Source organism: Chenopodium album, chromosome 10 (assembly GCF_948465745.1).
Source record: "Chenopodium album chromosome 10, dcCheAlbu1.1, whole genome shotgun sequence".
In the NCBI taxonomy this organism is placed as follows: Eukaryota; Viridiplantae; Streptophyta; class Magnoliopsida; order Caryophyllales; family Amaranthaceae; genus Chenopodium; species Chenopodium album.
In genome coordinates, this window is record NC_137843.1 from 45885084 (window position 1) to 46000917 (window position 115834).

At 34.8% G+C, this 115834-nt stretch overlaps 6 protein-coding genes across 7 annotated transcripts; 2 read left to right on the top strand and 4 right to left on the bottom strand.

Annotated features, from left to right (window-relative positions):
* The first annotated feature begins 38093 nt into the window (after nucleotides 1-38093).
* Nucleotides 38094-50889, top strand: LOC145563985 (beta-glucosidase 24-like). Its single transcript, XM_081624356.1, has 11 exons — nucleotides 38094-38402; nucleotides 39746-39850; nucleotides 45844-45919; nucleotides 46723-46803; nucleotides 46998-47085; nucleotides 47312-47528; nucleotides 47671-47786; nucleotides 49829-50040; nucleotides 50135-50272; nucleotides 50429-50573; nucleotides 50699-50889. The coding sequence occupies exons 1-11, from the start codon at nucleotides 38094-38096 to the stop codon at nucleotides 50886-50888; spliced, it is 1677 nt and encodes a 558-aa protein (XP_081480482.1). The 3' UTR covers nucleotide 50889.
* Nucleotides 50890-51934: 1045 nt separating this feature from the next.
* Nucleotides 51935-52492, bottom strand: LOC145565267 (uncharacterized). Its single transcript, XM_081625326.1, has one exon. It carries the CDS (start codon nucleotides 52490-52492, stop codon nucleotides 51935-51937), a length of 558 nt encoding a protein of 185 aa, XP_081481452.1.
* Nucleotides 52493-56754: 4262 nt separating this feature from the next.
* On the bottom strand, nucleotides 56755-59784 carry LOC145563986 (cation/H(+) antiporter 2-like). The gene is made up of 4 exons (XM_081624358.1): nucleotides 59632-59784; nucleotides 58268-59266; nucleotides 57185-58101; nucleotides 56755-57022 (listed from the first exon to the last, which is right to left on the bottom strand). Exons 1-4 carry the CDS (start codon nucleotides 59782-59784, stop codon nucleotides 56755-56757), a joined length of 2337 nt encoding a protein of 778 aa, XP_081480484.1.
* Nucleotides 59785-62304: 2520 nt separating this feature from the next.
* LOC145562477 (protein S-acyltransferase 10-like) lies at nucleotides 62305-85695 on the top strand. Of its 2 annotated transcripts, none has more exons than XM_081622773.1 (11): nucleotides 62305-62590; nucleotides 62674-62791; nucleotides 63626-63700; nucleotides 63789-63857; nucleotides 64094-64231; nucleotides 64663-64696; nucleotides 65349-65458; nucleotides 66755-66841; nucleotides 67146-67229; nucleotides 68161-68226; nucleotides 85589-85695. In XM_081622773.1, exons 1-11 carry the CDS (start codon nucleotides 62503-62505, stop codon nucleotides 85617-85619), a joined length of 900 nt encoding a protein of 299 aa, XP_081478899.1. In that variant the 5' UTR covers nucleotides 62305-62502; the 3' UTR covers nucleotides 85620-85695. The 2 variants fall into 2 exon arrangements, with proteins under 2 accessions (XP_081478899.1, XP_081478898.1); XM_081622772.1 differs by lacking the exon at nucleotides 85589-85695 and adding an exon at nucleotides 74401-74730 and having other exon boundaries at nucleotides 62306-62590.
* LOC145562476 (uncharacterized) lies at nucleotides 85405-93501 on the bottom strand. Its single transcript, XM_081622771.1, has 7 exons — nucleotides 93184-93501; nucleotides 92957-93089; nucleotides 88770-88873; nucleotides 88512-88683; nucleotides 88051-88191; nucleotides 86170-86261; nucleotides 85405-86072 (listed from the first exon to the last, which is right to left on the bottom strand). The coding sequence occupies exons 1-7, from the start codon at nucleotides 93270-93272 to the stop codon at nucleotides 85568-85570; spliced, it is 1236 nt and encodes a 411-aa protein (XP_081478897.1). The 5' UTR covers nucleotides 93273-93501; the 3' UTR covers nucleotides 85405-85567.
* A 16396-nt stretch (nucleotides 93502-109897) lies between these two features.
* On the bottom strand, nucleotides 109898-110443 carry LOC145565268 (uncharacterized). The gene has a single exon (XM_081625327.1). It carries the CDS (start codon nucleotides 110441-110443, stop codon nucleotides 109898-109900), a length of 546 nt encoding a protein of 181 aa, XP_081481453.1.
* Between the last annotated feature and the right edge of the window lie 5391 nt (nucleotides 110444-115834).

Below are 115834 nucleotides of genomic sequence, written 5' to 3' on the forward strand. Positions count from 1 at the left end.
TCAACAATTATCTTGTACTCTCGTGGTTAAGAATGTGAACCAATAATCCGACTTTATAGTTTATAGTGTACTGTTTTAGTTATGCGCATGCGAAATTACTTCTAAAACTATTTTATGTTTGTATAGTCAATATTATGTTATCAATAATATATATAATTATCATTCTCATTGCTTGAAAATTATGTATGTAGTCATTCCCGATTCGATTCTACCTCACACACCGATTCAAGGTAAAATCCCGATGCTGATAACCTTGCTCGCCACTATCAGAAGAAATCACTTAGCTCAAACTCTCCTACAAGTGTCAAGTTCTAAGCGTGTATGTATATATATATATATATATATATATATATATATATCCCAAACAATAAATAATACTTATAAACATTCCAAAATAATATAAAAATGAATTATAAATGCTCAATTTAACTCTGGGTAATCAATGTCCAACTCACTAATCCTTCAAAGTAGCAGCACTTAATAATTTTCAGCAATAATAACTACACTATAATTTGAAATTTAAGCATTTATACTCACCTTCATCATCCTTCAACCCATACATAATCAATTATACAAAACCCAGCAATTTAGAAAGTTAGGGTTTTCATTTGGGGCTTTAAAAATCAATTGAAAACCTGAAAATTAAACTCTTATGGTTTGTTTGGGTAATGTTAAGGGAAGGAAAAGAAAGGGAGGGAGGTCAAGGGGAGGGAAAGGAAAGGAAGGGGAAGAAAGAAGAATGAGTTTTCCTTCCAAATCTCTCTATAATTGGAGGCATCATTTTATTAGAATTTAATCCCTCCATTTCTCTCCCCTCTAATTCCCTTCATCTCTAGTTTTTTATCCAAATGTAAGAAACTCCCTCCCTCTATTTCCCTTCCATTCCTTTCCCTCAATTTCCTTCAATCCAAACATACTATTAATAAATTCTATTTCAAACACCAAATTATCATTATAAACACAATCTGTTTGGGTCCAATTTACTCTAATTGGACCGGTTCAAAATGATTTAATTATCAAGCCCAAGGTAAAGGTTCAACTCTCCCAAGTCATGCCAAGTAAGTCAAAGGCCCAGTCAACATGGTAAGCTCATTTGACCTCAAGGCCCATTTCTCCTATTTTTGCACAGTATAAAAGCCATCAATCCTCTCTCTTTACTAGCATGTACACAAAGCCTCAAGCAATTTATACTCTTGCATAGCTTTCTCTCTGTAAACATTGTACCGACTTCGGTGTCGGAGGGGCTTTCCTTAGCAACACCCCCAAGGTCAGTTTACGTGTGTTTGCTGTGTAGGAAATCCTTGGCCCAATCATCACTTGGACTGTGATTAGTCTTCAGCCCACAGTAAGTACCTCATTCGAAGGTCCCATTATTTTTACCCGAAACAATTTGGCGCCGTCTGTGGGGAAGACATTAAAAAACAAGCTAAAAATAACCAATCTTAGTGCCCTTAGCAACATGGCTAAAAATCGCAAGAATAGCAAAAGTGCCAAAAACGATGGTCCTTCCTCCTCAAGGAGGACCCCTATTTCGACCGGGGGGGGGGAATCCACTTTCTCCACCGTCACCACCTCCATCACCTTCTTCAGGTGCACCCTCCTCGGAGAGGGCTGCATCTGAGATGATTACACCAGAGAGATCACCATCTCCATCCAATCATTCTCGGCGGCCGACCAGCTCGTACCGCCCGAGTCAATCCAATGCTAAGAGTCCACCTCGAAGCCTCCATTCTCGTTCTCAGCCAAGGACGACTCCTCAAACGGGACCCTCTACGGAGGAAGTGGCGAGAGCCGTGGCAGTTTTAATGGACTTCATGAAGTCCCAAGCGGGCAACTTTCCACCACCCCGTGGTTATTCACCTATCCAGCCGAGAAACCTGAGAAGGAGGTCTGGCCAAGAGGTTGATGGACAAGCTCTGTCATTCAGGGAGCTACTAGACAAGTGGAAGGAAGACACTTGGAGAACTGAGTGGGAAAGGTAAAGAAACCCACAGTTCTTCGAGGAATCCAAACCCCACAACACCCGCAGCTACAAAAGCAGCAACTCCGCCTCTACGCGGCACGAGCCTGCTCGCCGAAATGTCGATGAACGTCTCGGCTCAAGGGAGATAAGCGTGCACAGCCGTCTCACCTATCTTGAGGGGACAACACCTTACCTCGAACCGTCCTAGCCGAGGATAAAAACCACTTTTACCTCTTAAGAGGGCAGAACGAGGTCCCACTAGCTAGGAACGAGGGGAAAGCTGTAATGTTCCCCACAAGCTCTCCCTTCCAAGAATGGATTTTGGAAGAGCATGTGCCGACGGTGAAAATCCCGGCACACATTACATATGACGGTACTTCGGATCCGAAGGATCACATTGCCTCTTATGAGGGGCACATGCATCTGAACCCTAGGTTCTAAGCGACCTGGTGTAAATAATTCCTGACTACTCTCAAAGGTGTTGCACAAGCGTGGATCACCAAGAGAGTAAAGGAGGGCTTGATTACCGGTTGGGACGACCTCTTTAACAAATTCAAAAGTAAGTTTTCTACGGCAAATCGTCGAGAGAAGACAACTGCAGAACTTATGTGTCTGCAGCAAGGGGGGACGAGAGCCTCTGAGACTATTCGACTTGCTTCAGCAACGAGCTGTCCAGAATCACAAGTCTGGACCAAGGGTTAGCCGTCTTTGCTTTGCAAAACAGGCTATAAGTTGGAAAGTTTCTTGACTTCATGGTCATGCATCCCCCGCGGACCTTGGAGGAAGCTTAGGACGCCTCGGATAAATACATCCGAGCCGAAGAATGGAACAAAACCAAAACCCATCCCCAATTTGGGGCTGGGAAGACGAAGCAACAACACTCCGAAGGCCAGAGCTAGAGGAAAGGGAAGGCGAAAGCCTTAGAACCATCCTCGGCAGCTGAGCCGAAGATAGAAAAGACTACTCCATTCGGGGGTAGATACGAATCATATACTCCTCTCTCCCTTATGCGTGCCAAAATCTACAGCATAACAAAGGACGAGTAAAAATATAAAAAGCCGAGGACACTCCCATCAGCAGAAAAACAAGGACCGATGGTGTGAGTTCTATGAATCACTTGGACATTACACTGAGGACTGTGTCTAGGTGAGGGATCAGATTGAGGATATGGTCCAAAAAGGTTACTTGAAAAAATATCTCGCAGAGCGCTGCGAAGAGAAAAAGACCAAGAAAGATTCTCGGCAAGAGCTGGACTTCCCCAAGAAGAACACCAAGGGTTAAGAAAAAGAGAACCCTGACATCCTTGCCATTTTTGGAGCAACGAATTCCCGGAGAGTGCGAAAACGCCACTTGAGGGCTAAGACCCATCAAGTGAACCATGCTGACATCCGAGAACCTCAGTCTTCGGTGCCAAACATTACGTTCACAGCCGAAGACTGACAGGGGATTTACATTCCCCCATGAGGATTTGCTGGTGATTATCACAACGGTAGCCAACCACAGCGTTTGGCGGACCCTCGTTGATGGTGGTAACGGTACGAACATTTTATTCCGCAAGGCCTACAACCATCTGAAGTTGAAGACCAAACATCTAACTTTAGTACCCTACCCAGTATCAGGATTCAACGGGTATATAACATATCCTGACAAGAAAATTACTCTTCCCGTCACCATTAGCCGCGACGAAGCAACCAAGAACGTCATGGCCGAATTTTGTGTCATGGACGCTCCATCTGTATATAACGTGATCATGGGGAGACCCATGATTCATGACATTCAAGGAGTAATCTCAACGTATCATGAGCTGATAATCTACGTCATGACATCTGGCCTGAGTAATAGCTACATTATTGTCACAATAGAGGCCTATTAGACCCTTGATGGAGGGTACAACATCAAGTTCACCAACGAACTTACGAATACAAACTGCCTCCTTAGCCGCTTCAGCAGCTGCCAAGTATTCGTCTTCAGTTGTAGAATCTGCAGTTGTGCTCTACTTGGCACTCTTCCAACTAAACGCTCCTCCATTTAGACAGAACACATATCCAGACTGTGATTTGAAATCGACTCTTTCTGTTTGGAAGCTTACATCGGTATAATATTCAACAACTAATTCATCTGAGGCACCATATACTAGGAATTTATCCTTGTTCCTTTTCAGGTACTTTAGGATATTCTTGGCTGCAGTCCAATGCGCCTCTCCTGGGTTTGATTGGTATCGGCTCGTAGCACTCAAGGCATACGATACATCCGACCTACTACATGTCATATCATACATGATCGATCCAATAAGCGAAGCATATGGAATCTGATTCATCATTTCCCGCTCATCAGGTGTCTTTGGACATTGCTTCTTGCTTAGGGTTATGCCATGTGACATGGGTAGGTGACCTCTCTTGGCCTCCTGCATGTTGAATCGTGCCACTACCTTATCAATGTAAGTACTTTGGCTCAATCCAATCATCCTTTTAGATATATCCCTATAGATCTTAATGCCCAATATGTACTAAGCCTCTCCCAAGTCTTTCATTGAAAAACTTTTTCCAAGCCAGACCTTTACAGACTCTAATATCGGAATACTGTTTCCAATGAGCAATATGTCATCGACATATAATACTAGGAAGGCAATGTCACTCCCACTGACCTTCTTGTAAACACAAGATTCATCTGAATTCTTGATAAAACCAAACTTACTAATGGCTTCATCGAATAGCAGATTCCAACTTCTGCTAGCTTGCTTTAGCCCATAAATGGACTTTTTTATGCTTGCACACTTTCCCAGCATTGTTTTAATTGACAAAACCTTCAGGCTGTGTCATATGCATAGTTTCTTCCAAAATTCCATCGAGGAAGGCGGTTTTGACGTCCATCTGCCATATTTCATAGTTGTAATATGCAGTAATCGCTAGGAAGATTCGAACAGATTTAAGCATTGCGACCGGAGAAAAGGTTTCATCATAATTAATACCATGAATTTGCCTGTAACCTTTTGCTACCAGTCTAGCTTTGTAAATGAATACATTTCCATCTTTGTCGATTTTCAATTTGAAAATCCACTTACATCCGATAGGTGTGTAACCTTTGGGTAAGTCAACCAAGTCCCATACTTGATTTTCAAACATGGAATCCATTTCAGATCTCATGGCCTCTTGCCATTTTGCAAAGTCGGTGTTTTCCGTCCCTTGCTTGTAGGTTGCTGGTTCGTCTCCATCCACTACCAGGATGTCCTGATTCTAGATTAATACGACACCAAGATACCTATTAGGTTGAGACCTTGGCCTCTGCGACCTACGTAGGGTACTGTACTGAGCATTTGCATTGTCGTTTTGACTTTGCACATTTTGACCAGCGTCAACGGATGCTGTTTGAGCACTTTGACTGTCAATTTTATTTTGTTGCTCGTCCTCTCGAACTTCATCGAGTTCGATTTTCCTCCCACTTGTCATTTTAGAAAGGTGTTCCTTCTCAGAAAAGACACCATCGCGAGTAACAAACACTTTGTTCTCGGATTTGTTGTAGAAGTAATACCCTTTGGTTTCTTTTGGGTAGCCCACAAAGAAAACCTTGTTAGATTTGGGGTGAAATTTGTCAGAAATTAATTTCTTGACATATGCTTCGCATCCTATATCTTGAGAAAAGACAACCTTTGAGGTTTCTTCGTCCATAGTTCGTATGGAGTCTTTTCCACAACTTTTGATGGAGCACGGTTCAGTGTTAGTGCCGCGGTTAGAAGTGCGTGTCCCTAGAAAGAGATAGGAAGATCACTAAGACCCGTTGTTGATCGTACCATGTCTAGCAAGGTTCGATTTCTCCTTTTGGATACTCCGTTCAATTGTGGAGTTCCTGGAGGTGTCAATTTTGAAAGTATACCCTTTTCTTTTAGATGGTCATCGAATTCTTGGCTCAAGTATTCACCACCTCGATCCGATCGAAGGGCTTTGGTTTTCTTGCCAAGCTGATTTTCAACTTCACTCTGAAATTCTTTGAACTTTTCAGATGATTTAGATTTGTGCGACATAAGGTAGACATATCCATATCTACTATAGTCGTCTATGAAGCTGATAAAATATCGATGGCCGTTCCTTGTGGTTATGCTCATTGGTCCACATACATCGGTACGTATTAGGCCTTACAAGTCACTTGCCCTTTCTCCCAACTTGGAGAATGGCTGCTTTATCATCTTGCCTAATAAATTCATTCACAATTTTCAAACGATTGTAAATCGAATGAGTCAAGAACACCTTCTTGTACAAGTTTCTTGATGCGTTTGATGTTAATGTGGCCAAGACGACAATGTCACAAGTACGTCTCCTTTGACTCAATGGTCTTAGCTTTCTTGGTGGTATTATTAACATCATAAACTTATTTGTCCAGCGAAAGCACACATTTTAGATAAACGTGTCATACCATAAACATATAAGCAAGACTTTTGAAACAATAGTCTTGTGATCAAAACAAAACGACGTCCAACGTCAGAAGATTAATGCATGGTTGATAATGAAACTTAAACAAGTTCTATGTCAAGACAAACTATGTTAACACAAGCCTTTCTGGAAAGATTGTCTTCTTCTTCCGCTTTTATATCCACATCCACTTGGTAAGCCCTTCTCACTTGGTTCCTGAAATAGGAGCATATAGTGAGTCATTAATGGTATCTAATACTTTATGAATTGCTTGTATTCAAGTGTAAGTTTATAAAGAAGATACCTGAGGTAGAGATTTCTCTTCGCTTTGCCTCATCTTCCAAGTACATGATGCATTCGCTCTTGTAGTGGCCCTGCCTACTACAGTAGAAGCATCGCATCTTTGCCTTGTTCTTGAACTCCTTCTTCTTTACCCTTAGAGAAAGCTTGAGCTTGGTACTTCCGCAAGAATCAGCCCTTTGAAACTCATGGACAACCTCCATCAAAGAGAGTTTGATCCGATTGGCAGTTAGCCGCATCTTCAATACGAAATAGCCCGAGTGGATAGAACATAATAGCATGTGAGCCGCTTGCTCATCCTCCACTGGCTTCCAATGAGCTCCAAGTGAGTGAATAGCCTTGTCATTTGGAGCACATGGGCTCGATGTGGCATTCCGAGTCTTAGTCTAGCATTCTAGACTTGTGCCTATACCTCTTGCCTCTCCTTGGCAAGGCACCCCTCTTGCGGTGGCTTGATCTTCATGTTAGAGAGTGACCTAGTCACCTCCTCCACGAGACCATCATAGTTGCCTTTGATGCTCTTGGTGACCCTCAAATTGACTATATCCTTTAGAGCTTTGAGGAGCATGTTAGGAAAATAGTTGGAGAACTTCCCCTTCTATTGTTTGGGGATGGAGTTTTCCATAAGTCGTGGGACTCTTTTGCAATCCCAACTCCATTCCTCATGAGCCTTATCGCTCATAACCCCTTTTGAGTAAAAACTCGAGATGGGTATGTCGAGAATGTGCTCTAAGTAGCAATTTCGGAGGGTCTTTCAGAGTTCTTTTTCCCACTCCTTAAAGTTCACCAAGTTCAAGGAAAATAGTAACTTTTTGGGAAGTTTCGGACGCATTAGGTTGTTGTCGTTGTTAGTTGAAAACATGATTCTACAATTGAAAGAATTTGAAATGAAAAACCATTCATAATACTTAAATAAGATTGAAAATATGCATATTTATCAAACTTATTTAAACATCCTATTCACACATTAAATTGGCCCCATTTGGTGAGAATAAGTCGATTCCAAGATCCAAAGAATCAATGAGTAGTTAAGCATGCTTTCGCTTGTCTTAACACTTAATATTCTAAGGTAAGCAACTCTTTTCTAATGGCTCCAAGCCACTCTTGGTTAGATAAATCGTTGCATCTAATGCTCTCTCAACAACTTATCCACTTTGCCACGACATGTTAGGACTCCATCACTCATATTGTTGAGTATAATCAAAACCAACATGCATACCCGGTATGCCTTACGTTTCCTAAGAGTAATAGTGATGCCTCGTTTTGGCGTAGCCCATCACTACTCTCAATAGGTCGGTAAGTGTTGTTTCGGAATGGCAAATTTTACACAATATTTTAGGGACCTAGGGTTTCTATGTTGGTTGATTTAAGTGAACTTAATTAATCATCACAACATTCGAAATCCTAAACATGCATCTAACATATCATTCATATATATAAGCATAGATATATATATCGAAAACATAAGTAAATGATGCATTTGGCAACTAGCATGACCCCTTGAGTCTTCAAGGATCTTCTCTTGCAATTTCATGGCTTCGTCTTCAAAGAACCTCCGTCTTCAAGACATAACCATAATAATGCAAATACTAGTATCTACGATTAGGACTAATCTAAATATTAAGGTACAAAAATACTCAACGGTTCACAGACCGTATTTAGATTTACAAAAATACATGACGAAACGCATTCCGTATTTTCTATCCTAATCGGGCCCTACTAATTGCCATTTAATAAAACCTGTAAGAGAATATACATTCCATTTATCCATTCACTATTTGTGAATGGCCCATGCATTTTACAACGATAAACAAGTAACAATGCACAAACACGCGTAAACTAGTAACTAATTTAGGTGGTTAATCCGATTAACACGCCTAATGAAAATTACTCAAAGTTGTTTAACCAATTATGTGATTAAGCGCAATTAAAATTGAAGCTCCCACTAAATTCCACATCCAACTTAATAAATCCAATTAATTAAGCCGGTAAACCCAAAATTTTACCAAAATAAAATTTTGCAAGTGCTGCTCAAAACCGAGGCCTAGCCTCTAAAATTTAATTAATATAATTAAAATTGGCAAAAACGCAAAATTAACATAGCCCTAACACCCCAAAGTGCCTAACATCGAGCCTTTCGGCTTGGTGTGCTAGGCACCGGGGCATGGGTGCCTGGGTCCCTAGTGATGGGTCGCGCACAAAGCCGTGGCCCGTGCCAAGCGTCACACCCATAACCTAAAGCATCGCATACGCGTTATCCTCCTTACGGGGCGTGCTTGCGACACGTGGCCACGAAGGCCACTCGAGCTTGCTGTTGTGCATGCACCATGCAGCAAGCCAGCAGCACACCCGCACACACACAACCACCCACCCACACCAAGCAGCGCACACACACGCACAGCCGCAGCAAGTAACGCATGCACACACGTACATCCACAACACTCATGGCGCGCACAGCCACGCATGTTGCTGCTGCCTTGCTGCGCCTGCGAGCATCAGCCACGCATTTGAGTGGCGCACGCACCAAGCATAGCCAGCCCTTGGCGGCCACATGCGGGCTGCTGTGCAGCCCGGCTGGCCAAGGGTGGTTTTGCCTTGGTTTGCGTGCTTGGTTCACATATATTTACAAAATAAGAATTTGAATTCCGCAAACAGAAAACTTAAACTAACTTACATAATTATTATAACTTAACCAGAAAACTTAATCATACATTCAAAACAGAAAACTTAAACTTAACCATACATTGAAAACATGCTACATAATTTTGATAAAATAATTAAATTCACATAATTATTATACAAATAAGATAAAAAAAAACAATTATATAAACAACCCCAATCAAAATTCTAAACAATCAGCCTAATAGATCCACTTTTGAAGTTAGCTTCTTAATAGATAAAAGCATAAACCATTGTGCCATGCTGATACACGAACTAAAAATCAGGAACATTACAGCAAAGCAGCAAACTCTAGCTTACTCAAAACACAAGGGAAGGTCCGCATGATAGAAAAAATCAGATAAAAAATCAAAATTCCCAACAAGTACTAGTAGATCGAAAATCTAACAAAAAATCAAAATTTCCAACAAATGGAACGAAATTCAGATAACAAAACAAAATTCACAACCAATTTTAAAATAAAAATGACAAGCAAACCACCAAAAACATCAAAACAATGAATTCGAAATACATACAGGAGATTTGCTGAGCAAATGCGAGTAGAAGGAGATCTGGGCGTAACTCTCGTGAAGAAGATCTAGGCGTAACGGTGGCCAGCGACTGGTGGCTATGAAAGATGGGTGGCGGCCTGAGCAAGTGAGTGTAGAGAGAGGGGGAAAAATTTAGGGTTTTACTTTTTAGTGACTAGTGAGAGATAGAGAAATTGAAAGTGATTAATAATTTGTTTTAGAAATATTCAATATTTTTTTAAAAAATATATCAAATTTCAGTACGTAACTACTTACTTACCCTTTAAATTATCGGATATCGGTTCTGATATCCGACACTTTTCGGATATCGGATATCCGAACATTTGAAAACCAATATCCGAATCCGTATCCGATATCCGATTTTTCGGATTGGATATTCGATCTGAAATGAAAACTCGGATCGGATATTTTAAAATTCGGATCAGTTACGGATCGGATTTTTGGATTCTCGGATAGTTTTGTACAAGCCTAACGTTGACCATGAACCGAGCTGGATGGACCCTATCCTAGCTTACAAACTTCAGGGAGAAATACCCAAAGATAGAATTCTTGCCTCCAAGCTGAAGCGAATCAGCTCAAGATTTATCGTCTTTAGAGGAGAGCTGTTGAAAAAATCCTTCTCAGCCTCACTTCTCAAATGCGTGGGACAAACAGATGTTAATTACATCCTTCTGGAGATTCACCTCGGCATCTGTGGAAACCACATCAGGGGGAGAACTTTAGCCCACAAAGCATTGAGGACAGGGTATTACTGGCCCACCATGATATCAAATGATAAGGAGCTGGTCAGAAAATGTGAGAAATGTCAAAAATTGCACCAGTCATCCATCAGCCAGCCCGAGATCTTCATCTGATCTTGAATCTGCTTCCATTTTCCCAATGGGGGATGGATATCTTGGGGCATTTTCCTAATGCTCCATACCAAAAAAGATGGCTAATAGTCGACATTGATTATTTCAGCAAATGGATCGAGGCCGAAGTAGCCTCGAACATCACAGAGCAAACTATCAGGAAATTCATCTTGCAGAATATCATCACTCGCTTCGAGATTCCAAGGTCTTTTTCTTTGATCATGGAAGGCAATTTGATAATTTTCCGCTAAGGCGGTACACAGACCCGTTCGGCATCAAATTGGCATACTTAGCAGTGTGTCATCCGCAAAGCAATGGTCAAGCCGAAGCTGCAAATAAGCAAATCCTCAATGCTCTCAAGAAAAGGGTTGAAGATCAAAAGTCCAAGTGGATAGAGGAACTCCCTAGAACCCTCTGGTCACCTTGGACAACTAAAAAAGAGGCTACGGGACATTCACTTTTTGAGATGGTGTATGGATCTGAAACCGTTCTTCTTGTATAAATAGGCTCGGAGAGCCTTCGTGTGAATCTGTTCTCGGCCGAGAACGAACAACTCATGAAAGAATCCCTCGATTTCTTAGACGAGGTCAGAGACTCAGCCCGAGACAGAATGGCCGCATACAAGCATAGAATCAGCAAGTTCTACAATCGAAGAGTCCATGCGAGACTGAAAGGAATGGTGTCCTTTGAACAAGTGTATTATTCCGATAGGGGGTTCGGAATTATTAAAAAGCTAATTTCCAGTGAGGTCAAGTGATCGGAATGCCTGGGTGGAGGCCGCTTCCGATCAGTAATATTAATGCATAATTAATATTGCAGCTTAATCTTGACTGAACCCTTCGGGTCACACCCAAGCAACTAACGAGCCGAAGCGACGAATTAATTAGGAATTGATTAATAAGTCAACCGAGTAATTAATATTTAGACGTCGGAAATTCGACCTTGGAGCGTCGAAACCGAGCGTCGGAAGTCGAGTCGAAAATAGTAAAAAGACGAGACGTGAAAATAATAATAAATCAACAATGACCAAAATACCCCTAGCATCGGAAAACTGAGTGCTAGCGGCGCAGAAAATGCTAGCAGCACGCACCAAGTGTGGGGCTAGGCTAGCATACCGCAGCTAGCAGCCAGCACTAGTGTGCGTGGCTGTGCTAGCATACGACGGCTAGCAGCCCGCACAATTGGTGCGTGGCTTATTAGGCCGTGGCAGCTAGTAGCCCGCACCAATGTGCGAGGCATGCTAGCAAGCCACAGCTAGTAGCCCGCACCAATGTGCGAGGCATGCTAGCAGGCAGCAGCTAGCAGCCCGCACATTGTGCGCGGCGTGCTGGCAGCTAGCCTCGGCCAAGCAACCCGCACTTGGTGCGTGGCCTGCTGGGCCGTAGCACATGGCAGCCCACCTTGGGTGCCTTGGTGCCCAAGTTTGGGTGCCACGTGGCGTAATTTAATTGGGGGCTATGGGGTTGAGGTGGTCAGTTATGGGAGTGAGAGTGGGGGGCAAGTTTGGTCCCCCCTTCCTCCAAATGGTCCTCACCTACTCCTCCTTGTGAGCTTGCCACTTGTTGATTTATTACTAGTTTGATTATTAATTTTATTTTAGCTTTAAAATAAAATGGGAAAATCAAATTCACCCACATTAATGGGAGAGTTTTTCATACTCTTGCATTTCCCTATAAATACCCAACTTATTGGGGTATTGGGAAAAGCACTTGAGTAAGAGTTGGAAAAGGCATTACTAGTAGTGAAAACCTTTGAACTCAAAAGTTGAAAAAGGTATCACCATTAAGAAAACCTTTGAACTCAATTACTCGGGTTTCGGTCGGGCCTTGCTAACTCCAAGGCATTGGACCTAGTCGGTGTTTGAGTTGTGGGTGGACTTCCATTGGAGGTCATCGTATTTTCGAGGCTAGCTTTCTAAGTAAGAGCCCCTCGAGGTCAGGCGAAGCACGCGTCAAAGGTATAATTATTATCTTAATCTTGTCATTAAGTTAATTATGTTTATGGTTTTATTTATTGCGAGTGCGGTCTTGGTTTTAGGTTTGTTTCCGCGGTGAGTCGGACTCACCAAACCCCAACAGAGACCTCTCAAAATTGGAGATCTCGTCCTTCAAAACGTTGCAGCTGTGTAAAAGAGTCGTATTCATGGGAAACTCTCAGCCACTTGGAGGAACCTTATGAAATTTATGATGAGCTTCAGCCTGGGACATACCGACTTCGGCAGTTGGGTGGAACTGAGCTGAAGAATCACTGGAATGCTGATATACTTAAGAAATATCATGTGTAACCCCTTCGGGGCAGAACAATCTATGTAAGTGCATCTTCAGAATTTATGAAAAGGCCTTTGAGCCACCATTTTTATCAAATTTTCGAGTTTCCATTTTCTGTCTTCTTTAAATTCCTCAAAGGTTATGTCTCGTCACTGTCCAAAGCATAGCCTAACAGTGGCATTGTGCTTCAGATTGCCTAGGAACCATCCTAAAAAGGGACAATGACTTCACCCCCGAAGTATAGCCAATCGCTGGCACTGTACTTCGGATGACTCAGTTCCTGGGGGAAAAGAGGTCGTGGACGAATCTGAAGTATAGCCTAAAAATTGGCATTGTACTTTAGATGAGTTATATCCGAAGCATTGCCAAAGTAAAGGTCTTGTGTTTCGGGTAGTCATTCACTCAGATTATTTTCAAGAATCAAGAGATACTGCTCTTGAAGTCAAAGACTTCTGAGCATCGAACTCATAGGTTCCTAAAATAAAAGAGTAGAAAAAAAAAGAGCTGAAACTCCTAAAACTTCATATAGACCTTGAATCTGGGCTAAGACGAACCTTCGTTTGTCAAAATAGTTCGACACCTTAGAAACCTAAAGTCCACAACTTTAGATTTCTAGGGGGGCAAGAGATACTTAGCTACGAGAAAAACTCCCAAACCGAGGCTTATACTTAGAAAAATTTTGCAAAAAATTTCGAAAATTAAAAAAAAAAGGCAAAAGTAAGAAAAAGCAAGGCAAGGAGGAAAGAAAGCAGTTCATTCATAAAAGGAAAAATATGCTCGGACACCAAGCTACATCAAGTTCAGAGTTTTCAAATCAAACACAAGGAAATACTGAATCGGGAGCCGCCCACAGGCTGAAAAACACAGTTGCCTAACTACGTACAACTACTCAAAGCAAAAATAAATTAGACTTTATACATCAAGGCAAGTTGAAGCAAACACAAGACAAAAACAGATGCGGTAAACATAACAAATTAAGCATAAGTTGATCCGCAAGATTCTAAAGACGACTGCCCGAGTTCTTATGCTTCAGCATTGGCAGGATTTGGCTGAGCAGCCGAGTTGGGACCCTTTAAAGTTTCAGCACCTGCTGAAGAAGAGGCAGGCTGTAATACCCCGTAATTTTGAGCTATGATTTTTCGCACACTTTTCACTAATACTTTGTTTTCTGTTTAAATTTTAAACTTCTAATTTCTTATTATTAATATTTTTATATTATTGTTAATAATATTCATGTTCATTATTAAATAGGTTATTTTTGTATATACATTATTAACTGGTTATTATCATTATTATTATAATTGTTTTTGTTATTGTTAATGATAATATCAATTATTATTATTAATAGTGTTATTATATGTGTATTTTATTTGCTTCTCATTTCAATTCTTCTCCTCAATTTTCGGGCCAATTAGGATTAGCTCGGAATAGAATTTGGACTAGTAATTAACCATCTAATTAGGCTCGTCTAACCTTGTTTATTTTCTCTCCTTAAGCCCATGATAGTTTTAGTTAATCCTCCCAAAACTAGTCCAATTAACATCCTTAATCTAGGGTTTTGCTTTGTAATCACATGTGTTGCTTGAGCCCATCTTCTCCTATTTCTCACGGGCTTGTTGATATTCAGTTTTCCACCCTAATAACCCCCCATTTACACCCACAATCAATCCCATTCAATCCCCAAATAAATGCTGTACAAAACCACTTGATATTCCCTACCATTCACATACAAAAACAACGCTTCTTGTGCATGAGTTTGCTGCACCATCACAACACTTTTCTCCTCTCAAATTCCCTCTAATTTTCTTGTAATGATCAAGGGATATTCGTGGGTCCTGGCTGCTGTATTTTACCCTTTTATTCAAGCACTTAAAAACCCTATAACATCATCAATCAAGGCTAGCAAGAGGCGTGACTTTGGAGCGGCTCGGGCGGATTCAAATTACGATCTTATCCTATCTTCTGATCTGATTTCCTTGATCTCCATTTAAGGTAACTAGCATTATTCCATTACTCTAGAAATCATGGTTGGGTTAAGACAAGGTTAGATGCGTCTAGGATTAGTTGTTTGAGTTTTCAGTTGCGGTTTTGAATAAACTTGTGCTCTGTTTTTATACTGTGATTTGCGTGAGATATAGCAATGTTAGATCATGTATTTCCTTCATTATCATGTCTATATATATATATTGTTGTTTTGATCCTGTTCATTTGCATAAGAAATTTGGTTGAAAGCATGTTTTGTTCCGGTTTACCTTCGGTTGAGCATGGATATTGTGTGATCTTTTGTGTGAATGCATGCTGCTCTCTCTCTCTGTTCATGCGTGAGTGCTAGACAATTGTTAAGAGTATTTTATGGCCTTGTTGACTTGATTAAATCCCCAAAAAAAACAAGTCTTGTATTAACCAAAAATAGTTGTTGTAGAGTTACTCTATTCGTCCAAGTCACATGTTTGATTTACTCTCAAGCCATAATATTATTGTTGCTGTAAGTTCATATAGTTTATCATGATCATGTGCCTAATTTTCATGTTTGGATTGACTTTTTAGCTAAAATAGTAAATGATTATGAGAAATTTTAATTGAGCAGAGATAATAATGGTTGAACATGTTTGGTGGTGAGCGAATGCTTGTGGTTCCGTATTAAGTTGTTTGAGGAAATTTTTCATGTTTAGTTAATTGATTAAAGTGTTAAAATTTTATTCTAAGTAATTTAATTTTATTATATTTATATATTATTCTATCTTTTATTTTGTGGTATAGAGTTGGGTAATTTACCATGTATTTAAATGAATTGGTATAATGATGGAAATTATAAACAAGGAGCAATGCTGATTTAAATTGTGAGTGTTAATGGAGTTTTAAAAATGTTTTTAAAGTGTCAAGTAAGTTGTCGACATTGTTGTGTTTTAAAGTAGAATAACACTGTTTTTAGCACCGCTTCGCCAAAGGGTTGTGTACGGAGTGTATTGTGATATTTTGTTATAATTAGCTTCGTATACAAATCCAGACAATAAGAGTGATACCTTGTTATGATATATAAGTTGTTTTGTATATTTTGAAGAATTTTGAAGTTAAAATCTTTTGAAGGATTACTGTTTTATATGATTCGTGAGTGTAAGACAACCATTAGGCTGCGAAATTCAATAGTTGGAACATGCCAACATCTTGGGCTGCGGAATTCGAGATGTAATTTCCTAGGTTAATTGTTATCGTTCGGAACTAATCGAGCTGTGGAATTCGAGTAGGAAAACTGGGAGTACGCCATTCTTATACGCAGACGGCTGCGGAATCGTTTGTAGGTTCGCCCTGACAAACCTTTGGTGGTGGGTTGCGGGATTCACTGGCGTTCATATTTTATATGCTTGCTTCAATATGGATCAGTTTTTGAAAGGTTAAAATTTCCTATTTTAAATTTTTTACTACTTTGAGAAGGTCTTCTTAAGTCAAGTTAAGAATTTTTCTTAATCTCTTTAAAGAATCTTTAAAGGTGTTAATTAAGTTTATAGCAGTTTATCGAGTCTATTTTGGGTGCTATTATTTTAATTCTATTTTCTTGTGGTAATATTTGTACATTGATCAATATACGTGTTTGTCTTGTATCATAGTCATGTTTCAATGTTTTATTTATACTTTAAGTACAATATTATTCTTGATTAAGTTAACGTTCCTTCTTGTTGTTATGTTTTATGCTTGTGTCTAAGCTTTTCTTTACTTAGCTTCAAGTACTGGGAGAACTGCTAGTTACTCCCCACTGATTGTGGAACCTAAATGTTTTTTGCAAATGGAGAGTAGTTCCTATTAAGTCGGGGCCGAGAGCAGAGTGTTAGTCTGTTCTTGGAAGTTTCATAGACTTTCTTTAGTTATCTTTTAAACTTCTTTTTTTGGGATAGTTGGTTTGAGGTTGTTTTGTCTCGTTTAAAGTTTCCTTTGATCAATTTATTATATTTATTTTTGTTATTTATTTATTCCCTTTAGTTTTTAGTAACCTTTAGAGTGTCATTTCCGTCTCGACGTTATTTCCGCTAACGTCTCGCCTTCTGTTTTAGACGAGGTGTTACACAGGCTGAGCAAGAGTCTTCTTAGACTCTCTCTTCTTGGATTCCTCTTTCTCCTTCTCTTCATCCTCTTCCCTCTCTCGAGCTTCTTTCTCGGCCTAGCGAGCCAGAAAGGTAGTTTTAGATGGATGAGCAGAATTTAGATGAGGATCATTCTCATCCATGGACCATTCTTCAGCTACGTCCCAATTAATGCGGGGATTGAGGTGGAAAGTGAGGTGCCGAGTGTAGACACCCAAATATGTCTCCCCAAAAACCAAACCCGGTGATGAATACCTTTCACGTCGAATCATAATCGAATGAAGTGAAAGTGTGGAAAGTTTAGTGTTGCGGTTAGTTTTTATTTATTTTCTCTCTTTGTTTTCGAAAACCCTTTTTTATGAAAATAGCCAATCCAGTTTAGTTTGGTCCATGGAAAGGGTCCGATAATAGTGTAGTTGGATTGGGCTCGAAGAGAGCTTTCCAACGACATATCAAAAGCCAAATTCCGATGAATAATGAGGAAGTTATGGCCAAAATACTAAACTGGGCCCGGTTTGGCTTTTATTATGCGGCCCAATGATCTAGAGGAGGGCCCATTATGATTTATGATTCCTAATGCAATTAGGATTGATTATAGTCTTCTAGAATTTCTAGAAGGTTCTTTTGAATCCTAATATGATTAGCATTGATAAATGAGTTTTATGAGTCTTATTTAGAATAAAAGAAGCGTTTCAAATAAAATTACAGTTTTACCCCTCGTACGCTAAATTTTATCAAAAATAGGAAAACGTGTGGAAAAATTGTCTGCAGCGCCGCACCACAGGCTGTCGCTCAGCGGCAGGCTCTGTCGCACGGCGAAGAGGCTATTGCGGCGACATCGCCGTGTTTTATTCCTTTTCGAACTCTAATTCTTTTTTATTATATCCGGGCTGATTTTCGTTATAAATAGGGTCCTTAAATTTCCGTTTTCGATCATCGGCAATCATAAATTCTCATCTACAATCTACAATCATCTCTCTCTCTCTCTCTAAACTTTTCACAAACAAAATTCCGCATTCACAAGATCTAGACACACCTAGCCAACTTCGAAGTTGCCTTCGCCCTAGACGTGAAAGGTTATAATTTCTGAGGGTTTGGTCCCTAATCTCTTTATTTCCATTATTTAATTTAATTGTTTGATTTTATACTTTTCCTTGAAGTTACTAACGCGTGTATTTTGTTATTAGAAAGAGGTACGAGGCATCCAAGTAAGTACTTTAATTGTTTAATTGATATTTTGATATAGAAATCATGCTTAGATTGTTTTGTTGGTTCCTAGTATCATGTTAGGATGCTTTCCTTAGTATGATATTTAGGGTGATTTGCTTATATCGATTATGATTTCTAGGATGCTTCCTATTTTCTTTCAATATCATGTTAGTATCATGTTAGACCTAAAGCTTTGATTTTTTTTGCTTAGTGACATGCTAGGATTTGTTATTAATCTTGTTAGTATCATGCCTAGGATCTTGCTGATATTATTATGCTTTGAGATTGAGAATATTATTATTATGATTATCGTTGTTATTATGTTGCTTGATATATTTTAATATTGTTATTGCTCGATCACGCCTTTTATGCATGTTTAAAGGGAATTTGTACTTGTAATCACGCTTAATTAGATAATTAATAATCTTGTTTAGGCTAATATGATTATAATTCAAGTGATCGCCAATGATAGAGTTATTTGTGCATTAATATTCAACCAACATAAATAAACAGGTTTAGGGTTAATCTATTGATTGCATGTTAGTCAGAAAGCGCACATGAATACGAGAAGAATAAAGTAGAGGCCTATTATTAGGGCAGGTTCAATCTCTTTTAGATTAGATTTATACCTTCATCCCCGAAGACCAGTCATGGTTCCAGACCTATTGGAGTTGACGATCTCCTGGATCGTTAAGGGGTGTAACCTTCACCCTGTGAACGGTTTACAAGTTCCTAAAACTTGTTGGCGACTCTTTTGCTCTAGCTTCCTTTCCTTTGGACGCCACCATGCTTAAGTGTATGATCACAGTGGGGTTCAAGTTTGGGGTAATGCTTGAAATATTCCCTACACCGAGAAACCTTGAAGCCGTTGTCAAAACCTTCATCATACTTATCTTGAGTATAAATCTTGACTTCCAACAGCTTCTGAGCATCCTCAAGTTCGGCCTGAGTCTTTGCAACAACTTCTCCTTGAGACTTCAGCTGGTCTCGAAGATCCTCAAGCTGATCCCGAGTCTAAATAAGCTCAATGTCCTGGGCCTCCAGTTCAGCATCTCTGGATTTCAATTCAACTTCAGCCTCGGCAAGCTCAACATCTTGGACTGCCAACTCTCTTTTTAGCCTTTCAACCTCGGCTTCAAGCTCGATCTGCCTCTGGTTAGCTGCAGCCTCATTCTGAGCAATTTTGGCGTTGAAGTCCTCATCCATCTGACGCTGAGCTTCAACCTCTCTCTAAAACCTCTACTCGAGGCAAGCCCTAAAGCGGGGGATGTCATGAGCCCCGAACTCTTGAATTAGAGCTTGACCTTGGTCAGTTACGGGAAAGACATCCCGCTCTATCTCCTAGCAGAAGGTTTTGAACTGGGATGCCGTTTTTTGACATTCTGCCTTGTGCTCAGCGGCATCCTTCTCAACCTCTAACTATTTTAGCTCGGCCTCTTTGGCTCTCAGCTCGTCATTCATTTCCACACCCAAGAAGTGGTTATGAACAACCTACGGAGTTAAGAAACAGCGATTAGCCGAAGTTCAAAACAAAAACAAAAACATTAAGTAAAAAAGCTTAAGTACAAGAAGATTTACCTACATCAGTAGCCTCTGGTTTTCGACAAAAGGGTCTAGCACCCTTGTCGAAGGCTTGGGCGCGCTAACAGCAGCACTAACGGTCCAATGCTTGGCCCTCTCCAACTCAGACATGTTAGAGAGATTGTCAAAGTACCTCATAGCTGAAGAATGCCACGATTCGAGCACGCTTCTAGTACGCTTGGGCGCTGGAACCAAGGGGGCAGAGCTAAACCCATCTCGGAAGACTGAAAAGTCTTGAAGGAGTCAGCAGCCAAATAAGAGGGCACATTGCTATTTGTTGGCTCTTCAGCTTTCTTCTCTTCCTTGGCTTCCTTCAGATCTTCCTCAGCAAAAATCTTGGGGATCTCATCCAGGATCTCTAAGTCATCATCACCCTCGGGCTAGATGATCAAATTATCAGCCTCTCGCTGAATTCCTTCAATAAAGGGCTCAACCCTATGCCGAGGAGATGAAGTGACTTTCTCGAAAGATTAACCCTCCTGAGTATCAGCCAACTTCTCAAGAGGGGGAGTTCTTTGCGTAACTTCCTCCTCCCCAAATTTTTCAGGGAGATAAGTCTTCATCAGCTCAACCCCTTCGACAGAAACCTCCGGGGGGGGGGGGGGAGGAGTTTTCTCTTTCCTTTCCTCGGGCTTGTCCTCCTCAAGCCGAGGTTTCTTGGTGGGAACAGGGGCATCTTGAAACTGTCCTGGTTTAATGACAGCTCTCCTTCTCTTCGGCCCGAACATCTCTTCGTCAGAAGATTCGTATGAAGATGAAGAGTCTTCTTCAACTGGCTCTCCTTTAATCCCTTCTTCTTCATCCTGCAGCAGAAGGAATAAGGGGGCAAGGAGCAGTATGAGTATCAAGTAGTAAAAAAAAAAAAAAAAAAAAAAAAAAAAAAAAAAAAAAGCTAAGGCAAACTTCAGAGGACTCACCAAAGTCTTCGACAAAAGCTCAGGTTTAGCAGCTCCGTCTTCAGCCTCTTCAACTTTCTTTTCTTCTGCCTTAGGTTCAGCAGCAAAAGCAGAAGGCTCGGCACGGCTAGGACGGGCCTCAGCAACTCTTGCTTCCCTTATAGCAGCAGCCTCGACAGTAGTGGAGGTCTAGGACAGCTCCTAGAAGCTTCAGCAGATGGCGGAAAACCAGCTCCAATGGCCGCTGAATCAGCAACAGCCTGCTCTAAAGGTCCCAAAAGGAGCAAGGGATCTCGTTTCCTCCACCAAGTCTTCTGCGCTGTATTTCGACAGCACTGACTGTTGCAAGCCTATTTCAGCACAAGGCAATTGGCCGCTCCGAAGATTCAAGGATCGTAGGAGCGTTATTGGTCACTTGCCTAGCAACGTTGATTCCGAGCTTGTTATAGTTTATCCTAGAATTTCCTTCGTGCAACATAGGAAAACCAAAGAACAAAGGTTTTTCAGCACGAAAAACAAAGCAAATAAAAGAAAGAAAAAAAGCAAAAGCCTTCGGCCCCAACTGAACCCCTTACTCCCTTGGTATTTTCGGTTGAGGCCGACGACAACAAGCATCTTCTCTTAAAAGCTGTAATAGTAGAAGGGCAGCCAAGTCGCAAGCACTTGAGCAATCTGGCCTATTCCCTGAGGATTTTCTTTCTTGCCGAACAAAGTCAATAATTCCTTCTCAATCTCGTTGAGTTCATCATCCCCTTCAAGCCCGATGATTGACATATCAGGGTCAGGTTCACTCAGATACCTCGGCGCACCGAAAAAGTTTGGATGGTCTTCATCATAAGGCGCACAACCCATATCCACTGGCCTCGCCATTCTTTGTCTGAGGTTTCATTCGGCCATGAGGTAAGGTGCCCTCGAATGGTCTCAATTCGCCACCAAACGGGTCCGTGCTCCGAATTAGATTGAATGCTCGGCATCAGTTTGTGGACCCTCCAAAAGACCCGAATGCTCGTCTCAAGATCATAGAAAAGGCAAGTCCAAAGATAGGTCATCATTCTTCGGATACTTCTAGGGATCAGCTAGCATAGAGAGATGTTGTATGGATTTAACACTTTAATGACAAAGGGGTGCGAAGGAAGCCGAAGTCCACCCTACAGCTGCCGAGTGTATACCTCGATATACCCAAAGGGAGGATGATGAATTCTTTCCGCGGTAGAAGGCATTCAGCACCAGTACCCATCTTCCTCCAGTATGCCGTAAAAAATCTCTATTTGTTCGGCAAAGCGGTAGGCGGGATCGTTCTCTATCCACCAACTGTAAGGGCGGGTGGTCATCAGCCCGTTGTTAGCATGGATATTCCCCCATTCCCTTCCTCCGGGAGGCAAGTCCCAAGGTCTGGGCGTCCAATTCGGCTCTCTCCAAAGTGCTGGTCTCTCCCGAACCTCGGGGTAGCGCCAAAGACAGAGGTACGGCCGGAATCGGCATCGGAACAGCCCTACTAGAGGAAGACTCACCCCTTTTCAAAGGGCGAGGGTTGTGGCCAGTCAACGGCGCCATCATCTCTAGCGGGCGATTACGCCGAAGAACTAATTGAGGAGTCTCTTCTTCTTCCTTAGGATCTATTGGCGCCTTTCCTTGATCTTGAGCCATTTTTATCACCGGAAGTTCGAGAAAATCTGGAAAAAGAGGGGAACTCTAAAAAAGAGGGATACTCTAGAAATCAAAGAAAACCGAAGAAATTTCGGAGAAAATTACCTTTATCAGAAGCGGAATTTTCCGATCTACAAGTTCTGAGCAACGAATTTTTGTTTCGGGGTCCAAATCTCAGAGAATGAGCGGAAATGGAAAGCGGGAATCGGTTTCACAGTTAAGTTTAGCGGAGAGTGAATTCGTGTTAGAAAGAAATGAGGAGAAAGAGTGGGATGAGTGGCTTAAGTCTTTCCAGAAATGGAATTCTGGGAGTTCACGCCACTAAAACCCCCACTAACTCCACTTTAATGCAACCGTTAAACACATTTCTCCAAATTAACTACCCACTAAATCTTCCAACTTCCCTAATTACTCTTTAAACAACCGTTATTATATTAATAACTGCCCAAATTTTAAAAATTAATTAAATCATTTACTTCCCTCCATTTTACAAGTTAAAACCCGACCTGTCATGCTTTCGAATCAGGTCTGGGAGGTAAGTTGTTTGGGTTCAATTTACTCCAATTGAGTCAGTCCAAAATGATTCAATTATCAAACCCAAGGAAAAGGTTTAACTCTCCCGAAAGTTCAGTTTTCGGTTTGGTTTTTTGCCCAAACCGAAACCGCACCACCATATTTCGGTTTCTTAATTTTGCAAACCACACCACACCACTTTAGCTTTGAAACCGAACCAAACAAAACCACCTAAATTTTGGTTTTCTTAAAAAAAACCAAACCGCACCGAATTTTCATATCATGCATCATAAACATCAAATTTTGCAAAAAAAACCAACCCAAACCACATCAATCAAAACCGAACCAAACAAAACCAAACCAAACATTTAGAAAGTGTTGAAACAAGAAATTGATAATGCTATAAGGAAATTGACCATGAAAAAGGGAAAAATGGGACATAAATTAGCAATTTAGCATAAATTAGTTGGAAAAAAAAACTCAAACCAAATTAAAAGAAAGATTAAGAGGACATACCTCACATTCCACCGAAAAAACGTCGAATTTGGGTTTTCATGATCTAGAGTTTTCATGATCGAGTTTGACATGAAAAACCTTTAGTTGATGGTGTTTGAAATCAAAACCTCGAATTTAGTTGACGGTGTTCGTTAATGGTGAAGCGGGCGAATTCGTTGATGTGTTCGCTAATGGTGGTGAGGAGAAAGACAAGAAAAAGGAAAAGAAAAAAGGAGAGTGAAACTGTGAAAGTGAAGAAGAGGAGAGAGAATGGACAGAATCCGCGGAAAGAGGAGAAGAGGAAAAGAGAGAGAAAGGCAGAGAGTGATTAGGGTTTTTTTTTTCTTTATATACCTGGGGTAAAATATTGGGCTAGGGTTTATTTGGGGTTGGGTCTAAACTTCGGTTTGGTTCGATTTTTTCAATTTTTCATTTTTGCAAATCGAAACCGAACCGAAATAATTTTATTTTTAAAACTGAAATCAAACCACTTCAAAAAAAAAAAAAACCGAACCAAATTTCTTGTTTGGTTCGGTTTTCGGTTCGATTCAGTTTTAATGCCAAGTCAAACCCCTAATGCCAAGTCAGTCAAAGGCCCGGTCAACATGGCAAGCCCATTTGACCTCAAGGCCCATTTCTACTATTTGAGCAAGGTATAAAAGCCATCAATCCTCCCTCTTTACAGGCATGTACACAAAGCCTCAAGCAATTAATACTCTTGCATAACTTTCTCTCTCTAAACACTGTGACTTCGGCAACGGAGGGGCCTTCCTCGGCAAAACTCGCGAGGCCAGTTTACGTGTGTTTGTTGTGCAGGAAATCCTCATCCTATTCATCACTTGGACCGAGATCAGTTTTCAGCCCACAGTAAGGGCCTCATCCGAAGGTCCCATTATTTTTACTCGAAACACAATCTAAATTATAATCAACAATTTAATTAAAATAATATAAACCAAATTTATTCTATTCGAATTCGTGTAAGGGAGAGAGAGGGTGGCGGATAGTGCCTGCTGCCAACCTCCTGCCACTATTGCCGCTACCGACTGCGGTGTTGGGTACTGGTCACCATGAGAAAAAAGGGAAGGATTGAAAAATAAAAGGGGAAAAAGAAATAGAAAAAGAAAAGAAAAGACAGAATCTTTATAGAAAGTTTAAAACCCTATTAAAAAGTTTTTTTCAAAACTAACTTTAATGAAATTAAGGGGTTTTAAGTGAGTAGATAAGCTAGTTTATGGAAACTTTCTAAATTAAATTGACTTTCCTACAAATAATTAATTTCTACTTCCCTTTAAATAGTTTAATTCTTCGAATAATATTTAAAAATCTTAATTTTAATTGTAAAAATTAGAAAATTATGAGGTATTATACTAGGCACCTTTATCTATATGTAAACAAAGTATTATTTAGATTATAAAGCAAGCCCAAAACCCTTCCTAAATCCCCACATTGCCAGCACCTTCAGGAAAGGCCCAATAGATGTTCAATCTAGACCTCATAGTGTGACCTTATAGGATCCGTTCTAATAGAATTTCGTCTATTTTACTAGCCTAAAATTCGTTAATAACTCTAGTTATGATAATTTGATTTCCGCTAATGTTCAATCTAGATCTCATAGTGTGACCTTATAAGATCCGTTCTAATAGAATTTCGTTTATTTTAGTAGCCTAAAAATCGTTAATAATTCTAGTTATGATAATATTATATAACGACATCCCAAAAGAACAAACTTAATTATCTCCACAATTTGTTATATATCTAGTAATTGCACTTGACAAAGACATGATCTAGGCCTCATAGTGTGACCTTATAGGATTTGTTCCAATGGGCTTGACCAATGAGCACATGACACGTGTCAATAAAGATAAGCCCACAAAGGGCCTATGAGAGCTGATAGGTTGTCGTACATCTGTCAAAGATATATTTCTATCAAAATCAACTAACAATGTAGTAGAGTAAGTAGGGTTGAATCCATAGAGAGATGACTATTCAATCTAACTTCTAAGGATTGGAGAAACTAAGCAATGTCACAAAATTCGGATAGAAAGGTAATCTAAATCAAAATAAGAATGTAATTATTAAGAAGGCCTAGGGTTATGGTTCACCATATTTATAATTCTAAATCTATCAAAAAAATTTATTTACAATTCAATAAATTCTAGAGCAATTGCTAATTCTACGGTCGGATCTTAACGCTCTCAATTCAACATATGTAGTACGATCGTTAACATAATCGAAATTGCTAATTGTAGTAGCCTCTAAAGGTGTGAACTTTCGATTCGAACTCTTTTTTAAGGGAAAATAACATCCCTTGAGTACTTAAATTATTTTAAAATAATCTAAAGAAAAATGAATATAATAAAATCAAAAAAATAACAAATACATAAGTCATATTATGATTGGTTGACTAAAGGCGACATGTGAAAGCATAGTCGATGAGTGCTCGAACGGTGGGAACACGAGGACCAGTTGCACAAGTTCAACTAGCCAGCGGGCTGATTGGTAGCACCTCGATGGGCTGCTCATTGAGTTGTAGGCGCTGGTCGTCCGCTGGTTCGTAAAGTCTTTTTTCAAGGGATATATCTTTATTTTTAAGCAACATATAGGGACTTGTGACCTATCAATGGAAAGCTCTTCAAGTCTAGCTTCTAACCCAACTTGAATCACTTTAATTTAATCTGTAGAACTCAAGTTATGATTAAAAGACCAACCAAAGGTCTATTTTGACACTTTGCAAATAAACCATTGTTTTTATTCGTTTTTAACTCAAATCCATTCCCGAAAGATGCATAGCGACCCTTATAGATGCTATTCTCACTTATATGCTTATAATGCTCAAACTAAGATTCCACAATACATATCCTTCATTCAACAACTCTGATTCATCAATGTTTCATCGTTTCATTGTCCTATTCATCCAAAACCACTCCAAAAGCGTCCAAATAATGATGAAAACTACCTCATACTCTAAGAAAACACAAACAAAGCGTAATAGAGCAAAAATAGACAACTTATGCAGATGTAACAATAGAAATCGACTAAAAACCTAAACTGCAGGTACTCGTATAGATGTAGCAAATACGTGCCTAGATGTAGCAAATACGTGCCTATAAATCTTATATAATATGATTCATCAAGATCCTAATACGTAGCACTCGTAATGTTTCACTAAAGGAGGGGCTAAAATCCCACATTTCAAATTACCTAAAAACAGTAATATCCTCTGTAATTAGGTTAATTAACCTAGTTTAAAGGCATTTCAATGCACTATAAATACTCATCATTAACGTGAGAAAAGGACGATTAATTCTCGCCAAGTGCAATTACTATACCAAACTACCTTTACGAGCTTTTTACTACTTTACCATTCACCTTCCGTTACTAAATTAATCGCTGAATGCAAATCTCTATGGAACCGGAACTTCATAATTTGTTATTTTACACATATAAGGACTGAGCGAAACATATTCAGTATTTTTAACTTTCACGTGAAATATAAAAAAAATCCCCAAAACAATTAATACTCTGTAATTTTTGTTTTTCAAATATTTGAACATCATCACTTTATAAGTTAGGGAAAAAAGGTGACATCATAATTGCATTTAGGCCGGAAAATTTTGAATGATAAAGCGACACATACAAAGAAGAATATGATGCAACAGTTTTTATTTAAGTTATATTTACTCTATTTATTTTTAGTTGCATCATTTTTCTAAAACTGAAGTTTCAAATTAGTTGCATCACTATTCTTTTTAGTTAATAAACTCTGTTTATCACTATCCTATCACATGGGTCCACTTTTTAATTATTCTATCTTTCTCATTTCCAAATATTGCCTAGTACTACCTCTGTTTCGTATTAGTTGCAACTTTGGGGTATTATTTATGAGAAATCTGCAATTTGCAAAGTGATGCAACTAAAAAAAAGAGAAGGAAGTAATAGTTACTGTAGAATATAGATTAGTAGTTAATGCAATAAAAAGAATTATGTCAATTACGGAGTATATTAGGTAGAGTTATGAGTGTTTGCAATAACATTTCCTCACAAAAAAAAATAAAATAAATAATTTTTTTTTTTTGTGTGTTTAGAGAGCCACAAGGGCAGGTAACGGGGATCGATCACATAATCACCTGAAATTGGGAGGGAAGCTCTAACCACTTGAGCTATTCCTCATTATCAGAAGTATGTAGTAACTCATGGTTATTAATGAACATAATATTATCTCAAATATCAATCAAGTACCCTGATTTAACAAAGATGGTTGCACTCTACAATTTCATGCTTGTTAATACAATAATACTTTGAATTTTAACTTTTTGATCATTAAAATCTCTCATTATTTATTGTTAAAATAACAAATAATTGATAATTGAAAAAAAAAAAACAAAACTTGTGATAAAAATATTCAACATGACTAAATTATTTTTATACGTTAGGAAAAACATAGTCATAATAGGTCTTGTTAGATTTGCCTAGATATTTTTTTTTTATACTAAGGAGGATCCTAACCAAATCTCAACCCTCACGATATTTTTGGTCTAATATTTACGGGTTAGGCACTTGGGAATAGAGGGGAGGGTAAGGAAAATCCTATCCCCAAGCACCCTCACTTGGTTGGATTTGAACCCCAAACCAGCAAACCTCTAGAATCTGAGGTAAGAGTTTTACCAAGTGAGCCAACACTGTAAAAAAATTTATGTACACACGGATGCACTTTGCAACCAACTAAATAAAGGTTAATTTTTGTTCTTAAGTTGATGATTTAATAATAAACAATCATCCCAAGTGACTAAAAATTATACTTGAGTGCACTGCACGTCTGTACACTTGGGTGTATATAACAGCAGTCTTTCAACACTTTGTTGGTTGATTTGCCTTGATATATACGAGGTACTTTTAAACTTAACATAGTAATTACAAAGTATATGCGTCAAGCTTGGTCAAAAATGGAATTTGAAACTAGTGTTGAACTTTGAAATGTAACCATGTTTGGGTAGTATTTTACGAGGAATTAGTATCGAAGTATGGCGTATTCGACGCTAGTGTTTGAGTAGCTTTTAGGTAGCTTTTAGTGGTTTGACTTGGTTAAACCAGTACTTAATAAAAAGTGTGAGTGTTTGGCATAGTAGTAGTTAGGGTAGCTTTTATTGGTGGATGTAGCTTTTATGAAAAGTTAGAAATGTTAGCTTTTGAAAGTAGAGGTAGCTTTTGAGGTAGCTGTTGAAAATTTAATCTATAGTTTTAAATGTAAAATATTGATTTTTATATGTAACAGCTAGTCAACCGCTACTTTACCGAACACTCATACCTCAATTATCTATTTTCACAGTTACAGCTTGTTGACAGCAACCTGTCCACACAGCTAAAAGCTACCTTCACAACTAACAGCTACCTTCACAACTATATTTTACCGAACACGTCCGTACTATACTCCATTTGATAATAGAGTATAACGGGACGGTTTTCATAAAGTAATGACGTGGGGCCTAAATTTAGAATTTTCTCTCCTCACACTGGGTCCTACCTCACCATTACTCTAAACTCTTATCAATAGAATAATTTTAAAACTCAAAAACATTGTCATTTCAAAACTTTAATTGTCAATAATTATACTACCTCCGATTTTTATTATTTACAACTTTGGGGTATTATTTGTGAGACATAACATATTCTAAAGTTGGAAATAATAAAAATCAGAGATAGTATTATATTTTCTGTATTGCTTGGATTATATTATATAGAAGTAGTAGAGTAAAGATAACTAGTACCATAAAAGTGATTTTGTGTTGATTAAATGCTAATATTTGTTTGAATATTGTATTGATAATATTTATCTGTGTCACTATTAGTCTTATTATTGTCATTTGCTCGTAATATAAAATCATAAAAGTACCAAAGTTAGAAAACGGGATGCTTAAGTAGACTTTGCAAAAGTTGTATAAAAAGTCTTATTTACCCCATTGAAATGGAGTACAAGCCTCCATTTAGAATTCCTCGTATTTTACTAGGTTGTACAGATTCAGAAATGAAAATGTTAACCAGAAAGCGGAAATTCGGAGAAATAGAAAATTTTAAATTTATGATAAACAGATAGCTAAAAGTCTAGAACATAGATAAGGAACCTAAAGTGGGGAGGGAATTCATGAACCGTGCGTAAACTTGATAATGAGCAATAAATAAATCCTCCCAATGGGAAATGGCTAATATACAGAATTTCTAATCTCGTGTACCTCGAGGGACATTTTATTGGTTTATGAAAATATTTTATTAGGGATGTCAATTATGAGTTGTTCACAGAAATAAACTTCTTTATGGCATTTTTTAATGGATCATTTATGCAATTTTTATGTTAGTTCTGGAATACCATACACAAAGTATTCCATGTTTATAAAATTTATGTTATTTTGATGTTAACTTTTTATTATTTTAATTTATATATATATTATTTTAAAATAAGTACATGTTATTTTATACTTGCATACCTTTTTTTTTTTAATTATTATTTTATTCAACATCAATCATTTCACTGTATTCTAAGTTTATAAAATTCAAGTTATTTTGATATGAATTTCTTATTATTTCAATTTATATATATGTTATTTTTAAATAATTACATGTTATTTCATTCTTGCATTGTTTTTTTTATACATGTTGAAATAAATAAGTAATTAAGTAACATACTATTTTAACAAAATAACAAAAGATTAAGCAGAATAACATAAAATTTAGGCAAAAGAACTCAATCATAATTGATATAGAGTACATGATACAGGAGTATATAATACTAACTCTTGATAAAATAAATCTAGACTTTTTTTTTTTTTTTTTTTGGATATAAAAAATTATATACAGTGCACTTAGTGGCGAATAAAGAACTTCAAATTGAGGGTAGCATTGGACAAAAAAGAATAACTAAAAACTCTACTCGTACTTGGGTTGTGGTTACATAAAACAATCAATTCCTAAAAAAATACTTCCTCCGTTTTCTTTTACTTGCAACACAGTCTTGTGGCACGTGTTTTGAGCTCTGGTTTATGTAATGTAAATGGACAAATTTTTCATTATAATTTTTATAAATGATACTTAACTCTATTCTAATTTTCGTGTAAAAATTATATTGATAAAATCGCTCGTTTACCCTCACTAATCATCTCCTAAAACTGCGTGCTTAAAAGGTGTGTTGCGAGTAAAAGAAAACGGAGGAAGTATAAAATAGTCAACCGAACAAACCGGGTTAAACTTTCATATAATGCATTTTGTTGTCGTATATTATTTCCGTGTTTTTTAAATGTTTTGTTTTAACTCTTAAAAACTATAGATATTTAACATAATTTCATCCTTGTTGCAATCTTATTGCAATCCTTGTTGCTTAATACCCCATTCTATTCTATTTGGCCAAACCGGTTACCTACCTCTAATAGCAAGTCACCTTGTCACATGTCATGCTATAATTCCTCCAAATATATACTTTTTTTTTTAAAAAAAAAAAAACAAATTATGTTTAATTAATAATTTATTTTATTTTTGTCCCCTCCTTCCACGGTTCCACCTCCATCCTTCTCCTTCACCTTCATCAATGTCTTCCCTTTTCCCCTCCACCTCCATCCTCCCCCTTCCCTCCTTTTTTCCGGCAACTTCCCCTCCTCCCCCTTCCCTTTTTTTCCCGGCAGTGCTCTTAATCTCCACCACCTCAAATCAGTAACCTTCACCCACACAACTCCACCAAAAACCCCTCAACTCCACCTCGCACCAACACACGCACCATCAACTCTCACACGGCCACACAACCTACAACGCTAGTAGCCACCACCACAACTCCTAACAACTATGAGATGTAGATCTATTTTACGACCCCGTCTGGCCGTCCCCAACCTTTTCTGACCTCCCTTTTTCATTTCCCTCCCTTAGATCGATTTTCCGACCACCCTCCCTCTTCTTGAATCCCCAACCCGAAAACCCTAATTAATCCGAAACCCCAACCTATGACCCAAATAAACCCCCAACCCGATCCCTAACCAAGAAACCCCCCCCCCACCTCCTTAAAATTGAGGACTACGGCACCGCAAACCCCTTGAAATTGAGAACTCTGACACCGCATTGAGGGTAAAGAGGGTTGGCAAGGGAATTTTTTTTTTTTAATCCATTTTTATTTGTTAAAAATTGTAAAAAGAAAAAAAAATACTAGAAGAAAATTTATGAAAAAACTATTAATGGTACATAGTGGTATAATATGTGATGTAACATATATATATTTATGTTATTAAAAAAACTATACATAACATTATGTAGGGGTGAAAATAATGCGGTTTAAAACTGAAAATTGAACCAAATCAAACCGAATTAACAATTCAGTTTGGTTTTTTTTCGGTTTTCGATTTGGATCGGTTTTAAAAATCCAAAATCGAAATATTTCAGTTTGAATTCGGTTTGTGCCTTCAAATAATCGAACACTGAATTTCGAAACCGAATTGTACAAACCCAAATACCCCATCCCATTTCCCCTTCATATATGACCTAAACCCTTATTTTCTTTCCCCTCTTTTCCCTTTCCTCTTTCATTTCTTATTTTCTTTGAGTTTAGATCTGAGATTCTCCCTGCCTCCCTCACTAGTCACCACCTCCCTAAATTCTCCCTTCCTCCCTCACCAGTCGTGACCTCCCTTGCGAACTCACCCGTACTTGATAGTTGCGAGTTGCGAGTTGGAGTTCAAATCTTGCGAGTTAGAGTTCAGATTTTGCGAGTTGCGGCTTCCTCACCAACACCTCCCTCACCACCTTGTAGGCTTGTGGCTCCTTTCTTCGGTTTGGATTGAATTCATTTTTCAAAACCGAATTATTTCGGTTTGGATTGGATTGGATTAAATCCTAAGTCGGTTTAGATTCGGTTTCAAAAATCCAAAACGGAAATAATTCGCTTTGGGGTAAAATCCAAACTGAATATTGAACTTTCACCCTAACATTATGATATCCAATGTTGATGATACCACATTTAATTTATAATATTTTATAAATACATATGTCAGTATTTACAATATTGTCATCCTATTTTCTCCAAAACACATAGGCCCTATCTGCTAGGACTTCTATGCAAGACATATTTTTTAAAACAACTGAAAACAGATGTGAAATAACTGAAAGCGGAAACTTATGTACTTGTATAAAGGAATTGAAGTATATACTACCTTTGTTGTTGTTGCTGCTTCTACTACTAGTCTACTACTACTACTACTACTACTACTACTACTACTACTACTATTATTATTATTATCAACAAAAATCTATAAAGTCAATCAATTTACAAGAAATTAGTGGGAAGCTGGGATACAATTTGGGCCCCTACCCCTCTAGCTATAGCGAATCAAATCTTAGTGAAGATGTGAGCAGCTGCACGAGCACCAATATCCTGAGTCCTAGTGAACGCCTAAACCTGACCTTTTTATTATCAACGCATACAAACTACAAAAATAGTGGGAAGCCGAGATGAAATCTGGGCCCCACTTCTCTAGCTATAACAAATCATATCCTAGTAAATATATGAGCACCAAGTGACAAGGAGATGGGAATACAAGAATTTTTGAACCCGCTTCAACAATGCAAAAACCTCCTTCTCTAATTCCCCAAGTGACAAGGAGATGGGAATGAAACCATATCCGATCACTTAACAACTAGATTTGTACTTGACCCGCTTCCGATAATTGTATACTCCGTACAAGTAAAAAAAGTTACAACGCGTTTTGTGTGCGGCTATCCACACCATATGGGCGATTTAAGTTATCTCTATAATACTTACCTTATAACCCCTGTAATACCTACCGAGTAACCCCTAACAGTAACCGAGTAACCCATGTAACAGTAACCGAGTAACCCTTGTAACACTGACCAAATAACCCCTTATAACACTAATAAATAAAGTAACCTTAATAATGACTGGTCATATGGTGTAGCCAGCCACATATAAAAGTTTGTGAAAAATTATCAAGTAAGATTTTGTTATGATCTGTTCAATATATTATATGATGGTAAAATTATTTAATGTTTAATTAGGTGAAAGGAATCATTTATATGGAGCCATTTTCGAGGAAGTAGTATCAGAGTACTATACTCCATTTGATAATAGAGTGTAACGGGACAGTTTTCATAAAGTAACGGTGTGGGGACTAAATTTAGAGTTCTCTCTCCTCACATTGGGTCCCACCTCACCAATACTCTAAACTCTTATCAGTAGAATAATTTTAAAACTTAAAAACATTGTCATTTCGAAACTTTTTTTTTTGTTGCAAACGAAGGTAACGCCCTTTTATTCAAACAAAAAATAGAAATTAAATTACAAATCAGGAGTGGTGACTCCTAAACTATCCTCCCGAATAAGTTCCTTTATTTCGATCGGAAGACTATCAAAATAAAGGACCCTTTCCCTTTGGATAACACCTAAGTTAGCAAGCCTATCTGCCACCTTATTCCCTCCCTGTAACAGTGAAAAATACAAGAATTAAGTCCAAGAGACTTAATGATATTACGACATTCCCCTAGCATAATAGCACCTTCTCCTCTTTGCAGCTCCTCGCTTTGTAATGCTTCAATGTAGGCCTTGTTATCCATCTGTATCACTAGCTTGGAGATGCCTTTATCTACTGCCATCTTAAGTCCCACTTCTGATGCACGCACCTCAGCATGGAAAGTAGAACACACACCAAAGTTGGCAGAGAAAGCCTTAATGAAATTGCCAAAACAATCACGCAAGATGCCACCTCCACCAGCCTCACCAGGAGATCCTTTAGCAGCACCATCAGTGTTGAGGGAACCCAACCCCCTGGAGGAGACAGCTATTTGATTAGAATTTCCCTACGGGGAGGTTCACCATTAACTGAAGATTGCTCATCAGTGGTTCCCATAAGCACCTTTCAAGTCTCGTCCACTTTGCCTCTAATGAAAGTTCCTTTGTCAAGAGGATTGTCATCATTTCTACCAAAAACATGGCCATTACGCCATTTCCAAATCCACCAAAGAGTGAGAGCAAATCATGTTGGCCATTTTCAGAATAAATAAGGCCTTCTGCTTTTAAGTTACGAGTCATCCAGCTTTGTAAATTGCCACCAAAAAAGGAGGGATAATTAGCTAAGCCACCACACTTGCCCAAATCTCCTTGGCTTTGCTACAGTCACGAAGTAAGTGAAGGAGTGTTTCATCAGCATGTGTTGAACAAAGCTCACACCTTGGATCATCAGTCAACTGACGCTTGAAACGATTAGCATTGCATAATAAACGGTCATGGATTACTAGCCACAGGAACATCTTAATTTGCTGCTGCACAAGAGTTTCCGAAGCTAGATCTCATTTTGGATCCTGTAGAATTTGCTCATCATTTCTCGTGATATTCACAACGTTTTTGACTGAAATTTTTCCTGAGTGTGAGCCTCTCCAGAATATGAGATCTTCCACACCCGAGTCTTTATAGACTTTATGAGAAGCAATTAATTTCATAACATGTGAGGGAAGCAAATTTGCGAATAAATCCCACTTCCATTCTCCTTCGGTAGACCACATTTCATCAATAATTACTCCATCAATAGCATCCGGAACAGGGCCTGTAGCTAAATCTCGGAGAGGGGTTTCGGTTGCCCAGTAGTGATCCCAGAATAAGGTTCTTCGACCATTGCCAATTGCTACGCTCGACCCTTTTTTAATTCAGTGAGCACTCACAGTGATTCCTTGCCAAACGTTTGACATATTATTGGTGGGTGTGAACATATCAATGTCACACCTACCCTTGCAATATTTCGCTCTGAGAACTCTAGACCATAGAGCATCCGGCTCCGAAAGGACCCTCCATCCAAGCTTTGTAAGAAAAGTAGAGTTGAGCTGCTGAGCTGAATGAATACCAAGTCCACCCTTGTCCTTCGATGGCTATAATGTCTCCCAAGAGAGGAGATGGATGCAATTGTGCTCTTCTATGCCACCCCATATAAACCGATGCGTTTTTTTTATCTATCTCATCACAAATTCCGCGAGGAATCTTGGCCATTTGCATAGAGTAGTTCGCCATGGTAGTGATAGTAGACTTAGCAAGGGTGACTCTTCCCGCAAGGGAGAGATACTTAGTTTTCCAACCAGTAAGCCTTATATCAATTTTTTCACAAATATGAGCAAAAGTTGCCTTCATGACTCTACTGGTAAGCGTGGGCATCCCAAGATAAAGCCCTAAGTCAGCTGTTGCTTCCATCCCTAGCGCTTGGCTAATAGAAGTTGCATCCGATTGTGGTACATTATGGGAGAAGTTAACCCGAGATTTGGGAAGACTTTCACGTTGACCTAAGGCTGCACAATATCTATCTAGGCAATCTTTTAGAACAAGAGCTTGGTCAATAGAAGCTTCAGCAAATAGTACCAAATCGTCAGCAAAAAGAAGGTTGGAAAGTAACGCCCCTGGAGGTATGAAGGCTTTAATTGTCAATACTTATATTATATTTTCTGTATTGCTCGGATTATATTATACGAAGTATATAAGTAATAGAGTAGAGATAATTAGTACTCTCTCCGTCCCCGAAAAAACGACCCTTTTGGGTTGATTTCGCAGGTATTAAGAAAGTTAAATAAAAAGAAGTAAAAGTATATCGGAAAGATAAATTTACATGGGGTTTGTTACAAAATAGAGAGATAAAGTATTAAAAGTACATGAAAAAACAAAATTTTATATGGGAAAGCTAATTTTCCACAAATATTGTTGTAAATTGGTGGGTATTTCAATGCAAATGGGTCGATCATTTTGGGATTAAAATTAGGCCAAAAAGGTAGAACTTTTGGGGACGGAGGGTAGAGGCGGATCCAACGGGGGTTCAGGGGGTTCAACTGAACCTTGTTAGATCCGGAAAAAAAAAAAGGATTTTTATTAAAAAAAAAAACAGAAAACTATATAAATAATATTTGAAATAAATATGTAAAACATTAGGCTTGTAGCTCAGTTGGATAGATTACTCTAGAGTTGGACAACAGGTCTCGGGTTTGAGTCTGATAGGACGTAATTTTAGGGTTTTTTTTTTTTTTTTTTTTTTTTTTTTTTTTTTTTTTTTTTTTTTTTTATAAATTTTTTTCCCTTAAACTGTAACTTTCGTTCTCTTTCTTTTCTCAATTCTCTAACTTTCTTTCTCTTTCTTCTCTCGCTCTTTTTTTTTCTTCAGTTTCTTAAGTATTTTAATATGTTTTGTAATTTATACTTGTTTAAATTGTAGATTGTTAATCTTTTTTTCTATTAAGTGTTAATCTGTTTTTTTTTTAATCTGTTTTTGAGTATTTCAATTTCTTAATTGTTAATATGTTGATTGTTTTGTAACTTTTGTTGATTTGTTAACTTAAATGAATAAATGGGCAGTAGATATGTTTTTTGTATGAAAACTCGAACAATGCTTTTGTAATTGGAACGTTTCCAAAGTATGAAAACTCGAAAAATGCTTTTGTAATTTGTATCTTTTTAATGTATTGTATTTTGACATTTAATCAAAGTTATGCATTATTGTATCGGATCATTTTATTTTGCAATTTTATTGAAATTTGGACTTATTTTGTGGTGTACTTGTGTATTGGTATTTATTTGAACACTCTATTTTATACTTGAATACCCAATTTATATCCGTGCATTTGGATATTGGGTGTTTGATGAAGTTCGAACCCCCTAGGTACAATTCCTGGATCCGCCACTGACGGAGGGAGTACCATAAAAGTGATTTTGTGCAGCGTGTGGTTCCTACAGGCATGTGTACCTTGCATCATAGAGCTGTTTTGCGAAAAGAACATACTATACAAATGTAAAGAACGTAAAGATGTAATGAAAAGAACATACTATTAAAATATAAAGAACATATACCTAAAGTAAAAGGAACATATTTGCACAAAAAAAGAGTGAAAAGAATATATGTTCATGTTCTTTGATTGTCAATGCAATGTAATTTTATTTGTGTATAATGTTCATTGCTTATTGTATATTGTTCTTTGAATTTTGTCTTAAAATTATGGTGGATATATATAAATCATGTTCATTACATAATATTTTCATGTTCTTTATTAATATTACAGATGTTTTTTAAATATTAAAAAAAAATGGATGTTCTTTACAAAACAGCTGCATGTTTTTTATAAAATAACTATATGTTATTTATTAAATAGCTAGATGTTCTTTCCGCGTTTTTTGTCTGTACCAAGCAAGATAAAGGCTGATGCACCTTACAATTTTCAGATTTTGTGTTGATTAAACGCCAAAAACTATATTATCAATATTTTAGTTTTATTATTGTCATTTGCTAATAATATAAAATCATAAAAGTACCAAAGTTGGAAAACAGGATGATTAGGTAGACTTTGCAAAAGTTGTATAAAAAGTCTTATTTACCCCTTCTACTGCATTATTAAACGGAGTACAAACCTCCATTTAGAATTCCTCGCAATTTTCATTATAAAGAAGTCAAGAAAATACATAATCGACCCACAAATGTAGCTAAGATAAATAATTAATAAATATGTATCGTATTAACCAAATGAACATGAAAACACGTGATTGCAATCAGATCATATCCCTATGACAAGTTAACAACTCATCCTATTATTTTACTCCGTATTGACCAAATTTGGCTATAAATAGAAACCTTTCTGAATCTCCTAAACACACCTATTTTCTTTACACAAAACACTAAACAAAATGGCCCTTTCTTATTCAGGAGCATCAATGAGTGCTGCACCATCCAATTACCAAAGGCATACTAAGTTTCCCACATTTTTAGGGGCTAACAAGTATTACACTAATCAAATAAATGTGCTTGCTAATAGAGGGTCACACTATAAGGTGGCCTCACCTTCTTCTCTCACTGTGAGTAGTAAGAAGTTGGAACCATCAAAGGTTGTTTTGGTTGATGGTTTTGAACCTGCGTCCCTCAACCCACCTACAGATTTAAAACGATCTGACTTTCCTTCTTACTTCAAATTTGGTGCCTCCACTTCGGCTCTTCAGGTCTTTTTCTCACTCGGCCTTATTATTATATTGCAAAACTTAATGTATACTTGTCTATTTGTATATAATATATTCTATTTGTATATAATATATTCTTTTTGCTCCTAAAGTCAAATTAATCTCACTTTAAATCTTGATACAACCTCTGTTTTATTTGTTAGTCCCATTTAAAATATTTTGACTATTAAAAATTAGAGAGTATATTATTAATATCTATTTTTTTTTAAATTTTTGTTAGTGTGAGATTAAAGATATTTACGATCAAAGATTATTTGCATCGATATACATAAATGAGACTAATAATATGAATGTAAGGAGTACTATTTTTTTCTTTTTCTTTTTTCGATTTGTTTTACAACATTCTCTCTCTCTCAAGTGATACAATTTGTGGAATTTAAATAGAAAATATAAACTAATAAACTTGTCAAATTTTACCTAACATCTTACCCTTTCCACTTAGAGTTTAAAGGGTCGTTTGGTTTATTAGGGAAGTGAAAATTCCCATGAAATTACAATTTGTAGGAATTAAATTTCTTTATCAAAATCATGGGAATTCATGAAATATGTTTGGTTAAAAATGGAGAAAGTAAATTCCCATAGGAATTGTAACTTACCAAAGGGGGGGGGGGGTTGGGTAAGTTAATTCCCATATTTTGAGGGAAGTCAAAATTTCCATAAATTGGCATTACCCTCATTTTTACTTTTTGGTGTCAACCAAACAATAAGTCCAAAATGAAATTCATGGGAATTTTGAATGCCCACAAGAAATTAAGCCTACTAAACAACACCTAAATAATACTTCGTAGTGTTTGACTCTTGTGACGTTAGATAACTAAAAAATACATCCTCTCCGTTTCATAATGTTATTCTCATATAAAATCAATCACATAAATATAAGAAAAGAAGAATATTTGGAATTTAACGTTAAAATACAAAATAATTCATAAATAGTTTACCTTATTTAAGTTTTTATTTTTTATTTTATTTTTTATTTTTTTTTATTTTATTTTTTCTTTTGAGGGGAAAGCATAAGTCATAATTACATAATTCAAAGTAGAGATTTCCTTATTTAGAAATATCTACTCATATTGAATATGTTTTAATTTATTAAACTCATGGTAATTTTAAAATCTGACAACAAAAAATTGAAAATACATTTTTCTTACTTCTTGTTTTTGGTTTTTTGTATTTTTCTTTAAAAAAAAACAGAAAATTAAAAACAAAATCGATGTCAAACAAACCCTTAATTTTTAGTATTTGTTTGTTTTTTTTTAAATAAGATTATTATCCTTTAGACTGTAAGCAAATTTTTATTTTATTTTTTTATTTTTTTTGCATTATAGATCGAGGGATCAGGCACTGAAGGTGAAAGAGGAGAAAGCACGTGGGACTTCATGATTCAGGCAGACAAAGGAGGGAAAGGAGTAGATTCTTACAATATGTACTTGGTAAATTTATTACAAAAGATCTTGCATGGACCTGGTCCACAATAAAATTATTGTGGACCTTATAGTCTCACGTGCAAGCAACAATACAGGCAGCCCGTTTTATTCTTCTCAGTCCATATACAAAACAGCCCACCTTGTTCCTACCCAACAATAAACCTCTATACGAAAACCATAGCAACGCTAAAGCTGCAAAATTCATCAATGGAAGAATCGATCTCTACGAATTGCTGAATTCATCAATGGAACAACAATATTATGTTGCTATCAATCTCAACAAATCAATTCAATATATTTCAGATTATTCGCAAATTACAATTGAAGATCTCAAAACAACGGACCCGAACAGCATGAGGTTGATGATTTTGAAGAAGACGAACCAGAGGATTGGATAACGATAATCTTCAATTGAGTGCTATTTCTACTGTAACTGATGGTGATCGAATGCTATTTGATTGCGTTTGGGTGATTTGATTAGATTTAGGATGACGATATTCAACATATTGTTTTGTGGTTTTGATTTGATTTAATTTTTTATTTATTTTGAAAAAGATGATAGACATATTGTGTAATTGATCTAATTTGGCTTCATTTTTTTTTTTTCTTCAAATTCTGTTTTTTTTGCTCGAAATTAGGGCTTACAAACCTTAATTTATTTTGGTTTGGTATACGCATCCTTGGGTGTGTGTGTGTGTGTTGCCTCGAGTGGGTGCTGCTGTTTGGTTTGGTGCGTTCTGTTTTTTAGCGTTCTGTTTTGGTTTAGTTTGCGTGTGTGTTGCGTGCTTTGGTGGGTTTGTTGCTTAGTGTTGCTGCGTGCTTTGGTGCGTGTGTGGGTTCTGTTGCGTGGTATTATGTGTTTGCAGCACTGCGTGATGTATTTTTGGTGTGTGTGTGGCTGCGTGTTTTGTTGCGTGGTGTTGTGTGTTTGCATCACTACGTGGTGTAGTTTTGGTGCGGTGTGGTGCTGAGGAGTGCTGTGCTGTGTTGGTGTGTTGTGCTGTGCTCGCTGTGGTTATGTGCGCATGTGTTGGTGTGTTGCTAGGTGCTGTGTGCTGTTGTGCACATTCTTGGCAGCATATTGTGTTGGTGTTGTGGTATTTTCTTGTGGTGTGGTGCGTGTGTTGTGTGTGTCACACCTCTCTTGTTTGATTGTTTTGCTCGTAGCTGTGTGCAACGGAGTATTATAAATCTAATAAAAGTCACTATGGTTATTTTGACATTAACGTTGCTATCCTAAGGGTCACTATGCATACGGCATACCTAATTAATTGTGTTTCGTATATGATGAGTTTGAAAATTGAAAGGATTGTTATTGTGAAAGAATCAATAATGTAACAAACGTGAGTGATGTTCTTCTGAGAAAGTGTTGTCATGGTTCTCAATTTTGTTGTGACTTGTGAGTTGTGACCCTTATTTAAATATATATTGACCTCTTATATGTATATAGTGACCTCTTATATATATATAGTGATCCTTATATTTAAATATAGTTATGGTTATACATAGTGACATTTATTTAAACATAGTAACCCTTATTTAAACATATAGTGACCCTTATTTAAAATATTATCAAGTCATATTTATACATGTATACAGTGAGTCAGTGACTCTTATTTAAAATGTTATCAACCCATATTTATACATGCCTATAGTGAGTCAGTGACTCTTATTTAAATATAGTCATAGACTCATAGTTATACATAATGACCTTTATTTGAATATAGTGACCTCATTTTAATATATAGTGACCTTTATTTAAATATAGTCATATATAATTATCGTATTTTTACAACATATTATTGAAATTATCTTTACATAGCCTATGTAGGATTCGAACCTACATCATTGTGCATCTGCACACTGCTCTACCAATTGAGCTAATAGGCTTTACTATTAAAAAACAATTTTCACTATTTTCCAACGAGATATAACATGATTACACAAATAGCTAATAGGCCTAACACCATGTCATAATTGTCAATTATCATATCTAAATAGCTTAAAACCAACTTGTAGCTATTTTGATTTCATAAATAATCCAAAATACATCATTAATTTCTTTTTCCCTATTTTTTATGCTTCATCAACACAATATGGAGTAACACATTATACAAAGAAGTACATGTTCATTTACAACTTTTAAAACTCTTCATCAAAGTCATAATAAGCAACAGAGCACTTCCTTGGTAAGCAACAGAGCAGCACCAACAAACAAGTCAGCTTGCCCAATCTTATCATACATGCACCATAACCCCTTTTAACAACACCACACTCACATCCCTCCATTCAACCAAACAGCAGTAGCAAAATTCTTAATCTCCACCTCGTCAACAACAAAAATTAATCATAATAATTGACCATATTATTATCTACTTCAACTAATAATTGAGCAAAATTCTTAACCTGCCCTTCTAAATCATAGTTACCCTATTATCTCCTTCAACTAATAATTGACCAAATTTCAAAAAATTGAAAAAAAAACATACAGTGACCCTTCGTATTATCATCCAAATCCTCACTTTCAACAATAATTACGCGAAATCAAAAACCCTAATTAAATAGCTAATGTATAAACATAAAACAATGAGATTCAATTTAAGTATAAATCAACATAAATTGATCAAATTGAAACCCTAATCGTTAATACTACATAAAATTCAAGCGAAAATCCCAAAAGAGCTTCAATTCAAGAAGAACAACAACATAATAAGCTTAAAAAGTTCAATAATCAACTCAAAAATAAGAAATTTACCGCAGTTATGTCCATAGTCGGAATTTGCCGAAGAAACGAAGGCCGTCTTCCTCTAAAATGTTCCATTGCCTCTAGTTATCACCATTGAAGAAGAGGCTAAGAGGTCTTGAAATGTAGAGAGAGAATAACTCATATGGGCGAGCTTCGAAGAGAGAGAAAATGGACCTTTGAAGAGAGAAGATGGAGCTTGAAATTTGGAAGTTCATGTGAAGAGAGAGAAAGCAAAAGATAATGAAATAATTTTGTAGCTTGTTTGAATTTCCAAAACAATTAACCCATTCTATTCCTTACACACGTGACAGGTACTTGGTCCACAATTATTTATTGTGGACCAGGTTCATTTAAGAATTTTTAAATTTATTATACTAGCTTAAATTTTGTTCCGTGTATGTAATGAAAACTGTAAAATCAATCGTGCATTTTCAATTTTAACCAGCCAAAAAGAAAAAAAAATAACAAAAACTTTCAATTTAAATTAACTAGAGTGTACCCGTGCAGAATGCACAGAATATATAAGAAAAAATATATTTAAAATATGAAAAGTTGATTTTGATGTTGTAATTAGACTTGAGTTGTAATGGTCGATTTTGGATTCGTCGGTTCTGTTGAACCATAATTAGCTGTGTTGGATTGAGTATTAATAATCTTATTAATAATGTGCTGACACGTGCTGTGCTATGCTGAAATATGATATTCTATGCTTTGCTAGAAGCTCCAAAAATAGGTTTTTTATTTTATTTTATTTTTATTTTTATTTTTATGTCGGTGGCCATGCAATGCTATTATGGGGTTTACTTTTTCAAAGTTATAGAGGTTACCCGTTTAGTGTTATAGGGGTTACTCGGTTAGTGTCATATGAGTTAGTGTCTTGCTCTAGAAGTTGCATACATTGTTCTGTTGCAACTTGCAAGTAGTTATTTGCTGAGGCCAGATGCACAAAAACGTGTTGTGTATTTTTTTTTAATGATTAAAGATGTGGAAAATGTTTGGAGGGTAGTTCCTAAAAAATGCATAATTGTAGGGTTGGGAATTTAGAGTACTATAGTGAATTGTTGATAAAGGAAATGTATACTCGTGCTAATGCATGACATATATTATACTATGTACCAAAAAAAATACTCATAAAACAAAGTGAAATGTTAGTACGTAGTGTTTAAAAAAAAATGAAATGTTGGGGATTTTGAGTGCTATAGTGAATTGTTGATAAAGGAATTGTATACTTGTGCTAATGCATGTCATATGTTATACTAAATACCAAAAAAAAAAAAAAAAAAAAAAAAAAAAAAAAAAAAAAAAAAAAAAATCAAAGTGAAATGTTAGTAGTAGTCCCTTTGGAAAAAAAAAAAAGAAATAGTGAATGGGTAGTTATTGATTTAAATTTTTTTTTTTTAAAAAAAAAAAGGAATGGGATGGGATTGGTAGTTAATTTTATCTTTTTTAAAAAAAAAAAAAATCTAAATGCATGAGAGTTAAGGGATGAGGTTTTGGAGGCTCCTCATTCACTGACTCTGCAATTATATATTAGATTTGTACCCATACAAAAAACGTTAATTTATTAGTGCATTAGACTTTATATAAAAAAAAATAAGAAAATAAAGTTATGGATAATGAGGTTAATACTCATACGATATACTCTCCCTTCTTTAAATTGACACTTTTGACGCTTTCCAAAAAAAAAAAATAATAATTTTGACACTTTTGACTGATAAAACATTTAAAGCAAATTAATTAATTTTTTATTTTTTTTATTTTTTATTTTTTTTATTTTTTATTTTACTATGTGATAGTTATAATCAATTTATTTAATTAATAGTTACCATATACTATATATGAAATTTGTTAATATTATTGCTAAAGGACTAAGGGCCTGTTCACTTCATCTTAATTTCACTTCAGTTCAGGTCAGCTCCAATCAGTTCAATTCAGTTTAGTTCAGTTCAATTCAGCTCCTAATTTCCTTCTCTCATAAAATATTCATTTTATCAACTCAGCTCAATTCAGTTCAGTTTAGTTCAGCTTAGTTCAGTAAATGTGAACATGCCCTTTACTAAAAGCCATATATATAATCCAATTTGTTATCTTAACTCATTAAAAAGTGCTCTAAACAAGTTTACGTATCACATAACGCTCTTTTCAAATAATTGATAGTTTAATTTCATTTGCTTAAAAGTAAAGATTTATAAGATTTGAACCCTCGATCATCCTCAAAGTAAAAATTTAAAGAGTTAACCAGTGAGCTACTGTTATTTTAGATATTATTATTCAAAATAAATATTTAATCTAAATTATGACATTAATGTTTTCTCTTGGAGTTATCGTCCGAGCCTAAAAAATTATATAGAAATCAAGTACGCACATTTAATTTAGGGTAATGCTATATGCAGCCCTTCGGGCTACATATAAGTATTAAATATACTTTCTTTTTTAGTATTAAGTTGGGAATTTATCAATAATTTATGAGTAAATCGGTATAATAAATATTTATTTATTGTCAATTCTTTCCATTTTTAGCTTCTTATATGTAGCCCTAAGGGCTGCATATATCTTTTTCCTTTAATTAATCAATCATTAATTGTGTATGCTTAAAAACACCTTTCAATATACAATCACTTGAATACATAATACTCACAACCTAATCAGAATGTTAATCAAAGCACAAGAATAATGTTTACCAATATTTCAATTAGGATCTTACTAACAAGCACCCTAAGGTGTTAGATAACAATTTTTATACAAAAAAAAATTCTAAAATAACACTTAGCATTAATTTTGGAATGCATGTCAAAATCACACACTGACCTATGTAATTATTGTTTATTAATATAATATTTATACTTTTAATCATCTCATTTAACGTCCTAACGTGTCTGATAGTTTTTTTAGCCTTTTCCTTTTATCTCATTGCCTATTTATAATAAAATCATGTATATATAGTTTAAGTAACTTAAAAAAGACTAAAAGATACCTCAAATTGGCTGAAAATTATCCTGAACCTGTTTGATTTACACTAATATATTATTGTAAACCTAGTGTATACAATAATTTCTGTTTAATTATTTTTAAAAAGATTAAAAGTTACCTCAAATTGCCTGAAAATTTTCCTGAATTTATTCGATTTACACTAATATTATTATAAACCTAATGTATACAATAGCTGGTTTTTTTTTTTTTGGGTATAAACGATAATTTACACTCATATATGTATCTTGACCTTCTATTATATATTTGTATTTGTACATTGCAGGAAGATATAGAGCTATTGAAAGCAATGGGAATGAATTCTTATCGTTTTTCCATCGCTTGGCCTAGGATACTCCCTAGTAATTTTCCTCCTCACCTTTTTGGATTGTTGGTAACTTTCTTTTTTTTGTATAAAGCTGCACATTTAGTTTAGGAAAATTTGTTAAAAAACATCTTATAAAAACCAAATTTTGTTGAAAATCATCTTATAATTTTTTTTTTGTCAAAATACACCTGTTTTAAAAAAAAATGTCAAGGCACACCTGTTTTAAAAATTTTTTTTGTTAAGTCCCACCATTTTTTCGTGTTCCGACTAATTACTTACATTTCCGGCGTTGACTAATATGTGCACCTCACATGACCCACTTAACTCTACTTTTTTTTTATTTTTCCCCCCTTTCCCTCCATTAATTTCCCTCTTCGTCAATCCTCTTCATCATATTTTGGTTTTTATAGCATTTTATATAATTGCACGGAAACGTAAATGACGAAAGGGGAATGAATGAAGGGAAAGGGGGGGGGGGGGGAAATAATAGAAGAGTGGGGTTAAGTAGGTCACGTAAGGTGCACATGCTAATCAACGCCGGAAATGTCAATCGATAGTCGAAATCTGAAAAGTGGTGGGATTCAACAAAAAAAATTTTGAAACAGGTGTGTTTTGACAAAAAAAAATTTATAAGATGGTTTTCAACAAAATTTGGTTTTTATAGGATGGTTTTCAACAAAATTTGGTTTTTATAGGATGGTTTTCAACAAATTTTCCTTTAGTTTAAGAAAATGTTGTGATGAATCAAGCAATATTCGTTGCTATACGAAGAACATGTAAAGTGTATGACCATATATTATTTGAAATTATTTATAAGTTATGTTTAATTTTATTCAGAGGGTTCTGAAGAAGATCGTCCAATCAATCATGAAGGAATTGATTTCTACAACAAATTCATTGATGCTTTGATAGCAGAAGGTATTTACAAGTTTAAGATCAGCTATATATCTTTTTATTTACGATCATTTTTATCCTTGGATTTATTTTTATCGAAAATTGATATCTTGACCAACCTCTTTGGTAATGGTGTCTAATGCTACGAATTTATATCAATACTCATTATGAATTACGGAGTATCTTACTTTACAAATTCTTTTTAACAACATTTACAGGAATTGAGCCCGTCATCACATTATTCCACTTCGATCTTCCTGTTGCTCTTCAGGAAAAGTATCATGGCTTCATGAACAGTCAAATAGTGTAAGCTATCGTTCCAATATATATTGATCAGATTAAAACAAACACCAATGGTGTGTTTGCCACAATGCCACATTACTATATCTTCACTAGTTGTCATGCCACGTGTTTAAAGTTTAAAGTATACTATCAACATGACAACTGATTTGAAGTTGAGATAGTAATCATTCATTTTTAACCCGCCAATCGTATTTACCATTAGACTGCTATGTCATATTTTTTTCAACAGGGAGGACTTCAAGAAGTATGCTGATATTTGTTTTGCCAACTTTGGTGATCGAGTAAAGTTCTGGTCAACAATTAATGAACCCTATGTGTTTGGGTCATTTGGGTACAAACAGAGTTTGCCTGACGATGGTAAGAGTGATCTTGGCCCATTTGTCGCCACTCACAATATTATCTTAGCTCATGCTGCTGCTGCTCAAATCTACCATGACAAGTACCAGGTACTTGTAAAATTTACTTAGCTTCTTCACATGTCGTGCCTTTCCTTAAAAAAAAAAAAAAATCGAGCTATGAATTTGATATGATACACTTCGTATATCTCTAGCTAATACTCCGTATTATTTAATTTTCTTGTTTTAATACGTAGCGCAAAAAGGCAAAATTGGAATTTCACTGCCATGTAAATGGTATGAACCTCACTCAACCAATCCTACCGATGTGGTCGCTGCCCAGAAACAATTGGACTTCATGTTGGGTTGGTAAGTTACATATAAAACACCCTAAAGTATACGGAGTAATAAACTTATCCATATAATAACGTGTTTATGAGAAGGTACTAGAATTAAGCTCGTAACCCATATATATGGGTGAAGCAAAGCAAGAGGCTCACGTCAAAGAAGAAATCAAATTTTTTTTTTTTTTTTTTTTTTTTTTTGACACAAAGAAGAAATCAAATTTAATTAATCCACAAATGAGTAATTAAATACTCCCTTCATTTTTAAATACTTGCTCCACTTTTCTTTTTCAAGTGTTTTTAAATACTTCTCCATTTCCTTATTTGAAACTTTTTACAATATTTAATTAATTTCTTTTATCTATTGGACCCACTATTAATCATATTTTATTAATTTCATGTTCTCTCTCCTCCAATTCTCTCTACTATTTTTGCTTTTTACAATTTTTTTACTGTTCCACCTACCCACAACCTCCATATTTTATTACTTTCTCCAATTTCTCCTAAAACTCCGCGCATGGAGAAATTGAGCAAGTATTTAAAAACGGAGGGACTATAAAATTAACACTACTTTTTTCGTGGTAGAAGGTATGCCAATTGTATTGATACAATAATTGAAGGGTTGGTTTTAGCAAAATTATTGTAATAGAAAGGTCATATTTCCTCCGTTTTTTTAGTTGACATCGTTTGACTTTTACACTATTCATAAATTACACATTGACTAGCTTTTGTGATTTATAGCTACGATAAAACTGTTGGATTTTTTTGCCATCGAGATAGTTGCTTTGTTGTCACTAAAAATCTAAAAAATCCAACAAAAACATAGTCAAGTGGGATCTTGTTTGAATCGTCTCAACGTCTATTTTATTAATATCCACTTTTTATAATTTTACAATGTCAAGAATTAGAGATATTAATTGTTAAAATAGTGCGTTGGCAAGCGTGATAATAAAATGATGTCAACTAAATAAAAACGGAGGTAGTATTTGTTATGGAGTAGAAAACAAGATTTGTGCCCGTGCAAGGCACGATTTCACATTATTAATTTGTGATATAATATAAAAATGAGGCAAATTTTTGGAATAAACAAATGTAATTCATATAAGAACGATGAAATAATAAGGCAAAATATTTTTAAACTACAATTAAGAAAAAAATAAAGTTATTTTTTATTAGTTCGTTCTATTAAAAATAGTATACATTGTATTACATTAATGAGATGCATATTATTCTAAATAAAACTATTAATGTAGATGGTTGTATTAGTTTTAATTAATGAATTAATTTAGTTCTAAAAAAAAAAAAAAAAAGAAAAACTATACAATGTACTTTCAAAAAATAAGTTAAGTAGAATAATTTTTTTAAAAAAAACTTAAAGTTGACATCATACATTATTTTGACAGGAATGTTTTTAATGATAGCTTGACATAGGTTCAAAATTTTACTAATAGTTAAAAGATTTTTTGAGGGATAAAAAAAAGTTATAAGTTGATAAAATCATTACAAAAATATTTAACAGAAAATTAACTCAATTATTATTTCATAAGATTTCAAATAAAACACCATGAATAGAAATGTTTTTTTTTTTTTTTTTTCAATTGAACTCCATTATCGTACAACTATATAATGGTAATTTAAATGTTAATATTGTATTTCTGGCTCCATTATTTTATACACTCCACCATATTTCAACCTTTTAAATTATAACTTATTCTCCCATGATTAAAAGGTCTCACAATCTTGTGAAACTATTTTAAGTAAATAAAACATGAAATAAAAGGGATACAATTATTATAAGGAAAATATATAAAATTACGAATAATATATTCCTTTATTATAGTTGTATTATACAAATTTTCCAAAATAAAAGATTTTTCATTAAAAGAAAGAGGACATTTTGGAGGAAAAAAACAGCACTATAAATGACACCTCGGTTTTAGTACTCTGTATTATGTTATTGATGATACTTCATGCTAACGTAGTACCTAGAATTAATGTCCTTTTTTCATATATTATTGAAAGTAATAACAGTCCCTAATGTAAATTCTTCTTAAATAATGGATTAAGGTACATGGACCCATTTGTTAATGGCGATTATCCAGAGTCTATGAAGGAGTCTATAAGAGAACTCCCTAAATTTACCAGCAAGCAAAAGTCGATGTTGAAAAAGTCATGCGACTTCATTGGTATCAATTATTACACAGCGAGATTTGGCAAGCAAACTACCAAAGTAGATTTAATGAAAGGGACGGTCAGTGTCGAGTACACTTCTGAATTAGGTGCTTAAACATTTACTGTATCTGTCTCTAAGCTCTTTGAACATCAAACATGGTTTCTTGTATTGAAGTCATTATCGTGTTACTCTTAATGCAGTGAATGCAGATGGAACTTTAATTGGAGAACAATCGGAAGGACAGGAGGGTATCTATGTAAACCCTGCCGGTCTAAGGAACTTGCTTCTTTACATTACAGAAAAATATGATAAGCCTGAACTTTATATAACCGAGAATGGTGAGTTTAGTTGACATGTAATTTTTTCCGTCTTTGCTCAATCAGATAAGTATATATCTTTAGTACCATTTGAAATCAAAATAGATTGGGTAATTTTTGTGAATAAAGTAAGAATATACTTGTATATGCTAACATGTTTATATATAACGCATACAGGTGTTCCTGCAAAGCCTAAAATCACAGGTTCTATTCTGAATTCAATCAAGGAAGGAAAAATTGGAGAGGTGAAAGCTGCACTTTTCGATGACAAGAGAATCTCACATGTCGAAGATCACCTTACTGCAATTCGTGAGGCTAAAAAGTGAGCAACATTTTCTATTCCATTGTTTATTTTTAACATAACTATGAAGTATTAGTTTGATTTTAATAGGTACAAAATAAACTCGAAAGCAATGACTAAAGATTATTGCATATGTTTGAGTGCAGACAAGGGGCAGACGTGAGAGGATACTTTGTATGGACACTTATGGATAATATGGAAGTGGGAGAAGGGTATGATGTTCGCTTTGGTCTCAACTATACAGATTACTATGACAACCTCAAAAGATACCCGAAGAAGTCTGCAAAATGGTTTACTAATTTCCTCGCGACACCTCCCAAGAAGAACACACTCTAGAGCTATTATGGTGCTGTTATTTGCAGTTGTCTTGTGCTGGAATGTTCTTAATCGTCTGGATCATACATTCTTTTACGCTGCATAGATTATTTACTGATTTCCTCACGGTAACACCCAATAAGAAAGCTATTTGGTCATAATGTTGCAAGTGTTTTGTTCTAAACTGATCTCAATTGTTTAGATCTTATTTATGTCCTTTTTCTTTATTAATTCTAATCCTTTTGACTTTCCTTACATATATGGGAGGAGTCTACGACACTCATCTACATAGCAACAGTTCTCTAATTACAACTTTAATCATTTTCATTTCACCAAAAAAAAAAAAAATAACTTTTATCATTTTCCTCTACCTTTGCATTCATGTATGCTTTCATTTCTAGCTAGTTACATACTACGGAGTATTATTTCCCATTGTTGGACTTCTTGTGATTTTCGATACAAATATATACGCATAATTTAGTACTGTGTTATTCGACCATTTGAAATATTTTTACTTATATATTGAGGGAATAAATATATTTTTAATATATAAATAGAGCGTTGAAACAGATTTGTAAAAGTCTACCCCGACCTACATAATAAAATTTTCCAAATAGGAAATGAAAATCATTTATTTGACATTTGTAAATGGACAGTCCAAGATTAATTCATCTTCTAAACGAGTAATCACCACCTTCTGCCTTTCACCCAAAATTTCGCACCATGTTGCTATATAAACAATTGATCATTTTTTTTTTAGACGGGAAACAGTCACTTAACATTAAGCACTAGCAGCATCAAGTACAATAATAGCGTTTACATCACTAGGAACTTCTTCAATCCAAACACGCAATTCAACGTAATTTTTGCTAATGTGAGCTAGCTAGTGAGCAGCTTCGTTTCCCTTCCTTCCAATGTGAGCAGCCTCGAAAAAGGAGCAGGGCTTTGCGAGGCGGATAATGTCAGCTACAATACGCCCAAAGTAGGAGTGCTCCTGTTTCCTGCTGTTCAAGTGCTGAATTAATTTCAAGTTGTCAGACTCAAGTGTGATCTTGGTGAGGCCTGCTTCAATAGCAATCCCAATTCCCAAGGCTGTGTCTAGCAGCCATGGCCTCTGCTATATCAACCCCAGGGCAGCCTCTAATCTTGTGGCAGGTAGCAAGCATCACATCCCCACAGCGATCTCGAACAACTCCACCCACACCAATGTCTGTTTCACCGAAGATCGTAGCATCCGTATTTAACTTGTAAAAACCAGTAGCAGGGGGTGACCAGCTCTGAGGAGCCACGCTTCTGCTAATCAACTCAGAAGGAAGAGTGGAGTTGGCCTTGTCATACTCACCAATGATGCCTATAGCCTTTCTCAATACTTCAGTCATTTGAACATCTTTTTTCTCAAATATCCACAAGTTTCTTCTCAGCCAAATACCCCAAAGTAAACTCCAAAAATTGTCCCACCACAATTTATCTTTAATCACCTCCCCCTTTGCTTTCACCCAAGACAGAAAGGATTGGGGATTATCCTCATGCACAATCATTCTCAAAGGGGACAGATACCACAAAGCTTTGGCAGCATTGCACTGGAGCAAAGCATGGGCAGTCGTCTCAGGCGCTTCACCACACATAGGACAAACATCATCATCATAGATACCCCCTTTTTTTTTTCAGATTACATCTCACAGGGATGGCATTTTGGAGAGCTCTCCATCCAAAATAATGACTTCAATTTAACACTTTAAATAAAAACAAGCTAAGAGATACACATTATGAGTGTACCATATAAAAAATTAGAAGAGAATAAAAAAAAAAAAAATCAAGAGCAAACTTTTAATTGTCAAAAGTAATACAAATTTTGAACAATCCGTCAAAAACAAGTCAAATTTTTAATTATTTTTTAATAATACAAATTTTGAGGGGTATCCGCTTTAAAGAAGTTAAAACCGATTAGTTACCTCATGAACAAGTTATATGGAACACATGACATTGTATTATTTTGTTAAAACTATTAAGCAACTTTATAAGATAAATAAAAAAATTAATCGGCTAAATAAGTTGTAGGTAAAATAACTTATTTAAAGCGGATATCCCTCAAAGTTTGTATTATTTAGAAATAATTAAAAGATTGACTTGTTTTTAGCGGACTGATTAAAGTTTGTATTATTTTTGACAATTTTTCCTTTTATTTTTTATAGGGAGTAAGAACAGTTGAAGATATACATTTATGTGAAAGAAGTAGAGCAGTTATTATAGGGTAGTTATGATTAGAGGTGTTCATAAATCGGTCCGGACCGAACCACCTTGGACCGACCTCGGACCAGAAAAAATCGGTCCGGTCTTCGAGTTTAGAAATTTATTTTCCGGTTTTCGGTCCGGTCCAAAACCCTATAAAAATCGGTCTTGGACTGAACTGCTTTTTTATTAAAAATATGCGTGAAACCTTAAATAATAGTTAAGATTATCCTTAATAAGCTTTGAAAGCTTTAAATTTATGAGCTTTTTTGTACTAAATATACAAAAAAAAAAAAAACATTAAAGTGTAGATTTTTCTTTACTTTTTTCGGTCCGGTCCGGGTTTTAGATCGATTCTTTCGGTCTGGTCCGGGTTTGGTCCTAGCTAGCTTAATCGGTTCGGTTTTCGGTTCTTAAAATTTTAATTTTCGGTCTTAGGTCTGGTCCGAGTCAGTCTGGCCTGGTCCGGTCTTGGATCGATGAACAACCCTAGTTATGATAGGGTTTTTATTTTTTATTTTATATTTTTACAATAATGGTTTATGTTTATAGGTTTTTTTTTTAAAAAAAAAATATGTTTATGGGTAGTTATGATAGGATAGTTTTTTTTTTTTTTTAAAATAATTTTTAATTGTAGGTAAATAATGTAATTTTTAAAAAGTAGAAGGGTATTTTAGGAAAAACAAAATTTATCAACGAATAAGTCCTTTCTTTTTATATAGTACTATAGATTAGCTTTAGGGTAAAAACACTTACAATTCTTACACAGTATTGGCCATTGGGAAGAAGTGAAGATGTGTGAAATTGGGAAGAAGTGCATATCTCTTGTATAGAATTGGCAACTTGGAATTTCTACTAGTACTATGTGAATAGGAAATAACATATCTTCGTTGTAAGACATACATAAGTTGGCAGTGTGTTAGGCCTTGTTTGGTTCACCTTATTTGTGTTTATCTGAATTTATTTGATCTGGTCTGATTTGATCTGATCTGAATGTCAAATTTGACCAAACTTTAACATTAAATATACGATAATGTATACGGAAAAAATATATCACGTGGGATCTTGTTAGATTCGTAATAATGTGTGTTTTATTAATATGCAATAGATATTTAGCGATAGAAAAAATGCACATAAAACGATGATCTGATCTGAATTTATTTTTTCTGTTCTGAACTTATTTTTTCTGATCTGAACTTAATTTTTCTGAAATAAGTAAAAATAAGGTGAACTAAACAAAGCCTTAGTCTAACGGAAGCTTATACTGCTGGATAATCAATATCGAGTAATTTGGGTCAAAATCTGATGAAGCCAAGAGATCACCCACGTTGCCAAGTTTTGGGTATACTTCCCAATCACTCATCCCAGTTGTTATGGGTGAATTACATACGGTGTCCCCCATACCCAACTATGAAAAATTGGTACATATTTATATTTATACTTGTCTATTAAAAAGCGTTCTCAATACAAGATATATGCCACATATCACCTTTCACGTGTAATAGAAGTATGTCACATCACCATAATATGTCACATCATCCATTTTACTATAAACATGTTTCAATGGCAATAAAAATGTTTGTCACAAGACCAATAACAAATGAATATGTGTTCTTACCAACTTTGTTATCTTTTAATCATGTTTCATGTTTAATTATAATACACTAAATACTTTCATTTGTACAAAACAACAATTTACTGGTTTGAGAGTATTTATTTAGGGGCTATTCACATTTACTGAATTGAGCTGAATTAAACTGAACTGAACTGAACCAATTGGAGCTGAACTGAACTGAATAGAGCTGAAATGAATATTTTATGAGAGAAGGAAATTAGGAGCTGAACTGAACTGAATTGATTGAAGCTGAGCTGAACTGAAATTAAGCTAAAATGAACAGACCCTTAGTTTCAGTAGTTATTATTGTTCACCTATTTTATGTAATTATATATTTTACTAGTTCGCCCCGGTATATTATAAATTTATAGTTTGATCAAAATTAATCAAAGAAGGTTGATGTTAACAATATTTAATTTATAAGTGAATGAAAATATAATAATCTATATTATCTTTCATTAATATATATACTCCATATAAGATATGACAAATTTAATTGGGAGGTTATACATATGATGATGATATGAAGATTTTTCATGTAAATTAAACATTATTATAGAGAATTTAAACCATGTCAATGAAGAGTTTTTCAAAGTAACTATACATTATTATTACACTTCAATGTGGTGAGAGAACTATGATGACATATATGTTGACACATGGCGCACATGTGGCATCAAATCATAAAAAAAGGTGACATATGACATTAGTATGTTATGTCCTCATGAGTTTTAATAATATTATAGATTATTTTTTTTAGATAAATGATTTTATGGCTCAAATAGTATTTATTGATATTCAAAGTAAAATTCAGTGCATCGCCCGGGTCACATACTAGTTGTGTAGATTAATTTAGAGTATTAAAGATTAATATCATGTTAGTTTTTCTTAATAAGCATTGGTCTAAGTCCAGGGATCGAGCATTGGTACCACCTCTCTTTCTTTCTTCTCTCTAAAAAAACGCAAATTAATTGAAGCAGTGCCTTGATCTGGCATGATTCATTTACATCAATTGGTTGACGGTTACTTCGGTCGGGATGAGGGGATCCGGAAGGGAGCCGTGGCATTGTTGGTGGGGGTCGGGGTGGTCATGTGTGGAGTTGGTTTTTTAATTTGTAATTTTATAAAATTTTTAGTTTTATAGTTTTTTTTTAAAAAAAAAATTTCAACCAATAACGTGCTGACACGTGTTTTCGGTTGAAACCATTTTGAGCAAATGATCCCTAAAGTTCTGATTATTTCAAAATAATTTATAATTGGAATTTTTTTTATGCGAACGGATAAAAGTTGGGATTATTTTTACCAAATTTTCCTTTTAAATATCAATCGATCTATTGTTTTGTTATTGAAGATAGTAGTTAAAATAAAGTTGCAAAGTTTGACCTTAAAACGTAACAACATTTTTGGTCAAAGGCGACATTATTAATTGAGAATTAATTAATCAGTTAAATAATTTGTTATCACCACTGGCCTTTGGCTCAAATTTTCTAAGCACAATGCTACTTCATGCAACCATGTATCGTAGAAAGTAAAAGATTGAACAATTGGTAACTTGGTATTGAGAGTTGATGACAACCAATTTAAAACTTCACATAAAATTTGATTCAAGAAAAATAAAATACTCATAATACTAACATTTCCAGGCTACCTATAATGATATCAATTCTTTTATAAATTTCTATAAGTATCAAGAGTTCCAAGCTAGTAATAATGTTGTACTCGAATTGAGTCTAAGTAAGGCAGAAAAAAGTGCAAAAACTAGCAACTCTAATTGATTCCTAACTAAACTACATTGACCTATCTGATAAATATCTAGCTAATGTCTAAACAAATATATTCTCAGTCTTGACCAAGACAACAACACAGCTAAAAGATTGGTTGAATTATTCACCACATAATCAAGAGATGGTTGTTAGACTATAATATCTGCAATAGTGAGTCAAGAACTCAATATATGTACGAATGTACACCTCGTGACTTGGAGTCTTTACTTGAACATAAGAAGTAACAAATCTTCATCATAAGATATACACAAGTTGTCAGTCAGTCTAATGGAGGCTTATATTGTTGGATAATCAATATTGAGCAATTCGGGTCAAATTCCGATGAAGCCAAGAGATCACCCACATTGCCAAGTTCCGGGCATTCTTCCCAATCACTCATCCCAGTAGTTATGGGTGAATTCCGGCGTCCCCCATTCCCAACTACAAACAATTGGTACATATTGATAATGTCTCTCAAGGCAGTCGCTGTTTGAGCTCCATTCCTCACATGCTTCTCTATGTATGCCACTTGACCAGAAGTAACATACCTAATAACCAAATATTGCCAAAATAAATACACAATTAATCGCCTTCATGCTTTAAATTTACATGTGTGCATATGGGTAATATGTCTAATGTCTATAATGAAGGTCATGTCATGATGAATAAGATGAAAAAAAATAAAATCATAAAGCTTCTACACACAATACCTGTTGTAGAAATTCTCTAGAAAGGCATCGTCGGCCTCATCTTGAGCTCCACGACTTGGCATTGCCATTAATATTTGCTCATTATCATGTGATGCAATATTGATCCTCTCTGGAGTATTTTCATTCGAAGATGTTTGGAGAAACCTAATGACAGTGAGGTTCATGCCGAGATGCATTGCAATGTATGTACTAAGAGACAATGCTTCACGATCATCAGGTCCACCAAAAAACAAAGCTGCAACATGTGGCTCTGAGTTTAAATTAGCTGATTGCGAGGACCCCATAAGTCCACGATCAACAAGAATGGCAACTGTGCAAGGGGCATGGCGTAGCACTCTTTGATTAGTTGTTCGTATACCCTCCTTACCGCTTTCCATTTTTCCATCTATTCTCTGATGTTTATGAAAAGGGAGGATTAGAATTGATGCTCGCAAATCTTCAGCTACGTCACACACATCCTCAAACATTTTTGATATGGATGAGACAACCTTCAATTGGCGAATAAATATTCCCGTCTCATGTATGAAGTCATCTACACCATCATTAATCTCCACTGCATCATTTCCACCATAGGTATCATCATCACTTAGTTCATCATCCTCTAACTGGTGATACATCTTACTTGTTCTCTTCTTTGGAAGAAGCTCAACCAAGTGCATAAGGTAGGCACATAACGGTAAATCTTTAGACCAATTTAACCATCCGATAACTTTGACCATAGTTGAAACATTACGAGGACCATGAACACATGCCAGCACCCGTAGCTCTGTTTCTGGATTTTGTTGCTCAAGGGGTACTGCCCTATAAGCGAAGGTATGACTGTCCTTCAAAATAATAAAAGTAATGGCGATTCCTGAAATTAGCGTATTCAAGACTATTGTTATTAACATTACCTCAACGAAGTTATTATTCCAATCCTGCAGGATAGTCAAAGTGAAGATCAATTGATGCAACATTAATATTAGATTCACAAGAAATCTATGTATAATGAATTTAAGAAACTTTAAACAATTTTGTCAAAACGATACATGTATATTATGAGTATAATTAAGTATCATCTGTCTTATGAGCAGGTATGCTTACAGTTTTCAATCTAATAGCGCTTAAGATTATGACGTCAAAGTGACCTTTAAGATTAAGTAGCAAACCAAGAACAATCCCTTCTTTCAATGGAATCTTTAACCGATGACAAGCAATGAGAGTGCCCAAAATCTTGCCACCAATGCTTAACAATAAAACCACCACAATGCCTATCAAATTCTTAGGGATAGCAGCATCTTCGACGTTAGCTTGAAAACCAGTGTAGCCAAAGTAAATAGGGAGCACAAAGGTATACACAGAATAAGATAACTTGTGGCTCATTGTTCGAGCAGTTTTTCCTTTGCGAGGGAAAGTCATTCCAAGAACCAATGCAGCTAACAGGCTATTAGCAGAACCCCATCTATCTACAACACTTGCACTAAGAAGGACTAAAAGAAACAAAGGGGCAATTTGGGTATTTTTTAGATACTGACTATCAGGACTTAACTTGTTAAGCAAAATGGCTATATGTCTCACTACGAAGCTAACAACGGCTGTGAAAAGCAAAGACCAAATCCATTCTCCCCACTTAAATCCACGACCTTCAACAGTCTTCATAACTAGACCCCCGCATAATATACAAGCGATATCATTAACCAATGAAGCACATACAGCTAAACGGCCAAAGTCAGAAGTTCCTAGCTTTAATTCGGCTATAAAGCGAATAACAAGAGGAGAGGCCGAGTTAGCTACTGCTAACATAAAAAGAAACATAAACGATGGAAAACTTTCATGTTTCTTTATAAAAAATTGAAACATCAAGTATGAGATAGCTCCAGCAATGAGAATACATGGCAATGCAGCAGCAAATGCAACAATACTCGCAGCACGTAGGTGACGCTTCATATAAGATATATCTAGCTCAAGACCAATTAGAAATACAACACACGTTCTACCAAAAAACGCCAACACGTTATAGTAGTCAGATGAGTTCGAACGGAGGAGGTATTTTTCAAATGGCTTTATCTTAGCCAAAAGTGATTGATTAATCAACAACCCAGCCTGTTTTAAGAAAATTAGCATTAATTATTCTTAGAATCAATAATTACTACTCCGGCTAAAAACAGCTACCTCCTTTAAGGGTTATTTGCAACTTTGGAATTTTTTATATCTAACAAATAATACCCTAAAGTTGCAGATAAGCATTAACGGAGGTAATGTTATTTTTATCTAGCAACATCCAACACCAAAATCTATTACTAAGATTTTTGTCCTTTTTTTTTTCCCTAATTAGATATAGAATATATTAGTAAGCCTGAAATACGTTTCTGCCTCAAAAAAAAAAAAAAAAAAAAAAACGTTTTAAAAATTGCACAAATGTAATGACTAAAATACAAAAAGATTAAGAGGAAATAGAATGGACGTACAGTAATTTGAGGAATAGGCGTTGGAATGCCTATAGACTTAACACCAATTTGAAGAAGGTGAGAAACAGAAAGAAGTAGGGATGCCTGCAAACCCATTGCTATTACTGGGTTAAACAAGTCATTTCCACATAATACTTTTCGTGTAACATCCATTTTCTAGTTTTTTCCCACAATTTATCAATCTTTTACTAGTTTTAATTTTTATTAAAGATGAATAAAAATGGCTATAAAATTGAATTTGTAACAACAATGCTTAAAATTGATGAGAGTATTGGGAATCCCTTTTCTCCCATCTTCTTGTATAATTCCAGCGGCCAAGTGTGTCGACAAATTTTGAAAAGTATGATAATTTTAGGTGTTATTGACATTGAAGATGGGGCTAGTTGGAGAGAGAAAGGTTTGGTTTTGCATGCTTATTTTTCTTTTCATTCTTTTCTGTTTTCTATTCAATTGCCTTTTTTTTTTTTTTTTTTTTTTTTTTTTTTTTTTTTTTTTGTGTGTGTATCTTTGATGGAAAGCCAACCTTTTAGGAATTTATTTAGGAAAACCCTTCAAAATCAATTCCACTCCTACACTTTTAATTACTTGCATTTTTTTGTTATGATATAAACAACTCATAATCACATTAAATATATTTTAAAAGTATTATTATATTGTTCAAATATATGACAAAATTATGCATTGATCAATACTCCTAGGGATGTCACTGGGGTGGGTCAAGTAAGAGACCCGCCCCAGTGGGGCAAGGATGGGTCTCGGTTTGGCGGGTGGTGGGGCAGGGATGGGGATGAAAACCATACCCGCCATGGATGATGGGGCGGGGGTGGATTTTAGGTTGTACCCGCCATATCCCCGCCTCATACCCACATCTATATATCTTTTAAAGCAAAATTATATCTTTTATACTATTTTATAAAATATTTATGTAAATAAAATATTAATTATAATACTTTGTAATATACTTACATTATAAACAAAAAAAATGTGTAATATTAAGAATATTTTTTTTAATGTAATCTATATTAATTATGTAGGATTGTGTATTTGAAAGGTGGAGATTAGGTGGGTCTTGTGTGGGGATGAGGCGGGTCTTTGGCGGGAATTAGGTGGGAGTGGATATCCAGGTGGGGGGTGGAGCGGGGATGGTTTTGGAATTGTATCCGCCAAGGCGGGATGGGGATGAATTTTAGACCCGCCGCAGGGATGGGGATGGGGATGAGGATGAAAATGTTAGGTGGGGATGGGAATGGGAATGCCAACATCCGCCCCACCCCACCCCACCCCATTGACATCCCTAAATACTCCAATATTCATGCTTAATTTTACTTAAAACTTTCTCTTTAATATCTTAGTCCCTGTTTATTAGACAAATTGAAGCAATGAGAGAATTAATGGAAAGTATACATTCTTTTAAACTTTTTAAGGAAAGAAATAAAAAGTTGTCCGATGTCGTTACAAAATACCTGTTCCTCCCCACCGACTCATTATTAATTATATGTTTTTCATTATTTATTATTTATGATGAAAACTAGGGATTACAATGCGTGTGATCTATATAGTCCTTTGAGAAGAATTATTATCTGTGATCTTTGTGTTATATGTCTGTTTACATGATATTTTATAATAATTATTTGCATATAGGCAATAAATGTGGAGGAAATTACTCAACCCAAAAATCAAAACTTAAATTATTTGAATTGAGATTGAGCTAATAATCAAAATAACCGACTCATATTTTAACCTCAACCAAAATTATTTGAACTGAATCTGAAATGACCTGATCTAAAGTCTACAGATGAAACCATTTTAACTCAAATAAACGAGATTAGATCTAGATCCAGGTTCACCTAAACTCGATATGTCTTGACCAAAATCCGATTCGTATCCGTTTAGAATTAGACCCAACTTTGACTCAAAGGTAAACATGACTCGAGTTGATTTAATTTGTCAAGCTAGAATGACTTGTCATTACTACATTCAAATAATCCCAACCCGTCGTGGGTCAATTGAAACTCCTAGAGTGCTTGATTTGAGATAGCCTTGTTAGACTAATTAGCCGTCAAAAAACAAATACTTTCTTCGTTTTTTTTAGTAAACACCGTTTGACTTTTATACTATTCACACACTACACTTTGACTCGCTTTCGTGATTTATAGATACGATAAAATATAATCATGTGAGATCTTGTTTAAATCGTTTATATGTATATTTTATTAATATCCACTTTTTATAATTTTACAATGTTGATAATTGAAATTATTAAGAGTTAAAAACATGCGTTGGCAAGTGTGATAATAGAAAGATGTCAACTGGAAGTATGTTTTAATCTAATTATGTTTGCAAAATAAAAACCAATTTGGATTTATTTATTGAGTAGATAAATTCTAAGAAGCAAATTTACTAAATTTAGAAAAGAACAATTCCGTACCTTTTTTTCTTTTTTGACAAGATACATTTCTCATTTTTTTAAAGAAAAAAAAACATTTTTCTTTCATAAAAAAATAGCTTAATCATTTGTGACTCAATAAATAATTTTTTGTTTTAATATTAGTAAAAAATTATTTGAAAAGGAGTAAATAAATTTACTTTTCAAAAAAAAAAAAAAAAAAAAAAAAAATAATTACTTTTCAATCAATGCGAATGGATATCTATCTATTGGGCTCGATCAAACCACTCAACTCAAGTACAACAACAGTACACAGAAGAAGCGCGACTTTCATCCCAATTCACCACCATTATCAAACCTCCAAATTCCAAATTCCCTCTTTATAAACCCTAGAATTTCAATTCCTCCATTTTCAAATTCGAATGCTACGGTACTTCATCCCTATTATGTGACAAAATTCATTCATCATCTTCTACTGTAAATACATGAAAATGGCGGCTTCCTTTTGCCGGCAATATCGCGATCAATTATCTGATCATTGCTTAGACTTGTTTCCATGTCTTTCTGATCCAGGTTCTTTTCTTCTTTCTCTCTCCTCTTTTTCTCCGCTTTTAATGGGATTTCTCAAGGTTTTGACTTTGTTCTTCTTTTTTCAGGTCGAAGATCGTCAATATGTTTGAAGGTTGCTTTGGTTATGATTCATCTCATTTATCTGGGTGTTTTATTGATTGCTGATACAGATAATCTCATCCAAACTGCTAAGAAAAACCCTTGGTAAATTTTTGTTTCGAATTGGATTTATTTTCATTAATTTATTTTTATGGAATTTTGGGTAATTAAAAATTGTGGGAGTAATTAAGATGTTTATTTGCTTAGCTGGGAGAGTACAACGCATTTTAGCTTTTGGTGCATTTTCCGAATTTTGGGTTATTAGAATTGTATGATCATAGAGTCATAGATTGTTCGATTTTGATTTTTAATACGAAGTATATAGAATTTGGGATTACAAGTTTACAACTGCAATTATATTTGGTTCATTGGATATTCAATCTACAAAGGGTCAAAGGTTAGAGGTCAATGCTATATCGAGTATAGGCCTTGGAGATAGTAAAATCTAAAGTTTGTTTTTGAGGGAGGCGCGAAAGGGTGGGGGGGGGGGGGGGGGTTGATTGTATCACTGAGGACTTGAAATGTATTGTTGAAGCTATCATTGGTTTACACATATAGAGCAAACTTTAATCGATTCATGATTCTGTTGCTTACCACTTTAGATTGTTGAGGGAGTTTATTGTGTAATTACATATATATTTTTTTAATTTCTTAAAATTATTTATTCTAAACTTGGCTAAGGGTCTTCACCTTATTTAAAGGTGTTTTGGGCTGAATCTTTTGGTAAGGAGATAAGAAAGGGTTGATACATGTGCTTTTTTTTTCTTTTGTGCCCTTGGCTCCTTGCTATGTGATGGAATTGCTTGCCTTGTTTTACTATAGCAAATCAAATTTGCTGGGAACCAATGATTTGTGATACTTGCATTCATTTGTTATTGTTGAACATTTATGGATTTTTAATATCTTTTGTGCATGATTTCTTGTGGTACTTTCTTCCAGGTACATTGGACTATATATTTTGCTTTTTGTAGCAACCTTGATACAGTATTTTGTCACTTCTGGTTCTTCTCCTGGGTAACTTACTAAATCCAATTGCTCTATTGTCTTTATAATACGTCAAATTGAGGAATCTAAGTTATTTTTTCTAAACCTGTTTTTCAAGCTATGTGATTGATGCAATGAGGGCTGCTAATGATGGATATTCCTCTAGCGTACTCCGTATAAACTCAAAGTAAGTGCCAAACCAATTTCAAGTCACCTGCTTAATGACTTTTTCTTATACTATTGTCCCGTTGTCATTGTAATTGTCCTGGTTTTGTTTTCATGCTTAAATTTAACTTAAGCAGCTAAGTGAGTAGTGGTACATAAATGATGTGTTAGTGAGACATACATTTTTGAGTAATTTCTAACTTTTATTCTATTTGTTATTTTATTTAAATATTACTCGTTTATGATGATCAAGCAAAGACAGCCTGCTACGAGTAATAATGGGAATATAGTTATTCCTCTGGATGCCAATACTATGGGAAGAAGCTTCCTTGGAAGTAATGCACCACCTTGGACCCAGCTGGTGATGGAGATGTATCCTCCTGGAACCTCTACGAGGTATGCCAATATTTTTTTTTTTAATTTTTTGTCTGTCCATTTCCTGTGATTTTATCTGTAGTTGCATGTACTGTGTTTGTGCTTATGGTCTTAAGTGGTAATTATTATTTTATCATTAATGGATAGCTTAGTTGTGTGAATTGCGATACAAAAATACAGTACAATTTAATTGCATGTTTCCATGTTGTCAGAAATTATTGCGGGCTGCAATGCTCTGTCTTATTATTGTTATTGTTATTGTTATTGTTATTGTTATTATTTTTATTATTTTTTTTAAATGAAACTCCACTGTTATTTGGCACATCAAAATAATGGCAAACCTAATTGGACTCCTGACAAAATCTTATAAGCTCTATACATGGAACTTAGTGTAATGTGTTTTATGTTTGGTGATATTTGTTCTTATTTGTGTTTATCCTTTTTCTTGGCAGACAGTTGACCTGCTCATATTGTAATGTTTTACAGGTAAATATTGTCTTGTTCTGTTAGGCTGTATACGTTACATAAGTTGATATTAGAAAATTTGAAACTATGTTATTTTTTTGCCGCTTTTATTTATTTATGTTCTTGTCAATGGTGTTTAGAAGAAAAGTAGTTAGCTGTCTCCTAAATAAGTCTCTGGAAATTGACTTTTTAAAATTATGCTAAGCGCATGATTGATCTCAGCACAGCTTAAGTTGTAGTTTTGAATAATCTGAAGCTCCATTGTCTTAGTCAATGTTAACTAGCTTAGCTGGTGAGATCTGTTGGTGGTGGTACTTGTGGCCTGAGTTTCAGATTTGAATATTTTATGTTGTCCAGTTCCATTTATACTTATTTTTATAATTTTCCTGCTTGTATAAGAGTTTTATAGTTTTTGGGATAGGTATGGAGCTGGGTGCCTACTTGTTGCTAATTGGCCAAGATCATTTAACAATTAAGAACCTCCAATCTGAAGTTATAAATAAGTCAGATTTGAATTCTATGCATAGGCTGGAAAAGAGGGTTAGATATCAATTTAGTTAGCTCTACATTAATTGCTTTAGTGTAAATCTGCAATGTGTTTCATTGTATATATTTTTTCCCTACTTCTATTATTGGTACGGCTGACTCTTATTGTTGTGGAACATATATGCAGCCTCCTCGAGCAAAGCATTGCCATGATTGTGATAAGTGTGTTCTTCAGTTTGACCATCATTGTGTTTGGCTTGGAACATGCATTGGCCAGGGTAATCATTGTCGTTTTTGGTGAGTAAAAGGTCTATCATATGTATTAAATATTATTGTTGTCTGTGTTACAGATATGTGGGAATACTTTTTTTTATTTTATTTTTAATTTGATCTATGATCTGGATTTTGCTGCTTGCTAGAAAGAAACAAGGTAGGTTGATTATTGTTGCCAAGGTTATTCCATTTAAAGCTCTTATATTTTGGTTATTAAGGTTGCAACTTGCAAGTGTTTTGAAATTCAAGGTTATGCATCCGCACTTATATTATGCACTCTCTCTCTGTCCCTGAATGTTTTGCTCACTTATTATGGCACATAGTGTTAGGTGTTTGGTAAACTCATGTTATATTGATAAACAAGTACATGTGATCTGAGCTAGCGGAGTATTTTTATTATGGATGTCAGAGGGTTTGAGACCTTGGTTCTAATTGGGAAGAGAAAGGTAATTATGAAAAAAAGGTTTTCCATTTCAATCTTTAGTACTGTACAAATTAATTTGGGAAAAAAGGAAAGTAAGGAAAACAATTTTGGGATGCAGTGAATATCTTTCATTAATTTACTTGGAGATGAGTATGAGTAACACATGTTTGCTTGTGGAGATGCATTACCTATGTGGGATACTCCTTTCAAATTACTCTTAAAATCATGCCGTTCTGTATTACTTCTTACCTTATTCTAAAATAGCCGCTAGGAACTTGTCTTGGCTTGTGGAAAACATCATATAAAATTTTGGCTCTCATAATCCGATGTTTTCCCCCCGTAGCTGGGATCATTCTACCATGTCATTGTTATCTAATCTCATTTTACTGTAATTAAATGGTGTCAACTTGTTGACTTGCATGGCATCAGTCCTCATCCAGGTGCTGCTGCCATTATAATATGCTTTATTTATGTTAGAAAAAGGGCTTAACATGTAATATTATATACTGTTTGGTAGTTTTGAGGTGATTGGATGTATAAATGTTGTCAAACTGTCAAAGGGCTGCTTGTAATTTACTTCTTACATAAGGGAAAGCATATGTATTTTCTATCTTATAAAAAATAAACTAATTTAGTTTTAGTTTTTATTCTTTTCTTATCCCACATAGTCCGTCAATTTTCTATAACATTATACTTGCTGTACTGAGAAATTTTTGCTTGAGTTCTACATTTAATTGAGGTGAACAAATGTTGTGACAAATTTGTGAATGTTGTTTCCTTTACTTCATCCTTTGCCAATGTTGACAAATTTGATGACAAAATGCTCTTTACTTTTCCATATTCTTGATGTGGGACTTTCTACTATGTTCTCGACCTTATGTTTGTTACTATTGTAGGTGGTACATTTGTGAAGAGACAGCATTATGCCTTTGGACTGGCATTTTGTACGCTTCGTATCTCAAGGCTAACATATCTAGATCTTGGTATCAACTTTTTTCATTACTACCTTTGAATATTGTTGCTGAAATTAAATACTTGCTCTGCCGCAGAACACTTTCTATTTTCTTGTCCCACACTCCCATAACTGTTTCACTGTTTGAATACATCCTTTGTTTTGGACCCACTGTATTAGTGTATCCTTGTACATCTGCTTTTACATTACAAAACAATATAAAAGTATGTGAACAGTTTAAAAGTTGAATTGTTGCAATTTAAGGGAAACATATGAAGTTTAATTCTGTGTTTTAGTTCATTTTTCTCTATATGATCTTATCAATCTTTTGTCAGGTGGATGGATGCAATCATGATAATATTGCTCATCACTTTGTCAATATCTTTGATCTTTCTGGTGCTTTTGCTTTTATTTCACAGGTAATTACTATGTATTTGCTGGCATATCATCCTTATTTTTGTGTTTTCACTTTACACTGACTCTTGATACTTTCATTCTGTTCATTTCGACATGCTCCTGGTACCGTTCTTGTGAAGCATGCTATTGTAATGCTTTGTGCAAATAGTCCATTTTGAATTAGGTTTTTGAAGGATGATAATAGCAGTTATTTATTTGAAGTTTTGAACAGCATAATGTTGCCTCTGAGTATTCAAGAAGTAGTTACTAAAAAGCAATTCAAGTGTTCTTTATCAAATTATTGTTTCTAGGAAAGGGTGGGGGGAATATATATTGTGTTTTAAAGCATCACTTGCTGATGCTGGATTTTCTATCCTTAGTTAATCTAAGTCATTGAGGAAAGATTTGTCGTTCATGTGTTTTTATATTTAATCTTTCTTTTCCATCATGGGCTTATAGCCTTATATTCTAGGCTCTTAGATGAATGAGTTGGCCAGAAGAGCTCTTTCTTCTGAGGCAAACAAGGATAAAAGACATTAGGCTTGGTATATCAATGATTATGTCCCTTTGTTGCATGTCTATTACTCTTATCTAATAATTGTCTATAATACTTGTAGTATGGGATATATAGAGCATGTGTATAATGGATGTCTCATAAAATGTATTTTGTTGGAATGGCTGTAACAAATTTTTATTTCTTATAAGAGGGAATATTTTATTCTATGATTTTGAACAATTCTTTGTAATATCAGACAATTTTATTGTATTTTCAATTGTATCCAACATTTTATCCAATAACCTGGTGTTTATGACTATCTCCCCAGTGGTTTATTTTTAAGAGGCATCTCCTGGAAGCATAAACCCCTATTAATTATTTGTTAATGATTATTTTAGCTATCAGGTTATTATTTTTAGTAGTTTCTGATATTGCATTATGATGACATGTCTCTGCAGTTATCTTGCTTTAACAAATCAAACTACATATGAGCTTGTAAGACGTAGGCGAATCCCATACATGCGGTCAGTGCACTTTTCCTTTGAAGTGTCTATTTTCATTTTAATTGAATGATTATTTTCGTTATCAAAGCTCTATTTGGTTCTAACTTTTTTGTCTAAATAAATTATATTATTTGAATTCATCAGAGCTTAATCTGTTTGACTTGAGACAACATGAAATAAAATAAGTCAAAACAAACATACCCTAAATGGTACTATGATATTTATGTGATTAAATGAATAATTTGTATGATTACTATTTACATTTACTACTATACTATTTTTTTTGGTCTCTTGTTATCCCCTTCACTCCTTTGTGCTTTTTAGCATGATGAGTTGTAGCTAGGTAGTTGCTGTGGTCTTGTGATATCCCCTTTTCCCCTATGGCTGATAAATTTATGGAAGAAGTAAGGAGAAATTAACAATGTAACCTTTTATTTTATTTTATTTTATTTTTTTACTTTTTCTTTTTATTGCCCTTGTCCTGTTTTTCTTGTTAGCTGACCTTGTTGTTGTTGTAAGAAAGCTGAAAAAGGCATACTCCCTTTGTCCCAGAAGCTCTCTTTACTTTGGTATGCTCTGAATTAACATATCTTTGAACTGAATTTAGAAATTAAATGAGAAGAATTAAGGAAGAAGATGTAGATAATCATTTATAATAAAATAAATAAATAATTAAAAAAAAAAAAAACACACACACACACACACACACACAGAGGATAAGTTTTTCTAGAGGCTTGCTCCCTCCCAAGATGTACACCAAACTATTGTACTTACTCACTAATGTTCAGCATTGATGTGGATCTCTCAAGACTCTCACAAGGCTCGCAAGCTATAATAACATTGGATTTTCGGATTTTAATAAGAACTAAAGAAATTACACGAAAATTAAATGGATAGTACTCTATGTCTCACAAGAATAGAGGGTCTCTTCCTAGTCGCAACTAGAAGATGATCACGAGTCGCAACAAGTGATGTTTTTGATTAACAATTAAACGAGCAACGCTAAAAAAGGATTAATTCCTAAAATAAACTCTCTCATTCTTAAACTATTATTGATATACACCCATATTTATAGGGTGACAAATCGTACAATGATAAGATAGAAAACTAATAATTTTATCCTAAAATAAGATAGAATATTAAGAATCCTAATCCTAATATATCTACTAATCATATTTTAACCAACTACAAAATCTATCCCAACATAAATAAATTAAATAAATAAATATCCTAATGGCGAAAACTCTTAAAGCCTAAAAATAGGAAAAATCCTTTCAAGTGAAAGATAAAAACCCATAGGCAAAAATCCTAATAATTAATAATAACTAAAAGATAGTGTAGGCTTTCTTAAAATTCCATGAATTTTCAAGAATACCCATATTGGTCTATTGCTCCCGCATCAAGTATAATAACCTTTCCCTTGAAGATAATCATTTATGATTATAAAAAAAAAAAAAAAAAAAAAAAGAAAACACACAGTATAAGTTCTTCTAGAGGCTTGCTCCCTCCCAAGATGTACACCAAACTATTGTAACTACTCACTGATGTTCAGCATAATAACCTCTCCCTTATCTATTCTTATATATTGCATTACTCCTCTAATTAACTCACTTATTTTCCTCCTCAAGATACAACTAACATAAGTATATTGCACTACCTTTTTTGCTCCTCCCAAAATACCACTTCTTAGCAAGGTGATAAATAGTCCTTTGATTGCTAATTTGTCATTTTGCTGATAAAGTGGGTTTTGCTAGGCGTTAGTGGAATTAAACTTTTTATCATTTCTGTATGAGGGTGTGGAGGACTGGAGGTCAAGCTTGGTTGTGGGAAAAGAGAAGTGTTAAAATGTGAAGAGGTCATTCCTTGAATAGAACCTTAAATGAAAACGAAAGTATGAATCAAATTATGAGATGGGATCGGGGGGGGGGGGGGGGGGGGGGGGGGAGTCTTTGAATAATAGAACCTTAGATAAAAACTGAAATATGATCAAATTATGAGATGGGCTTATGGGGGAAGTATAAAAGAGGATGTTATGTCAATATCATACCACGAGGCCTCTTGTATCAAGTTAACAAACTTAATGAGGCTGTCAATTTACCACCAAGCTTTGTCCAATTGTTGATTTTGAGCTACTAAAAACTATTTTTAGCACCTTCTAACAATTGCTAAAAAATAATTAGTGCTACTAGCATCATGTTTAGTTGCTCCTCAACCTTTTTAGGGTTGAGAGCAAAGGAAAAAAAAGGAAAATTCTTAATGTAAGCTTCTTGTTTTTGCTATTCTGATTAACCCCGGCCTGTTTTTGAAATTCATAAATTAACCCTAAAAGCAAATTTAATCTCACCTATGGCATTAATGATGCATAATTGAGTTAATGTTTCATTTAAATGTTAACCATGGTTAACATAACTAAGTTCCTTAAATGCCCTTGCTTCCCTTTCCCTCTCTCCCTCTCGCTATTATTCTGCGTTACGAATTGCTGTCTTGAACAACCATGCCCACTTCCGTACTAAACCACACTTAATTGCTGGGGAGGCACCACAGGCTGCCCCCCTTCCTTTTCCTTTCTCATTATCTCCTTCTTCCGCCCTTTGTGATTGTCTTCTCAATCTCCTTTCTTCGTCTTATGCCACCCACTCCTTTTTAAAACCCCAATGTCTGTCTCTGTTGCCTACTCCATGATAATGTACACATCCCACCATGTAGTACCCACCACGATGGTGCACCCCTTGCCCGTAGCCAACTAAAAAACCAAGCTGTGTGCAACAAGTTGCTGGAAAATTGCGCTTTTAAACCCTCCCCCCCCCCCCCCCCCCCCCCCCCCTTCCCCCTCTTTTTGGATGGAATGCTACAAAAGTAGGTGGATTATATACGGGAACCTGTAGTTATACTAGTGCGGAATTTAAACAAACACTATCAGGAACACGAAGCGCAGGATAGATTTTTATGAGGAGTCTTTTGGGGGGGATTCAACTAACACTCCTCTCTATAATAGAGCAGCAACACGGTTACAAACATATTAGAAACTAGGCCTAACTTGATTACTTCTAAGAACTCCTCAAGTTCCCTATTTCAATTCTCTCTATTCAAAAAAATAGTGCTGTTTCTTTAACTTCTACTCCAAATTTATTTCTCTTAGACTTCACTCAAAGCATACACAATACAGGGTAACCACAATCCGATACAAGTATTAGCAGATTTATTGCAGTATGTAGGCCATAGATTGCAGAGAAGCAGAAAGAACAACCTCCAGTATTAGCAGATATATTGCAGTGATTTATTGATTAGTACCTTGCAGAACAGTTAAGCTAATGACTTGATGCTTCCAACCTATCCACATCTATCGCTTAGAAGATGAGTAGTTTGTCTTGCAAAGCCAACTACCATCAAACTTCTTTTTAATTTTTTCATAGTTACAACCGTTCCTTTTTTTTAGTATCAAAACATTCACTGGGTCATTAAGACCCTTGATATTCCAACTATATATTATCAGGTAGTTGATGTGTAAAAAAACTTAATCATCCTCCTCCATATTTCTTTCTTCTTCTATGTCGATACCCATAGGTCTTTTAACCTTCCATCATCTGCTTTGTAGATTATTTATGACAGAATATTCTTAGGTGGTTTTGGTTTGAACACAGCTCTAACAGATAATCACAATTAATTCCTAATTGCATACTCTTATGAAAGAATGGAGTTTCATAATACACATTCCTGTTGATCTCCAACATTAAAGACTCGAGCTGAGGCTTTGTTACCTCAATTTCAACAAGAGTTCCAGCAAATGAAATTTTTTTGTCCAGTTGTACACTTGTGAGCACAATTTAGTACCCTAACAATTTAGAGGAAGGTTAGCTAGCTTCACCCATAGAGGAACTGCTCTGAAGGATTTCATACCAAATCAAAATTAGGAGCCCATGATTGGTAGGTATAGGTTTATCCCTCTTAACCCTTATCTACTTATGTTGGTTATTAGGGTATGTGCATACCGTATGTGCTCTATTTAATTTGGTGTATAGAGAGCCACATAGGGCAAATGATGTAGGCATGATTTAATTTGTGGTATTTGGTGATATCATATTATTTTTAGATTTGAATGTGTAATATCTGGTGTGTTGAAAAACTTGTGCCAATATCAGTCATGCTACCCTTTTTATTATTATTATTATTATTATTATTATTATTATTAATATTATTATTATTATTATTATTATTATTATTATTATTATTATTATTATTATTATTATTATTATTATTATTATTATTATTATTATTATTATTATTATTATTATTATTATTATTATTATTATTATTATTATTATTATTATTATTATTATTATTATTATTATTATTATTATTATTATTATTATTATTATTATTATTATTATTATTATTATTATTATTATTATTATTATTATTATTATTATTATTATTATTATTATTATTATTATTATTATTATTATTATTATTATTATTATTATTATTATTATTATTATTATTATTATTATTATTATTATTATTATTATTATTATTATTATTATTATTATTATTATTATTATTATTATTATTATTATTATTATTATTATTATTATTATTATTATTATTATTATTATTATTATTATTATTATTATTATTATTATTATTATTATTATTATTATTATTATTATTATTATTATTATTATTATTATTATTATTATTATTATTATTATTATTATTATTATTATTATTATTATTATTATTATTATTATTATTATTATTATTATTATTATTATTATTATTATTATTATTATTATTATTATTATTATTATTATTATTATTATTATTATTATTATTATTATTATTATTATTATTATTATTATTATTATTATTATTATTATTATTATTATTATTATTATTATTATTATTATTATTATTATTATTATTATTATTATTATTATTATTATTATTATTATTATTATTATTATTATTATTATTATTATTATTATTATTATTATTATTATTATTATTATTATTATTATTATTATTATTATTATTATTATTATTATTATTATTATTATTATTATTATTATTATTATTATTATTATTATTATTATTATTATTATTATTATTATTATTATTATTATTATTATTATTATTATTATTATTATTATTATTATTATTATTATTATTATTATTATTATTATTATTATTATTATTATTATTATTATTATTATTATTATTATTATTATTATTATTATTATTATTATTATTATTATTATTATTATTATTATTATTATTATTATTATTATTATTATTATTATTATTATTATTATTATTATTATTATTATTATTATTATTATTATTATTATTATTATTATTATTATTATTATTATTATTATTATTATTATTATTATTATTATTATTATTATTATTATTATTATTATTATTATTATTATTATTATTATTATTATTATTATTATTATTATTATTATTATTATTATTATTATTATTATTATTATTATTATTATTATTATTATTATTATTATTATTATTATTATTATTATTATTATTATTATTATTATTATTATTATTATTATTATTATTATTATTATTATTATTATTATTATTATTATTATTATTATTATTATTATTATTATTATTATTATTATTATTATTATTATTATTATTATTATTATTATTATTATTATTATTATTATTATTATTATTATTATTATTATTATTATTATTATTATTATTATTATTATTATTATTATTATTATTATTATTATTATTATTATTATTATTATTATTATTATTATTATTATTATTATTATTATTATTATTATTATTATTATTATTATTATTATTATTATTATTATTATTATTATTATTATTATTATTATTATTATTATTATTATTATTATTATTATTATTATTATTATTATTATTATTATTATTATTATTATTATTATTATTATTATTATTATTATTATTATTATTATTATTATTATTATTATTATTATTATTATTATTATTATTATTATTATTATTATTATTATTATTATTATTATTATTATTATTATTATTATTATTATTATTATTATTATTATTATTATTATTATTATTATTATTATTATTATTATTATTATTATTATTATTATTATTATTATTATTATTAATGCAACACTCATCAGAGAATATTCAAATGAATTGCAGAGCAATTCCTGAAAGAGTATATCCTTTCAGCAACGGCATGTGCCAAAATTTTTACAACTTCTGCTGTGCTCAAATTAGCATATATAATCTGGAACGTTTGCCGACAGCTAGAGAACTTGAAGTCAAGAGCCAATCTCTTGCATGTTCTGATATTTTATGCTGCCGCTGTTGTTGACATTGTACCTGTAGTGCTCAAGAATCATAGTATTAATTCGTTAGTTTGGCCACATTGTAAAAGTCCATGGACATATGTGGTTTTTGCCTGGGTTAGAAATTACAATCACTGTATGCCAGAAATTATATTGATGGTATTTGAGTTGTTGCATTGCTTCTGTTTGGAGCAGAATGGTGTCAACACTAGTAAAAGTAATGCACAAAATTATTCCTGGTATTGATGAATCAGGTTAGTTGTGCAATTACTCACATGGAAATGATTTTGGCACCCATTATGAGAGCACACTTTTCCATATTCCTCTTTTAAAGGTGTGCTAAAATCAATAATCGATCGCCAAAATCTGCATCCTTTCTCACAAAGGCTATACTTTCTTGGAAATTAGTATGATCAGAAATATCCAAAATGATTCTCGATTTGATCGGTAATTGTTTTTTTAAAAACACAATTTGATTGGTAATTAGGTCTCATGTAGGACATTCAATTCATGGATTAAGATACGCTATCATGCTCACCTAATTTGTCAGTACAAGGTTGAATCCCAAGCCCTAATACTACCTCCGTTACATATTATTTGCAACGATTAGACATTTTTCCTCTCTACTTTATGTCAAATCGTTGCAAATAATATGAAACGGAGATAGTAGGTTTTTGTTCTAGCGTTTGCGGGCTATATACTTGGAAGTAAGGGGATTGTCACCTCCAAGTATCCGCACTTGGTAAGATTCGAACTTGACTTTAGAATCTAAGGAAAAACTCTACTAAGTGTACCAAGTTTGTACAGTACTGTATATTTTTACAATAATTTTGACAGAATCCAACTAAAGTTCCAATAATGACTACCTACAATTAAGCTAGTCTCTTATACGTAGCTCTAACATATAAGGAGCTGAAAATAGATAAAACACGTAAATATATAACATTAATAACACTGATTTATACATGATATTTAAATTAATACTATTCTAAACCTTATGAACTACATATAGCATTACCCAAAAAAAACTTACTCGTATAATTTTTGTTGCACGTGTCTGTAGATATTTGGCACAATCATTAGATCAATTAATCAGATAATAATATAAGTGGTTAAACAAAAAAAAAAGTACTGTAAATAGTTAATATATGAAAAAATGAATACAATTTTCTTATAAGTTAAATAGCTGTAAAATTAAAATGAAAAAATAAACATTATACTAATTGAATAAAAATTGGCACAGTAAAGTACCTTGCACACATACGACTTTCTTTGAATCCTTCCTCTACTACAGAGTCACAAACTAATGAAATAATTCTTAGGAAAGCCGAAATTAGTTATCTACAAAACCAGATATACTTTAGACCAAAATCTAAACTCACTATTATTTTAGTTCGAAAATCACATTAATTTACATGTAAACAACAAAATCATAGCCAACTAGTGAGCTACCCACGAGATATTGTTATGTACATCCGGGTGTACGGTACATCTATGAGTATTTTATTCTCTTTTTGATGATTGTTATTCATTTAATTATCAAATGAAAAACAAAAACTAACTTTGGATTAGTTGGCAGCACGATATACCCGGGTGTATATAACAATTTCTAGCCACGCTATACATGCCATGGTTTCACTACATAACTCAAAATTCAAGCTTTAGCTTGGACTTGTAGAGTTGTAGCAGTTATTTAAGAATTATTGGCTGCTCTGATCTTCGCTAAGCTACAAATTCAAATATGTTGCTAAAATCCCATATAAACCCTGTAATATTTTCACCAAAGTAGTGCAAAAGTGCAACGACATGAGATTCAAGGTCTTAATTTCCTCAGATATTTCACTTCACAATTTCGATAAGTATTCAACCAACCTGTCTTTGGGGCCTTAAGCACGCCTATCAGCGGGGGTTTATTCAGATTAGGCTACTTACTGTATGGTTATTCCTCAGTTGCTTTTGGATTCTGGGCCTTCAGATATTTCGGTCATCTGGATCCTTGATGAGATACGTCAGACCCTGTCTTCTTTTGTCACCTGCTTTATCCAGAAGGTTCCAAGGTCTTCAGTGGCTTCTGCTCACTCTCTAGCTAGTGCTGCGTGTCGTACGGAGTTGCTTTATTCTGTTTTTTAGTTGTTTTCTTAGTTCCCTTAGTCCAAAAAAAAAAAAAAAAACATGTCTTGCCTGCTTGAGTTCATCACACCTGCAATAGCTACCCATCATTTGCAAAATCTTCTTTCACCAAAATTTAATGTTCATTGGATATTATTTTAATCTTTACGTTATGTCGCTAGTCTTTTTTTTTTGGAAAAATTGATCGGAATAATCCGACCTTTGCCTCATCCGTCCAAAATAATCCCACCTTTCGATTATTTTTTCATAATCCGACATTTATATCTCTTTTGCTTTAAATAGTCCCAACCAGTCATCCAACTTAACTTGTTATTACAAGTTACTGGACACATGTTAACCTATAATTGGTAACAAAAAATTAAAAAAAAAAAAAAACCAAAGGCATATTCCTGCAGCCCTTGCTACCGGCCCCCTACTCGATTTCGGCTACCATCAACCTTCCCCTCCCTGATTCCAGCCACCAACTCTCCCCCCTCCCCGATTTCGGTCACCAACCCAGCCCACCCATCGAAACCACCTCCTTCTTTAATTCTCCCTTCACTCGGACATCTCATCAAACACTTTCCATGCAACTCAGCTAATCAACCTTACTGAACTCCATTTACCTTACATCAATGGCAGAACGCCATGGCGGAGAAGCGGAGACTTCCCAAAAAGACACAACAACTACTCTTGCAGCTTCAACTCATCTTCTCTGAAAGATGATGGAATGTAATTGCTTGCCTTTCATTAGAAATTGGCAGAATATATACAAGCGTACAAGTTAGAGTTAGGCCTATAATTAAGCCTTAGATTAGGGAGCTAAAGGAGCTAATCTACAGCTATACTTCCTATTAATATGCACAAGATAAATACATGGCAAATATAGATATATACAATAAAACGGAATATAATTAACATTATATTCTAATAAAACCCCGCAGTCGAAACGGGAACATCACGAACACTGAGACTGGCTCGAAAGTCTTCAAATAAAATACGAGGTAATCCCTTGGTAAAAATATCTGCTATCTGATAACGGGAGGGAATATGTAGGATACGTACCTCGCCTTTAGCGACTTTTTCCCTGACAAAATGAATGTCCATTTCAATATGTTTGGTACGTTGATGTTGTACCGGATTTTCTGATAAATACATGGCACTCACATTATCACAGTAAACCAGAGTAGCCTTATGAATAGGGCAATGAAGCTCAAGTAATAAGTTTCTGATCCAACAAGAATCGGAAACAACATTAGCAACTCCTCTGTACTCAGCCTCAGCGCTGGATTTTGATAAAGTTGGTTGTCTTTTGGATGACCAACTAATCAAATTGTCACCAAGATAAACACAGTAACCGGAAGTAGAACGTCTAGTATCCGGACACCCTCCCCAATCAGCATCAATATAAGAAATTAGCTTACTCAGAGAGGATTTATATAGGTGAAGACCAAAAGATAAAGTACCCTGTAAGTAGCGTAAAATACGCTTTAGAGCATTCATATGCTCGTTCTTGGGATCATGCATATGGAGACAAATTTGTTGCACTGCATAAGAGATGTCTGGTCTGGTGAAAGTGAGGTACTGTAAAGCACCGGCCAAACTGCGGTACTTAGAAGGGTCGTCACATGGAGAACCTGCAGAAGCATTGAGTTTGGGTTTGGTGTCAACCGGAGTAGCACAAGAGCTGCAATTAGCCATGCTAGCTCTTTCTATGATCTTTGTGGCGTATTGAGTCTGAGACAAGAACATACCATTAGCATTGCGGGAAACAGCTACCCCCAAGAAGAAACTGAGAGGACCCAAGTCCTTCATAGCAAACTCGCCACTCAAAAGAGCCATGAAATGCTTTCTTAACCTGTCAGAGGAGGCTGTAAGGATAATATCATCAACATATAATAAGATGAAAGCCATATCCAAGCCCTGTCTGTAAATGAACATTGAGTTATCAGATTTACTGTGAGAAAAACCAATTGGCTACAAAATCTGCAAAACGCTGATACCAGGCTCGCGGAGCCTGTTTGAGGGCATAAAGAGATTTCTTTAGTAAACACACATGATTAGGTCGACTCTTATCACGGAACCCCATAGGCTGATGCATGTAGACGGTCTCATTGAGATAACCATGTAAGAAAGAATTCTTGACATCTAACTGATGAATAGGCCAAGATTTGGATATTGCAATGGTAAGAACAGTACGAATAGTAGCCGGTTTGACAAGCGGACTAAAAGTCTCATCACAATCAGCACCCTGCTGTTGAGTTTTTCCATCACCCACAAGACGAGCTTTATGCCTTTCAAAAGAACCGCTAGATTTCTTTCTGTGACAAAAAATCCACATTGATCTAATAACATTCACATCCGGTGGCCTAGGTACCAATTCCCATGTTTTATTTTCAATTAGAGCATTAAGTTCATCTAACATTGCCGCTTTCCAATTAGGGTCACGAATAGCACTAACCGGGTCTTTGGGTAAAGGAGATATGGTAGTGGTAGTCGTGGAAGCTAGGTTGGAAAAATATTTGGAGTTGGGTTTGTAGATTCCATTTTGAGCTCTAGTGGTCATAGAATGGGAGGGCAGGAGAGGTACGGGTGTGAGAGTAGGAGTGTGCAAGTAAGAGAGAGGTAAAGAGGCATGTGCAAGTAAGGTCCGTATGATATTGTTGATTGATTTTATGTGGCACTCGGCTTTTCCATTTTGAGGGGAGGTATGAGGGCAAGAGAGACGGAATAGCATACCATTTTGATAAAAAAAAACTCATTAAAAGTGCCATTGATATATTTTGTTCCATTGTCACATTGGAATGTCTTAATGTTATGGTTAAACTGTGTGCTTATAATGTTATGAAAAGATTTAAACAGATGTTTGACTTGAGATTTCTTAGCAATAGGGAAATTCCACAAAAATTTACTGTAATCATCAAGAAAAAGCACATAATAACAATGGCCAGAAGAACTCACAATAGGCGAAGTCCAAAGATCACTATGAATAATATCAAATGGAAAAAAAAGTGTTTGACATAGTATCATGAAAAGGTAACTTAGAAATTTTCCCAAGAGGACAAGATGAACAAAAACTCTTACAAGCCTTATTACAATCAATGAATTTACTATTACTGAGAGATCGAAGCACATCATCACCGGGATGTCCTATGCGGTTATGCCATAGATCGGAGGAGAAAGCAGTAAAAGATGAATTATTGACTGGAGGATTGGCTTAAGTATTTGAGAAGATAGGATATAGGTCACCGGCACTGTCACATCTCATTAGTTTGACTCCCGTCTGTAAATCATTCACAGAAAATCCAAAAGGGTCAAATTCAACAGAAACTGAGTTATCAGTGGTGAATTTTCGGACAGATATTAAGTTCTTAATTAATTTGGGAGCATGTAACACATTTTTCAAATGAAAGGGTGGGTGGGGTGATGGTAAAGTAGTACTACCGTGACCAACAATTGGAATTAAATGTCCACTTCCCACAACAATGTTATCATTTTTATTGCTCGAATTAAAATAAGAGGAAAAAATACCTTGATCGGAAGTCATATGAGCGGTGGCACAGGTGTCCATGTAAAAGTTATTGTCGGGTTGAGAGTAACCACTAGAAAGAGCATTCATCGCTGCTTCAATGTCCATGGGAGAGTAACTGCCAGTAGGAGCCACAGCATTGTAAGCCTGGGGACGTGGGCCCAAAAGTCCAGGCCCAGCTTGACGAGGCCCAGACGATGGAGCAGCAGCAGGTCTTGGCGTCCATGAAGAAGCCGGATATGGGCAGGGAGGCGGGTTGGGCCATTGGCTGTCCAAGGAGCATAAGGGGCCCATGGTTGTTGTTACCAATTAAATGGAACATGTGGGCCATGAAGGGGAGGTTGTTGCTGGCCCCAAGAGGAGAATTGGGTTGATTTCGGCCCTTCCTAGAACCTTTAGAAGAATTGGACTTCTTTTGCTTTCCCACTTTTGAAGCAGAGCGAGTTGAAGAAGAAGAAACAGAGTTGCTCGCACTGGTGGATGTCACGAGTGCTTGGTTGCGGTTGCTTGAACCACCTTCCTTGGATATCTGGTTTTAAATAGTCCGTTCAGCAAGTTTAAGGCGAGAACGACAGCTTTCGAATGAAGGCAGAGGTTCTTGGTTATGGATTATGTCCACCGTGTCGGCATAGGCTTCTGGTAAATCAGCGGTGAGCTTGGGGACCAAGCGACATTCGGAGAGGGGGGCATCAACATCAGCGAGGTGATCAGCGAGAGATTTTATATGATTGCAGTAGGCATCAATGGAGGAAAAATTCTCGAAGTCGAGGTCGGCAAGTTTCTCCTCAAGGTGGGTGGCACGAGAGGCTTTGTTGTCTTGAAGCATCGATTCAAGACAAGCCCAAGCCCCTTGCGCGATGTCGTCTTTGAGGAGAATAGCATTAAGGAGACCGGGGGATATGTTTCCATAAATCCAGTTCAAAACCGCAGCATCAAGATGCTTCCATAGAGTCGGATCAACAGCCTTGGTGGCTTGATAGGCGGCAATCTCCGTTGCCTCCGTAGGAGGAATGATGTGATGATATAAATCATGGACCCTAACAAGTACCTTGAATAAGGTAGCCCAAGAATGATACATGCTCTAATCATCCAATGTTACGGGAATGAGAGATTTGACATTGGTGATGGTGAGAGCGGGGTGAAATTTTGAGGAATCGGAAGACATGAGTAGCAGCGGAAGATAGGAAAGGTGGGCGTTTGTTAGGGAGGTTGAAGCCAAGGTCGAAACCTTAATCTGATACCATGAAAGATGATGGAATGTAATTGCTTGCCTTTCATTAGAAATTGGCAGAATATATACAAGCGTACAAGTCAGAGTTAGGCCTATAATTAAGCCTTAGATTAGGGAGCTAAAGGAGCTAATCTACAGCTATACTTCCTATTAATATGCACAAGATAAATACATGGCAAATATAGATATATACAATAAAACAGAATATAATTAACATTATATTCTAACATTCTCAATCCCTTTGTGGGTTAACTCAATACCCACCCCAAATCATCGACAAACGAAAGAGAGAAAACAACAAAGACCCAATTTACAGAGGAGTGAGAAAACAAGCTTGGGGCAAATGGTATATGAATTTCTAGAACCCAGAAAACAAAATTCGAATATGATTTGGTATGTGCATTCAGCACACCAGAAACAAAGTAAAAACAAAGTACAAGATATTAAAATTATTAGATGTAGACAATAAAAAATATAGTGAATGAAATTAGCTAAAGAACACAAACATGGTGGCTCAGCAATTCCGAATTTACAGAGGTGGTTCGGTGGTGGCCGGTCGGGGAGGGTGGTCGTAGCCCCAGTTAATCAATTTGTTTATCAAATGGCAAAATGGTAAATAAAACAACATAAATGTCCAGTCATCATGCCATTTTCGTAAATATATCAACAACAGTGGGACTCATATTTAATACTACCCGTTTTTTATTAGTTGACACGTTTTGACTTTAACACTATTCACATACTTCCCTTTGACCATGTTTTTGTAATTTATACGTAATGAAAAATATAATCATGTGGGGTCTTAGATTCGTCACGGTATATATTTTCAAAATATCAACTTTTTATAATATTTACTTATCGATAATTAATGATATTAACGGTTGAAATCATGCATTGACAAACGTGACTAAAGAAACGTGTCAACTAAAAAGAAACGGAGGAAGTAAAAAGTTGTTGATTTATTTGCAATTTTGCCATTTGATAAACAATTTTTGTTTATCATATTGATAAACTTGTATTTTCTTGTTTTTTTTAACAATATTTATTATTATTATTTTTTATTAATTTTTCTTTATTTTGTTTAAATTGACCAACCACGTGGTGACACGTATGCAAACAATCTCATGTCACAAATGGTAACCTGTTTAGCCGGTCTTAAGTCACTTGGGATCATTGGCAGCGGATTGAGTATAAGGGTCGGATTACTAAAAAATAATCGAAAGATGGGATTATTTTGGACGAATGAGGCAAAAATCGGATTATTCCGCGCAATTTTTCTTTTTTTTTTTGTTCCTTCTCATCTTTCACCTTTTAAATGAGAACAACTTAGATAAAAATTTATGGACATAATTTTCTTCCTGCCTTCCATAGTTCCATCTCTTCACAGGGAACAACTTAGTTCGGTTGATGGGTATAAATCCTTCTATAAAATTAAACTTCTTAGTTCAGTTAAAATATATGTTTAGAAAAATAATTCCATTCAATCTTTTGACCGTATCTCAATGGCGGATTCCCTTACTCGGATACGACACTCATGACCCATACCCTACTCTTAGCAATATAGCTTCTCTGTTTCTTTAGTTGATATGTTTATCTAGTTACGTTAATCCAACCATTAATATTTTTAATTAGGAAAAATTGGCCGCAACAACACCAACTATGACAAAGGTGCGTGTAGCAGCACAACCTTTCAAGGGTGCACTCAACATCACAAACTATGCGCTTGGGTGCACATAACAACATAAATGACATTGGCAAAATGTAGATTTCTTCTAAAAGTGAAATCTTAAATATTTTTAATGCCTTTTTGTTTAAAAATATTTTTGATTAATTTCAAAAAGTTTTCGCCATTATTTTCTATCGTTTGTTTCTTCAATTACTTTTTTTACATCTCATGTGATGATTGATTTAGTTTCCTCTTCCATTATAATTAATTTTTTCCCTTTAAATTAATTCTCTCTTAACCTCCACAATTTAAGTGTTGTACATCAAAAACAAAAAAAATCAATTTGACATATCCTAAAATCCAACTCTAAAATTATTTTTTGAATTAAGTATTTGAAATCACTTTGTGGGTTTTGATATTAGTATTTAGAAAGTTACCTATGTATCCTGAAATCTTGTAGAATAAAGGTATTTAAATGGTTTTATTTTTTATTTTTTATTTTATTTATCAATTTAGTATTTAACTAGGTGGAAAGGGATAGGAAACTAAGTCAATCATGTGAGATCGACATTAGAAATAGTAATTGGAGAAGCGAACAAAGGAAAATAATAGCACAATTTTTTTTTTTAAGGAATCCGCTTAATATAATGGTGGAGGTCAAGAAATGCTTAAATGAAAAAAATAAATAAAAGGTAAGGCTAATTTAGTTACGCATGATGGAAAATCATATATGTTTAAATAATGTTTAAACAATTATATAAAATAATAAAGATTCCACTTTTTTCCATGCAACCTTAGTTCATTAGTGTCATTTATGCTAATATGTGCACCCAATTACATAGTTTGTGCTGTAAACCGCACCCTTAAAAGGTTGTGCTGCTACACGCACCTTTATCATAGTTGGTGTTGTTGCGGCCAATTTTTCCTTTTAATTATTGACAAGCAAACATTATAAAAAGTTTATATTTTGAAAATATATATCACGACAAATCTAATAAGATCGTACATGACTACATTTTTCACTATCCACTAAATATGGTCAAACAAAAATGTGTGAATAATACTAAAGTCAAAATGTGTTAACTAAAAAAAACGGATGTAGAAAGAAAAAAAATAGTTTGATAGATAAAAAAAAAGGAAAAATTGATTCTAATAATCCCACCTTTATAGGGCATCTTCTTTTATTGGTCCCTAACCTGTTGGTAACCTATTTTATTAGGTTAAGATGCTATGTATTACTTTGTGATTAGTTGAATTTCTTAAAAAAATAAAAATTAAATTAAAAAAACTACAAAAATAAAAATAGAAAACCAGTCCACAAATATACCCCACGCCACCACCCCCAATCCTCCCGGCAGCCCCTCATCCCCACCCACATCGCCGGAACCCCATCCCCATCACCACTCAGCGAAAATCAACCCCCCTTTCCCTTAATAAAATTAGATTCATACTAAAATTTTGAATCAAAAAACTATAAAGTTCCATTTTAGATTTTTTTTTTTTTTTTTTTTTTACTTTTTTTTATTGTTGTTCTTCATTTGTTTTCACCCAGATTTAAACTCTTAGATCTACCCAATTTCAATTATTTCATTGTACTACTATATATATTTCATTGCTTCAAAACAAAAAAAAAAAAAGTATATATATTTCATATAGGCATAAAGCCCGAAAATCTGAAAATTAGTAGAAGAATCTTTGAATTTCAACTCAAATTACGATTTCAATTGAGTTTTTTGAGCTCCATTAATGGCGATTTCAACGATTGCGTTAACCGAATCCATGTTCAATCTACTCTCATTCATCTGAAGCTGTTCGACGTCGGGGATGGGAAGGTGGATGGTTTTCGAGGTGGGAAAAAGGATAGAGGGTGGTATTCGTGGGTGGAAATCGAGGTGGTTTTTAAGGGAAAGGGGGCTGCCGGAGGAGTGGGTGTTGCGGTGGTTGGGGGCTGTTGGGATGAACTGTTTTTTTTTTTTTTTTCAATTTTATTTAGGTTTTTTTTTTTTTTTTAATTTTTTTTTTGACTAATTACTTAGTGACATGTCTTAGTTAAATAAAAAGAAAAAAGAGTTTACCTAATATACAAGTTACAGGTCATAAGGGACCAATAGAAGAAGATGCACTATAAAGGTGGGATTATTAAATAATAATCAAAAGGTGTGATTATTAATAACAAACCGGGCAAAGGTGGGATTATTTAAAAAAAAAAAAAGGAAACAAATAGGAAACATGTATGCCTATCAATTCAATTATCTCCTCAAGGAACGACTAGACCATATATACCTTCTAAATATAGCCATAAATAGAACTTTAATCTTCTACAATCACAGTAATCCGCATTGATGCATCACAATATAATTAAATTGACCAAAATGAATATTGTTTGAAAAGAATCACTTTAGCTATATATGTATACATGTAACAAAACATTAAGATTTATATAATGTCAAACCCTTTCTGGCTACTGCCTCATGTAATGGATTTTATGTTTTGCAATATTTTAGAGCTTCAAAACGAGCACTGAGAGCATCATAGTCCGGCAACTTGGGATGAATAGAAGGAGTCCCAGGTTTACCATGCATGCCACTGGGAGGCTGTTGTTCCATCTCGATATCTTCATCACAATCCGATTCATCAAATTTAATATCAGTATGTGTACGGCGAACGTTGTAGCTGTGCCGTCTTGCAACGTTAAAATCCATATTGTCTGAGTTCATGTCAGTGTTGCTGTAGCAATAATTTGCAGCTCCTCCTAAACTGAAAGATCTGTATTCCCTTCTTTGGGTTCCCAAATTACCCTCTTCGTTCACATGATGTGGTGGTGACTGATTACTTCTTGTGTTGATATCATAAGATGTTTGAGCTAGTTGGGCAGCAGCTTGGGCAGCAGCAACAGCGTCTTTTGCAGAATCAGCAGCTGCTTTTGCTGCTGATGCTGCATCTTGATAGTTTGCACTACCCATCTCATTACCACCGCCACTTGATAATCTAAAATAAGGCCAGAAAGAGATTAAGGTTTACGGACCTGATTGTATATAATTCAGCTAAACAAGCATTGATAATTTGTACTTGGAAGCTCACAGACCTGGTCGTAGGCTTCTGAGCTTCAGCAGATGGAGGTGCTCTTCCAGAATTCAATGGCAGGCTTCCAGCACTAACAAATTTTCGTGGTCCCTCCTAATCAGCGAAAGAACATAAACTTGTAAACAAAACAATTTAGAAAGATGAATCAAGATAGCTGCATATTAACTTCTGGGGAAACCATTCCCTATTTTCCTTTCTTGATCCATGTCGAATGCTTCCTGACAAAGTTCAAGTTGGATATGTTTTTCACATAAGGGTGTAAATTAACAGTAACTAAAGGACCCAGAATATGAAATTATATACATTGCTAATTTAAGTTAGCATGTATAGCAGCTATCCAGCAAAGAATTGAAAAGACTTTTTATCAACATTAATTGTTAAGAATTTTTAATTTATTTCAAAATTGTTAAAACAAGTATTTTAATTAAGATATGAGTAACTCCAACCTAAAGGAAAAAAAGAAAGAACTTGAGGCCCAAAATTCCAATAGCCATGGGATAGATTGAAGTAGCCAGAATCACAGTAGAGAGAAAAAAAAAAAAAAAAAAAAAAAAACCGGAGCCTAATCAGTGATATTAATATATAAGCCCCTTGTGTTTTTTAAAAAAATATATAAGCTCAATGTGATAGCAGCTCAAAGCTTAAAAAAATTCTCTACGGATCTCCACATGAAAGTTCGGAATTAAGATAATTGGTTTTGAAGGCTGACAGAATATCAATGATATGGAAGCCAAAAAAGCTTGGCAGCTAGACAAGCTACATTGGCTCAGGAAGCTGAAAAGAAGTTGTCATTTACAAGCCAGAACATTGCTTGACCTGATTTATTGCCTAGGAAAATCCAAGCACAGTGCCAGTAAAAAAATGGATGCCATCTTTGAAGGCACGCTATGTTCTCAAGAGGGCAGTTTGTCCCATGCAAAATTATCCTATCATTCTTGTATAATTACAATCATAATAATAATAATAATACAAGTGTAACTTGGAAGGAACAAACCTTACCTGGATTCCGGTAGCTATGACCAAAGAAGCAAATTGAAAAATTCACAGTTGATTTCATCTCACTATCAAATTGAAAACTACAAGTTGAAGCTAGCTGCTGCTAACACATACAATTAGCACACTGATTTCATCTCACTAGCAGCAAATCAACTAAGGAAAAGGCTAAAGTAACCTTTCTTGCTGTTTAAGTCAGTAATTATCTGATTATTAGGTATTACTTCCTTTCATTAGCTGTCTAATGGATCTCGCTTGAGCTGTTGAATGAATCTAAGAAGCAAAAGATTTTGACCTTGAATCACTACAACATGGTTTGTTAATTCAGAAAATCAACAGTCTCTGATTCTATGTTTTTGTACCATGAGCTAACTTACATATATTAGCCTTTAGAAAATTCAAAATGTACCCAATCAAATTGAAAACTACAAGTTGAAGCTAGCTGCTGCTAACACATACAATTAGCACACTGATTTCATCTCACTAGCAGCAAATCAACTAAGGAAAAGGCTAAAGTAACCTTTCTTGCTGTTTAAGTCAGTAATTATCTGATTATTAGGTATTACTTCCTTTCATTAGCTGTCTAATGGATCTCGCTTGAGCTGTTGAATGAATCTAAGAAGCAAAAGATTTTGACCTTGAATCACTACAACATGGTTTGTTAATTCAGAAAATCAACAGTCTCTGATTCTATGTTTTTGTACCATGAGCTAACTTACATATATTAGCCTTTAGAAAATTCAAAATGTACCCAGTCCATCTGGTTCTGTTAATCCAAAAATAAGAGCAGAAAGCATTTTATCATGCACTAATTTGTACCAACGAAGAAATTTAAGTGTGGAAGACGACAGCAGAGAATTAAAAAGTCGAATGACAAAGACAAACATACAATGCGCTCCTCTGGAGGCTTGAGAAGCTCTGTCTCTGTCTCAGTTGTATCCCATTCAACCTGGTACTCCTTCGCTATTTCCTTCATGACCTTGAGCTTTAATTCTCCAGGAGGGTTTAAAGCAGAGAGCTTTTCAATTAGCTGCAAATGAAGAGATCAAACATATATGCATCAAATACTTAAAAGGACTAAAAAAAAAAAAATTAAAATACAGCAGTACAAATCAGTACAACATATTTTAGGGATGATCATTCTCAAAGGTAATTATGGAAAATTCACCACCATCATTGAAATAAGAAACTGATGGGCATGATATGCAATTGTAACTGCAACAAAATATTAATGAAACAAAGTCATTGTTATCGAGTAGTCTCATATTAACTAAAGACTTAGGCGTACAATTTTGTTACTTAACACATTTTATCCAAAGCAACAAAAAGAATTCCAGCAAAATCATATACCAAACGATTTACACCACTGTCAGGTCGCAAGTCTGTAGCTGCATCTACAAAATCTTTTCCATATTTTTTCTGAAATATATCCCGTATTGCTAGAAGTTCTGGAATGTCTGAGCATCTTGGTCCTGCAAATATTAAACTAGAGATGGCTTCCTTCAAGTCCGAAGGGCAGTCCCTACAAGTAAAAACAAAAAAAATAATTGAGAATGTCTATTTATTTTTAACAATAACACAGGTTAAAATTTGGGAATAAGATCGCACCTCTGCTTTGCAACTATAGAAAGTCTTGTAACTAGCCTTTCACAGAAGAGCTCAAGAATCTCATTTGCAGCCATCATATTCTGCTCCCGGATGACATGTTCAACCTACAGCAGAAGATAAAGACCCTTCAGCTACTCAACAGTTCATGCTTCAGATAAACCTGCAACTGACCCAGTGCAAACACATACATATAACAAGTTTATGGAGGAAAGTGCAGTTAGGCAATTATTCCCACAAAAAGTTAAATACTCTATGTAGTTAAAGAGTTCATATAAAGCAATGGCAATGCTTCTACTATTACACTGCCCTAAGTTGAATGCGTCAATAAGCTACTCAATAACTCTCATTTTGCTGCTGAAGAGTAATACTATCAATGTTTTTGCAAATATAGAGAGTATGGCTAAAAGATTGTTGCAATTTTTTATAGCTTCAGATTGGGAAGCTATAAATAAATTGTACTATGAAGCAGTCCAGTACTTTGAGGTAATGGTCAAAGGGCTGTCACTCTGCCTTGTTCAAGACATTGAGGCAATGATCAAATATTGTATCTAATGTGCAGAAAATTACTTCCTCTGTTTCTTTGATACTGCAACATAGAGGGGAATTACCAGCAAGTATAACGTCACTCCAATACAAGCAATATATTATGTTCTCTAAGATTAATACACCAACAATATCAACGTATAAAATGCAACAATATAGCAATTGAACAAGCGTAAACAATCAAGCAAATGACACACTATGTTTATGTGGAAAGCCCCTATAAAAGTAAGTAAAAACCACAGCATGATGAGGGATTCCACCCAATTGCTCTTATTTTTTTATTTTTATTTTTTTTTTTTTTTTTTGTAAAAAAAAAAAAGAATGTTAGACAGAAGGTACAACAGCAATTAAGAACTACTCTGCGAAGGTAATAATTAAGATTTGCCACAAGAAACAGGGTGGTATAGGAGCAATATCTCACAATTACTCGCAACAAACAACAAATATAATGGTGAAGATGAAATCCTTGGTGTCCCACACAAGTTGTCAACATTTGAGCAACATCGGACTACGGATGAGCTACAATTGGAGGTGATTCGTGAGACTGCTCTTTGAAAAACATGAAATGGCTACACTAAAAATCTGTATTTTATTATCTGGTCTCACTGATTTTCTCCCTCTCTTTTCTCCTCAATTTAGACACACCTCTACGACTTTTGGTGCTCCCCTAGTATATGAAAACTGCACACCAAAAGTCAGAACTTAAGCTGAAATTTACACAACTTGTCCCAAAAATAACATTAAGGAATATGAGTTTCTTCTTATAGGAATGGACCCATATCCTAACAAATCTTCCCCTCCCAAATAAATAGAGGTCGTTTCCACTCCGACAATCGAATAACAAGTCTAAAACTTGCCTCTTGGCGGTGCTTTTTTCATCATGTCCGAGTAATTATCATCGGTATGGATTTACTCAAGCTCAAGAAACTTAGCATCAAGAACATCTTGTATCCAATATAGCTCACATCAATGTGTTTTGGCTTTGCATAAATGGAAAAATTCTTAGCAAGATGAATAGCAATTTGACTATCATTATGCATCACACATCTCTTTTATGTAAACCTAAGTCGATCACTTCATCCATAATAATTTCTTACATGCCTCTCTTTGAACTCTGATTGAATAATGGATAATGCCACACAAATCTATAATCTCCTGCAAAAGTGATCAAATAACCCGAAGTAGACTTCCTTGACTACTCTTTCTACATTGCGAGCGGAGATCCCTATTATGCATCACACATCTCTTTTATGTAAACCTAAGTCGATCACTTCATCCATAATAATTTCTTACATGCCTCTCTTTGAACTCTGATTGAATAATGGATAATGCCACACAAATCTATAATCTCCTGCAAAAGTGATCAAATAACCCGAAGTAGACTTCCTTGACTACTCTTTCTACATTGCGAGCGGAGATCCCCTGAAGCTTAAAAGGAACTTTGAGTTTTTTTCAATCTTGAAAGCACCCTTCTATAATATTTTAATTTTTTGTTGAGTAGTTTAAAGATAGGTTGAAAAAAGAGGAGCCAAGTAATATCACCCAACAAGTTAGAACCAAAATAATGCATTTCGTAGTATTCCAATGCTAATACCTTGTAGATATCTCATAATGCATTTCGTAGTATTCCAATGCTCTATCCCAACAGCAAACAACTAACTACACACAAGCTATATCTGACACAGTGCAAACCATCAAACTACCCATGACTAAAGAATATGGGATATGCAAGGTGCTTTTTCTCTTCCATAGAACTTTGGCTGAAACTCAGCCTATGATGCAAAGCAAAAGGAGAATTCATTGGTTTGCATACTCCAAACCTTCTAAACATATGCTTTTTGTGAACATATGTTTTGTGTGACACCCACAACATTGAACCCTTATAATCATGAATCATGATTGATCCGCTTGCCTAAAATGCTCTAAAATACTATTTGCTAGCCTGAGTTTCGTCATATGATTAGTGTTATTCATCAAATAAAAATGATGAATTGTTAACATTAATGTTCAAACCCATGACCTCATGCTCATTATACTTTAACTTTAACCACTATTTCAATAACACATCTTATGTTTACAATGATTTGTTAAAAACACTTAACCATATTCATAAACTTGAAGATTAATGTTTAAATATCCAACAAGCTATAATAACCAAAAAAAATTTAATTTCTTTTATTTGCTCATACATAAAAATAAAACCTATAGCTATTTTTTATATATGTATCTCCAAATATGTATTGATGTTCAATGGTGATTGGAAAAATATATTTCAAATAATACGAGTACTATAGTATATGCAACTAATTAATTTCATCTATATTTATATTTCATCACATAATTTTAATCTGTATAAAAGCTCATTTTTAATATATATTATATAATGACTTGGGCATCGCCCGGGCCAAAAATTAGTTTAACCCTTTTTAGCATGTTACCAACATTTGTAGCATAATGATAAAATCTTTGCCAGATTATTTCTTAAAGGAGACAAAGCGATCACAAAAGATCTACTTATAGCTATAATAACAAAAAATAATCTAATTTCTTTTATTTGCTCATACATAAAATAAAACCTATAGCTATTATTTTATATATGTATCTCCAAATATGTATTGATGTTCAATAGTGATTGGAAAAATATATTTCAAATAATATGAGTACTATAGTACATGCAACTAATTAATTTCATCTATATTTATATTTCATCACATAATTTTAATATTTATAAAAGCTCATTTTTAATATATATTATAAAATGACTTGGGTACCTGACCAAAAATTAGTTTAACCCTTTTTAGCATGTTACCAACATTTGTAGCATAATGATAAAATCTTTGCCAGATTATTTCTTAAAGGAGACAAAGTGATCACAAAAGATCTACTTATAGCCTTTGCCCCCCCACCCCCCAACACACACACACACCCACAAAGGAGTCAAACTTAAGATACCATTGTATTGGAGCCGGCTTAAGGCAATATAAGATCATCTTGAATTTGCACACATACTTTTCCTTTGCATTGTATTTGAATCCCTCCAGTTGTTCGAATTGCTTAATGTCCATTAGGCTATGAGTTTCTTCTTATGTGGAGAAGCCCATTAAAGATGGTATCTTGTGTAATTTTCAACCCAATATCTAAAACTTCTTTGAGAAGCTTCTTTATTGACTTTTGGTGTGCTTTTGCTATGTTTTGGGGAGCAATACAATGAGAAAATGTAAGGATGAAATTAGCTAGGAAAGAGAGAAAAATACAAAATGATGAAAGTAAAGCCATATTATCAATGTCTAATGTTATTAATTGATAAAAATTACAATAACTTAACAAGTTAATATTAGGAAAATATAAATTGAAACGAATCAAACAGTACCCTTAATGAATATATTTATAATTATAAATCACGAAACAAAGTCGGAGTAAATCATGAAAATAGTGTTAAGGTCAAAATGTGTCCAACAAAAAAGCAACGGGGGAAGTACAAAGCTAATCAAGGCTCAAACCTCTCATTTCAAACAAACCAATTCCATAAATAGAAAATTTCTAATTAACACTAATAATCAAGAACAAAACTCATCAAATTCGCAACCCAAAATAAACCCACCAAAATTTTTAGAAATAGAAATTCAAAAATGGTGAAAAATTACCCGAATTCGAGCAGTAGCATCCTGACCCGATTGAAGAAGCAACGCAACATCCCGTCTCATTTGGCGAACCACCGTCTCTCTCTTATTCCGCAACAGCTTAATTCGAGCCGTCGTCATCCGAGCCCATGTCTTACTGTAATCACCCAAAAACCCAACACTTCAGAAACCAAAAACAATTCAATCAAATCAGAAAAAACAGAGAAAAATAAAATAAAAGGGGTAAATACCATTTGGAAGAATTAAAGTCTCGTCGAAAATAAGCCCCCAATTTAACGAGTTTCTTGCAATGGATTCTCACTGCATAAGCAACAGACATTATTTTCTCTCTCCTACTCGTACTCACTCACTGAGTCACTGACTCGGTTTCGCAGTGAACGGAGAGAAGATGAGTAGAGTGAAGAAGAGAGAGAAAAATGGGAGAGGTTGAAGAGGTTCAGTAAATTGATGGAGTTTTTTAACGGTCAGTTTTGTTGGGGTGTGTTGTCTCTCAACGGAAACGGAAACGGAAATGGAAATGGAAATGGAAATGAATTGTCCGACCTTAAAGCTGGAGTGCAATGGGGAGAGGCGTTGAGAGTGTGATCTTAGAAAAAAGAGCCGTTATGTTGTGACGGGGAAATGTGGGTAAAGGGGACTTTTTTTGCCGACTCAATCGGGTAATGGGATCCTATGTGGCTTTTTTTCCTTGTACAAGGTTTCCTATGCTATTTTTTTTTTTTTTAAAATTTTTTTAAAACGGTAAGGAAAATAACCTTGATTAAGTGTCAATTCTCACGATTTTTTTGGTCCTATTTACGGGTTAAACACTATTGAGGGGAAGGGTAAGAAATCCCGACCATCAAAGTGTCTCTAGTGAAAATTGAACCCTCAACTTTAAGGTTAGAAGGTACAAGTACAATCCTTATGACTAAATTAAGCTTAGCTTGGTAAGATTTCCTATGCTATTTGCTTTTTTTTATTTGAAAAAAAAAATTGATTCATAAATAAAGTCATACGACATTTACAAAGAAATTTAGATCTAACAAATACATAATAATTGAATCAAATAAAAACATTCCGTAAGCAAAGCTACAATCGTTGCTGCAAATCGTACATTCTTCATACTCTTTCATATCGCTGCGATTTACAACTTTTTTCGGCAAGGGGGTCTATCGATCTGTTGTAAGCAGTGCAGAAAATTTCCGTCTGATTCGTTAGATTGTAATCGAAATATTAACTTCTTTTTCGACCCCGCACAAAATTTTACCTATGAAACAACTCTATAGAAATCCACGAAATAAAAAAGCAAATCCTCCCTCAAAAGTGAGAAGAAAAACCCGATCTTTTGAATGAGTCAAATCCTCGTAAAGAAGAAGAAAAACCCTATCTTTCGAGGGAGAAATGTTCCTCCTAAAAGAGGAAGAGTTATTGTAAACCTAAAACAATAGAAAAAATACACAAAAACAAACGATTGGGGCTTTCCACCGATAAAATCGATGGAAGCCCCTCCAAAATTCAACATGGAGGCTAGGATTTTAGAGAGAGAAGAGAGAAAAGAGAGGCTAGGGTTTTTATAACCTATGCTATTTGCTTACAACAAGAATTGCTTTTTTTTAGATGGGTCATTTTTTTTAAAGAAGTCCCAAAGGACACTAAATTTCATTAATTAAAGCCATTCGGCATCTACATTTGACAATTAACAATAATGAAAACGAATTTAACAAAATCAAACAAGAATTAATCAGGGAAGGGCTAAGAATCCAAATAAACATTCTCGATTTGTTGTCTCATACAAATTTTTGAGTGGATTCGTCGTCGCTTCGCAATTTTGGGAGAAAGTAAATTCTTATGCTGATTCCATAACCCGAATCTGAGCCATAATCAATCGTAGCCCCACACAACCGGAGACCAAATTAAACACAAATAAAACCTTGTCGTCTTTCGAAGGAGATCGAAAAAACCTTGTCTTTCGAGGGAGACATTATTGTAACCTAAGAAACAAAAAACTTAAAAGAAAATGAAGATTGGGGCTTTCCACCGGTGAAATCCGATGGAAGCCCCTTCAAAATTTACAATGGAGGCTAGAGTTTATGAGAGAGACGAGAGAGAAGGCTAGGGGTTTTTTTTTAGACGAGTCATTTTTTATACTCCCTTCGTCCATTAGTAACAAGTCTGTATACATTAGGAATGATCTTTATACATTAGGAATTCCCCTCGTGAGGAGAGCTTCCTAATGTTTATTTCTTCTTACCTTCTTAAAAAAAAAAAAAAGTAACAAGTCTGTATTCCTTTTTTGGGTTTTCAAAATTAGATGTTTATTTTTATTTAAAAAAATAAAATTTTTGACAATATTTCACTCCTTTTGATGAACTGTCATTATTTTTCTTTGATTTTTTTTTTGTACTTTTGACATCATTTTATAACACATTATCTCTCCATCTCTTACTAATTACCAACTACCTTTTATTTCCCTCTATCTCTCCCTAACCCCGCATGCATATTTGTACTTTTCAATCATGAATTTTAAGGAATCTCTAAATTGGAAATAGGCTTGTATATAAGGAACGTAGGGAGTACGTAGTAAATGAAAGTTTTAATATAGATGTACCATAATTTTTTAAATTAAAAACAAAAATGTGGAAAGAATATTTAATTTTTCACTCTTTCTCGGCTCCAGAAATTGTTTAGGAGTTTATGAATTCAAAAATGATATATTTTTCACTCTTTCTCGGCTCAAGAAATTGTTTAGGAGTTTATGAATTCAAAAATAATGTACTACCCCCGTTAAATATTAGTTGCAACTTTGGGGTATTATTTGTGAGATATAAAATAATCCAAAGTTGCAACTAATATGTAACAAAGGTAGTATCTAAAAGAAAGGAGTAAGTATAAGTTTATCACATTGATAAACATTTCAAATGGCAAATTGATAAAAATATCAAATAAAAAAAATTATAAATAAATCAACAACTTGTTATTTAAGAGCATCCACAATGATTGCATAAAAGGAACTGCTTGCAATTTCTAAATAATGTAGAGCTACATGCTAGCCATTGTGGAGCTACATAGGTTGTAGCTAAACCAAACTACATAGCTCTTTCACTCCACCCAATACACATATATTGATTTGTTTAATATTTTTATGCATTTTTTTATTTATTATAAAATGATGTAGCATACTGTCACAGTCACTTTTAGTCGACCTAAGCTAGGCCATCGACCACCCCGCATAGGCGCGCAAGGCCTTTGGGATCCCACTTGCCTAGGCCAGCAAGTGCATGCTTGGTTCGAGAAGTGAGGCTATAATATCTCACTACCATGTCTAAGACTTGTGAGGTTATTAGGGATAACTCCCAAGTGCTTAGGCCATGGTGCTAGCAAAGACTTGGTCAGCTTGGCCTTGGGCCGCCTATGGCTAGTGCGTGCGTGCACCAAAAGAAACTCGGAGTGTTTGGATGAGCAAAACTCCATAACAACCTTTGATATTTATTGAGGGGACTTATTAGGACCCTAATGGATAATTCATGGCCATACGACCAAGGTTGGGTTCAAGAATCGGGCTCGAGAGCCCATTATTGTGTTACTGTCAGTTGGGTGTTCACTAGTATGTTTTAGCCATAACAAAATAAAGCTCTATAGGGAGCGAGTTGTCATGGGTCATCTTCCTTGCCAAATAGAGCGTAATTTGTGTCACTATGGGGCTTGCCCTTGGTGAGCACTTCCCCCTATAGAGCTTATTTAGCCTAGGTAGTAAAATCCTAGTGAACACCAAAGTGACAATAACACAATAATGGGCCATTTGGAGGATCAAACGAAGTCCAAATGGGCCCAAATTTGAAGGTCCACCGTATTTTGGGCCATGGAAGACCACGGTGATGTCAGTTTTCCGAGATGAGGTCTCGAAGTATAAGTTTTGGCAGCAGGTAGTCTGGAAAACGCGGGAAGGTTCTAGAAGATTTCGGAGCTATCTACAAGGTTCTTTGGGAGACTATTCTAGAGTTGATGACTCTAGAATAATCAAGAAAGGTCAAGTACATAGTAGGAGTCTTCTAGGTTCTTCTACATATGTACATATATAACTCTTGTAAAGTTTTAGAATGTTCTAGGCTAGTCTTTAGCATTCTAGGTAGAGATGCAATGGATCGGATTTGGATCGGGTGGAGCTTCACCCGCATCCATCCATTATTCTAATAGCTCCATCCACATCCATCCGTTATCCGCTTCACCCATCATCCATATCCGTCCGTCCATCATCCGCTAATGAAACGGGTGGAGCGGATGACAAATGGATGATTATTAAAGTGAAAAAAAACTCACATAAACTTTAATTTTCGGTTATTTATATAATATTTTTTTATTTTATTAATAAAAAGGAAACAATAACAACATATTGTTTGAAAAATTAATTTGCAACAAAAAAGTACAAGTAATTTACTTGCACATTTCATATTCTATTATTAAAATTCTTAGATTAAAAATTTAATATGTGTTAAACGAGTGGGTGGATGGTTAGCGGGTGAAAAAAATATCATTCACATCCGATCCGATCCATCATCCGCTTCATCCGTCACCCGGCCCGCTTGTCATCATAATTCGTGTTTTTGTCCATTTATTTAAAGCGGGTAGAGCGGGTTAGCGGATATCCACTTAATATTGCCATCCCCAATTCTAGGCTTAGATGTGTGTAGAAACCTCCATGTATGTAATTCCGAAGGAGGTGCGAACTCTCTAGATACTTATAGTCTAGAACCCTCCATTTGAGGAGGTTAGGAATATTTTAGATGCAGCTTGTATGTAGGATGAAGCACTATAAATAGGCTCCAAGGCTCATTTGTACATTCAAGTTTAGAGCAACACAAAAAGCATTTCAAAAGCACTTGTGTTCTCTTGCAACTAAATTCTTTCCTTCAAACAGTTAGAGAGTGTGAGGAAAACCAAGGCACGAGGGTGCCAAGTATGTGATCGGGCATACTAGCAAGGGTGATAGTTCGTGTGCTCAATTGTCTACGACACTTAGTCGTAAATTCGGACTAATGCACAAAGGGTAAGTGCTTAGTTCAATTAAAGGGGCTTGTTAGCACCAGGGGTCGTGCTAGAAAACATATTTAAGCAGCAGAAAGGGTTGTGCTACGTGGGCACAAGGAGTAGTGCCAAAGGAGGAGGCCTGACTTGTCTTACGACGGACTGCAAGCAGGTGGCACACAGTGCGTGATTAGGGTAAAATAGTCGGCACGTGACAGAGTGCCCACTCAAGGGGTTAGTGGCTGACCTAAGGGTGACCTTATGGCATGGGGCCTTAGGTGTAACACCCGACCCCAAACAAATTAGGGAGGGGTCTATTGTCACGAAATAAGCATCAAGGCCAACAACTGTCCCCACAGACCAACACAAGTCCTTACGCCACATTTTGTCCTCACTCATGCGCACCCCGGGAAAACTTCCCACAACGTCACCCATCCCAAGACTACTCCTAGCCAAGCACGCTTAACTGTGGAGTATCTTAGCATATGATCTCTATAAAAAGAAGATGCATCTTGTTTGTATGAGTAATATATTTAATCCCTTTAAAGCAATTATGAGGGGTATTACATTGGGCATAATCTTGGACACAGGATGACCTATGGGGACTATAGCACACTTGGATGGCTATGGTGGACACTTGATAGGACAAACCAACTCGATAGCCCCGATTAGGGTGGATGCGAGGTGACCAGCAAGGGCCTATGGTTTAGTACGGTGAATGCTAGCTAAGTGGTGTGTGGTTTGACTAAGAGATTCCCTTGGGATCATGTTAAGGTGTCTATATGGTCTACTAATATGGTGAAGACCGTAGTGGCTCCGGCATGAAGGAACAAGTGCGGCCCGGGTCAACGATGACTATGGTGCTTTTGAGGGAACCATGGGCTTGCGTGGCCATATGTTGGATGCTAAGGAAAGGCCTTGGCTAGTAGATTGGTCTAACCAAAGCTTCCCTTGGTGGAATATTTATATTAGGGACTCCTTGACGGTTATACTTAGTGATCGTGGCCGCATGCGGTTTCCTTAATTGTGGGGATTGGCTAAGTAGTGGGGTTAGTGGGCAGTTGAGGTAACCACCCACGTTGCACCACTCTCCCTAAAATATCGGGATAGTTATGCTGAGGTGGCACGTGGCTAAGTATGGTTCCTAAAATATAGGACTATGATGTTAGTAGGTTGACTAACGGTTATCTTGACCAGACCTTTGACTGAGGTCAAACAGGAACGCGGTTAAGCCACTATGGATGCGATTCCTATAAAATAGGAACACTAGAGTAGTGGGGTGTGACCAAGGACGTGGGTAGTTATTGTGAGAGGATAATGCCACGTCATGTGGAAGTTACACCACTTACTTAGTGGCCCTAGATAATGGGAACACTAAGGGAGTGTGCAGTTACACTAATCAGGAGGTTAAGCGCTACATATACACACTGATGCATGTCTCCTAAAATCTAGGAGCATGGCATAGTGGGACTTGGCGGTTACCATGTAGTAAGAGGATAATGCTGGACGTGGGTAACTCCCCCAGCACGTGGATAAGGTCAGATGTATCCAAGTAAGCATGCAAGTAGTGGGCGGTTATTAGTTCATGGGTGTAGTGGCGTAGTGGGAAGCCATCCTATCTGACTGGGCTGTATTCGGTGCCTATAAATAAGGTTAGGCATTCATTTTTTGGGCATCGAATTTAGGAGCTCTAGAGAGAGATTCTAGAGAGAGAAACTCCTTGTAATTTGTAAGCCACGAAATTAATAAAGTGTTTACATTGTTGGTGCTTTGTCTCTTGCTTGTGTGCGTTTGTTATTTGTTGCTTGAGTGTTAGGCTGGTCTAGATTTGGTCTAGGCGCCATCACGGGAACCTTCTAAGTGCCTAACTTAGAAAAAAAGAACTAGTCCACAAAATATCCCATGACAATTTGGTCCGACCTGCCGGAAAGGCAAGTAAGTTACGCAACAAGATGAAACCTCCTCCTCCTCATTCTGGAAAACCAACATGGTCTATTGCAAATCCTACGCTCATGAAATTGACCTTCACTAGGGACATCCACTAGTAGAAAAAAGCAAAAAGGCACCCCTTAATTGCCACTGGTTCAGTCCAAACCGGTGGCAAAAATAGGCTAAAAAATGGGCGGACAAATGAACCAAGAATAATGGCACCGATTCAGTTCAAACCGGTGGCAAAAACATATAGCGCACTGATTTGAACCGGTGCCAATGTGAATTGGTGCCATTAGTTATTAAAAAAAAACCCGCCCCTTTAATACCCCCCAACCCTAACTCTCCTCTCTCCCAGCCGCACTCTTTCTCTTTCCTCTCCTCCTCTTTCCTTCTCCTGCTCCTCGTCTCCTGTTCTCCCTTCTGTTTCTCATCTCCTCCTTTTCTTTCTCATCTCGATCTCCTTCTCCCTCGTCTCCTTCTCCTTCGTGTCCTCCTCCTTTCTTTCATTCGAAAACCACCACGAAGACCACCACTTTCACATGCAACACCGACTTTTCCACCACCACCAGGACCACCACGAACACATGCATGAGCAAGGTTAGGGTTTAATCCAAAATTATTCGAGGTTAGGGTATAATTTCTTGACTTTTCTAGGTTTAATTTCTTGATTTTTTTGGGTTTAATTACTTGATTTTTCTGGGTTTAATTTCTTGATTTTAAATCCACTTTTTTTTTTTTATTTTAATCGATTTTTTAATCGAATTTTTTTTTATTTTAATCGGTTTTAATTCGTTGTTTTTTTATTTTCTGGGTTTTAACTGATTTTCGATTGTGTGGCTTGTTTTAATTGATTTTTTAACTTATTTTAATAGATTTTTTTTTATTTTCTGGGTTTTTAACTTATTTTAATCAATTTTTTTTCATCGATTTTTTTTTATTTTAATCGATTTTAATTCGATTTTTTTTATTTTCTGGGTTTTTAACTGATTTTTGATTTTTGATTTTATTTTAATCGATTTTTTTTTTATTTTAATCGATTTTAATTTGATTTTTTTTTATTTTCTGTGTTTATAATTGAAATTTTTTTTTTATTTTCTGGGTTTTTTTTTATATTTTTTTCGCAGCTAATTTATTTTAATTGATTTATTTTTTTGTTTTAATTGGTGTAGGTATATTGATTTAGATCTTAAATCGAAGAATCAAGATGCAAGAATATTGATTTAGATGTTGTATGTGTTTTTTTGATTTCGATGTTGTAATTTTTTTTTTGATTTATATTGTAATTTTTTTTTGATTTATATGTTGTAATTGATCTATTTTATTGATCTATATTGTAATTTTTTTTGATTATATATTGTAAATTTTCGATTATATTGATTGATATTCAATTTATATTTTGATGTTCTTATTTATTTTAGTCGATTTAATTTTTAAGTGAAAAAAGACAAAAAAAAAATGATTTTTTGGGCACTTTTGGCACCAGTTAACCGGTGCCAAAAACATTGAATTAATTTTTTTGGGCTTTTTTGGCCCCGGTGCCAATTCCAAGCACCGGTTCAAACCGATGGCTTTTTCATGCACTTATTGGCACCCCCCAAATTGGCACCGGTTCAAAATCGGTGGCATTGAGGGGTTTTAAACCGGTGCCAATTTTGTTTTTTCACCTAGTGATCCTCGAGGGCGTGTCGGTCAAGTCCAAGGATGTCAAGCCTCTCCGTGCCATTGCTGGTGAGCTGAGCGGTTGTGTGCCTCCTCCAAGGACAAGCACCCCTCAGCCCGCAAAGGAACTAGAAGATCTCCTTGATAAGGAACCCTTGTATGCTAGGGTAATTACTTACTTGGGAGACTTGGCGGGTGAGGTGATGTACCCTAGTGACCCGTGGTTTTCCCTTGTGAATGAGAATCGTGAAAGGCTTGGGTTCAACCTTCAAGATCCATGGTCCTCGTGGTGGGACCGACTGAAGGTAGAGGAGATGTTCTCTATGGATGACCATAAAGCGAAAGTAATGGAGAAGTGGTGCAGCCGAGTGTGGGATGTTAGCAGCAACTTCATCTCACACGCTCCTTCCCCGAAGTTGGAAGTGGCGTCCGTTACTAATTGCGTGCCTTGTAATGTTATTGTTTCCAATGCAAGTGGTTAGATCGAGGATCCACCAGTGCAGGTGAACAAGGAGAATGTGATGCCTAAGGAGAGGTCCAAGAAGCTGACTCAGGCATCCAAACTCATCAAGGTGGCAACCAAGGTGGTGGAAGTGATCAACCTGATACTTCGAGGATGAGGGAGTGGACGATGTTGCAGCTAAGTCCGTGGGTTCACCTAGTTGGAAGGGGTACTACTTTTAGCGACGATGAGGGGAACATGGTGATCCTATCACCAGAGTACAACCCTACTTGTGCATCGCCCGAGTACAACCCAAGGATCCCATAGTACACTAAAGTCAAGCCAAAGTTTGGTCCCTTTGGTCCTTAAGGCTGAAGAATATTTTTCAAATCCGTAAAGCATCAAAATCCGTATATTTTCCAAAAATTTCGATCTGGCGTGCCGCGAGAGATATGGCACGACGCACCAGTGTGCATTGTGTGACGTTAGCTTGCATTGCGTCAAGGTGCTCTTTGCAACGTCACATCACTTTCTTGCGTAACGCGGTGCACTTATTTATTACGCGGTGTATGTTCAGAAATTCTATCCTATTTTCCGACTTCGATCCTATATATTTCCTGCTATGTCTAGGGTTAGGGTCAAAGTTTAGCACCATTTTTCGGCTCTCACATTCTAAATTTCTCTATTTTCTTTATCCAATTGATTCTAATATTTTTCTACTCTTCCTACAATAATTGTTCCTAGACATCACTACAATACTCGAAGCTCTATCAGCAGTCCACAGTGTGAAAGGTTGATCAAACTTGAGGGTTTCAAATCTAAAATTCATTCTACAATTAATTCTACAATTTTTTGTTATGCATCATGTTTAGGGATTGATTTTTAATTATTATCATGTTTAGTTGCTATATTTATCATGTTATTATCATGCACAATGTCTTATTAATAATTATTTAGTATCATGTTTAGGATGTTGTTTATATACTAACTATACTTTATATTATAAAATTCACCTTTTGATTCCCACCCTATTTTTTAATTTCCTGAAACTTTGTACAATACCTAGTGTTGTGTTTATTACGAAACGTAGTGAGTACTAAGTACAAAAATGGCGCAATTAATGTGCAACTTTCTAAAAAGAATGCAATTTAAAAAATAGAGGCAGTATATGTTATGAAAATGGCTTAGCGGTTAACAACGTTTTTAAACTCTTTGAAAAAAGCTCAATCATACTGCAAAAGAGAGTGTTGTTTGTTTTTCTTGTTTTAGAGGGTAAACTAGTATAGAACCGTGCAATTGCACGGTTTTAAAAGTTCAAATTCTACATGAGTAAATCTTATAAAGTTAAACTATAGTAGTTAGTTTAATCTACAATAGTGACTTTCTATATTATTCATTATTTTGTAACAATCGCTATCACAATAATGTGTATCAATTTGTATTCATGTGTATGTTTGTCTTAATCATGCGGATCAAACCCGACCCGTTGACCCGTTTTAACGGTTCATTAAGTTTATTGATTGAATTTGACCATTTTTCTACACATATTTGAAAATTAATATCTAGTTTATTGATTGAGTTTGATCATTTGTCTACTATCCGACATTATTTGCTTATCTCATTTATCTATCTCATATAACTCTTACACAAATCCATAACAACAACCTCCTACACCAACTATTGATCCAACTAATTGCATGCATTCACATAACCCACATTATCGTCATGCATGCCACATTGGTCTAGCCTAGCCTAGCCTCCTCCTTTAATTTTGTAGTGTTTACAAGTATTTTTTCTTATTATCACTTTTTGATTAGTTAGGGATAGATGCGCTTTGTGGCGTTTTAAATTATGTAGTAGGCATATAATGGCTAAAAATAATATTATTGAGAATATTCTATTCCAAAATTGAAAAAAATAAATAATAGCAAAGTAAATTTGAAAATCATAAATTTCTAAACATTAACAAAAAATAAATTATATAACAAAATTGTTCTAAACCATTGGGTTGACCTAAAACTTTGGGTTAGAGTTGAACACATCTCAACCCGTGAAATGAAGTGAACCGACCTGAAATAACCTGTGGTTTGGAATGATCCGAACCGAACCTGACCCAATTGACAGGTTAACAAAATTGTTCTAAACCATTGGGTTGACCCAAAACTTTGGGTTAGAGTTGAATATTTCTTGACCCGTGAAATGAAGTGACAAGACCTGAAATGACCCGTGGTCCGGAATGACCCTACCCGACCCCGACCCGATTGACATGTCTATGTCCATCTTTTTGTCAAAACTTATTTAGGATATTATTTTAAGCATATTAAATTCTTATATATAATTTTGCGTGAAATTTGACAACTGTAAAACAACACAAGTTACATTTTTTTTTTTTGCAATAATTTGACATGAAATCAATATTTTGACAATTTATAGAATATATTACAAAGTATATTTACAATGTATATTGACATGATATGATGCAATTTTGTAAAACACTATAAACTTCAGGAATTTTTTCAATATGTAAGAGTTGTTAATAATAGTACGTTTTAAACTTATTTAGTTGATATTTTGTTAAGTATACGTAAATAAATATTATTTGATCAAATATTTTCGTTGATAAATTGTAACTTACTAAAAATCTAAAATTATAGGATGTCTAAAATATTTACTAAAAAGTATCCATATGTAATAGAAGACATATAGATTTAAATAATATTTTGGCAATTTATGATTAAACTCTTTAATTTATTTAAAATAGAGGAATGGCCAGGATTGGAGAGTACCAAATTCTAACAATTCTAACTTTGATCTTTCAATTTCTTTTAAGAGAGGTGAAATAATTAATGATGTCATACGCCATTTATAAATAAATTATAAAGCTGTAAATTTTAGTTATTCTGTCTTAGGGTGATATATTATGTCACTATGTGTATGTAAATATGTAATAAGATCAATTTTTAAATTGGCTTAGCGCCTGTTCACTTCAACTTAATTTCAATTCAGTTCAGTTTAGCTCCAATTAGTTCAGTTCAATTCAGCTTAGTTCAGTTTAGTTCAGTTCAGTTCAGTTCAACTCAGTTCAGTTCAGCTCCAATTAGTTCAATTCAGTTCAACTCGGTTCAGTTCAGCTCCAATCAGTTTAGTTCAGTTCAGTTTAGTTCAGTAAATATGAACAGACCCTTAGTCACTATTAATTGAATCACTATTATAGAAATATTATATCATAAATTAATTTATAATAAAAGATTTTGTGCAATCAATATATAATGTGATAATATATTTTGTTATACTAATTGATCTTATTAGTATAAGAATATTTTTTTAATTGTATGGTGCATTAATATACATATTTATAGTGATTTACAATATCACAATAAGATTTAGTTAATATTTTTAAGGTAAGAAAAATAAGTGGGAAAATTTTTAACCACGGAGTGACATGTGTTAAGTTGTAGATTGAGCGTCCTCTGTTTTAGTATATATATAGATATAGAATTTTATTTCCAAATAAACTCAAACTCAAACTCCATTGAATTGCTAACCCAACCTTCATCGACGTACTTAATCTAAAATCCATCCAGAGATTACCAAAGTTTATAAGAAATTAATAAATTTAATGTATAACTATCATGATTATTCTTCAATTTTATGTCTAATTAATTTTGTACGTAGATTACAATCAATCTAATTATCTTCGTAAATATTTCCATTTAAAGGATTTTGTATTATATTATTATTATTTTATGTTTATTAAATATTAATAATTTTTTTTTAATTTACTTATCCACCATTGTTGAATATTGAAGCTCTTAAATATAAATAACGCCACTGTTGAAGGTTGAAGATCTCAAATTGATAACAACTATATAAATTAGGAAGGTGGTGAAATGATTTTAGATAAAATTCAAAAACAAAAAATTAATATTTATTTTAGAAATAATGAAAATAGAGTTATTTAACCCCCCCCCCCCCAAAAAAAAAAAAAAAAAAAAAAAAAAACTGAAAATACGTGATGTTGTAGCTTGTTTTCCCTGAATCGGGGGTGATAACTTTGACTAAATTTACCTTGATTACCCCGTACAAATAAAAAAAAAAAAAAAATTGACCTTGATTATCTTTACCTAAAAATAATTTGTTACAAAGCTAAAATTGATTTTTATTACCAAATTTGTGTATTACCATAAGATGCATTTCGCATAACATTGGTGTCCGGTGATAACTTATTTACGGGAATACAGATTAAAATTCTATTTTGAGTTTTGACAACCAAGTTATATTGTGGAAGATAAAATAATACTCTGTATCTAATATTCCTATTCTTGATGATAATATAAAATGTATTATGTTTATTTTCTGCGTTATTAGTGTATTACTATACACATATTAATGGAAATTAAGAATTGAGAGATTCATTTGGTTTTTTCTCAGGAGAAAACAATTTTTTTTTATTTTTATTTTTTTTATGTTTTTTGTTTTCTTTTTTTTGGCTTAAAGATTTTTTGGCTAAAATATTTACATAATCAAATAAATAAATGAATCAAATTTATCCTTAAAATTTTAACGGTTTAGATTGAAAATATTTACAATGGCTACATATTTATTGTAGTCATTGAACAGTCTTTCACTAATTATAATTACTCATATAATATTAATACAAATTTGTTAAATTAAATACTTACAAAATATAGATTATTTTTGTATACGTAAATATATATAAAATACATATTTGATATATTTTTTAAATACGCAATGTATTATTTAAGTTGAAATACAAATTATATATAATTAAAAAGTCCATAGACGAACAAGATTGATTCATTTTAATATTTAAACGGCTAAGATAAAAAAATAAAAAAATAAAAATAAAAATAAATAAATTACAATGGCTATATGTTTTATGTAGCCATTGAAAAGTCTTCTTCATATTGTGTAGCGGTATTATGAGTAGTTTTCCTATTATACATAGCGGGATAATTTTATATCTTTTAGTTAGGACAGAATATTGTGACTTGCTATGTCTTGCTTTCCAAGAGGATGCGTGTATGTATTATGTACAACATATAATGACTCTATGTTTTCCATTACCAAATATCAACATTCATCTAGCTTCAACTTTAATATTTGATTAACTTCACTTGAATCATCATTAAGATTTTTTATTTTTTATTTTTTTGGACTGGTAACTCATCATTAAGTTACAGCCTTCATTTTATGCATATGCCCTGTAAATAATGATGTCAAATTTAAATATTATTTTTAGAAATTAAATACTAAGGTAATAACTCTTGAGATTATTTAATAATTATATATGTATTTAAAGTCATATAAAATCAAATTAGTCGTTATTAATTCATATGTATAATGATTTTGTGATCTAAAATGATATTTTAGGTATTTAGTATTTATTTTGTATTTTATCTCAAGTTTTTTTTTTGAAGAAAGCGGTTAGCGGTATTATTATTGCAAATCAAGCTCCGCCAAAGTAAGAATACTCTGGGGGAAAGAGTTCATATAAATGAGTTCCGAACTACCACGAGTATCCCACCGAGGCTGCCCCAGGCAATCAGCCTGATTGACGAAATAATGTCAATCAGTCGCTTTAGTGGGCCCCACTTGTCAAACAAATCAATTTTATATTCTTCTTTACGTTTGATGATCTGGCAAAGGTTGACGGTCGGTTTATGGACGTTAGGACAGGCGTTACTAACGTCATATACAAATTTCTTAAGAAAATAAAAAATGGAAAAATTTATTCTGGATCTTCATCTGCATATTTGTGTATTCGTTGTGCCCATTGGAGGTGATGACAGAGCGCGCACCGGAGAAGATGCGGAGTCGAAGTTTGTGGTGGTGGCGAGGATTTTCTGTTGATCGAAGGTGGTGGTTGTCAGGGCCGTTTCTGAGATTTCGGAGGCCCAGGGCGAACTAATATATTGGGGCCCTATAAACATAAGTGCATAACAATAATTTTGTTTAATACTTGTATATAAAGAAAAATTCTTTTTAACATGAGTATTTTGAACAAATTGTCTAATTTAGTTTATCTATTTAGAAAGAAAAGCTTATAAAAATCCAATTACTACCTCCATTAAATTAAATTACTAAAAAATTTTGACACTTTGGAATATGTTTCCAATTTGGTTAAAAATTATTTACCATAAATTCTCATTATTGTATACTTTTAAATATAATAATGTGGCATCTTGTTAGACGTGTCTCTATTTATATTTTTCAAATATTGAATTATAATAATTTTTTCACGTATAAAATTAGATAATGAATGGTTTAATATCGCTATAGAGTCTGTTAAATAGTAAGTGTACAAAACTTTCGGAAACGAAGGTCTGTACTTTATCATTAGTGTAAATGGAATATAATACACGAATTCATGAAATAGAAGAAATCATTCACTCTATGTAGATACGTTAATAGATTAAAAATGTGTTGATAATCTATTACGAGAATCTTTTTTAAATTTACTATATTACCAATATTTGGGTGCAACTATATTAAAAATAAAGAAAGTTAAGTATACTAGCTACGATAGTAAAATGTCTTTCAAAAAAAAAATATACGATAGTAAAATAATTAACTTACCAAATTAGTATATGAAAAGAACTACAATTAATTTATGGCTTAAGTTATAAAGTTCAAATATTTAGAAAATATGTTGTAGTAGTCCGTATTTAATTTTTATGGGTCTTACTTAGAGATGGGTTTAAAGTAATAAAGAGAGAAAAAGGAAAAAAAAAAAATGTGGCAATTTGAAGCTCGAACCCGTGACATCAGGGGAATGTGTGGATTCACAAAATGTTTTTACCACTAAGCTACACTAACATGTAATAGTAATATGAGGATCCAATATTATTTATAACATTAAAAATTCTCTGTTTGGGGGCCCTGGGCAGCCGCCCCGGTTGCCCCGGCTCAGATACGGGCCTGGTGGTTGTGATGGTGGAAGAGGCCATTTTAGATCTGTTTTTTTTTTTTGGTTTTTTTTTTAAATTTATTTAAAAGGCAAAAATAGATCGCACACCACCACAAACTTCATCTTTTCAATATTTGTGTATTCGTTGTACCCGTTTTAGCGAGAGTATCTAGATCGCGTTAGTTAAACTCTTGACGCCATTGCTTTGCTATGTGCCCAGGTAAACATTGCAGGAAATAGATATTTGCTTTCTTGAACCATTTGGTCTGACATAATAATTCTTCAATATCAAAACACTACAACACAATATTAATCCTATCAATAATTTCCAATCCTAAACAAGTAGCAGGTACCAATAAGCAAATTGGAAGAAAACACCTTCACTCTTATTATTTTTGCCGTGCTTTTCTATTCCTCTCAATCCACCGCTTCGACTGTCCCAAAACTCAATCGAATCGCATTCCATTGCAATTGAAAAAGGTTTATGTAGTATAAATTGCTAAAGCCCTCTGAAACAACTCCAATTCTTTGCGGTTTCAATTAAGGGTTTCGAATTGGGGGAATCCCCTTCAATTCGTCGTACGAATTTATTGTTCGACTGTGACGTGGCAGACGACATTGACTGTTAGTTTGACTAAACCAGACGTTTACCAAGTCATTGCTCCGTCTTTCTTAAATTTGGTTGTGCTGACAAAATTGCCCCCAATAATAACACTGAAAGGCCGAAATTGCCCGCTGATTTGCTGAAGTTGTAAATCAGGCTGATCAACTTGAATTTCCTCGTATCCCACCTACCTACTAAGTGAGCTATCGTATTACCACCCCGCTTTACATGAGACAAATGCATTACATCAAAAGACTTAGAAACATTATAAATATATCATAAATCAAGGCTAAAGGAGAGCAGCCCACTGACATGCTATTTGATCTTTTGACAGTGTTGATTGAGTCACTTTCTATCCATACTTTCTTGTAATCAAAACGCCTTGCAATGAGCATTCCATATCTTGACGGCAGCAGCTTCTGCTTGGTCAACATCCCACACACCTTCAAATCTCTTCACAGCAGCAAGAAGTATATCCCCAACCTCATTTCTGATGACAGTTCCCAAACCAACATGCGATCCAGCAGCAATGTGGGCATCTACATTCACTTTAAAAAGACCACTAGGCGGACAGCACCAAGTGGAAGCAGACAACACACTCCGATCTTCCTTCTTTTCAAAGACTCTATGCGCATACAAGCAATACTCTTCAATGTGTTTGACAAAACCCATTGCTGTGTATACAACATCTAAGGCTATATTTTCATATATGAATTTATTCCTACAGAACCAAATAACCCAAATCAAGCCAAGGAGTCTTCGTAGCTGTGACTTATCAATTTTGCTTGCTAGCCACACTAACTTGGATGCAAAGGGAGCTTGTGGCGTCTCATCAATAAGCTGACCAAACTCGTTATTCACCCAGACAGATCTAGCCAAGTTACACTCAAAGAGGACATGATTTATAGTCTCCTCCATAATCCCACAACAGCCTCATATTGCATCAGGAGCAATATGACGACGATGCAGTACCTCTTTCACTGCCAAACTTCCCTTACAAGCCCTCTACACAAAGTGGTTTAATTTCGGAGGACCCCCACAGCCAAACAATTCGCCAGGCCTCTCTCTCATTTTCAGAAATTAAATTTTCTATGCTATTGAGATGACCAAGACGACCCAACCAATAGCCAGTTTTGACACTAAACTCACCATTCTTGGAAGGCCACCAATAAAGTTCATCATTTGGCAGTGACATAGAGAGGGGTAGTTGTAGGATTGAATTGCAGTCTTCTTCTGAAAAGTGGGATCTTAAGACAGGAATATTCCATTCACCACAATCACGCTCAATTAATTCAGCTACCCTGAGTTCAGGATCATATTGAGGTCCATGAGAAGGGACAGCAGCATATGGTTTTCCGGGGAGCCACGAGTCTAGCCATACTCTTACAGTTTCGCCATTACCAACACGCCATTTGAGACCATCTAACAGCAGAGATTTGGAGCCCCACAAACTACGCCATGAATAGCTTGGATCATACCCCCTTAACGCACCTAACACTGAGTCCTTCTTAAAATATCGAGCCTTTAGGATAGAGTGCAGCAGGGAATTCGACATTGAATGTAGTCTCCACACTTGTTTAGCAAGAAGAACTTGATTAAAAATTTTAAGATCACGAAACCCCATTCCCCCCATTGCTTTAGGACGACAAAGAGACTCCCAACTATGCCAATGCATTTTCCTCGAAGATTCATTTGACCCCCACCAAAACCGAGCAAGAAGAGAATGTATTTCATCAATCAAACCATCCGGGATCTTAAATATGCTCATCATATAGGTCGGGATTGCTTGTGCCACAGCTTTTATGAGAACCTCCCTTCCTGGACGAGACAATAATTTTTCTTGCCAACCTTGAATCCTACTCTACACTCCTTCCTTAAGGATTGCAAAAATCACCTTTTTAGATTTACCAATAATCATAGGTAAACCTAAATATTTTTTCATGTTTTTCCACTTCCTTCACACCAAGAATATCAACAATGGCATTTCTTCTGTCAACATTCACTCCTTTGCTAAAGACGACGTCGGTCTTATTAAGATTGTGTTGTTTTAATAAATACAACAAGGAGGGGGGGGGAGGGTTGAATTGTAGTATGAGAATTTAGCCAAAATTTTTGCGGAATTAAAATTAAGTTAGCTAAAGGAACTGAGAGATTAACTAAAGGAACTAAAGAATGCAAGAGAGATTTTACGTGGAAAACTCCTTGGCCCTAACAAGGAGAAAAACCACGACCACTTGGGATTTTGGGAAAAGAATCTTCACTATAATAGGGAAAATGATCCTATTACAAGCTAAAGACTCAAACTCAAGTTCCTCTACGAACTTGAGACCCTGAGGAACAAGTCACCCAACTTGTTACTCTTCTCTTCTCTTTCTCTCTTCTCACTTCTCTGTTCTCTCTTCTCTTTCTCTTCTCTCTCTCTCTTCTCTTTCTCATACACAAACGTTCACTCGAACTTCCCCATTTCCCAATTACAACTCGAAAGAAAAACAAACTCTAGTATAAGAACATTAAGAACACTCTAATGAACTTGTGTGGAATTGACACTTGACTCGATTTGAAGCTTGAAAACTTATGTGAGCAAGGGTGAGTTTTTCCAGCAGAAATTAAGAGCTATTTATAGAGCATAAGACGCCTTGGAAAAACTTCTTTGTGCAGCAAATCCACTACGCCACTACTCATACCCACTAAGACGATCATGTCCCTAAAATTAAGGGACCATGAACTCCTCAATGTGCAAGACCATGTCTAGAAGAAGAACATGGGAGGGTAGGCCGCAAGTTTAGAGAAAACGTGAAAGATTTTATTTTTTAAAAATCATTTTTCGAAAATCAGAAAAAGAAAAGAAAATAAAATCTTTTTAATTAAAGAAAAGATAAACATTTAAATATCAACAGTTTTCCTAAAAACTAGCATGCACAATTTTTTATCCTAAGACCAATTCCACACAGAATTTTCGAGTGTAACTAACTTCCTTATACTTACATAAATCCTAAAATATATAAAATATTTAGTCTTCATGTTTCTCTGATGAAGCTTCTACTCCGAGGCTTCTGTTCCTTGTAAGGAACTTCTCTTCTCAAGTCTTCATTTCTGAAGCGCCAGTTCCTGTGAGGGAACTCTTCTTTTTGGATAACTTTGTTTCTGGCCTTCTTGTTCCTCATGGTATCTTTGCTAGACACTTAATTCTCCTAGTCTTTGCACTGATCACACACTTAAACAATCAAGCCTTTATTAGTATGTAAGTAAGTAAGGTTGTGTCATCATCAAAATCATTAAGTCCAACAATATTCCCCCTTTTCGATGATGACAAACAATCTAAACTTACTTACAAGGAAACAAAGATAACCCATCCTAAACTAAAGAAAGAAAATGCAAAAATATAATGCAATGCAGAAAGGAACTACTTAAATAAAAATAAAGACAGAAAACAAAAAGAAACATAAAACAAAAAGAAGAAAATTTGCAAAAATTGAAAAACTTGTATTTACATATACCTGCCTGTAGAGAAGTAGGCTTTGCTGAGAAGACTTCGAACAGAGACCATAGAATGATTAAGTTTCCTTGAGATAGTTTGCATCTTTTCCCCCTTTTGGCATTATCAAAAACCAACACACAAGCAATAGTATACCATAACACAACACCATCAAGTGGTCTAGTGTTAAGACAAGAAGAATGCATATATAGAGAAAACATTCACAAAGCATATAGGCAAAAGCATTATAGACATTCATCATCCAAAACCGATTTAAAACATCGGCCAAATGTACCAAATTTGCAAGTTCAACAAAAGAGATTAAAAAGTACCCAAATTATTACAGACCAAAATAAAATTGTTTCCCAAAAGGAAATAAAAACAGAGTTTAAGCAACATAAATAGGCTGCAGGAAAGAGAGATTAGGAAGCAGTGCTTTGGTCATCATCAACAGCAAGATCCTCAAGCTTCTTGCTGATTTGGGACACAATGTCCTTCACTGTGGACTGTCTCCCCTGTTCTAAGCTCGTGACCAGTTTCTTCAGATCAGTATCAAGAGTGAGCACACTCTTCTTCAGTTCCTCCATCTTCACCTTTGTTTGCTCTTGTTCCTTCAGCACCCTCTGGAGCATCTCCTTCAACTCCTGCACATCCTCGCTGGGAACCTTAGGTGGGGAACTAAATGCTGCAAAACCTGAAGTAGATGCATACTTGCCCGAAGTAGGAGAGGTGGTAACTTTCTGCAGTTCCTCCTGTACCCCAGTTATATCTATGCAGATAGGTGCTGGGGCCTCCTTTTTCTTCATCAACCTTAAACTCTTCCTTTTCTTCCTTCCCCCTGGCTCAATAACCTCTTCCACCTGCCTTTCCTCTTCCTCCTCTTGTTCCTGCAACTCCTGAACAACATTCCCTATGGCCTCTCCTGCCTGATCTTCTCCTACTTCCCCCTCAACTGGTCCACCTGCTTCTTTTGGCCTCTTATCCTCCTGCACTACTTCAAAACACCCATCTACAACTTTCATCTTATGGTTTTCAAGGAAAATGGGTTGTATATATTCAGTGTTTTTGAGGGGCAGGGGTTCTTTGTCCGCAAAGGAAATGCCAAAACTTTCAAACACATAAGTAAGCAGGTTACCATATCCAACCTTCCAACCTTTAGGAACACAATGGGATAGGTGTTGGATCATGATAGAGGGGAAATTTATTTGGATCTTTTTGGCTAGACAGTAAATTAAGACAGAATCAAGCTTGTTGGCACTGTCTCTCTTTTGAGAACGAGGGATTATGTCATTGAACACAAATTACAGCAGGATTTTGTCAAGAGGGGTTAGGTCATTGTGGTTTATGTAGGTTTCCTCCGGGTCACCTCCTAAATACTCCACTATTTCATCAATATTGGCATCAGGAATCGGGTTCCTTATCACATTATTTTTGAAATAAATATCATATCCAGTATTAGGCACATCAAACAACTCAGCCAGATACATAGCATCAAACTCAATATCCTTCCCATACACACAGCAGTGAATAGTACCCTTAGAGTACTTAAAGCTTTTGCAAAAATCTTTCATAGCATCAACATACAAACTTCGATTAAAACACTCACCCAACAGATTCACCCAATTTTGAGCTTCAAACAAATCCAACAATTCATAAAGCTTAACAGATCTACACCAAGGTAAATTAAGTGCCAAACCTGTCACGAAGTGGTCACTGATTTTCTCCTGTTTCTTCATAGAGGCAGGTTTGTCTCGATAGTTGACACCCATCTCCGAAACGCTTTCCTCCTCTTCTTGCATGTCCTCGATTTTTCTTTTTCGGGAAGAATTGGACTCAGTAGGAGATTCCTTCTTTTGAGACTCAGGAATTTGAGTTTCGGGGATGATTTCCATGGTGATTTCTGGAATAGGGTTTGTGTTTGCTTCGGCTTCAGTTTGGGTTTTTGGTGAGACAGACATTGGTGAGAAATTTTGATCGGAGTGATGAGAGAGAAGGTAATTTTTGAGTGGTGTAAATTTTGGTGAGGCTGACATGATTTTATGGTGGAGGTAACTTGAGAGAGTGAATAAGTGAGGTGTCGTTTGGGAGGTGAGGTGAATTTAGTTGATTTGACACTCCTATTTAATGCTTAGGGAAACGTAAACCGTGTTTCAAGAGAGTAATGGATGTGGGCAACTTTTTGAACAAAAGATAATGATGAATTTAGATATATTCATCCGAATTTAGTGTTTAGATAAAAAAATTGGAATTTTGAAAATTAGATAAACACAATAATTTTATCTTTTGAATTCAATTAATGAAACCACTTGCAAATACAACTTGATACACGGAACAATTCAACAAGGCTCATGCAATCAATTTTGGACTTCTAATATCTATGACTTTCAAATTTACATGCCCTTAGTAAATGTTACTCTTGCTCACAACTTGCCTTAACTATGTAATTAAACATATAACACTTGTGCACAGTATACAATAGTTTAAGCACGTCAGTTTTAGTTTCATACCTGAGGGAACTTGATGCATTTTTCTTAGTATAACTTAATCATCCCAAGTTCCATTCTCATCTTCTCATGCCTTTCTCTATTCAAGGGCTTAGTTAATATATCTGCAATTTGATTGTCAGTTTGGCAGAAATCTAATTTAATTAAACCCTTTTCAACATTATCCTTAAGGAAATGATGCCTTATATGAATATGCTTGACTCTTGAATGATGGACTGGATCTTTAGATATGCAAATTGCACTAGTGTTATCACAATAGACAGTAATGCAATTAAATTTTATACCAAAGTCACGCAACTGTTGTTTAATCCAAAGGACTTGAGAGCAACA

Bases quoted from the DNA above. Each gene is read 5' to 3' on its own strand.
- LOC145565268 (XM_081625327.1), bottom strand. From the start codon at position 110,443: ATGGAGGAGACTATAAATCATGTCCTCTTTGAGTGTAACTTGGCTAGA.
- LOC145565267 (XM_081625326.1), bottom strand. From the start codon at position 52,492: ATGTGTGGTGAAGCGCCTGAGACGACTGCCCATGCTTTGCTCCAGTGC.
- LOC145562477 (XM_081622772.1), top strand. From the start codon at position 62,503: ATGAAAATGGCGGCTTCCTTTTGCCGGCAATATCGCGATCAATTATCT. The intron at 63,701-63,788 runs GTAACTTACTAA...CTGTTTTTCAAG, and splicing joins ACTTCTGGTTCTTCTCCTGG to CTATGTGATTGATGCAATGA. The intron at 65,459-66,754 runs GTGAGTAAAAGG...TTACTATTGTAG, and splicing joins GGTAATCATTGTCGTTTTTG to GTGGTACATTTGTGAAGAGA.
- LOC145562476 (XM_081622771.1), bottom strand. From the start codon at position 93,272: ATGTCTGTTGCTTATGCAGTGAGAATCCATTGCAAGAAACTCGTTAAA. The intron at 93,090-93,183 runs GTATTTACCCCT...GGGTGATTACAG, and splicing joins GACTTTAATTCTTCCAAATG to TAAGACATGGGCTCGGATGA. The intron at 88,684-88,769 runs GTGCGATCTTAT...TTTTACTTGTAG, and splicing joins TCTATAGTTGCAAAGCAGAG to GGACTGCCCTTCGGACTTGA.
- LOC145563985 (XM_081624356.1), top strand. From the start codon at position 38,094: ATGGCCCTTTCTTATTCAGGAGCATCAATGAGTGCTGCACCATCCAAT. The intron at 45,920-46,722 runs GTAATTTTCCTC...AATTTTATTCAG, and splicing joins TTGGCCTAGGATACTCCCTA to AGGGTTCTGAAGAAGATCGT. The intron at 47,086-47,311 runs GTAAGCTATCGT...TTTTTTCAACAG, and splicing joins TTCATGAACAGTCAAATAGT to GGAGGACTTCAAGAAGTATG.
- LOC145563986 (XM_081624358.1), bottom strand. From the start codon at position 59,784: ATGGATGTTACACGAAAAGTATTATGTGGAAATGACTTGTTTAACCCA. The intron at 58,102-58,267 runs GTAAGCATACCT...ACTATCCTGCAG, and splicing joins GCGCTATTAGATTGAAAACT to GATTGGAATAATAACTTCGT. The intron at 57,023-57,184 runs GTATTGTGTGTA...TTTGGTTATTAG, and splicing joins CTAGAGAATTTCTACAACAG to GTATGTTACTTCTGGTCAAG.